Genomic DNA, 144,179 nt, shown 5'->3' with positions numbered 1-144,179 from the left:
CAATTAAGGTGATAAATGGGAGAAAAAATTTCTCTGGAACTATAGATATCCATTTGCAGTAAAGTGCCTGGTAATTTCGTGTCTACGTCATCTTTCTCCGTTCTGGAAACACAAGCTCGTCATTGCATGTTGCAGGGGTGCCATAACCAGCTGGAATCAGTAATTTTACCAAGCAACTGGTACCCAGGCACATGGTCTACTGTGACGCTCATCTTGAGATCCACTGATGCCTATTCTAGCTTGGGGTCCATTAATGCCTGTTAGAGCTTGGGATCCATTAATGCCTGTTAGAGCTTGGGGTCCATTAATGGCTGTTAGAGCCTGTGGACCATTGATGCATATTATAGAATGAAGGCAGTTGTTACCTGTTACACCTTGAGGCCCATTGATGCTGATTACAGCTGGAATCACATTAATGTCTGTTACTACTTGGGGCTGATTGATGCCCAGAGCTGCTTGAGGCCAATAAGGCCTTTGAGCGTGTCACGGGCTCGGGGCCTAATAACGGCAATTACAGCGTGGGACCTACTGCAACCTGTTACAGCTCGCTGCCCATTAGATTCATATTAAAGCTTCGGACCCACTGAGGCCTGCCACAACTCACTGCCCATTGATAGATACATGTTACATCTTGGGACCCACTCCGGCCCGTTACAGATCGTTGCCCTCAGACACATATTAAATGTTGGGACCCACTTCGGCCTGCTGCAGCTCGCTGCCCATTGATACATGTTACAGCTCAGGACCCCCTGTGACCTGTTACAGCCTGCTTCTCATTGGTTCATGTTACCAGAATGCTGAGTCTGGTGGCTCAGTGGACTAATGCGTCCACTTCAGGGTCCTGTGTTCGACCTCATGATCACAGGTTCAAATCCTGGCGGGGCCCTCAGCCTTTCATCCATCTGAGGTTGATAAAATGAGTACCATTGAGTTGGGTAACTATAAACATCTGTTATTCAGTGCCAAGATACCTCTGGGTGAACGTGCGCTTTACAAATACTCATGCTATGTTATGTTACCTCTTGGAACCCACTGAGACCTGTTACAGCTCACTGCCCATTTATACATTTTACAACTTGGGCCCACTGCGGCCTGTCACGACACGCTGCCCATTGATACATAAAGTTTGGGGCACACTGAGAACAGTTACAGATCACTGCCTATAGTGTTACAGCTTCGGACCCACAGTGAATCACAGAAGCCAAAAGGTTAAGGACCACTGCTCTAAAATATCTGTTCAAAAATCTTGAATGTGTTCCTTCTACATATTAGAACAACTTAAAGCTACATTTTTTATGAACTCAGCGTTCTTTCTCCGACACCTCCCGTTCTTGATGGCTAATCCTCACTTATCTTTCCATTCATAAAAGTACTTCTTTTCCATCATTTTCTTTTTTTAAATGTTGCTTTTGGTCCTAAATCGCCCCTTGCCAATCTTTCAGGGGGGCTCATTACCCTTTTTCTACCTTAGTTTTCTTTTATTACTGTCAAATGTGTCCACAGTCATCCCCCTGAGCATTTGGTCTCTCCTAATACCCTCCATACTCTTCTGCTGCATAAGTTCACCTATATGATATAAATGAATATTATATTTCCTATGAGCCGTATTCATAGCCTCTTTGTAACAAAAGCGATTCATGAATTAAATTAAAATGTGATTATTATTGTTAGTATTTATGTACATGTTTCAGGTTGTTACATGTGTTATATCCACAATGTTTTTATATGCTTATTGTAGATTCCCAAAATACTATTATTAAGGTGGGGCTATTAGCTAGCCCTACACAGGTTAAGGAATGATTCTATAGCTAAGGTTACAGAGTAATTGGTATCTTCCTACACCCCTCCCTTTCCTTCCCATTGGAACGTTCCCTACCCTGGAGGCTGCTTTAGAATGTTGACAGGGATGAGACTGATCTTGAGGAGAGAATGAACTGAAACGTCCTGTTATTCTGGTGGCGCTGGGAGGCCGTGAATAAAGAAGAAGTTTGATCAGCAACCTGTGTGGTCTACTTTATAATAATGGCGACGTCTGGTCTGCATGAGGGAGCAGAGCGGTCATCCTTCCCTCTTCTGTTATCCACCAGCTAAACCTTGGGGCCCACAAGGTTAAGATACTTTTATGATCCAAGACCCCGGACTTATCATCTCCTTCAAGAATATATTTAGCATCACCAGCAGCTATGCAGCGCTCGTTTGTGAAAGTTATCTAAGTAAAACTACACTTTGGAATAGTCTGTCTTGCGTTTATTCTAGACAGTGAAAATCATCCTTGCAGTTTTGCCCTGGACAATGAAAGGTTTTTAATTCACCAGGTGTAGCCGAGCGTAAAGTAGGCTCGGGTTTAGAGCGCGGGTTGTGTGATAATCAATAAATCAACCTTGTGGGTAGCCGAGCGTGAAGGGAAGCTCGAGCTGTAAGTGCAGGCTGATGTTTCAATTATTAACCGCTTCAGCGCTGCGTGAATTTTCGCGCTGTGCTGAGCGTTCTATTGAGCCTATGGGCTCATGACGGAACGGTTCCGTCATGAGCACAGCTCAACCGACGCTCATGACTGAACCGTTCCGTCATGAGCATCGAAGGGGTTAACTCGGAATCAAGAGCGACTGAAGTATTCACACGTCCATACGAAATAGCCTGCTGTATGGTATTAATAAATCAAAAACGCAGCCGAGCGAGAAGGGAGCGTGAAGGGAGGCTTGCCAGCTGTGTTAGTCAATTAAAAACGCCGTGACTGAAGTCTTCGTGTATCCATCAAAATAAACACTGTCTGAACTTTTTGTGTTTGTGCAAGCTGAGCGTGTAGGGACACTCGTGTGGTGAGCGCCTGCTGGGCACATTCTAGTTGAATGCCGGGTAGAGCACCGATGATTTAGGACATTCCTACGCTCTGTCAGACTCGAGCGTTTCCGTCAGCTGCTTTTCCTCAGTTGAAGCGTGCGAGATAGTGCGACCTGGGCACTAGAGGGCAGTGCGCCTTTATACAGCCCTCTGCGCTCTGACAGTCATGCTCTGTTAATATCATCAGGCAGCTAGCGCTCTAAGTTTTAACCGCTCCGGTCATCGAGGATCACCCATCCATACGATCGCCTGCCAGAGGGTGTTCAAGAGTTTTGCTATCTTGCTCTTCTCGCTGACAGGCTCAGCCTTTTATTGAAAATAAGCCTGCCTGCTATCTCCTCCTTCTCGCTGACAGGCTCAGCATTTTTATTGAAATAGCCTGCCTGGCGGTAACCTCTGGTGCAGTCAGTGGAGGACACACGCTTATATGTAGCTTGGTCACATATTGCTTCGTCAGCTTTTCCAGTCTTTCCATTTTAGCTACCTGCACAAGGTTTTATGGGATATCAAGTCCTACTCGCTGACAGGCACAGCTGTTCATAAGCCTGTTATAAGCCTGTCTTAGTACATATTTTGGGCTGCATAACGCCATCACGCTGACAGGCACAGCTGATCATTTAAAATTAAGCCTGTCTGAGTAAATTAATTTGAGCTATTTTTATTCTTCACGCTGACAGGCACAGCTTGGGGGTTCTATGGGCACTGTTATATAAGACTACCAACTTGCAAGGATTTGAGGATTACTACTGTGAATTAACGTTATTCACTTTGGGTAAAGCTGTTTATAGTACTTTAGCTAGAATGTAATGATATTATAAGGCCATACTTAGGCATCTACTGTTCCTGCACGGTGTATTATCTCCTTGTTATTCATCTTTCCTGACAGGGGGTGTCTTTTTGCTTCTTGTTAAGTGAATAGGCTACAGTACTAGTAATATCTTGCAAGTGTTTTGTGGTACACTTTGTGCAACATTGGTTATCACCATTATGGCTGCATCTAATATGTCACAACCCACACCTTTTTTTAAATGAGTGCGGGGAACCCAACATGCCATGTCAAGAGTGGGTGAGAGTGTTTGAGTTATATCTTATTGCTATAGGGGGGGAGAAATTCAGTGCCTTTAGAAGACAACATGTCCTCCACAATCTAGGCAACCCGGGCAGGAAGATATTCAACACATTACCTGAACTGGAATTGGAAGAGGCAACTAATATTTACGAGGTATCATTAATTAAATTGGAGATACATTTTGGGGACAAGGTTAACATTGTACTTGAACGCCACAATTTATTTTTGCAGAGTCCAGGGAAAAGATGAAAGTATTGCTAGCTATGTAGCAGTGTTGAGAGGTCTAAGCATTCATTGCCAATTCGGGGAACTTAATGATTCCCTCATAAGGGATCAGATAGTCAGGTGCACTAGCAATAGAAGAATCCAAGAGAAGTTACTACAAAAGCAACCAGACCTCAATGAAGCTATAGAAATAGCCAAGTCTATAGAGCACACAGTTAAATGCATGAAAGAAATAAGACCCAAGCCCAATCAGGGGGAACATCCCGGGGAGGAAAGCAATTTAGTGTCAGAGATTGAGGAACCCCCAGAGGAGGAAGGAGTATTGAAGATCAAAGGGGAGAAACACTCCAAGGCGGACAAATCCAAGTTTACTGGTGCTAATAAACTCAAGTGCTTCCGGTGTGGCAGCAATAATCATCTGGCCAATAACCCTACATGTCCTGCTGTTTCAGCTATGTGCAAGAAATGTAATAAAAGCGTGGGGACACACTGTTGCCTAGTGTAACCAGGCACTATACAAAAGGTGTTATTATTATTATTATTAAAAGGGGCCATTTATCTAGGCTTTTCCATAGTCCTAATCCAAGATATTTTTCCCCTTCAAGTCCACAGGAGAAAAAAGTACAGTCCATTAACAAAATTGTTTTCCAAATAAAAGAGTATGAAGAGGTCAATCAGATAGAGTATCCCCAATGTGAGATCAGAATTGAAGGAAAGTTAGTTAAAATGTACACAGACTCTTGTTCACCATTCACACTGATGAATTTATCAGACTTTAAGAGTATTAATATATGTGATGAAAGGGATTTGTTGGAGGCGGATATCAATCCACGTAGCTACACCAAAGGACTTATTCCTGTCAAGGGTATGTTGAACTCCCACATCACCTTTAAAGACGTTCTATTCTAGGTAAGGTTTACATTGTTGAGGAAGGCTCCAACCTTCTGGGGTGGCAACACTAAAAAGAACTGGGCATAATACTGAATCCTAACAGCCTTGAGCAGGTGCTTTCCATGGACTCACCCAGTTCCAGTGACAAGTGGGTTAAGGATTTCCCGGAAGTATTTTCATCCGAATAGGGGCTCCTTAAAAACTTCCAACACAAGATTAAACTCAAGCCTAATGCTAAACCCATCACCCATAAAACTAGGCCCATACCACACCTAATGGGTGAAACTTTAAGGGAGGAACTGAACAGACTATAAAAACTGGGGGTTATCAGGCCTGTAGATTGCAGTGCATGGGTTTCTCCAGTAGTTATTGCTAAAAAGGCTGATAATAACGGTATAAGGTTATGCATAGACCTCAGACACCTAAATGACAACATCATAGTGGAAAGATTCCCTCTTCCCCGCATTCACGAAGCATTGAGCACCATGGGGGAGGCAAGTTGCTTTAGTGTTCTAGACTTATCAAGCGCATACCACCAGGTGGAACTTCACGCTGAGTCAAGGGAACTTACTACCTTCACCACTCCCTTAGGCTCCTTCTTGTTCCTCCGTATGCCATTTGGGTTGGCTTCCGCGGCTGTCTTAATATATGGTGCCACTAATGAGGAACATGATACCTATCTCAGGTCAGTTCTTGGGAAGTTCAAAGAAGCAGGTCTCACCCTTAATGAAAAGAAGTGCAGGATAGGAGTGGGATCTGTAGATTACCTAGGGCACTCAATATCCAAAGAAGGTTTCCGTCCTAAACTCAGTCTCCTGGAGGCCATAGAAAAAGCCCAAGCACCCACAAACAAGCAAGAGTTAGTGTCTTTTTTGGGACTAGCGGAGTATATGGCAAAATATGCCAAAAATGTTGCAGACATTGCCGGAGATCTTAGAGATCTCACAAAGAGTCATGCCCAATTTAAATGGTTAGAAGTACACCAGAAGGCATTTGAGGCCATCAAATCAGCTATTCTAAATGCCCCATATCTGTGCAACTTTGATCCCTCAAGAAAAACTATACTTACCTCGGACGCCAGTAACAAAGGGTTAGGTACTACCCTGCCTCAAGTCATCGCAGGCAGAGAAAGAATAGTGGCTTTCGCCACTCGCACCATGACCAGTGCAGAGAAAAACTATTCCGTAATAGAAAAGGAGCCACTAGCCTGTTTCTGGGCTGTGAGACACTTCAAGTTTTACCTATGGGGCATCAAATTCACTGTTCGAACGGATCACAAACCCTTGGTGTACATTTTCAGTTCTAAGAGGGCTCCCAGCTGTACACCTAGGATAGCCAAATGGGTACTAGGGTTAGAAAGTTTCATCTTCAAGGTGGAGTTTGTTGCTGGAGACCATAATAAGGCAGCAGACTTCCTATCTAGAGCACCCTTGGATAAAGTGGAGCAGTTTGAGGTTCAGGAATTCCCCATTATACAAGTACATTCAGACACCATTAGTAAGGAGGAATGGGCTGAGAGTCGCAAAGAAGTCGATGATGGACTGAGCAAATTCTGGGAGGTAAAACATGAAATTAGTCTTAACAATGAATTGCTCTGGAGGAAGGACAAAATAATACCCCCAAAGATCTTAATAGACAAACTCATCGATCAAGTCCATGAAGGACATTTGGGGAGAAGCCTTACGAAGAACAGACTCAGGGAACATTTCTGGTTTCCTGGCATGGATTCAAGGGTGAAGAGCACTGTGAAGAACTGCTGCGCTTAAGCCAACAGTGACAAATCCAAACATATTCAGAAGGTCCCATTATCACCGGTGATGATCCCGAGTAAACCATGGGACAAACTGGCGATGGATATCATAGGCCCGATCAACAGACCAGGAATGAGTAAACGCTTCATTTTCACTTTGACTGACTTCCATTCACACTGGGTGGTGACTAAAATGGTCAACGACATCACTACCGAATCCTTAATAGAGTTCTTGAGCGAAACATTCTCCAATGAAGTTATTCCTTCCGAACTGGTCACGGATAATTGAGTACAGCTCACGTCATCAGCAATGTCACAATTCTTAGAAAAGCTCAGGATTAAACATCTTAAAACAGCACAATACTGCCCGCGGGCAAATGGCATGATCGAGAGAGTGAATATAATGTGCCAATAATGTTCCGGTAGAAAAGTCAATCAGAGAGCTATTATGGGCATTTCACACAACTCCAAACACAGTCACTGGAATATCTCCTTTCTGTTCCCTGAGAAGAAGGAAGCCAAGTACCAAATTCTTCCCTTCATGGATAGGAGGAGGAGAATGTTCTTCTCATTCGGTTGAAGAATCAAGAGGAAAAATAGAATCTCATCAAGCCAAATATAAAGAGCAGTACGATAATAGACATGGATGCAAAGCACAAAATTGGGCGGTAGGAGAGTGGTAATAGTAAGGAGACCGAACATGCCTGGAAATTTTGAATCCAAATACTTAAAGCCCAAAAAGATTGTTGAAGTTAAAAACAACACAGTAACATTGGAGAATGGACAGAACTGGAGCATGGACCGATTGGCAAGGTGTAAAGACCCAGGAACTCCTGCACAGGGGAGCCTTCGGAAAACCACTGACCAAGTGGTGCACACCAAGAGAGTTACCAAGGTTCCTAACTGGCCAAAGGACTATAGAATGTATTAATGTATGTTGTAGACTATAATATCACATTGCGTTTCATTAGGAAGGAAGATGTGTTATAATCCATAAGTATTTATGTACATGTTTCAGGTTGTTACATGTGTTATATCCACAATGTTTTTATATGCTTATTGTAGATTCCCAAAATACTATTACTAAGGTGGGGCTATTAGCTAGCCCTACACATGTTAAGGAATGATTCTATAGCTAAGGTTACAGAGTAATTGGTATCTTCCTACACCCCTCCCTTTCCTTCCCATTGGAACGTTCCCTACCCTGGAGGCTGCTTTAGAATGTTGACAGGGATGAGACTGATCTTGAGGAGAAAATGAACTGAAACGTCCTGTTATTCTGGTGGTGCTGGGAGGCCGTGAATAAAGAAGAAGTTTGATCAGCAACCTGTGTGGTCTACTTTATAACAATTATAATCAAGGGAACACATGTATAATTAAATATGAATACACTGGTCTTTTCTCGGTATATACTTACATACTGGAGCTGAAAAGAGCTCATTAATATTAACGAGGTGGCTTTGTGTGTTCCATGTAGCAGTAACACACAGTCCATATATCATTCCATCCCCCAGGCACCATCCCATTCTACCTTCCCCTTCATGTGATCAGTTGAACGGTCCGGACCTGTCCATCCTCTTCTTGGGTGGAGCAGTTGACTGGGAGAACCTTGTGAATGTGTGATGGTTCGCTGACTGGCTAATGCTATAATGTGCATGGACATGTGACAGCCGTGCTCTTGCACCATGTCGCTGATCCCATGATGATCTGTGCTGACACCGCATCAGAAATTCCATAACTTCAATCCACGATACTGTAGGCTTTGAACATTCTATGATGTGGAATATTGCACTGCGAGGCATTTTCCTCTAAACACTGGAGAATTATAGCTGATATCCACCTTTCTGCCCTGATTTTGTCAGGCTTTTCCCAAGTACAGAGCTGTTTTCCATGGACAAGTTCCACAAGGTTTTACCTGACCAAAGGTGTCCATGAGAAGCCCAGTGAGTGAAGTAATGTTACTTTTTTTGCAACATCCCTTAGATCAGAAACTCCAGTTTCCGCACAAAATCGAATGTACAAACTTGTAACGAAGGTGTTTGTGGTGTCACAATGAAGGCATGATGTAATTGTTGTAATCTCTCTCCTTTTATCCCTGGCTCCTTCCTCGCTGTTGTTTCTTTCCTCCCTGCCCCTTTTGGTATCTTCCACTTCTCTTCGCCTCCTCCTATCTTTTGGAACGTTCCCCTAGAGTTCTCTTTGGAATGTTGGACATGTGGTTAGTTACGGAGAGTGGATGACAGAATAAAGGTGCTTGAACTTACCTTGCTTCAGTCTCATCTTTAATTTCAACACTGCCGACGAATTGGCGAAGGAGGCCATTCCTGTCGTCTCCCCTTTCTTTACTCTCTCCTTCCTGCTGGTTCAACTTGATGATTCTTCAAAGATTCTTCAGTTCTGATGTATTGATTCCCGAGAAGCGTTCTCTAAAGCTATGAAGAATTTTCTCCCTTTCTGATGGAGCGGAGGTCTCACTGAAGGTATACCAGAGACTTGCTGATTCCTCAGTTCTATTCGCTTGAATTCAGAGAAGGTTCTCTCAAGCTGTGAAGAAGTCTCAGCGTCTCCCTTTGAGATTTTTTCTCATCCCGGTGGATTCTCCGATATTCTCCTATCTGTGATACCTTACTGAGCATCCGGGTTGCCTGCGCCTACTGTTGCCTCAAGGCCGTGGGGTTGCCTGAAGGAAGCTGCTCTGCTGATCGTTCCTAGCCCTGCTGTGTTGGCGTTAGCGGGTACCTCAAGCGTGTCCGTTTTCTCTGAGGCGCTGTCACCATTCCACGCGGATAGCCTTTGTTGAGGACCCTGTTTTCGCTGTTCCTCCTATCCCGATGTCCGATTTGGTTGGCCGACCGGAGAGTGTTTCCTCAGGAGTGTACTACTTCTGCTGTTTTCCAGGACATCCTAGCGTGCGAATCAACATCCGTCGAAGTGTCTGGTAGGACACCAGCCCCTCAGAACCGTACTACTGTGAAGAGCGCTGTGGGGTTCTCCATTCCAGCGACGCACCAGCTTTTCCAGCTCAGCTGCGTCACAGCAGGACGGCTGCCGGCACACCAGCCTCTCAAAATCGTATTTCTGTCAAGAGCCCTGTGGCGTTCTCCACACCAATGACGCACCAGTTTTCAGCATAGCTGCGTCACAGCATAATGGCTGCCGGCGCACTAGCCTTTTCAGCACCGTTCCTTTCTCTAGGGCTGTGGTGGTCACCTGCATGTTTGCTTTGCCTCAGTCTGTCGTCTCCAGGAGGCACCTCTTGAAAGCTGTGGTGAGTTGAACAAGCATTGGTACCAGCAACCTTTGTTGTAACAAGTAAGCTTTCCTCGCTTGGTGTTTCAAGGGTTTTGTCTTTTTCACGGCTGCCTCTGACTTTTCTGCAGTTTGCCTATAGTTCCAAGCCTCCACTTTTTCTCTTCTCACCAGACTGTTCCAGCCATCTTGTTCTTTTGCCTATGTTCCCTCCGGTTGAGGCACTCACTTACTCTGCCGCATCAAGTTTTTCCACGTTTCTTTTGACATTTGGCAGTCTATCTAGCACTCCATATCCTCTTGGTGGCCAAGGTCTCATGTCGGGGTGTCCTCCACGGTGATACGCACAACTTAAATATCTTTATGTACGTTTACCCCAAGGTGACGTGCACACCTGACATTCTGCATGTTAGATTTGGAGGTCTCTGGTTGGCACAGGTGAGTACTTGTGATAAGCAGGGACCCTCTCCTCTAGTCTGGGCAAGGGACTTACTCTTTAAAATAACCCATGCTCGCCCTCAAGGTTGCGTGGCGCGAGCAGACAAGGCTAAACTTCAGAGCGTTTTGGGTTAAGCATTTATGACCACATACAGTAATTCAATGACACACCACAAATGGACACCAGTCTAGTTTTGTATAAAAAAATAAGTATCTTTATATAAGGCTTAGCACAAGACTCAAATAACGTTTGTAAAATGAGGCCACAATACTATTTAGCAATAAAATGAGGATTCTGTTAAAAATGCGTAATTCTTGGCTCCTGTGCGCGTTGCGCACTCTTGTCCGACTCTTGCCGTTGAAAAACAATGTCAAAAAGGTATTAAACCAGCGCTGCGGACTCCGTGGCGTACACCCTGTGGTACGCATTGAGTGACAGTACCTTTTCTGCGATGAGGAGTCCAGTTCGAATGCGGCGTCCGGGCCACGCAGGCAACACAAAGATACTGGTGGCTCCTCTGCGTGGCGGACCCTGGCTCTGGCTCTGGTAGGCGTCTCGGTGCGAGGCGTAGAGCAGGGGGGGCCTTGAGGAGCGGGGCGGTCGATGCGGGTTGCCTCCGGTGTTCACGGCGTTCGAGCTGTACCTTCGGTTCGTAGCTGCTGATTCAATGTGGGCAGGCGCAGCACGAGTCAGCCAGTACGAGGTGGACGGCCAGGCTCTCTTAGTGCGTCGCGGCCCCGGTGATAACAAGTAACCCTGGGCGAAGCACTACGCTACGCTCGCGTAGTTCGCGAAGTTTGTGCAACTTCGCACTACGCGAGCTGCACGTAGCACAATGCGAACATGCGTAGCGCAGCGTAGCGTAGTGCTGCGGTCATTTTTTGCTTGTTCGCGGTCCTCAACATCCTGTTCACGACCGCGAGCAAGCAAAATGACATCCCGGCGAGACTCTCAATGCGGGAAGGTCAGGTTTCTCATTGCGAGTGGTCATGCATGCTCGTGACCGCTCTTGATGAGAAACTACCAGTTGACGTTGAGAAAACTGCCGCTCGAGTAAAAATCTACTCGAGCAGCAGAAAACTACAGCTCGCACTGTGCAAGATGCAGTTTTCAATGATTGCACAGTGCCGGATGCTTGTTTACACTGTGCAATCATTGAAAATGCATCTTGCACAGTGGGAACATGCTACTACGCAGTTCGCGTAGTGCTACGTGAAGTTCGCATAGTGCGAAGTGCACTTCACGAAGCTTCGCGTAGCGCTACTTCGCGAACTACGCCCACCCTTAATCACGAGTGCGATGCGAGGCAGCTGGTACGCTTCGTGCGTACGGGCCCTCATTGGCTTCATGAGGCACTCCGTTCAGCTTCCAGCGGTGGGGGCGGCGAGGCGAGCAGTGAGGCTCGAAAAGGGGGGAAGAGTGAGGCAGAGTGCGGACTGCCCAGAGGTATGGTGCAAGGAACGGCTCAAAGCAGAGTGGGCTCACATGGTGCGGGGCGGCCAGGCATAAGCGTCATGGCAAAGGAGGGGACGAGGCACATTGGGGATCGCGCTTCAGTGATAAGGAAGGGCAAAGTTCAGCAGATTTGTCAGCGAAGGCAGGAGGAGTCCAATAATCCTGGGACTCCGTTCAGGGGGCAACATCACCCACAAGTCCTTGGAGATTGTTTGAAGCACAAGTAGCAAAAGTCTCTTTCAGTCCTTTTTCTCTCCTTTCTCAGCAAGGCACCCACTGCAGGCCAGTCCCCCAGGTCAGGGACAGTACTCCTCCTCACAGCTTCTTGGTCCTTCTCGTCGATCAGAGGTTCTTCTTGGTCAAACAGGATCTGGCTGGCCTCGGCCCAGCCTTCATCTCTTCCTCCCTCTGTCACTATGTCCCTTACCGTAACCTCCGATCATCCCATCTTGCTCTGCTTAAAACTCCCACCTTCAAACGCAAGAAACATGGTGGGCTTCGGTTCTCGTTCCTTGCTCCTTCCTTTTGGAACTTGCTCCCGCTGGAATTTAGGCTTACTTCTTCCTATACTCAGTTCTGGTCCCTCCTGAAGACTCACTTGTTTCTCAAGGGTCACAATTAGGCTTCTCTTTGGCCTTCTCCCCTCTGCCCATTTATCCATTTATCGTTTCTGTCTCTTCTTTGCCGACTAGCGCCAAGAAACCGTTGGGTGTAAGCGCGCTTTATAAATTCTTTTACATAACATAGCATAACATGTTGGATTTGGCCTTTCTGGAAGGTTCACCCCTGAACTTTTTGCCTTTTAATGTTACATCATTATAGTGATTTCTGGTCTTTTGCGCACTTTAGCACTGGGGCGCAGTGTAAAGTGCGTGCGCTCTCTGAGTGCGTGTGTGAGATTGGCCTGCCCTCCCATAGGAATGCATGGGGGATATATGTGTCCATGGTAATTCCTGATGCGTGGGGAGTGCAAGGTTGAGTTTGGTATGTGCGGACTCGTATGATTAAATGCTGCGCGATGATGTGTGCGGCTTTAATGGTTCTAGTGTGGAAGTGCCACTTCTAGAAGTTGGCCTGCCTATGCAGTAAATGTGAATTGACTTTCTGGCTTGTGATTGGCTGGAGCTGGCTGGTGAGCCTGGCTCCAGGAGTCAGGATGGGTCTGCCCCGGTGGTGAATTGGGAGATCTGCATGTTGATGGCAGGGAGGGGCTGCACCTGGGACCTGAATAGGGCTGGGGTTGCCCTCCACAATGCTGGCTCCGCCTCCTGTGGTGTGACTGATGACCCTAGCCTGTCCTGTGAATGGGAAGAGGGGCTGAGCAAAACAAAGTGCTCCAGAACCAGCTGCGTCTGGTTTTCCCCCACCCTGCACCCTAGAGACAAAGGGATTTTGTGTATAAAATGAGGCTGTTTCCTCATGTTCAATGTTATTGTTTTCCTGACTAGAATCTACCAGGGGTGTGCTGCTGCTGGGTCCCAGGGGAAGGCTTGCCTCCCTGGGCCCTGCCCAGCCCCTGGATTGCTGATGGACTTCTTGTGGACCCTTCTTCCTGGCCCTGGAAGCCTTGTCCTGTGATGTCCTGCCTGTTGCTGGGCCCTTTTCTTTCCTGGGGGTCATTCCTTGGGGGCCTGGTGGTCTCTGTGCCCCCCATTGCCTGGCGAGCGCTTTATTCTGCATTTGTAGGCAGAGCGCTATTGTATTCCCTCTAGGGGAAGTGCTCCTGCCCTTGTGTACCTCGCTGTTGCCCACCCTGCGTTTTGCCCGTATTTAGATTTAACTAAGCACGGGTGCCACCCGCTTATTTTTGTGGTTATCACCGTGGGTGCCCACCCCGCTATTTATTTTTTCTACCGAGGGAGCCTACCCCTCATTATAGCCCCCGACACGAGAAGCTGCCGCCGCGGCAAAACCGGAAGTCAGGCCCGCGCCCGCCTGACTGTTGGCGGGGCCTGGATTGACTCACTTCCGCTTCCCCCTCCCTGGGGGAAGCTATGCCCGCTTTGCAAGTTTCACATAGGGAGAGGGATACCGAGGATGCTGCCCGCGAAGGAAAAGCTGCCCGGAGCCTCGAGGACTCTACACAAAGTCCCGGCCCATGAGGAAAGAGGACCGGGTAAGGCATGGCGCCTTTGCAAAGGCGGGGCTTCCAGAAGCTAGGGAGAGCCCCGCAGGCGTCACCGAGGGTTCCAGAGTAGCGGAGGGGCTCGAGGCACATTACCGGTGCCTGCCCCGCCGCCCGATGAAGAGAACCTCCCACCGCGCCGAGAGCCGGTAAGTTGAGACGGCTGGGGCGGGGGGGGAGGGGGGGGTGGAAGGCCACATGTGCTCCCCAGGCGCCAGAGTGGTGCCTTTCTTCAGAGCAGCCCCAGATGGCAGAGGGCCGCTCCACAAATGGCTCTTTGGTAGTTTCAAGGGCCCCTTGGGGTCCCCGGGGCCCATCCCCCAGAGCCATGCGTGGCTCCAACGATGGCCCCAATGATCCCAAAAACCCCAGTGTGGGTCCCGAGAGCCAGAGGGGCCCGTGTTCTTGCCCCTGAGGGCCCCCGTTGTCATAGAGCCAGAGGGCTCCACCGTTGGGGGCCAGTTCTTTTTCTGGATTGCGCATAATTAGTTTAGGAGCCAGAGTGCTCCAAGGGGCATAGCTGATTTCAGAGCCTAGAGGGCTCCACCGTATGCGCAACATGTATTTCTAGAGCCAGAGGGCTCCAACAGTTGGCGCAGTTTTATTCTGAAGGGCTAGGGAGGGCCCCTGTCGCAGTTGTGAGATCCCAGCTGCCGAGCAAGTAGTGGGCAGCTGCACCGTTTAGGTTTTCCTTCCTACGGACATGTACTTTGGACTCAGGAGTGAGTGGCACTCCTTCACCCTCACTTTGGCCTTCACCAGCTGTGCAGCACTTAGTGCCAGCTGCAGCGTTTAGGCCCTGTTCTTGTCCTCAGCTGCCCAGCAAGTAGTGGGCAGCTGCTACGTTTAGGTTTTGGCGCAGTGGCGCAACCTGGACTTTAATGTGATTTCTGTGCTAAATGTGATTTATGTGCTTCTTAGGGTGCTAGGAAATGCACAGTTTGTAGAATGTTTTGCGCACCCTGTTCTGATACCTCTAGACATATGTTTATGCTCAGGAGGTTGTTTTACCTAGTATAGGTTCTACTAGGGAGTTCATGGTTCCCTGCGTGATATTTGCCTAAAGTGTTTAGGATTGCGTAGGTTGTACTTAACCTTTTGCCAGTGGTTACTGGTTGTGTGCTACATTTGTCTTTTGGTGCTACAGTTATTAAATGTGCTAAGCATTATTCCTACAAAGTGCTAATCCTACCAAGTGCTAGTGCTAAAAGTGCTTATTCCTGACAGTGGTCCACGTGGCCCTGTCCCATGTACATAATCCCCTGTAAATTCTGCACGTGCCTATGGCACAGTGTAAAGTGTGTGTTTCTTATCTAATGTGTTTTGTATAATACAAAGGCTATTTTTACATCTAACCTTGTGTGGAGTTCCTTTTGTGGGGGGCCTGGGATGTTGTTGCTGGTGGGTGCGTGCGCAAATACTTAACTTACATTGCCTCCGGGATAAGTCTTCCTGCTCGTGTCACGTTACCTAACTCCTAAACGTACTTATTAAGTAAAGTTACAGGCAATGAGGTATCATAACCATGAAATTGACCAAATGTTCTGCATCATTACATTTAAGCATTTTCCTTATGGAGTGGGATGCGATTGCCATTGGACAATAGCAAGCACTCAGTAAAGTTTGTGGCTATTCTCACATATTTTCCATGATTTTTCCTCCACAATTTAAGCACCTACACTTCATGCCAAAAATGGCTGATGTAAGTGTGCACATTGGGTGTGAAAAAGAAGGTGGAGATAAAAAACATTAAACGGTCTAATTCACGTTTGCTTCACAGTCTGTACGACAGACAATCCACGGAAGAAAGTCTGGGACAATTGAAGCAATCACCATAATCTACACATTTCATACACTCATACATCCTGTTTCTTTAAGTGAATCCCGCAAACAATCGGAAATGATATGGAACAGGCTGCCCTTCAAACTCTACGTGCACAGGCCTCTGTTTACTTTCTTTGTATTTTTATTTTTATGACAACTTCTTGAAACACAAATGCACATTTTCAAGTTATACAAACACTATTCAAACATTGTCCACGCCTCGAAGTTAAAGGCCCATGTTGATAAACAGAGTCAGAGGAGATTATGACAGGACTTTTTAATAACTAGTCTCTTAAAGACAGCTGCAGCCTTCCATGCAGACTTCTAATCACAGGTGTTGAAGGAAGAGCGTGAGGTAAGAACACAATATAGTATGTATTGTGCATAAGTCATATAAAGTACTACGTCTAAACTATTTCCAATCTAATAGAACCTGCGGTACAAAGGTGGAAATTCCGGGCACCTCGGATCAGACACTGATGTAATCGTCACAGGTCACATATGAACCAATTGACCATGGGATGCAGCTGATCGCAGTTGTATCGATACTGCATTGTATGTTCAGCGGTAACATTGAAAACAACGTCACAATTGCACCACAACCGTTTATAAAATACAAGGTTGACAGTGTTTTGTAGAACTGGTTTTAGTGCCTCAGAAAGAAAGAACAATGACGTCAAAAGCATAATTCAGAAACAGCAGTACAACATTCATACACATAGAGCAATATGGGGACGTATGCGCTACACAACTGACCACAGGCTCTGTGATGGGGCTGATGCATAGGTTACTTTGGTACAGAAGAGCCCCCGCCTGAATATGCAGGAGGCAGGATGCACAAATATCCTAAATGTTTAGGTCTCGCCTACAGACAAAACAAGCATTGGCATAGCCAATAGGTCTCGCCTTTGGGACCTTATAAGTGTTTAGTTATGCAGCACAATATCCTTGTTTTTAAGGCCCTTAGCATCACGCTGTTTGTTCATTTGCATCTCACAGATGCTGGGAACGAAGAGATTACAATCTTTACTGCAAGGCTTCAAGCACTTAACTAGCTTGTCCTGGTTTCCTTTCACAACTGGCGAAAACAAATTAACATTTCACATTATACTAGACTTTCAGTCTGTCTTTTTTGTTTCCCTTTTCAGACATTATTTACAGCTGAGGGATAATGCCGAACTGGCTGCGTGCACCTTGTATGGATGCGGGTGGAAGACACTGGGGCCGATTCTTTGTGCTTGTGAACATATGATCTGCTACCCAAAGTGGACCTAAGTCCACGGTGCTGCATCATTAGCATATGTGAAATTGTTCTTCAATTGTACTTTCTCGCATATTATACTAGCAGCATCAATATTTGTATTTTAAGTTATGCTCGTGTTATACTGTACAATGGCGCAGCGCTTCAGGCTGTTTTATAGTTGTAACCTAAGTCCTTACCAATTTCCTATCAATGGCATGGTGAGTTGATGTCAGAATTAAGGGCCAGATGTACGTAACCAAATACCGGTTGGTAATGGCCGAAAATACAGAATTTCGGCCGTTACCGACTGTTATTTGGTGATTGAGATGTAGGGGCCCCAAAATCGTCCGAATCGGTAAATTTACCGAATCGGTAAAGTTACCGAATCGGAAATGTTTCCGAATCGGAAAAATTACCGAATCGATAAATGTACCGAATCGGTAATTTTACCGAATCGGTAATTATACCGAATCGGTAATTTTACCGATTCGGAAAATCAGAAATGGTAAAAATGACTATTGAGATGTACGTAAACTCTAAAATACCGAATTTGCCTGAAATTCGGTATTTATACCCCGACACCATCTTGGAGCTGATCAGGGACCTCCACCCAATTTTGGAGCACCCAACCCCAAGGGCGCACGCCATCCCACCCCATATGCAGGTGCTGTGTAGCCTACACCTGCTTGCCTCTGGGAGTTACCAGAGTGTGGTTGCTGCGGTAGGTGGGTTGTCCCAGAGCTTTTTGGGGAAATCTTTAGAGACTATGATGCAGATAATGCATTATTACATCAACTTCCCTGTAACGCACGCAGAACTGCTGAGGACTAAGACAGAGTTTTATCAAATGGCACATTTCCCCAACGTCATTGGCTGTATTGATGGCACCCACATACCAATATGTCCACCTGCTGCCACAGAGTACATTTATAGGAACAGAAAGTCTACCCACACCATAAATGTACAGGTAATCTGTGATGCAAAGTACATCATCACGGACATAGTTGCCAAGTTTCCTGGAAGTACCCATGACTCATACATCTTTCAAAACAGTGGGATTTACACACGCCTGATAGCGGGGGAATTTGGCGAAGGATACCTGCTAGGTAAAACACTGTGTGACACTCCCTTGATACATATTGCAGATGTATGTGTATGTGTGCATGTGAGTAAAGTTTTTTCCTTTTACAAATAGGGGATAGTGCATATGGGGTCCGGTCTTTCATCCTTACTCCCTACCTCAACCCTTCAACCCCCAGCCAGAGGAGATACAACAGGGCACAGAAATCTAACAGGAACATTGTGGAGCGCACCTTTGGGCTGTGGAAAAGCAGATGGAGGGGCACGCCAATATACAACAGTCATCTGCTGCAAGATGATTGCAACCTGTGCAATGTTGCACAACCTTGTCATGAAGAAGGGCACCGAGGTGGAATTATCTGATTATGAGGACCATGATGACGAACAAGCACTACCTGAACCCAACACAGCTGGAGTTGCAACACCAACAGATGGCAGACACAGACGGGAGATCACACGCAACTACTTATAAGTAAGTAAAGAAACACAGACAGGTGGAGTATGCACCCAAAGTAGTTTAATGTTTGTCACTACGCAGGTGGTCAAAAGCACAAATGTGCAACACAAACGTCATCCAGGCAATAGTGGTAGTCCTGGGTCATTTCCCCATTAACTGAACAAGTCATTTACGCCCACGCCTACCAGTGCCGGACGTAAGTGGCTGGCTCTCTTCACTGTGCGTTTGGGCTGATGGCTCACCATGGCGCCTGCTGCTCCACCGTGTCTCTACGACATGGGGGCTTGCCATGCTGCTTCTACTGGTGCTTTCCTCACTTTCTTGTGCATCCAGAGCAGCAGTTTGTGCTGTCTGAGAAATAATCAGCACCTCTACAGCACTTGTCAAACTATCAATGCCCCTAGACACCTCATTGCTGTTGTGTGTGAGTCCATCCTGCATGTTAATGCATCTTCTGCATAGCAGGGAAGTGGCTGTGGCCAGGCGGTTAATAGCTTTATTTTGCTGCTGCGCACGCTGCCTCTCCTTGCGCCTAGCTGCCATGTCCTGGTCGAGTTTGGTGCACAGAAGCTGCACCGATTGTGTCATCTCTTTGTTCACATCTACAAGTTGTCTAATGCCTTGTCCTATTCCTTCCATATGTGTGTTTAGAGTCCTCATCTGCCGTTGCACAGACAGGATGGCCTTCCCCTGCATTCTCTGGATTATGACCATGCTCCCCTCAATGCCACAGAAGACACTGGGCCCCTCAACATGTGCTGGTACAATGCTTTCTCTGTGCCTGCGGCGTCTGTGACCAGTACGGGCATCCTCTGCAGTGGACTGCCGTGGTGCAGGGCTACCTTCACCTGCCATGGTTTGTGTGTCATCCCCCTCCACGTCACCTGCTGATAACTCCATTTGAACTAGTGGGGTGTAGGAGAGTAGGGTCTGCTATCCTATGGTCACCCCAAATTTTTGCTTTTTGCTTCACTGGTTTTCGACTACTGAGGCTGTGGGCCTGCTGATCAGACCCCCAGCCTGCTGTTCTCTCACTAAATTAATGACACATGTGCTATAGGCACATACCAATTGGAAATGGACTCCTTGTCAGCCCCTGTATAATGCACTATAGGTGCCCAGGGCATAGGGGCCACCAAGGCCTACCAGGGGCTGCAGCATATCTTTTGCCACCCCTGGCTGGTTCTTAAATTGACACAACTGGCTGATCACTCAGCTGGGGTAAGGTGGTGTAATCACCCCTTGCTTAGATGTAGTATACCTATATCTAAACCTATATCTGGACACATGTAAACCTGTGAGCCACTCCTATGGAAGGCCTCATCAATCCTGGAGGCAGGGTGCGTGGTTTTATGTGAGATGGAGCTCTAGCATGAGCTGAGCCTGTCTGCAGCTGTCGGGAACAACTCCCTAAGCTGTTTCAGGATAATGCCATACCATATACTCTTAAGTGCCTTATAATCCTCGCGGTTATATAGCAACTTTGGTTTGGCTTTATCAAAACATGTCGTGTAAGGTGTCATACGATTTGGAATACCATCCCCTCGCCAGTTCTGGCGACGGGGATGGCATTCCACCCCTCTAGAGGGGTAAGACATGTTCCTTTACTAAATGCGGTTAATTTCTCCAAAGACCTTAAGATCCACAAAATGGATGCCTCTGCCACAGACAAATGTCTGGACCCCTGCAGTTGACCGAAACTCAGCAGATGGGGCCTGGACAAAGGGTTTCCTGTCACAGGAGGGTGTCACCACCCTCCAGACAGGAGATAGTGGATTGTAGCAGGGAGGTTTGAAAGAAACCAGACACTGCCTGGGGCGCACAAGGCTGCCCCTTGCATAATCCGGCCAAACCGGTTCTGGGGCACTCCAGCCCTCGTGCCAGGGCGGCCTGGATCAAAGGAAGGGGGTGTATCCACCCACTTCCTGGGTCCCACCCATAGGAGGGGACCTAGCAGGTAATCACGCCCCCCAGATTGGAATAAGAGTGGGAGCAGTGCCAATGCACATCAGATTTCCTGGAAGAAACATTAGAAACGAAACTCTGGACCCTTGGACCTCCACCTCAACGTGGAAGCCCGAAGAATCTCCCTTGTGGTCAAGGAGTGACCACCCTGCAGCAGCAGGCACCATCCAGCCCTCGACGTCTACTTAGTTGCAGTTCCCGCCGGAACTCGAGCGACTGAGATCGACGAGATCAAGCTTGCCTGCCTTCCAACAGCCCGATCCACAGTCCCTGCAGAGCTGAGACCCGTGGAGGCGACCGGAAGCGTGGGGCACGGCATCTTGAATTGACCACGAGACGCTGACCGTGCAGCCCACGAGTGACCCTCGAAGCTGTGCACCAGGGTTTGAGAAGCCCCCACCCTGAGCTGCTCCTGAGCCGAAGTTCAGCCCTCCACACTCGACGAGTGCTGCGTGGGGCCCTTTGGCTCTATTTGGCTCAACGCGTTGGCCCGGTCACTTGCCAGCTGGCTAGTGGTCCCTGTGCCGACGAACTAACTAAGAAGACTCGTGGATCTGGTTGCTCCAGATCCACACCAGCTCCCCTGAAAAGGAGCCCCGACTCTGACCTTCCTGGTCCGAGTGAGAAGCAATCTTCCGATCCCGCGTGGATTGCTGTTGCCAAGGCTTGTTTGCTCCAAACTTGAAGCCGACTGCACCGACGGTGAGAGCCTGCGTGGGACAGATCGTGACCTGCTCCTGGACGTCGCAGATGCCCCAGAGCCCACGTGACAGCGGAGAGAAGCTCCTCGACGACCACCTGATTGAGCCTGACATTGCCTGGTTCCGTCCTGGTTCCACCCTGGTCACTGCTGAGTGACCCAGACTCTGTCCCCTCTGCTTTCAGGTACTCTACAACTTGAGTCCACCCTTGGACTCCACCGGACACTTCATCTTTAACCCGCCTGCAGCCCTTTCAGCTTCAAGCACCAAGAGCCTGCGTGTCAAAACCCGACGCCACTTCGACCCTGTGTACCCACTTCCTGTGGGTGAGGTAACTTTGCTCCGCCGGTGTTCCCACACTGGTGCACATCTCTAGGGTCTGTGTGTTAAGTTTTGTCCCTCTAGGTTCAGCGGAAGTGTCCTTAAACTTTAACTCTATGACTTTTACGCACCATTAGTTAACATTGGTGCATGCGTGCGCTTTCCGCACATCTCCCGAATCCCGAGGGCCATTCCCGACTTCAGCATTGCTTGTCCTGACTGCTCCCAGCGATTCCCTAGGCCCTAGGCCTAACCACTGTTCGAGTGGCCTCTCTTATACCACTTGTTTAGTATATGGTTTGAGTGGCCACCCGCCCTCATCCATAATTGTGCAACTTGTATGTTTAAACAGTGCTTTTGATTTAACGCTTGTGCCCCTTTATTCATAAAGAATACTGGGGATTGTTTTTAGTAATAAACACATATATTTTTATAATATATACTTGTGTGGTGTCCTTTCATTTGGTATTACAGGATTGTATGTGGTAAAACAGCTCGCTTAACACGACCTCTTAAGTTAAGCCTTTAGGCTGCTTAGTCCATGCTACCCCTAGGATAGCTTGTCTAATAAGGTTGACTTACAACCAGACACCGTAAGGGATTGTTTGGTCAGGTAGTAGGTGGTTCCAGAATTGGAAACATCCCCTACCAGGCCAACTTCTCACATTGGTGGCAGCGGTGGGATTTGAGCTTGCTGTTGTTTTACCATTGCAATCTTTATATCAAATTGAAAGATCACATCAAGTACCTCTAGGTACATATAAATCAAAAGCTTAGCATATTAAGTTCTACTGAACTTAGTAGTTGTAGATAAAAGGGATTAGCACACCCTGACTACAACTCACTAGCAAGGTACAGTAGGAAAACACTTAGTGTAGGTAAGTGCACCACTTACACCTCACTAGTAACCATGTCTGACACAGGAAAAGCCTCAGGGTCTAATCCTGTGACAGTTGACCCTACCCAGGCAACTTTTGGATATGACAAACTAACCCGAAGAGACTTGATTGCCTTGTGCAAAGCAAGAGGGTTAAAAAGGGGCAGAAGCCCCACCTGCCAAATCCTGGTAGAAATCCTAGAACAGGATGACTTAGAGAAGGCAAAGGAAGCTTCCCTAGACACAGGAAATGGAGGGAACCCCCCTGAAACTGATCCCCCTCAGGAGGAGGAGGATGATGATGACTTAGATGAGGACTCAGATGTTGAGGACTTAGAAGTTCAGGATCAGGGTAGCCAGGTTCCAGTTGCCAGGCTTAGCCAGGCCAACTTGGACCTACTGGGGAATGGAGAGGGCCAGCACCTCCCCAGAACCCAACATGTTATTCTCCCAGGCAACAGAAGAGTGAGATCTCCCTCAGGGGACTCTCATGTTTCTAGTGCCTCCAGAGAATCACAGAGAGGCATGAGTGCTTCTCAAAAGCTAGAGCATAGGGCCAGAATGAGGGCTGTCAAACTCCAGATAGAGAGGGAGGAGGTAGCCTTGGCTCAAGCTAGACTTGCCTTGGCAAGAGAGCAGAAATTAAGTGGCTTAGATGTCACTGGTGGCAGCAATTTTCCAAGAGAAAAAGACAGGGCCTATGACAATAGAAACCTGACCAAAATTGTGCCCCCCTTTAAAGAAGGGGATGACATCCACAAATGGATGACTGCTCTTGAGAGAGCCTGCATGGTACAGCAGGTTCCTGAGAATCAGTGGGCTGCAATTTTGTGGTACTCCTTTTCTGAGAAAGGGAGGGACAGGCTCCTCACAGTTAGACCTGAGGATGCCAAAAACTACTCTGTTTTGAAGAGTGCTCTTATTGAAGGGTATGGCCTAACCACTGAGCAATACAGGTTGTTGTTCAGAAACACCCAAAAAGCACAGACTCAAGACTGGACTGATTTTGTTGAGTGTGCCACTAAGGCTTTGGAGGGTTGGTTGCAGGGAAGTAAAGTTTCAGACTATACAGGATTGTACAATCTTATGATGAGAGAACAGATCCTTAATAACTGCACAAACCAGCTGTTGCATCAATACCTTATTGACTCTGATCTGACCTCTCCCCAAGAATTGGGAAAGAAGGCAGACAAATGGGTCAGAACAAGGATTAAGCAGAAACCCCAGAACCAAGGTGGTGACCAGAAGAAAACAGACCAGAAGGGTGGTAACCAGAATCAGAAAGATAAAGAAAAAGACCAGAAGTCTTCAGGCCCCCAAACTAATAGTAAGGAGGGTGGTTCCCAAAATGGTAACAAGAAGAAGAAGAACAAAGGTCCAAAGACACCTTGGTGTAATACCTGCAAATCAGTTTCACACTGGGGCAGTGAGTGCACCAAGGCAAATCCAGTTCCCACCACTACAGCTCCTAAAGCAACTGCAACCCCAAGTACAGTAAGCAGTGGTGGAACACAGTCCAAGGGTGTAGCTGGGTTGACCCTGGGTATTGAAGTAGGATCTGGCCTAGTCAGAATCCCTACACAGGCAGTTCTCCTGTATGATGTGGACATTGAGTTGCCCACTGCAGTAAGCCCCACTAACCTGGGCAAATACAGGCAGACTCCCTTAATTAATGAGAAACTGGCTCAAGCATACAGGGACACATGTGCCAGTGTCACAATGGTGACACCTGACTTTGTGGACCCTGGACAGATTGTACTAGGTGAGAGCTACCTAGTGACCAACGCCAGCAACTCCACTACCTCCCATAGTGTGGCAGTTGTGAACTTCTCCTGGGGAGGGGTTGATGGCCTAAAGAAGGTTGTGGTGAGTGCAGACCTACCAGTAGACTGTCTGTTAGGCAATGACCTTGAAAGCTCAGCATGGTCAGAAGTGGAGTACAGGACTCATGCAGAAATGCTAGGGATTTCAGAGCATGTCCTTGCCATGACAAGGGCTCAGGCTAAGAAGTGCCTTCCTGAACCAGTGGTGGATCTTGAAACAATAGACCAGCCACAACCCAAGAGAAGGAGCAAGAGAGGAAAGGCCCAGCCTTCCACCTTGCCCCAGGTTGAGGATCAAGTTTCAGAGGAAACTGATTCTGCAGTCCAAGAGGAGACTGTCTCTGAGGAGCTTGAACCTGACCAGGTTGAGTTTCTGGGGACAGGGGGACCCTCAAGGGCAGACCTGAGGCAGGCTCAATTAGATTGCCCTTCCCTTGAACCCCTCAGACAGCAGGCTGCTGCTGAGGCTGCTGGGGATGCCCAAGGTACCCATACTGTGTATTGGGATGATGGACTCCTTTACTCAGAGGCTAGAGACCCCAAGCCTGGCATGACCAGGAGGTTGGTCATACCTCTGCAGTTTAGGGGGTTCCTTCTTACCTTGGCCCATGATATTCCCCTTGCAGGACACTTAGGCCAGAACAAGACGTGGGACAGGCTTGTTTCACACTTTCACTGGCCTCACATGTCAGAGGATGTCAAGGAGTTTTGTCGCTCCCGTGTCACTTGCCAAGCCAGTGGTAAGTCAGGTGGCACAACAAAGGCCCCCCTAATACCACTACCTGTGGTGGGGGTCCCCTTTGAAAGAGTTGGAATTGATATTGTGGGTCCAATGGACCCCCAAACAGCATCTGGGAACAGATTCATACTGGTGGTAGTGGATCATGCCACCAGGTATCCAGAGGCTATTCCCCTGAGGACCACCACAGCACCTGTGGTGGCAAAAGCCCTCATTGCAGTTTTCTCAAGAGTGGGCTTCCCAAAGGAGGTGTTATCAGATAGGGGCACCAATTTTATGTCCAGCTATCTGAAAGCAATGTGGAAGGAATGTGGAGTAAACTATAAGTTTACCACCCCATATCATCCACAATGCAATGGGCTTGTGGAGAGATTTAACAAGACCCTTAAAGGCATGATAAAAGGATTACCAGAGAAGCTCAGGCGGAAATGGGACATTCTTTTACCCTGCCTGCTCTTTGCTTACAGAGAGGTCCCACAGAAGGGGGTTGGCTACAGCCCTTTTGAACTTTTGTTTGGCCACCCTGTGAGAGGTCCATTGTGTTTGGTGAAGGAAGGATGGGAGTTACCTCTCAAAAAGCCCAAACTAGACATAGTGGACTATGTACTTGGTCTCCGCTCCAGGATGGCTGAGTACATGGAAAGAGCATCCAAAAACCTGGAGGCCAGCCAAGAATTACAGAAAGCTTGGCATGACCAAAAGGCTGTGCTGGTAGAGTTCCAACCAGGACAGAAGGTATGGGTACTGGAGCCAGTGGCTCCAGCAGCACTCCAAGACAAATGGAGTGGACCCTATCCTATTATTGAGAAGAAGGGGGAAGTCACCTACTTGGTAGACTTTGGAACACCCAGGAGCCCTCACAGGGTAATCCATGTGAATCGCTTGAAAGCATTTGTGGACAGGGAGGACATGAGCTTGCTCATGGCCACAGATGGGGAACAGGAGGAAGAGAGTGACCCTCTCCCAGACCTGCTTTCTCAGAACCCTGATGATGGTTCAGTTGATGGAGTAGCCTTGGCAGGCAGCCTCACTGACCAGCAACAGATGGACTGCAGACAAGTTTTGCAGGCCCACAGGCATTTGTTTTCACTCACACCCAGCCAGACTGACTGGTGTACCCATGTTGTGGACACTGGTGACAGTCTGCCTGTCAAGAATAAGATCTACAGGCAACCTGATCATGTCAGGGATTGCATCAAGGCTGAGGTGCAAAAGATGTTGGAGCTTGGAGTGATTGAGCCATCAGAGAGCCCATGGGCCAGCCCAGTAGTCCTGGTGCCAAAACCTCATACCCAAGATGGAAAGAGAGAAATGAGGTTTTGCGTGGACTACAGGGGTCTCAATGCTGTCACTAGGACAGATGCTCACCCCATTCCAAGAGCAGATGAGCTCATTGACAGATTGGCTTCTGCCAAGTTTCTGAGCACATTTGATCTGACAGCTGGCTACTGGCAAATCAGACTAGCTGAGGAGTCAAAAGCCAAAACAGCATTCTCTACCCCTAGTGGACATTATCAGTTTGTGGTAATGCCCTTTGGTTTGAAGAATGCACCTGCCACTTTCCAAAGGTTGGTGAACCAAGTCCTTACTGGGTTGGATGACTTTTGTGCAGCTTATCTAGATGATATTGCTGTCTTTAGCTCCACCTGGGAGGATCACCTGATCCACCTGAAGAAAGTTTTGGAGGCCCTGCAAAAGGCAGGCCTAACTATCAAGGCCACAAAGTGCCAGATAGGGCAGAGTAAGGTTGTATACCTGGGCCACCTAGTAGGTGGAGGCCAGGTTCAGCCACTGGAAAGCAAAATCCAGGCCATACAGGACTGGGCTCCTCCAGTTACCCAGACACAAGTCAGAGCCTTCCTGGGCCTGACTGGGTATTACAGAAAGTTTGTGAAAAACTATGGGTCTATAGTGACACCATTAAATGACTTGACATCCAAGAAGATGCCAAAAAAGGTTCAGTGGACAGTTAGCTGTCAGAAGGCATTTGATGACCTGAAGAAGGCCATGTGCTCTGCACCTATCCTGAAGAGTCCTGACTACTCCAAACAGTTCATTGTTCAGACAGATGCTTCTGAGTTGGGGGTGGGAGCTGTGCTCTCACAACTTAATCAAGATGGTCAAGACCAGCCTATTGCTTTCATTAGCAGGAGGCTGACTCCCAGAGAGAAACGTTGGTCAGCCATTGAGAGGGAGGCCTTTGCTGTGGTTTGGGCATTAAAGAAGTTGAGGTCCTACTTGTTTGGAACTCACTTCCTGGTGCAGACAGACCATAAGCCCCTCTTATGGCTTAATCAGATGAAGGGTGAAAATCCCAAACTGCTCAGGTGGTCCATTTCCCTACAGGGGATGGACTTTACAGTGGAGCACCGCCCAGGGACTGACCATGGTAATGCAGATGGTCTCTCCAGGTACTTCCACTTAGAACATGAAGACTTATCTGGTCAAGGTTAGTTTAATGTCCATGCGTTTGGGGGGGGGTTGTGTAGGAGAGTAGGGTCTGCTATCCTATGGTCACCCCAAATTTTTGCTTTTTGCTTCACTGGTTTTCGACTACTGAGGCTGTGGGCCTGCTGATCAGACCCCCAGCCTGCTGTTCTCTCACTAAATTAATGACACATGTGCTATAGGCACATACCAATTGGATATGGACTCCTTGTCAGCCCCTGTATAATGCACTATAGGTGCCCAGGGCATAGGGGCCACCAAGGCCTACCAGGGGCTGCAGCATATCTTTTGCCACCCCTGGCTGCTTCTTAAATTGACACAACTGGCTGATCACTCAGCTGGGGTAAGGTGGTGTAATCACCCCTTGCTTAGATGTAGTATACCTATATCTAAACCTATATCTGGACACATGTAAACCTGTGAGCCACTCCTATGGAAGGCCTCATCAATCCTGGAGGCAGGGTGCGTGGTTTTATGTGAGATGGAGCTCTAGCATGAGCTGAGCCTGTCTGCAGCTGTCGGGAACAACTCCCTAAGCTGTTTCAGGATAATGCCATACCATATACTCTTAAGTGCCTTATAATCCTCGCGGTTATATAGCAACTTTGGTTTGGCTTTATCAAAACATGTCGTGTAAGGTGTCATACGATTTGGAATACCATCCCCTCGCCAGTTCTGGCGACGGGGATGGCATTCCACCCCTCTAGAGGGGTAAGACATGTTCCTTTACTAAATGCGGTTAATTTCTCCAAAGACCTTAAGATCCACAAAATGGATGCCTCTGCCACAGACAAATGTCTGGACCCCTGCAGTTGACCGAAACTCAGCAGATGGGGCCTGGACAAAGGGTTTCCTGTCACAGGAGGGTGTCACCACCCTCCAGACAGGAGATAGTGGATTGTAGCAGGGAGGTTTGAAAGAAACCAGACACTGCCTGGGGCGCACAAGGCTGCCCCTTGCATAATCCGGCCAAACCGGTTCTGGGGCACTCCAGCCCTCGTGCCAGGGCGGCCTGGATCAAAGGAAGGGGGTGTATCCACCCACTTCCTGGGTCCCACCCATAGGAGGGGACCTAGCAGGTAATCACGCCCCCCAGATTGGAATAAGAGTGGGAGCAGTGCCAATGCACATCAGATTTCCTGGAAGAAACATTAGAAACGAAACTCTGGACCCTTGGACCTCCACCTCAACGTGGAAGCCCGAAGAATCTCCCTTGTGGTCAAGTAGTGACCACCCTGCAGCAGCAGGCACCATCCAGCCCTCGACGTCTACTTAGTTGCAGTTCCCGCCGGAACTCGAGCGACTGAGATCAACGAGATCAAGCTTGCCTGCCTTCCAACAGCCCGATCCACAGTCCCTGCAGAGCTGAGACCCGTGGAGGCGACCGGAAGCGTGGGGCACGCCATCTTGAATTGACCACGAGACGCTTACCGTGCAGCCCACGAGTGACCCTCGAAGCTGTGCACCGGGGTTTGAGAAGCCCCCACCCTGAGCTGCTCCTGAGCCGAAGTTCAGCCCTCCACACTCGACGAGTGCTGCGTGGGGCCCTTTGGCTCTATTTGGCTCAACGCGTTGGCCCGGTCACTTGCCAGCTGGCTAGTGGTCCCTGTGCCGACGAACTAACTAAGAAGACTCGTGAATCTGGTTGCTCCAGATCCACACCAGCTCCCCTGAAAAGGAGCCCCGACTCTGACCTTCCTGGTCCGAGTGAGAAGCAATCTTCCGATCCCGCGTGGATTGCTCTTGCCAAGGCTTGTTTGCTCCAAACTTGAAGCCGACTGCACCGACGGTGAGAGCCTGCGTGGGACAGATCATGACCTGCTCCTGGACGTCGCAGATGCCCCAGAGCCCACGTGACAGCGGAGAGAAGCTCCTTGACGACCACCTGATTGCGCCCGACATTGCCTGGTTCCGTCCTGGTTCCACCCTGGTCACTGCTGAGTGACCCAGACTCTGTCCCCTCTGCTTTCAGGTACTCTACAACTTGAGTCCACCCTTGGACTCCACCGGACACTTCATCTTTAACCCGCCTGCAGCCCTTTCAGCTTCAAGCACCAAGAGCCTGCGTGTCAAAACCCGACGCCACTTCGACCCTGTGCACCCACTTCCTGTGGGTGAGGTAACTTTGCTCCGCCGGTGTTCCCACACTGGTGCACATCTCTAGGGTCTGTGTGTTAAGTTTTGTCCCTCTAGGTTCAGCGGAAGTGTCCTTAAACTTTAACTCTATGACTTTTACGCACCATTGGTTAACATTGGTGCATGCGTGCGCTTTCCGCACATCTCCCGAATCCCGAGGGCCATTCCCGACTTCAGCATTGCTTGTCCTGACTGCTCCCAGCGATTCCCTAGGCCCTAGGCCTAACCACTGTTCGAGTGGCCTCTCTTATACCACTTGTTTAGTATATGGTTTGAGTGGCCACCCGCCCTCATCCATAATTGTGCAACTTGTATGTTTAAACAGTGCTTTTGATTTAACGCTTGTGCCCCTTTATTCATAAAGAATACTGGGGATTGTTTTTAGTAATAAACACATATATTTTTATAATATATACTTGTGTGGTGTCCTTTCATTTGGTATTACAGGATTGTATGTGGTAAAACAGCTCGCTTAACACGACCTCTTAAGTTAAGCCTTTAGGCTGCTTAGTCCATGCTACCCCTAGGATAGCTTGTCTAATAAGGTTGACTTACAACCAGACACCATAAGGGATTGTTTGGTCAGGTAGTAGGTGGTTCCAGAATTGGAAACATCCCCTACCAGGCCAACTTCTCACATCAACTACATGCCTCCTGCTCTTTTGTGTCAGAGGCAGTAATGCAGGCAGTTCAGGTGAAGACAGTAGCAGAGGGGATCCAGAACGTTCTGGGGACGCATGCATTTGTGGAGCCATGTCTGTGTCTTGGGATGGTGGCTGTGTAGTTGGTGCACCTGTGTTCTCTATGACATTCCCTCCACTTGGTCCTGGATCCTGGCTGTCATCCCTCTCTGGTGCCGTGCCTTCCGTCTCCCTGGTGTGCTTGCGAGTTGACTCGCGTGTGGACATATAAACGAACATTAGCTCAGTGCTACTGCCTCACAACCGCTACAATTACATTTTTCACACTTAAACACTTTACATGTTGCCTGCGCTTCATCATGTCTGACATGATTTGCCTGACTTTTTGCTTGCTGTGCTGAATGACATGGTTTTTCATTTACTGACTACATGTCCCATGATGCATTGCTCCTGTATAGTGCAACCTCTACTGGACTGGGGTTAAGTATGGCACATGGGGAAAAGGGAAGGCTGATGGGGTGGGGGTGATTGCTGTGCATGCATCTTACCTTTTTTGGTTGCAGCTCTGGCTGAGCTGTCTGCATCTCCCAGTCCACAGACGCTCTCAGGTTCAATGGTGGACCCCCACCAGCTCCTCCAGGTCAGTCAGGGGGGGTGCACGGTTCTTCCCTCCTCCAGTTTTGTTTGCCTGTTTGTGGATTTCAGAAAGTTTTTTTCTTGGTCAGGCTCCTGAGGTCATACCACCTCTTCTTCAGGTCCTCTATGTCTCCTGGAGTCACTCCAACAGCATTAACCTTTGTTTGAATGTGCAGCCAAATCTTTCTCTTGGCAGATTCAGGCACAGTCAGGGACAGCTTGCCAAATAAAATCTGGTGTTCCTTCACCACCTCCTCCACAAGGATCTGTAGCTCCATGGAGCTTAATTTTAGTTTCCTCTTCCTCTCTGGCTGCTCCTTTTCACTGCTGCTTGCAATTTTCACAATTTAAAAGTGCAAAACTCTTTCTGTGGCTCCTGCACTCAGCTCAGCTCCAACGGCCTCTCCAGAACCTTCTAATTACTTGCAGCTGCCTGTGTAGCCACTTCCTGGTAGGGAGGGGGAGGGTGGTAGCACCTGATTGGCTGCCTGATTCAGTTTCAGTTTTACTTGCTTTATGATTCGGTATTTATCGATTCGGTAAATTCCGATTGACAGATACCGAATTTTACCGAATCGGTAAAAAATACTGATTTTTTATCTACATAGCATTTACCGATTCTAAAATATCAAATCGGTAAAATCCGGTATTTTAGAGTCGGTAAATTACATTTACCTACATCGGGCCCTAAGTGTATTTAATGAAATTAGGACTTTCCATCATTGATACTGGGAACACCTGGATTTTGCAAGACTGGAGACTATCATTGTGCTATTTTAAAGCTGGTTATTAACAGAAGAAGCATGAACAATTGGTTTGCAATGGAAAGTTTTGAAAGTGGAAACTGAAAGCAATTAGCAGCTCTCAGAATGTTCTGTTATTGCAAACGCTTAGGAAGCCATGGCAGACCTAGAGGAATGACCCCATGAATCAGGTTCTATCAATTCTAGATTGTTTCATGGACCACGTAACCCATCTGGAAACAGGAGCAGAGGATACAGGACAATGAAGTTTCCTATAGTAAATAAGGATTTGAGGATCAAGCGTTCTGAGACAGATGTTCAAGCTTCCTATTATTTAAGACATCTAGCTACACAGAGACTTGGCCACTCAGGTAAGGCAGGATAATCCACTGCTGTTAAAAATGTTTTGTACAGCTGGAGATTGAGAACAGAATTCTAGGAGAACACTGCCTAGCTGAAACATACATAAGATTGCGGTCTGAAACACAAAATCATGGTCATTTTTGCTAATAGACATATCAGAGAGAGATCGGGATTCTCAGGACAGGCTTTTAACCCAATAAAGACTATGTTACTATATTATAACATTTGATAATTCGACAAAGGAGGTTTACTTATCCTTATTCCTTTTTTAATAGTCAAATTAAGGGATGCTCCCCCACAGGTTTCCCATGAACAAAGTGAGGTGCATAGAATGGTCAATCTACGTGTGTTCACTATTCTGCAAGATGTACATGAAGACGCTAGGTAGCTTAAGATAATTGCCACAATAGCGACAGAGCCATAGCATTTAATTTAACTTGTCATTGTGACCTGTAACATTTTAATAACACATTATTAGAGAATGCTCCAGCACCTCTGTATGCAGCTCCTGCGTCTCATAATGATGGCGACAAACAGAGAGAATCCATGGTAGAAGGTGGACACTATGACGCTTGCAGTCAACAGCAAACAGATAGAATCCCAGATAGAAGGTGGACACTATGACACCGCAGTCGGCAGCAAGCTTATAGAGACACAATGGTTTTACATACGTCTTTATGCAGCAGAAGAAGGCTGCACACTACTTCTACGCATAATCTGATTCAACAGCACAGCCACCGAGGGTGGCACACTGCTTTTATACAACATTTGATGCACTGTACAGACTTGGAGAAAGGCACACTCGTTTTACACAACATCAGACACAAAGTTGCAAACTTCCAACCAAGGTTTCTAAGGAAGAATGGATTATTAAAAAAAATTGGAGAATTTTGGAAGTTGGTGAGAAGAATCTGTCACTATTCCCCTCTGTTTGAACTGAGGTCAGAACCTCAGGAACCCTCATAACAATGCTGGGGCAGTAGGTGTACGTACATCAGCCCATTCGTCCTACTTATGGTAGGCATTCTGACCTACTTGCTTTTCTTCAGGAACATTATGTAAAGACTAACTGTCTGAAACAGAAAAAAACTAGGAAAAAATGACCCAGACTTCCTTGTAGAAAGTTCTCAGTGTATCAAGTACATTATTATTGATTTTACAAAAAGCAAAATCAAACTCTCACTTTAGGAGTAAAACAAAAATGTCTGTTGGTCACCAGTGTGAAATATGGCACTTAGCACACTTTAGGTGCTTTTGGAGGAGCTCCTGTTGCTCCTCTGACACAGGGATAGCCAGATTGGTGGAGATCGCTAAATATGGTGCACGGTCGTCCAACGGGGTAGTGGAAGCTGTTACCCCTGCTCCTCTGGCAGACCGTGGACCATCTGTCAAACTATAAAGGAAAGGAACAGTCTTCAAATGTAACCCAAAATAGAAAAATCACTAAAGAAAGATGGGCTGGATTCAGGATATGGTGGACAGGGCACTCTAACAAAAATGCAACAAAACATTATACCAGCCACACCAACGGTCCTCCGACCGGTCCTCTTTATAGTTGGAGAGATTGTCAGCCTTTCATAGGAATTCCCACGGGGTCTGTTGATGGAAAACTTCTTCGAAGGAGAAAGGGCTCTCGAAGAAAACCCATCAGGCAGTATTAGATATAGCAGAGCTATATAAGAACTTTAAAAAAAAAGTACTTTTTGTATTTGACAAATTCATGTTTCAATCCCTGGTGTTGCACACTGCTTTCAAGTGCTCAACCTTCTGTGGTATTTTCATGGATTATTAACCAGAGTAGTGCCAGGATACAGACATGTTTTTAGCTTTCCTAAACAAATCAGGTATGGATTGGGTAGAACTGAATTATGTTACCAAAACAGGAGTGAAGCCCAGATCTCAGTATTACAGGTAGCACTTCTCTCTTCATTAACACAGAAGGAGAGGTAGTACCATCTCAAGCAAAGAACCGCCTCTCACTCTGAAAGAAGGCACACTGGCGAGAAAAGTCCACTCTGATTCCACCTGCACCAGAATCCCAGCTGAAAGCAGTCACACTATTGAGACTTGACCGTTCTATTGCCAAATAAACTAGGCTCCTTGCTGACATCACAAATTATCTTTAAAATTTAGGGAATAAATCACATTTAAGATCTCCTATACAATCAGCAGTCAAATACCATGAATTCAAATACATTTGTTGTTTTATTACATATCTAAAAACATACATTTCATATTAATATGTAAAATCTAGTCATCATTGTGTACATTTCATAGCCTCATGATTGTTTCTGCTGTATCATAATTTAGTTTATGTTAATGTTAAAGTAAATTGAGTTTGATCCTGGTACACACGTCTGTAGTGTGGTTTTTAAAGGCTCTTGGATGTCCATACATGGGTGGTGTTTGGATGTTTGGTTATGTATCATTCATACAAATTTATAAAGTATTGGGTTTCAAATGTATTATGCCACTGATGGCCATACAAACCACTTGTTCCTAAATATAATTTGTTCAGTTTTGAACTTGTGGCTGATAACGTGTAAGGAAAGTGAGTTTGACCCTGAAGCAAATCCCTGTAGTGTGTTGTGTATAAGGATGGGTGTGCTGAAGAGCAGTCTCGTTCCTGTTCCTGACTGGCAGTGTGGTTGGGTGGTGGTCGTGGTGATGATGATGATGATGGTCGGCAGCATGAAGAACTTCCCGGACCCCACTTTGTTAAAATGAACTCGGTGGAAAGCATTTGTTTCTACTATCTTTGGCTACTGAAGATGTAGCCTTTCTTCTGATGTACATATTATATCGAAGAACTCCTTCCTCTGGGCAAGGCTGGTCTATGAGAACACTGTGTATTTGGCAGCTCCAGCAACATAAAAACACCTTACAGGTAATTCAGAATGCTACGATCTAGTGTGTGTTCACTGATGTCTCCGCAGAATTGATAACATACTAAAGCTCTTCATATATTCCTGGCACTGTAATGGCGTTTCCCCTATGTGTGTTCGCTGATGATTTCTGAGATTTGAGGAATCACTAAAACTGCTTCCACATTCATTGCAATGGTATGGTTTTTCCCCAGTGTGTGTTCGAATATGTTTTTGTATGTCTGATGACCCACTAAAGCGCTTCACACATTCTCTGCAATGCTATGGTTTTTCTTCTGTGTGTGTTAGCTGATGTATTGTGAAGTTTGAAAACTGACTGAAGCTCTTCACACATTCAGTGCAATGATATGGTTTTTCCCCTGTGTGTGTTCGCAGATGTATTTTGAGGGTTGATAACCGACTGAAGCTCTTCACACATTCACTGCAATGGTATGGTTTTTCTCCTGTGTGTGTTCGCAGATGAGTCCTGAGAGTTGAGGAATCACAAAAAATACTTCCACATTCATTGCAATGGTATGGTTTTTCCCCAGTGTGTGTTCGCTGATGTATTTGGAGGTGTGCTAACAGACTGAAGCTCTTCACACATTCAGTGCAATGGTACGGTTTTTCCCCTGTGTGTGTTCGCTGATGTCTTTTTAGGTTTGGTAACTGACTGAAGCTCTTCACACAGTCAGTGCAATGGTATGGTTTTTCCCCTGTGTGTGTTCGCTGATGTATTTGGAGTAGTAATAAGCGACTGAAGCTCTTCACACATTCAGTGCAATGGTATGGTTTTCCCCCCATGTGTGTTCGCTGATGATCTTTTAGGAGTGCTAACTGACTAAAGTTCTTCACACATTCATTGCAATTGCATGTTGCTTCTCCTGTGTGTGTGTGCTGATGGCTCTTTAGTAGTGATGATAAACTAAAGCTCTTGCTGCTTGTGTATGATTTCTCTTTCTTGGTTAGTGTCTCTGGGTCAGGTTTATAATTATCTGCATCCCGTGACTGGGTTTCCTGAGGAGCTAACATGGTTGATAAAGCACTTGTGTTATTCTCACATTCCTTGTATGTGTGTGGTATTTTGGATGGTTGATTTCAGATTTCACAATGAAATACAAGACTCACCAACTACACATATTATAACTGTGGCAAGTAAAGCTTCTTTATAGGTGGTTATGTCTTTAGATTGAGGAATGGTTTTGCATGTTTATGAGTGAAGATTAGTCTTCCTTCTGGTCGAAGCAAATTTGGACAGTCTCAGAGACCCTCTTTCCTTTGCCCTTAGTTGTCTGGCTCTACTCCCTTGGGCTTTTCTCTTGCTCCTGTGGTTTGGCCAGAAAGAGCATACAATACACCTAGCGTGCTCAATGGTGGTCTGTCATCATCACAGGAAGCAGAGCAATGCTGTATCCACCTCATACCGAACACATTATCAAAGCTGGTGGTGGAGACCTGTTAATACAGGAAGTGGTTTGTCAGTGTTGTTGCCTTAATTTTCTAGATGTCATTTCTTAGTCCTGTTGCATGGAGGTGCACAGCTCAGACTCTTACATCCACTGAATTGCTCTTGACTGCCTCTTCGAGGATCTATCAGTTTATGTTCAGGTTTCTCAGTCTCGGACTGTGCAGATGTTTTCCTGAATAATGGAGCTAATTTTTTTTACCACTTTTTTCAGATTTGCACGATTACTGTCATTATTCACGATCATTTGTGCATTCAAGGCTGGTTTCCTATTGGAGGTAAAGAGATTTAAAATCACTAAATGAAAATGTAAGAGTATGTGAATACACAATATTTAACTAGTTGTAAAAGACCATTTATGAAAGTTACCAAGAGATATTTCCCCATACACAGATATTTAACTAAATGTTCTATTGAACATGTAAATCTTACTTAATTCAGAAAAGGAGGTGATTTTACAGTGTTCACAGAGTAACTTAGTACAGAAAGAGCACACATAAAGCGCCCACTTGCAAGTACAGCTTTACGAAGACACACATGGCTAAGATTTCATTTAAACAAGAAGGTATTGTGTAAAAAGAGATGGATCAGGATGTGCTGCTGTCACTTCAGTTTCAGGAAGTGTATGACAACAGTAACCCTTTCAAGACTAAATGACAAAGAAAACTCTACATAAAGTTTATAATAAATGTAACACTTCAGGAAGTATATAATAAAGCTAATGCTCCAGGAATTTTATAATAAACGTAATGCTTCAGGAAGTATATAACAAATGTAGCTCCATTCACACTCTTCTTGACAGTACTTCACAGTTTACACTGGAGGAGCTGAAGTTCTAACTCCTGTCTTTACTTCTGTTTGTTAAGTTATTTTTGCCACATTCCTAGGAATGGTTAAAGCACTTGTTGGAAGATTGCACCATTTATTACAGTGATTCCATCACAACTAATAGTATACCTGCGATATCTCTGCTGCCAGTACGTGTCTGCTTATCTTTTTCTGCCTTTACCGGGGTATCTAACTAAATGTCTTGCGTTTGGTGCCAGCATGCTTCTCGGTCAGTGGATGGAGCATTGGAAGAATAAGCGGTACAAAAGGGGGTGGTAAAAAAGGGGGTGGTGATGGATCGAGCATCTGAATCAATCAAACACTCACACCCAGTGGAAGAATAAGACAAGATGTCCATTGCTTGAGGGTGAGTGCAGCACTTACACCTCTGGATATTTCTTACATTCAGCTCCCTTATGGCTGCATACTCGCTCAGCAGGGTTCATTGACCGCTAAAGCAGGGGAGTGACACAATGAACACAGCAGACATCAGGTAATGAAGAAATAGACAAACGCCATGATAGCGTAGAAGGATCAAGAGCATCTTTAGAGAAGCTCGCCGGGGACATAAAAACGGAGGAAGTGCACAGGTAGCTACTTATGACGTACAAACAGGGGAGGCGAACATGTAGGTACATGCTCCATTTTGGGTCTGTTTCAGGCTTTTACTGAGCTGGGAATTGGGGTGCACTGTATCCTAATCCTGTGGCTGATAAAGGCACTTGCTGCAAGGGTGTTACCACTTTGACCCTTTACAAGAGGGGAGCCGAGCCTTAGAAAGCACAACACCTGAAGGCTGCCTGCCCTGAGGGGGAAGGTGAGGGTCCGGGTGTCAGAAAATATCAGCAAGGGACATGAAAGAATCCTAATAAACACAGCCCCAGAGAGGCGAAATCGTCAGCCTAGATGGAGAAGAGCTGGGTCCTCCACTGTTTCCGGAACAGTAAGTGATATTGAATCTTTCTAAGGTTAGGAGGCATAGAATTTCATTTGGGTTGGAGCTAAGACATGGAAGGATAAACCTTTCGTTCTGTCTCTCCTGTGACGAGGGATGTGACGAGGGATGCGGGCCAGGTTTAGATTGGATGGAACGTAGCGTTCTGGAGGGCATGTAAAGTTGCATCCAGGCAGCTAGGCTGGTTGCTCCTTAGAGCTCTGTTTGTTTAATTAAGTTTTAAATAGTTGTCATGCATACATTTGGCCAACGCTGATACAGTTTTTAGATTTGACACAAAAGCCAGTCGACTCTGCCGACAGGGAAATAATTAGCTGAGTGTCATCAGCATACAACACTAGTGAGATATTCCAAAATATTTCACTACCTCTGCCAGAGGTCTGATGTAAATATTAACAAGCATTTGCAATGCAAATAGGTCTCGCATTTGTGAGTTAGAGCTATTGACGTTGTGAATGCCAATTATTTTTTACCTACACGTTTTATTTTTAGAGTGAATGTATGTAGTGTGCAAAATCCCTTCGAAAGGTCCTGCACTTCGTAATAAATATATTGAAAAAGACACAATTGGATTGTGTCAACAAATGCTTGGCAAGTACCTCATGGGTGAAGTGTCGCCACACATGTACATCGTGGTGCTTTACTAATGAGAAACTCATTAATAAAAGTAGTGCTTACAGACTAACCAACGCGATCGGAGCATGTGAATCCGTTTCCCGGCTTCTCTTTCATTTTCTAGACTATTTGACTCACTCTTCTGCGTCTTGGTTATCCCCCAAACACTTGGAGGCAATGAGGTTTGTCAAGGGGATTGGGGCAGGGGGGTTTTGGGGGTACATGAAAATGTATTCATTGCCTAGTTGTCAAAGTTAGCCCGGTGCTATTAGTTAAAAGTGTGCAGATATCATTAAGATTACTTTACTCGCATCTATGAGAAAATCGACATTATGTATACAAAATGCCAGAATGCGTGTTAGTTTTCACACTGCTGGTTGATTAGTTTGATTGCATTAATTTTTGTATTTAATCTTTTACATAGCATCCTAAGTAGGTTACCTAACCCCAAAGCCCCAAGTTGTTAAATGACCCATAGTAGGGAGTGTTTTAGAGTTGAGCAAATGTTTCCAAATGTAATTTTGGTAGTGCCATGGAATGATCAGCCAATGAGGTACTCTATAAGCAGGTATTTAACGACAAGTTCAAAATGTTCAAAATGTACGGTATTGTGGCTGTTGTTTGTTTGTACACAACCACCTCTCTGACTGTGTTTATTAACACAGAGCTCCATCTACCGGATATTGCTCACAGAGGGGTGACTAAAGCACAAAACAAAATGTATTCATTTATCCTGAGTGTGAAGGCACCCGGAAGGCTTAGGTGCCCGCCCTGAGAGACTAGGGATCCCTGCGCTTCTACAGACTCTGCCGTGCTCCTCTGCAACAGCAGGGCACAGCTCAGAATCTGCTGCTTCTGCTAAGAATAGGTGAGGGGGATGAGGTTGGAGCATGCAGGAGTTTCCGGCAGATTTCCAGGTTATTGAAAGTGAAGATTCTGGCGGGTGGCAAAGGAGTCTGACTTTGTCTGTTTGTCTGCACCAGTCTATTTCTCTACCATCTCCCTTCCTAGTTTCGTGCACACTGTCTCGAAGGAGCATGCGCGGAATTTTGCAGAAGAGTGGGCTAAAGCCCTTGCGCCGGCTCTGTACAGTACACACTGTGGTTGGGATACATTTTCCCCACACCACGAGATTCCTTTACGGACTATGCCACAGCCTCAACCTCAATATCCCATTGGACGCGAAGCGAAGGTTTCCGTTGCGGAAATCCTTGAACAATTGGAATATCAGGGAGTGATTGAAACATGTGTGTCACCGATGAATAACTCTCTTTTTACTGTGACGAAGCCCGACGGATCGTATTGTTTGGTATTGGATTACCGGCATTTAAACTAGCATTGCCGTACCTGTGCAGTACAGAATACACACGGCTCTGCCTTAGTGGATAGTCTTGTGCGTAAGCGGTTTAAAACCACGCTTGACATATCCAACGGTTTTTATGCCCACTATTTGGATGGTCTAAGTTCCCAATGGACCAGTTTTACATGCGGCGGCGAATAAAAACAGTTCAAACGTTTACCAATGGGCTATAAGAATAGTCCAGGCGTATTTGCTGCCCGCAAAGTCTCTCTCTTGGAGAGAGTAGACCCAGATGCGTGTTCGTATATGGATGACATTTATCTCACAGACAACGAACTTTGGGCGCATCTGTGTCGCGTTGACCGCATAATTTGTAGCTTTGCAGACTTCGGCTACAAATTCAACTTTGCAAAGTCTCACATTGCAGAGTACACAGTGTTGTTCCTGGGCTACGAGCTCAACAATGAAGGACGAGGATTGGCTCCTCACTTCTTGGAGGAATGCGCACAACTGCGCGCTCCAACAACTCTGAAAAAAGTACAGTCTTTGCTGGGATTTTTGAACTTCGGGCGAACATACATTCCTTAATGTGCCCAGCGTATCAAGCCTTTGTATGCTTTGATACAACGTACTTTTACCAAATCGTGCTGGATGCCAGAACACTCAGCTATTCTGCAATCTTTGCAGGCTGATCTGCTGGAATCTAAATTCTTACTGACTTGTGATAACCACACCAACCTGGTGATAAAAATCATCCCTGTGGCGGTGGGTTTCACATACCTGACTTTTAACGAAGGGGACACAGTACCTATTGCTTACAAGTCACACTTGTACACTTCGGCTGAAATGCAATTTTCCACTGTGGAGAAAGTTTTGACAGCAGTGCACATGGTGATTCTTAAAGAACATGCTCTGTCATAGGGAAAACGCATGTTGGTTGTTACCCCGTTTCCTGCGTTAGAGGCAGTTACGAAAGCTAGTGTACCAAATTCTAAAGCTTTGCACCCTCGGTAGATACAATGGGCAGCATCATTGACATCTCCGGATGTCACCTTTATTTTTGATGCCTCCTTACAGTCGCAGGAGTTTTTGCAATATGAATTCGTTCATCCTGCAAATTTGGCTATGCGGCCTCTGGAGGATTTCCATTGCATCATATACACTGACGGTTCAGCGCAGGTTGCGCAAGGGTCTAAGCACGCATACGTTTCCACTTGCGCCATTGTGGTAGGTGCCATAGTGAATGATGAGTTCAAGTCCAGAGTTGTGCACGCGCAGACTCTACGGGACTGCACCGCACAATTGGCAGAGATTCGTGCTCTGATGCTTGCTTTGGAGTACGCTGATCCTAGTGTGTCGACTCTTACTGTAAGTGATTCGTATTACTGTGTCCAGTCTTACAATGAAAACCTGTTCTTTTGGATTCAGAATGATTTTCGTGATTCCAAGGGTAGCACAATAAAACCTAAAATGATCTGGGTCAGAGTGGCTGAGCTTAAGGAGCAGTTGCCACTCGTGTTTGTAATTCATACTCTTGGTCATCAGCGCGTGGGAGTCCACGCTTTGGGCAATTCGCTTGCCGATGAGGCAGCAAAATCAGCAGTATCGACATATTTGGTTGCAGCAGTTACACGTTCCAAAAGTAAGATTGATGATGATATCTTGGCAGCTGTTGCTGCGACTGAGAGGGGAGGTAAATATCCTAAGGGGTTCCCTTCGAAGTATTCATACCACTTAAGTCCCGAGAAGGCTCCTTACGTGAAAATACCTGATGTTGGAGAGAGATTGATTCCCAACGCAGATCGCAGGCACACATTGCTCACAGCGGCCCACGAAGGGGTTGCGTCTGAGCATGCGGGCCTTTCAGCCACTGTGGCTCAGTTACAACAGCGTTTCTGGTGGCGGGGACTGTACAAACAGACGCGTGATTATGTCCTTCAATGTGACATTTGCCAGCAGATTAAGCCTTCAACTGCTGCGCGTCAGCCCCAGACAATTGTTCATTTCTAATAAACCACTTGGTTGTGTTTATTTATATCACTCCGGTCCTTTTTTCTTCTGATACTGCGTATATGTTTATCTTAGTAGTAGTTGATTCATGCACACGCTTTGTGTGGGTATGGCCTCACCACAGTGCTGATTCACGGACTGTCATAAGAGATTTGCGTGTCTTTGTAGGAATTTTTGCCTGTGGTACCTTCCATTCGGATCAGGGTCCTGCTTTCGCCTCTAAGGCATATAAGGATGCCATGGCTTCGTTGGGGGTCCAAGTCAAGTTTTCGTCTCCATACAGACCTGAGGGTAATAGTGTTATGGAACGAATGAACAGTGACTTAAAGCACTCTTTGACAGCACGAGTTATAGGCACTGTCAGGAACTGGCTGGCCCACCTCAATGGCGTGCAGCGTGCACTTAATAACCTCCCTAGAAGGTCTCTGGGTAGGGGACCCCATACGAAATGCTCTTTGGTATCAAGATGTATGTACCGGACCTTGACGGTCTAGACTTGCCGGCTGTTGCTGCCTCCTTTGACGTAGATGAACATTGCAATGTTTTACAGACTCTACAAGAGACGAGAGACAGTCCTGCAAAGGAACACTTGCCCTCCACCTCGGATGATGCGTTGCAGAACCCGGTAGTTGGTTGGCTACCCCAAGTTAGAGAATTGGTTCGGGAGAAGATCCAAAACAAGAAATAATTTGGTCCCTCTTATCGAGCTCCAGTTCCAGTGCTTGGTGTGAAGGGCACAAGAACAGTCATTTTACCACCACTTCCAGGTAGTAAGGAAAATAGGTATATCTCCATTGACAATGTCAAGATACACAGAGTGGCCGATTCTTCTTAGTATGACACCGGCAGTCTCATGTCCTTCGATTGTGAGAAATTCTGTGTTGGCCATGGCTTCTAATCCAGTGCCTGATGTTGCTCTCGAGATGCCTGCAATTTCTAGTCTTTTATTGAGTACATTGCCTGGTACTCAACTTGATGAAACTGACTACACTTACCAAACTGACTTATCAATGCCTGAATTACAAACTCGCTTGGCCACAGAATCCAGATTTTCATTTGACACTGTTTCACACACATCAAGAAAGCCTTCACGGATTACTGTTTATGCAAGATTATTTAAAAAACATTTTTTGATTCCCCCTTGGACATATATTTGGCTAGTGCTTTTTTCGATTCACCTTTTCATGTCAATTGGTTTTGTGTTTTCTTTTTTTTGTATCGTCAATGGACACTATGTCGAAGAGAGAAAATGCATTCGACATCTTAATGGAACATTGGCACCCCATTCCTCCTCGCATACTGCACACAGATTGAAGAGAGACTTGGCTTTTGTTAACATCACAGCTTGGCATGTCCTGGATGGGATTGTATGGAATGCTGTTAAATGTCATATCCATGGCCCCAGTGATGTTATAAATGTCCCTAATGTGCTTAGAGTTAACATGGGGGATGTAGTTAAAAAAAATTATACGTTCTGATGATTGGGATGTTCAGGCCGTAGAAGCATTGTTTTCTGATTTGAAAAATTATGCTGCTTTTGATGCTGAAGATTTGTATTTAGAATCTGCTAATTACGGTGATTTATTTTGTTACCAACATTTTGGCAATCACTACCTACATAAAATTAATACCAGGAAGAGCAATTTGAATTACACACATGGGAACATTGTCCAGCTCCTATACAAGGCAGTTCTAGTGCCTTTTTGAAAAAGTACACTTATTTTACTGGTTTTAATCAGTCCAATCCCAAAGCATTTTATTTTAAAATGACCAAAAAGTCCATATCCAAGGTTAGACTTACCCATACTAAATTATTGTACTCGAAGTCCTTTCTAGACCAGCTAGCTGTTGGTGGCTACGAGTTGTGGAAGGAAACGGTTGACCTTAAATCTGTTTGGGGTTCTAAAAGTTGGCAGGTGCAAAGCACTGAGGCTTTGCACCGTGCATGTCTCATCCCGAATCATATGTTGTTTTTGAATTCTACAATTTCACAGACAACATGCCTTGGATTGGCTACCACTAAAAAATTAAATGCTCCTTCTTTCCCTGATTTAGAAGAATATTCAAGTTGGGGTAATACTACAAAATTTTCGATCAGAGGGTTGCAAACTCTGTTGCTAAATTCTTCTTTTAACATATCCAGTTTGGATCCCAATGGCTGGTTGCTCTGGCACAGAAGTGCTGACTCGTACCAACATTGTTTTCTGGGTTTGGCCCACGGCTTTACACAGGTCAGGGTGGATCTCCGTTTTGAAAGTGACCATTCTGTAGGCAAATTATGTCAGAATTGGCTCAAACAGTCCACCTTGATGTCAGTTAAACAGCATTTATCTAAACTGACTGACTATGTTGATCTGAATGATTTCATAAAAGGCCAGGCTAAAGGTAGCTCTAAAAGATGGATATATGCTGTTTATAACGAATTCTGGAAAACTTCCCAGATAGAGGCGGCTTAGGGCTATAGATCAGGCTAATTTATTAAAGGTGCTAGCAGTGGTAGATAATAGCAGTGGTAGATAATAGCATTAACACGGTTTCTTCCCGATTTACACATAGGATAATATTGTGCAAGATGAAGTGTCTGTATTGTACCTTGGTCAAAATCAATTGCATTCTCTTATGCAGTTTGCTTGGACCCTGCAGATGCTCAAGGCCGGAAAAGTGCCATGGCATTACATGAATACCTCTTCCCTATTTGCCCAGTTTAATTTGACTGATAAGCAACATTTACTTTCAATGAAGGATGCTTCTTTTTCCATGTTACACATTAAACAATTAGAGTCCTTACCATTTTCTGTGGCAGAGGCCGCTACTGCAACGTGGCTTATCCATGGATTAATAACTCTACCGTTTCCTCTGTTCGAGTTTAAAAATTGTATGAAGTATTCTGCCATTGGTAGATACAAGCCTCTTGGTAGTTCCTATCTCCATGAAGCCTGGTCGCTTCCATTTACATATAGATGCCTTAGGGAGGGCAAGGAAGTTTATCTGAATGGTGAAGAATGCACTGAAACACCGGATCACTCATTAATGTGTAGACATATCCAATTACAGGGCTCCTGTAATCAAGACGAGCCTAATTTAGCCTGTGTTTTGAAAGGTACCCCCGTGCCCGCTATCGTTCCCACATTCACATTACTGGCAAATGGGAATTATTTACTATTAAACAATGAGGATTGCTGTGGGTTAATAAAAGGTTTGCTTATGTCGTTATCGTCAGTGAGCGTGTGGTTTGCTGTAAAAATGTGATGTATCCACCCACGCATGGGGAAACTGGATGTTTCCATCTGGCCGAGGATTCCGACCTTGAAAGCAGAGTTCAATAAGATGAGTCGCATAAGAGCTCTATTGTCCCAAAAAGAAGTTGCCCTCACATCTGCTCGTGAAACATTTGTCCTTCACGTAGCTAACACCGGCACAGAGGTGCATGCTTTGTTAAATACTGACTTGCCATTACATTTCGGTGAATTAATTCACACAATCTTTAATGCATCCTCCACAACTGGGCTGGCGCACTTTTTCAAAGTAGTTAGCAGCGGCCTTGTGACATCGTTTCAAAGTATATTTGGGGTCTTTCCTGCTTTCTTTCATTCGATCTTTTCCAGCCAGTTTGGTGGATTTCCCATTTTACTGGCGCTGGCTGCCAGCGTTCTTTTGCTGTTTTGTTTCAATCAAAATGGATGCACATCCTGTGTTTCACGACGAGCTGTCACGACTGGCTCTGTTTCGCAACAGAATGCTTGAATACTATGGAGCGCTGCCACTCGCCACCTTAAGTGCAGTTTATGGATTATCGTTTCGATTTTCCTATTTTACATGTGTACAGCCTGTCTTTCATTGCCTGAGTTGCGATTTCGACTAGGCCCTGGATTTGTGTCTCTGCAATACGGTGTCCCCTGATGTGGATTATAACTAGCTCATGAGCCCCTCAGTTGCTCATGAAATGCTTTGTTCTGATGGAGGGATTATGGCCTTTGCAGCGATGCATGGAATACTGGGTCATTGGAATGTGTTCGCAGCGGCGTAAGATTTCTTGGCACACAGCTTCATTGAGAACTCACCGAGTTGCCCTCTGATGGTGCTAAAGTGTCCGGTAATTAAAGAGCATGTATGTTCTTTCCCACTATTAAATTGGATGGCTGAACGATTTTCAGATGAGAACAGTCAGTTCCTATTGGAAGCTGTTGCTGAGTATTTTGCATATTCAATGTTAGAATGAAGTATTTCTTCACCATTAATTGGACATTGAACATTTTTTTTATATATTATTTTTATTTTTTCTGGCATATGACAATTTTCTCTGCCCCAGGCCTATTGACTTTGCCCAAGCCAATGATTAAACTTTCTTGCTTATGAGATTTTTGTGAGTGAAAGTTTTACTTTTTTTACATGCACAAATTTGAGCTGACTGTCGTTCTTGGACTCTGCTTTCAAAAGTTTGCACCGTATCTTATTTTTTCTTGTATTATCCATGCTCGGATCAAAGGGAGGGTGTTATATTGATATGCTTTGCCTTCGCACTGTGTTAAGTTAGCATGAGCTTATTAGGAGTTTAAACGCCATTTTACCTTTCTGCTGCTTCTGCACACGGCACATATTGTTATTAGAGCTTTTGGCCTAGTAGGATATTTTGCTTCACACGAGAATAATATGTTTTGCTATTAGTACCAGCTTTGCTTTGTAAGCTATGTCTGTACAGTGAGTGCCGAGGCCTTCAAGGTTAGTTCAACACAGGGGTTGTTGTGAGGTTTGATCTTCGCACGTTCTAGACATAACATATATGCAGCTGCGGCCAAATTCTGGCTTTAGACGCGTTTAATATTGCACTACACAGAGCATTAACACACACTTGATGATGCTTTGCATGCAGAGAACTGGTGGAAGATGATGTGATCCCTTACCACTAGGATCAGAGGTATGGGGGCACCCTGCTAAAACCCAAAGAGACCTTCTTAGATATAATATAATGTACTAGAAAGGGAGGGTGAGAATTAGGTGCCTTTTAGCCTTCTTCCCTCTAGCATTTTAACATGCTTTCACCCTTTGTATTCTATGGACTAGTAACTATGCTGATTACTTTGTTTCTCATAATATGTTTACTTGTATTAGCTAAGATACTGCGCTTGAGAACACTGCATTAGAAAATAAACATTTCAAATGTGCACGCGGCCTCATTTACTCCTCGTTCTGGATTGATATGATTGTATAACGAAAGAGTGTTCATGTGTTCCACATTACCTGAGGTGTTCTAAGTCCATGTTCTGGGTTGTCTAAACATTGGGAGTTTGTAAGAACCAATGAGACACTGATTGCTAGTCTGGTAGGGGATTTTGGGTACTAAGGTGAGTTTTGGCACAGCCTAATTCACTGAGGTTCCAAGTCTCTATGCGCAGTTCTGTGTAGGAGCAGAATCCCTGCGACAATCGCTGCCTGCTCCCTTCTATGCAGTTGATGCAGTTTTGATGGCCAGGACACCCCTGGCCCTACAACGCTTGATTGGGTCTCATTCAACTTTCAAGGCTGAACTGGGTCTGCTTGTTAACAAATCAACAACCTTCGTTATGATAGCGGGACTGGGAAGGAAAAAGTCTACTTCATTCCATCTAGATAGGTTTTCTCTGGAACGGGCACAGTCCTTTATTAGGTCGAGCCTGAGCCAGCATGAGGGCACTGCTCAGTGGAGATCTGTGGTAGTTCAGTACGGTACGGAGAGAAGCTTTGCTCACTCCCCCGACCTAATTTTTGATTGGCTTGTGTCTTTGTCCTTCCTAAATGCTGGCGTCTGATTCATTATCAGGCTTATTAGTCCCTCCTTAGAAAGGGCATATCCCCATTTGTATTCTGCCGTGGCTACCCGCACCTTTTCTTAGTTGTTACATGGTGCGTGCTCCATTTTTTATAATGAGTTTTTCCTACAGCAGGCACGACGACGTACCGAGCCGGGACAATGGCGTAGCCAATTTTCCAAGTGCTGCAATTAAATTTATTTGCAGCTTCAAAGCTGCATCTGCTCCTTCTCCAGCCCCACCCATGTCTTCATCAGCGGCAAAAGCCTGTTCCGGTCATAGTGCCCAGGTACTGAGCTGGGCTCAGAAAGGCCCGCATCCCGTACTCCCCTGCAACAGCTGACCAGCAGCCCATGTGGCTTCGAGGAACGCGATGCCATCTGCGGCGTTCCTCAAGGCTCCTCGCTCAGCCCAACCCTCTTCAACGTCTACATGAGTCCCCTCGCAGCCATCGCACGACAGCACAACCTCAACATCATCTCCTACGCCGACGACACCCAGCTGATCCTCTCCCTCACCAACGACCCCGCCACCGCCAGAGCCAACCTACACGAAGGGATGAAGGAGGTAGCCGAATGGATGAAGAACAGCCGCCTGAAACTGAACTCGGACAAGACGAAGTCCTCATCCTGGGATCCTCACCCTCCGCCTGGGACGACTCCTGGTGGCCCCCCGCCCTAGGCAGCGCACCCAAACCAACAGACCACGCACGCAACCTGGGCTTCATCCTGGACTCATCCCTCTCCATGACCAGACAAGTCAACGTCGTCTCCTCGTCGTGCTTCAACATCCTACGCATGCTACGGAAGATCATCCGGGGGAGCCCCACCGAGACCAGGAAGACGGTCACCCAGGCCCTCGTCACCAGCCGACTGGACTACGGCAACTCCCTCTACGCCGGAATCACCGCCAAACTCCAGAAGAGACTCCAGCGGATCCAGAACGCCTCAGCAAGACTCATCCTGGACGTCCCCCGTCGCAACCACATCTCCGGACACCTGCGAGACCTGCACTGGCTCCCGGTCAACAAGAGAATCACCTTCCATCTCCTCACCCACGCACACAAAGCCCTTCACAACCAAGGACCAGGATACCTCAACAGCCGCCTCAATTTCTACGCTCGCAAATGCCAGCTTCGGTCGACCGGCCACGTCCTCGCCGCCGTCCCCCGCATCCGAAGAGCTACCACAGGGGGAAGGTCCTTCTCCTACCTCGCCGCCAAGACCTGGAACTCCCTCCCGACCCACCTCCGCCTGACCCAGGACCACCTCGCCTTCAGGAAGCAGCTCAAGACCTGGCTGTTCGAGCAGTAGCGGACCCCCCCTCCCCAAGCGCCTTGAGACCCTCCGGGTGAGTAGCGCGCTATACAAATGCTTTGATTGATTGATTGATTGATGCACGCCAGTACTGATTTTGTTAAATATAAAACATCAGCTTACTTCCTAGCATAGATTCGCAAATGGTACACTTATGCCATCTACACTGCGTGTACACGTTAGTTCTCCGAAATGCATCCTAACTAAAACGCTTCCAAGTTAGACATAAAAACCTAATTATAAAGCTTCCGTTTTCAATAAAGGTTGTGGAATACAATGGGCACGAGCTCTCTTGCAACCAACCTTGTTAATCTCCGCCCACCTCTGAAGCTATTTTGGCCAATCAGCAAGGAGATTGTTGTCCTGCAACCAGCAATCGTGTTGCTCGTTCCACATGTGCAGGTCATGCTGGGAACGTGAAAGTAATGGCTGCCTCCTATTGCTCCAACACATAACTGCAACAGCTCTGGACCCCGGGGCTCGCGGATTCCGGAGAACTCGCCGCTTTGCAATCTGGCCTCCCTCTCTCCCGTGCTGTTCCGAAGGGCTGTCAACATGATAGATAGCTGCAAAAACAACAGCAGCACCACCACCAGCAGGACTTTCAGGACATCTGTACCTGCTGAGGATTTCGAAGCAGTCATGAAAGACAAGTAATGCCTTGATCTGAACAGCCAGAAAAGACTGAAGGAGGGGCAGTGAGTCTGTGGACGGGGGCAGATATGACTTAGGCTTGGGCTGAAAATCATGTGCATGAGACGGTGTCGGTCTGCCCCTGCTGCACATTCCTGTCCGCAGTGCACACATCCCACCCCTGCCCAGACCTATGCAGATCAACCAGCCACACCCGGGTCCTATGTCAGCAGCCAGGGGGCGCGTAAATGTTTTCTGTAAAACCACAGAAAAAACATGCCCTTCTCAAAACATTTCACAATATAGTTGCTCTTCTGTGCACACACACACACACACACACACACACACACGATCAATACACAAATCCGAGGGCTGTCCAAAAAATCTTTTGCTTTGTGAGGTAAAATCGATCCATACTATGAATTAATTACTATAGTCACAATCTGTTGTAAACAAAGTAGTCACCATATGACTGCCCATGTGATGAGAGAGAGCAGTCTGTGAACCATTTTAAACACACGCCGTATGGGGATTCACTGAATAGAGTTATTATAGCTAAAGATATGAAATATGCCCAAGACGTAAATGCGGTTACTTCTTCCTAGATTCCAACATATGTGGGTCCTCAATTCTAGATCATATTTTAATTTGTAAAGATCTAGAGCAATTCTTTAAGAGCTATGTAGTGAGGACAAGTTGCATGAGTGACCACAATCCTATTGTCATACCTCTACATTTGCCTTTGGCAAAAATACGGAATAAAAAAAAACAAAGAGTGAAGTTGTGTATAATAGGAACAAGGGTATTAATATCAAATGGGTAAAGATCGATAAGTCTGCATTCCTGGAAGATCTTATGACAAACAATAAGCTGGAGATAGTCACAGTTCTCTCAGATACTGCCCCCCCAGTGGACATTATATCTGCCTTCTCAAATATAAATGGCCTTATGGCAGACAAATTAACGAAATGCCATAGGAAATGTCCGTAAACCCGAGATGGTTCAATAAGCGTAGTTCTGAAGCTCATAAGGAGCTATGGTGGCACTTAAAGGAACCCGAGGAACAAGGATGAAATAACTAGAGTAAGGAAAGACTATAAGAAGGTAATCGAGAATAGGAAACGGTCCATGAAGGAAAAGGCCTGGGAAGATTTAAAAGCTGCGTCAGCTCGGAAAGACTCTCGTGATTTCTGGGAGGTGGTTAATTCAGTTTCTACTTCCGGCGCCAAGGTGCACAAAATTGATACTAAAGTTCCAGCTGAAGCGTGGGTTACCCATTTCTCAAAAAATTTCTCCCCGCAGCCTAGGACAGTACATTTACTCTACGTAATGGAAACTCCTTTTGATATGGGTTTAGCCCAGGGCTTAAGTAACTCCATAGAGGTGAGTGAGGTACTTTTAGCCATAGAACAAAGCCACCCAGAGAAAGCTCCTGGTCCAGAGAAAATCCCCGTGGATCTATACAAGCACTTACCAGATTTCTGGGCACCACTGATTACAAATGTCTTAAAAGCTGTAATAGTAGGCCCATTAGTCAAGACCTGGCAGGAGGGAATTATAGTGCTGATTTTTTTTAAAAAAGGTAAAAAAATGCAACCCTGCTGCTATCGCCCAATCACCCGTCTTGATAGCTCAGTAACAATATTTGGCAGGGTAATTCTGGCGAAATTGGAACTCTGGGCATCGAAATGTCGGGCACTCTCAATTTACCAGTTTGAATTCAGACCTGGGCTTGGAACAGTGGAACAATCTATTAATTCATCATTAATTTTTCAAAAGTATACTAAGGCACAGAAGGGCTGTGTTCACCTAGCTTTTATGGACCTAACCTGTGCTTTTGACACAGTTAATCGTAGTCAATTGTGGTCCATAATGTCAGAAATGGGGATTGACAAACCAATTATTATGTTGTTTAGTAGACTTCATGAACACGCCACAGCCACAGTCCGTTACAGCTGTGAGGGAGATCTGACGGAAGGCTTTCCCTCTGAAATGGGTATAAGGCAGGGGTGTGTCTTGGCCCCATTTCTCTTTTTATTATATATTAAAAGGCTGGGAGATCAACTGTGTAAGGTGGGAAAGAATATCCCAAGATGTATTAAGGGTCCAATTCCCATGCTCTTATATGCGGACGATGCTGTCCCGATAGCCAGGAAAGCAAATGCACTAGAAATACTGCTAGATTCCTTTAATGTTTTTTATGAACAACCTGGGGTTAAAAGTGAATTGCACTAAATCATTTGTCATGAAATGTGCACCTAAAAACGCTAAAACCAGAACTTTTTTATTGGGGGAGAAGTAATTGAGAAAGTTACTTGCTTTACCTACTTAGGGATACCATTCGATGTTAACTTTAATTGGAAACATGCCTTAGATATTAGGGGCCAGATGTAGGTAGCCCTTTACCGGTCGGAAATGGCCGAAAATACCGATTTTCAGCCGTTTCAGACCGGTAAAGGGCTATGGAGATGTAGGGGCTAAAAAAACGTACATTTTTGGTAATTTTACCGAATCTGTAATTTTACCGAATCGGTACAATTACAGAATCGGTAAATTTACCGATTCGGTAAATTTACCATTCGGTAAAACTACCGAAAATGTATTTCGTGATGTAGGTAGCACTTCTAACAGTGCTACAGGGCCTTTAGAATTCGGTATTTACCATGCAATACGATTGCATGGTAAATTACGAATTCTTGTGTACATGCACATCTGTGCATGTACACCTGTGCCATGTGGCACACAGACATGCCCTAAGGGCATGTATGTGTGCAACATGGCGCAAAAGCCAGTTACAGGGGTGCAACAGGGTGTCAAAGTGACACCCTGTCCCCCTTAGCAATTCGGTATTTTTACCGAATCGGTAAATACCGAATCTTACCGATTCGGTAAAAAATACAGAATTTTTACCTACATCTCATTTACAGATTCATAAATACTGAATCGGTAAAATTCGGTATTTATGAATCGGTAAATGAGATTTACCTACATCTGGCCCTAGATTATGCAATTTCAAAAGTCGATTGATGCAATCTTTAGATTTGCTAAAAGGCTAGGAGGCTAACCAACTAAGGAGATTTATGTATCTACAAGAGCAAAAGCCTTTCTGTGGCAACTTTTAGGGCTGGGGATATGTAAATTGTAAATCATTGGAAATAGTAGAGAATACGTTTCTATTTTATTCGGTCACGAGGAAGTAGGTCTGAATTATCTGAAAGACTGTTTTGCGATACAACCACTGTTGCTCTGACAAAAAATTTGGAAAAACTCTGAGGCTGCCCTTTGTAGAACAATATTGACAGACTGCATGAATTTGGACAATAGTTTAGACATACCTTGGCTTAAGTATGTCATAAGTGTTTTTCCAAAATGGGTGTTCCAGAACATTATACAAACCCCGAAACATTACAAAATGTATCCTCTGCTACTATAAAGTCACTCTTTCTCAAAAGCTACACCCAGGCTGGTCTCACAAGTAGAGAGGCCAATCAGTTAGAGTGTCATGCGCAACCACGAAGAGAACCTGCCTTGTACCTTCGAATCGATCTAAATAAAAGGACATTTTGTTGACAAGGCTGGGGCTAAAAATAATACACTTCTTAGTTGCCTTCCCTATTCAAGGCTCGTGGTTTCCCTCACTCCCAGTTTGTCCATGTGATAACTTCTCATTTCAAAGCAATATGCACTTTATTCTTTTCTGAAGATTTTATTTGCCTCAGAGGAAGCAGTTTATTTGTCCATTATTACTTGCTGCAGGGATTGCGAATCATAATATGGCAATAGAGTTTTTATTTTGCTTAGGTACATTTGAGCTAATGCACTGTATTTTAAATTATCTTTTTATTGCTTTTAAAATTCGAAGCAGATACTAATTGTTTTTAAAACTGTAAGTATTGATCGTGTTGAAATATTGTTTTATTATTAAATGAAATTATGTGTGTACAAACTTTTATGGCTCTTTTAGAGTCGAAATAAAGTATTTCTGACTGACTGACTAGCAATGCAATATAAATTGGGTGGTTGCTTTATCCTTTCACAAACTTGTTGTGTTTTACATATAATGCTAAGGGGGCATAATTTGTCTTCCAGTTTCCACCACGTCTAAGTAAATGGCTCCTTCATCTGAAGTGATTATTGTTTTGTGATTCTGTACTAGCAGCTGTGATTAAAAGTCTGTCCCAACCAATCTCAGTCTAATGTGCGCAAGTCAATAAATCAGTATTATATTCTGCTTTCTCCTGGAGAATATGTTTTTGCTAATTTGTAATATCTGTTACTTGGTTTTTGCAGGAAGTGTTATGCTGTATCCCGGTGCCGCCTTGCAGCACTCTAGTTTCTGTCGGTTCTCTGCTGTCGAAGAGCTTGAAAACACAAAAATCTGTAAGGTGTGGTTAAGCATTAAATGGGCCATTCGGTGAATTATGTTACACTGGATATCCACACCCCAACTGATTTCTTCGAACAAAGGAACATTCTGGAAGGCCTATTGATAAAGATGCAGAATTGGGCAAAAGTGAACCTTTTTTTATCTCTACACTGGATGGCATCTTTAAATACATTTAGAGTGAAGGCTCAAAGCTGGGTTCGAGTCTCAGCAGGGATGCGCAACATCCTGTGATTCTGGGTAAATCACTTGAGCTCCCCATGCATAACAAAAACAACAAAAATGAAGGCGTCTGTCTGTAAGCAACTGGTGCTCATGTAAAGGGCTCTGATACCTTCAGGTCTAGTTTGAGCTATATTGAACTCCACCAAAAAAAGTAATCAAGCATATGTTTGAGAACCCGCAACTATCTGTTCTAGAAATTGGATATTTTACGTGGGCTACAGACTTTCATTAACAACTTTCTTCTTGAAAAATTAGTATTTAAGAAGCAAACACTCTTAATCCTTTTCAATCTTGGCGGTATTTTATATAAAACTGCAAATAATATAATTATAAGTTCGTACACCCCACTCTGGGCTTTATGTCTGAATATCGTAATGAAAAATGATGTCTGACAAACATTTTGTCCTAAATATAGTTTACAAAAATATTGTCCCATTGGGGTAGATTTCATGGTATTACTCCAGTGTAGCAATGGATTTGGATCAACAGGGCACAATATTTACATCCGACAATATTACAACCACAGTTTTCTGGCACCATACCCACTCCGGAAGAATAAAGGAATTCACAAACAGTGTTTTTTGTTAATTTAATTGTTTGAGAGTTTGTTAGTCTTCTTGCACCTTGCATTTCTGCTGGATTTTGTTTACTGTTTCCTCAAAATGTCCATACTTGTTTAAGAATAACAGTGTGTATCAAAATGCTTAGCAAACACCCATGGCTTGCCTTGTGGAATATGCTGTTATAATTTCCTGTTGATCAGTAGCGGCCGGTGGTGGGAGTGCTGCCGGGCGCTGACATGTGCCGGGGGAGGGACAGGGTGGGGGGTAGTAAACCAAGGATTACGGCCGATTACAGGTAAGTAAACATATAAATAAACACAAATTATTTTGAGCGCGCTTCATCGCATTTGGCGTTGCAGCGTGTGCAACGAAATTTGTTTTATTTATTTGAATTCGTATTCAGTTGGGAAATCTGGTAACTTTCAACGTGATTGGTTTGTATGTAAACTGAACACTGGGCCTGGACATGCACTGAGCCCATATATAAGCATAGACTACTAATCTTCTGCATTTGGTTCAACTTCTGGATAGGAATGTGCTATTGACCACAAATAATATGGAGTTGGCAGTGCCTTTCCCAGTAAGTCCAAGAGCTCTTCCATTAATCTAACAATATACTTTTTCTGCTTCTTAACCTTGAAAGAAATGCCCCACCCTCCATATTCAGTGCAGGAAGCTGAAAATAGTAAATTTGTGTTACACGTCATCTGCATTAAAGCCACATGATCGTTTGTTTTCAAAAGCCAGTTTTATTAACAACACCACCACCATCAATACCACCACCACCAATAATACCACCACCAGTACCAATACCACCACTTCAGGGCCTCTCGCTCACTAGTAATAGCAGGGGCTCTGTACGTGGCCGGAGCTGCAAAGGATTCCTTCCCTCCCTCCCTCCATGCCTGCCATAAAGCACAGCCCGCCCTGCACCAGGAGGTGAAGCCAGGGCCCTACGACAGCTGGAGTGTTTTATATTAGGCCAAAGATAGCAATGACATTACGCAATACCACACTGCACACTCAAATCACGGAGAGGTCAGGAAATAGCCCACCCCCTGCTCTTCCTCCTGAGGCACGACAGTGTAATCATAGATCGAAAGGCGTTGGAGCGCTTTGTTAGTGTTTATAGCTCGGACCATATGTAACTCTCACTTCACACTTTGTGTGTGTAATTTACAACATTTACACATCTTCTTCACTGCACTATTTATCACTACTTTGAAGACGTCGCAGGCCGGTCGCATCCTCCGATATTTACAATCTAACAAGAGGATGAAAAGGCCCTTTATTGCAATGCAAAAGGTCTTGCTAGAGCTTAAGCTATTAGTATTGTAAATGACAATGCCTTTTATTTAGGTTTTATAACTCAATACATAAATAAAAGGCGTTGTCATTTACAGTGCCAATACCTTAACCCCTTCCATGCTGATGACGAACCCCAGCCGTCACCCTCCACGGTGCTCGTGTGCTGATGACGGCTGGGGTTCGTCACGGCCCCGCCCTGTTCATTTGTTTACCGCACAGCGGCGGAAACGGCCCAGCATGGAAGGGGTTAAACTTGCATGATTGCAAAACCTATTGCATTGTAAATGCTTGTGTTCTAGTCCTTTTCTTTGATTCAAAACTTGACTGGTCTGCTATGGTAGAAAACAGAATTATTTATTGCAAAGAAGCATTGCTGCTCTGTGGAAATTTGCCTCTAAACTGGGTAAAAAATAAATTAGGGAAATGGTATAAGTTTATTTGGCAAACTCCTTAGCCATAGCCCCTTACAGAGCAGAAATATGGGGCACAGCTGAAGTGGGTGCTCTGCAGAAAGTGGAGGATACGTTTGTTAAAAAGCTGCTTTCAGTTACTCTGGCTTGCTCGAATCTGATTGCCCACAAAGAACTTGACCTCCCTTTTATTACTGACTTGATCAAAATGGCCCGCGCCTCTTATGGCTGGAAACTTGGTTATGTTGAATCAAGCTGTAATAAAGATATAATCAACCTGGAACGAGCCATTAGTATTCCTTGGCTAGCATACGTCAAGAAGTCTTTCACAGATTTGGGCCTGGCTTTTCTGTACACAACACCCTCTAATCCAAAACGCCTCAGCCAGACTCATCCTAGACGTCCCCTGCCAAGCTCACATTTCCGTTCACCTGAAAGACCTCCACTGGCTCCCCGTCAACAAGTGAATAACTTTCCGTCTCCTCACCCACGCACACAAAGCCCTCTACGACCTAGGACCCGAATACCTCAACACGCGCCTGTCCTTTTACACCCCCACCCGCCAACTTCGATCGTCCAATCAAGCCCTCGCCGCAATTCCACGCATCCATAGATCCACCATGGGGGGAAGATCCTTCTCCTACTTAGCGGCCAAGACCTGGAATTCTCTCCCCACCCACCTCCGCCTTACACAGAACCACCTCTCCTTCAGAAAACAACTAAAAACTTGGATATTCGATAAGTAAAGTACCCCCCTCCCTCAAGCGCCTTGAGACCCTCTGGGTGAATAGTGCGCTATACAAATTTTAAACTTGACTTGACTCTAAATGCGTATCTTTCCCCAAAATTGAATTAAGAGAGGCTTTAGTTAATAAATGTGAGTTAGAAAGATGGCAATGTAATCAAAGTAAAGTCACAGTTATATTCGACTAGACACTGCCTAGAGTGCCCAGAAGATATGATTCATAGCTCTCCCTTGTCTCTAACGACATGCATCGATATCTTTTAACGAGGATGAGATTGAATTTTTCCCTGATGGTAGGATATCCAGCTTGAATAAAACGAAATGAGACTTATATAGCGCATGGCTACCCTGAGGCAACCCAGCGCTGTGGACAGATCAAGCGGGCAAGGGGCAGATGTTAGAAAGGTATGTTAAAAAGACACGTTTTCAGGAGTTTACGAAATGCCATCAGGTTGGACTCCTTCCGCAGAACATTCACTAAATAATCTATTGCTATGTCCTTGTGATGGCGTGTCTACTCAAACGATGTCTCATTTTATTCTTATGTTGTTTTTATAAAATGGAAAGAAAAAAAGAATTCTCCCAATGTTAACAGCGCTGAGTCTGTTTTCTTACTCTTCAGGCCTTCCTTAATTCCCTGGAAACCCCTTTCATCTGTTTTATGACTGCAAATGTGTTAAACTCAGTCATTCGGACTAGGAAAAGTTCATTAGAGAGGGGGTTGTTTTATTTGATCATTTTCATTAGCCTGTCGTTAATTGCTTAATTACTTATAATGAATTGTTGTAAGGTTTTAAACAGGTTAACTAGAATTCGACACAAGATTAGGAAGAGTTTGCATACGGTTGGCGTCATTTTAAATTGCTGGTCATAGCAAGCATTTGCAATGCATTAGGTCTCGCATTAGGAAAGTTTGAGCTATTGGTATTGTAAATGACACATATTATTTATTTATGTGTTGGTTTTAAAATAGCCAAATTAATAGCTTTGTCATTTACAATGCCAATAGTTTTAACTTTCCCAAATGTGACACCTATACCATTTGTAATGCAATATGTGTTGTATTTACGTGACTTAGATGTATTGATATTACAAATAACAATGGCTTTAATAATTAATACTTAAATAAAAGTTATTGTAATTTATAATGGCAATAGCTTAAACTTTTGTAAATAACGTTTGTGAAGATTATGTAAATGTAAATGTAAATGTGGGATACTTGTAAAGCGCACTGTTACTCTACCCGAGTGTCCTGGCGCTGTAGACCGCTGGGGAACCTGTCCTGGTTTTCCCTGTGAGATGGTCCCTTTCTGGGTATCTCCAGGGTGAAACCAGGCATCCCCGGCGTCTGTGGGGGGCCGTTGTAGAGATGAGGCAAGCTTAATGCCCAGAGTTACCGAGTGTGTTCCCTGGTTAGAGTAGGCACTGAGGCGAGAATTATCAAGTCCGTTGATCCTGGTTCAAGACCCTGCCGCGTCGGAAATTGAACCCTGGTCCCGGGCTGTTCTCTGCTTACAGGTCTGCCGCCTCTAACCAGTGAGCCACACCTCTCCACCATTATGTCCATTGTATTTTATTGTGACGAAAATCAAAGAACTGAAGTGAAATATTAACATCTTTTTGTTTCATTTGTAATACAGCTTGAAACATTGAGAGAACATATTTGAACCAGTTGTTGTTGAAAGGTTGCACAGATTGATGCTGCGGTGATGCGATAGATAGAGTGAGGGCGATAGAGTGAGGGCGATAGATCAGGATGCAACACAGAAGGAGGGACGGCATGTGGGAGGCAACACAGAGGGTGGATGGTAGGCAACAAAGAGTGAGGGAGGGCGGTCGGTAGGCAACTCGGAAGGAGGGCGGGTGGGTGTCGGGCGGGTGTGAGGCAACACTGTTTAAGTGGGAGGCAACACAGAGGGTGTGCGGGCGGGAGGTAACATGGACAGGCAACATGGAGGGAGGGTGGACATTCGTGTGAAAATGACTAAGTGTCAGTAATGTTCGCGGTGTATGTAGCAGCCTTGAGTTATTGAAATAAGATTAACAAAATAACCAACAGTAACAAGGTTATTAAAAGTTATAACTCAACTCAGATGTCGTATGTATACTGTAGCAACAATGCGCAGTTATTCTATTCACACTTTGCCTTGACCGCTAGCTGCTCTGCCATGAGCATAATTGTCTGCTAGTAGTTTTGGAACAGGGGTTAATTGTGCGGACCTTGGTAGATTAAAAGATCTGAACCAGCTGGAGAATCTGTTATTTTATTTGCCCGATACAAATCTTTTCTCGTCTGTTGGTATAGCGCAGTACTACTTAAAGCCTCAACCTATTTTCTTCCAAAGGGATTTTGAATTATCCATGTTTATATAAAGCACACCAAGTACAAAAGCAAGTAGGAAGAAAACGTTCTTTTACGAGTATTCCAACGCATTGTTGCTCTGTGCACTGTGTCTTTTCCCAGCGAATAGAAGAAAGGTAAGAAGAGTGCTAGACGCAGAGGTGCAAAAGGCGAATCGTGAATAACAAAAAGCACAAAGGACCAATTAACATGATACATCAACAGGGCACTGAGTCACTCTGACTTACGAGTTTTATTTTGACAGAATGCATAGCATTTTTCAAATGTTTAAGAAATGCACCATTATCAAATTATTTTGGCTTTTATTGTACTGTTATCTAGTTAAACCAAAACACTAAGGTGGAGTATTTGCAATGTGTAAACGCTTTCAAAACAAAACACTCGGAGTCTGAATGCCAGTCAGGAGAGAGAGAGAGAGAGAGACACAGACAGACACACACAATATCTGAGAGGGTGAAAGGGGCTGGTATTTCAAAAGTTAGAATCGAAAATTGTTCTTGCCAAGTTAACATCAGTAATCACAAACAAGACAACAACGCCCTTATTTGCCAACTTAATTGTGGGAACGTCCGGATGATGAAAGGCTAAGTCCGCTCAGGTAGTATGCAGAACTGTAACTTGCAGATTCGTACAGATCTCTTCGTGGAGTGTGCGCCCCGCTGAGATTTCTCACTAGTATCCTATTGTTAAAGGTATTCTGTGTTGAAGCTTCTCGGTGATAACAAGAAAAGCCTGGGAGTGAACTGAAACCAGTATGAATAGAAAGCGGATTTGAATCACGGCTTCCTCTGTTATTCAATGTGAGCGTCAGCAAAGAGATTTATCTCCATCACAGGACAAAATCGGAAGTGGTTAGAATAGAAACACACGGACTGACACCCGATAATAAGCCACTCTGTGGAGTCAGTTATTCTTTAAAGTCTGTGAGCGCAAAGAGGCAATGCAGTTTGCAGTTTTGCGCTATATACATGTATCATCCTCATGAATTCAACAAAATTTAAAGAGATCGGCAGACTTACATTTGGGAGCTAGGAGATGGACTCTCGTCTCTTTCTCTGTAGAGCCTCCTTGTCCAGCCTCTGGGGGGTGGGCGGAGGTCTGTGCAGCCCCAGCGGGTCCATGATGCCTCTCTTCACCGCATCCAGCTGTATCCGCTTCTCCTGCTCCCCCAAGGGCCGCAGCTCCACCACAGTCAGGAGGACGAGGAGGGCTAGGCAGGCCTTGGAGTAGTGCCTGGTGCCCTGGGCTGAGCGCCGCATGGAGCGCTGCGATACAGGACTCCCCGAGCGCGGGGTACACACAGAACACGCTGTAAACAGCCCTGCTATATGAGTTATGGCCCTGAATGTGGGACAGGGGATGTGCACGGCGCCGGGCTGGGCGTGCGCGCCCACGAGGTAAAATCGCAGAGGGAAAGCGCGTGCACATCCCCTGTCCACCTGTAGGAGGGGGATCAAGAAGACTTGCAGTCGGTCCTGAGGGAGGGACCTTTCAACTGATATCCCGACATTTGGGTACTTCGCGTGCCCTCCAGGCGCAAACTACAAGCTGACCGTGATACTGCGCACCTGACTGGGCCCTCGGGCCCAATTTCCGATGACTCCGGAGGTGTTTGGCTGCCCCCCTGCGGGGCATCGGATCTAGTGGACAGCGGTGAGATGACCAGAACCGGTAGGAGAACGCTCAGGCCTACGAGGCTGCAGCCACCATTTTAGCGCCCGCAGCTGCAGGAGCCCGTGACTGAGTGAGCATCACGGTCAAGCCTACACTCTCGACCTGGGAATCAGCAGCGACTCGCAGTGGGAGCTGTGAGGGAAGTGTGGGGGCTGAGAGGCCTTGCGGTCGGACCCTGGGGAGGGAACTCTCTACTGACATCCCATTGGGCCACCATTTTGGAACTCAAAAGAGCTGGTTCTGGCCGGGGCCCCAGCCAGCGGGAACGAAGACCTGGCGGGGACATCCACAGCTGACTGGGCCCCCGGACCTTGTTGCTGATGGTCCCAGAGGTGCTGGGCTGTCCTTTGGGGGGCCCTGGACCTAGCGGGCAGCAGCGGGAGCGGCACTGGCAGGAGAGCGCGACGACACACATACACACAGCCGCCATTTTGGGGTCTCCAGCCTCCGGCACCCCGGAGGGAACAGACACCGCAAAAAGCTAGCATCCTCTGCCCGGGACCCGACGGCAGCACCCAGCAAGACCTGAGGTGGAGGTACGGGGGCTGAGAGACTCTGCGGCAGCCTCCAGAGGGTCTCCTCGCTGACATCCTGCCTTGCCGCCATATTTAGACTCCCCTGTGCCTACCATGCGCTGGGTCCGGCCGGAGATATCCTCAGACCGGCGAGGATGTCCCGCGCCTGACTGGGCCTTTCAGACCACACTGCTGACGTATCCTAAGGTGTTGGAATGGCCCCTAAGAAGTTCCCGCTCAAGGAGCCCCATTCAGCCTGCTGACCGTCTTTGATCCCTGCTGCCCTGCGCCTCAGCCACCTGGCGGAGTCCTGATCTTCCCAGTTACTACTCCCTGCGGCGTGGAGCACCTGGCTGTGTCACCTGATTGGGCCTAAGTTGTGGGCCGGAAGTTCGGGTGCGTTAAGACAGTCGGCCCAGAGAAGCAGTACTGACGCGGGGCAGAAGTGGCGGCGGCCGCCGATGTGGTGAGTGGGCGTTCCCTGCGGCTCGCGCATTTACAGATCCGAGTCGGCTCGTGCCCATGTCTGGATCGGCTCGTGCCCAGCTCTGTCTGCCTTGGAAGGGAGCAAGGCGACTATAAGTCTCGTTGGCAGCAGCGCTTCGCGCTGCAACGCCAGCGAGACCTAAAAATGTGTTCTTATTAGGTTTATACATCCATAATGAATTGTTGTTAGTTTTAGTGGCGAGGATGCTTGTAAATATTTTTATTTTAAAAATAACTACTGATTTTAAATGCTTTTCAATCAATTTGCATTGTGATATTTCTTTGTACTTTTATGCTTTCGCCAAATGCTAATAAAACTTATTTGATTAATTGAGTGCAAGGTAGGGCACTCTATTAGAGATTCCCTGTACTGTTTAGAGGTGCCTGGTGGTCTATAAATCAGAAAGCATGCAAATGTAATAGTTTTGCTAAAATGCAATTCAAATGGCATGCTTTCACAGTCCTAAATAAGGCCAGGGGACAGAATGCCCTTAATAAAGGTTCTGTGTATGTTTGTGATTCCAAACTCTCTGCCACAGGGTCTATCGCATCTTTGAATGAGATATCAAAGAGGGGGAGTCCAAAAAGGGTCACCATATGTAGATGGAGTGAGCCATGTTTCGGTGAGGAATAAGACGCGGAGCTTGTGATCCTGGACCAGATCGTGGATATCAGAAAAGTGGCAGGTTGGTGGCTGCAGATCATCAGGTGAGAACTGCTCAAAATGATGAGCACCACTGAAACTGGCCTAAATGCAAAGAAGAAATGTGTACCATCTGCCTCATTGTGATGTCTCATTGTGATGTCTTGGATTCAATACCACAATGGAAGGGGGCATATGCGTCAAGATATGTACAGTGTGCTGTACCTTCATTCCCATGAAAGACCTGGCCAAGGACACACTGTCAATCGCCTTCCAAACAACAACCTACAGTGGATCAGGAGTAAAAAATAAAAGGTGCCCCAAACATGGAATGGTTTACAGGTTTGTATACCTGGCTACAAAAATGGATCGCAGGCCTAAGCAAGGCCTCTTTACCAGTGGTTACAATCTTGCTCTTGCTGTGCAGCACCCTGCAACTAATATGGCGCTGCATGAAGAAGGCTACCCTGAAAATAGGGAGAATACACCTGATTAGGACACACAATGCAAGGGAAACACTCACACCACAAGCCAGAAACAGGAACCATCCATGCTCAAGACACAGCCACAAACAGCCAGGGTAGTAGATAACTCAATTAGGGAGGGGGAATGTTAGATTTGGATTAATTTATAGAAAGGGCCAGCTCTTAGGAGTCCAGCACACCAGAGAACAACTGTTGCCTGCACTACCTAAATCACCATAAAACACTTGTTACGGTTCCAGAGTGACCCTTTATCAGATCAACATAACACAGTTGTCCTCTGTTCATCCCTAGCACTTACAGTGATGGAAACATCAGACATGGAACAAGCCTCAAACACACCAGGAAGATTGCAACAGGAAAAATTACATGTTGCCTCAGCATCTAATACCGGAAGAAACTAGTCAGCTGCACAAGTTCAAGTTCAAAAAATTTGTATAGCGCACTACTCACCCAGAGGGTCTCAAGGCGCTTGAGGGAGGGAGGTGAAATTACTTATCGAATATCCAGGTTTTTAGTTGCTTTCTGAAAGAGAGGTGGTTCTGAGTGAGGCGGAGGTGGGTGGGGAGAGAATTCCAGGTCTTAGCCGCTAAGTAGGAGAAGGATCTTCCCCCCATGGTGGATCTGTGGATGCGCGGGATTGCGGCGAGGGCTTGATTGGACGATCTTAGTTGGCGGGAGGGGGTGTAGAAGGATAGACGCGTGTTGAGGCATTCGGGTCCTAGGTCGTAGAGGGCTTTGTGTGCGTGGGTGAGGAGACGGAACGTTATTCTCTTGTTGACAGGGAGCCAATGGAGGTCTTTCAGGTGGTCGGAAATGTGAGCTTGCCGAGGGATGTCCAAAATGAGCCTGGCTGAGGCGTTTTGGATGCGTTGGAGTTTTTTCTGTAGTTTGGCTGTGGTTCCGGTGTAAAGGGTGTTGCCGTAATCCAATCGGCTTGTGACCAGTGCGTGGGTGACTGTCTTTCTTGTTTTGGTGGGGATCCAACGGAAGATTTTTTTGAGAATTTTGAAGCAAGAAGATGTTGAAGCAAGATGATGAGACGGCGTTGACTTGTCTGGTCATCGAGAGGGAGGAGTCTAGGATGAAGCCCAGGTTACGTGCGTGGTCCGTAGGTATGGGTGCGGTCCTGAGGGCAGGTGGCCACCATGAGTTGTCCCAAGCAGAGGGGGATGGTCCTAAGATGAGGACTTCTGTTTTGTCCGAGTTTAGTTTTAAACGGCTGTTCTTTATCCATTCGGCTACTTCTTTCATCCCTTCGTGTAGGTTGGTTTTGGCGGTGTTTGGGTCTTTTGTGCGGGAGAGGATCAGCTGGGTGTCGTCTGCGTAGGAGATGATGTTGAGGTTGTGTTGGCGCGTGATGGATGCGAGGGGACTCATGTATACGTTGAAGAGGGTGGGCTGAGTGATGATCCTTGTGGTACGCCGCAGATGACTTCGGTGGCCTCTGATTTGAAAGGGGGGAGGCGGACTCTTTGGGTTCTTCCGGTGAGGAACGATATGATCCAGTCCAATGCCTTTCCTTGTACTCCGATGTTGCTGAGGCGTTGTATGAGGGTGCTATGGCAGACTGTGTCGAAGGCTGCGGAGAGGTCAAGTAAGATGAGAGCTACTGTTTCTCCGTTGTCCAGTAGTGTTCGGATGTCATCTGTTGCTGCGATGAGGGCGGTCTCGGTGCTGTGTTTGGCTCGGAAGTCTGATTGAGAGGAGTCGAAGGATTTGTTGGATTCGAGGAAGGCGGCGAGCTGACTGTTGACGGCTTTCTCGATGACTTTGGCGGGGAATGGGAGGAGCGAGATAGGTCAGTAGTTTTTAGGTTCGGTTGGGTCAGCCGTGGGTTTCTTCAGAAGGGCGCTGAGTTCAGCATGTTTCCAGTTTTCTGGGAAGGTGGCGGAGTTGAGGGAGCAGTTGATTACGTCTCGGAGATGGGGTGCGATGATGGAGTCTGCTTTGTTGAAGATGTGGTGGGGGCAAGGGTCGGTTGGCGATCCTGAGTGGATGGAATTCATCAGGCGGATGGGGTCTTCAGTGGTGATTGGGTTCCAGGCGCGAAGGTTGTTAGAGGGGGGTTTTGGTTCGGAGGTGGGTGGAGTGGGCTGGTCTTCGGGCTGGTTTTGAAAGCTGTTGTGTATTTCGGCGATTTTGTTGTGGGAGAATGATGATAGAGAGTCGCAGAGGCCTTGGGGGGGGTGATGTCGTTAGCGCCTGCGGAGGGGTTAGTGAATTCTTTGACGATGTTGAATAGTTCCTTGCTCTTTTGGGCATTGTTGTCAAGTCGGTCCTTAAATGCTGATTTCTTGGTGGATCGGATGAGTTGGTGGTGTTTGCGAGTAGCGTTCTTGAAGGAGGCCAGGTTGTCAGTGGTAGGGTTTTTTCTCCAGATTTTCTCGAGTGTCCGACAGAACTTCTTGGATTTCTTAAGGTCAGGGTGCTTTTTTGTTCCCTTGCTTGATTAGATGGTTTTTCAAGGGTGCTAGTTCGTCTGCGCTGTGGGTGATCCATTGTGTGAGGTTGGTGGCTGCTTGGTTTGGGTCCGATGAATTGGCAGGAGTGTTTTGTTGAAGCGACGAGAAGAGCTGGTCGGGGGTGATTTTGTTCCAGTTTCTTCGGGGAATAGGTTGTGGGGGGTTATGGGACGTGGATTTTTTGTAGTGGAAGTGAACGCAGCTGGGGTCCGTCCAGTGGAGAGCTGTGGTGTGATCGAAGGAGATGTGCTTGCTGGAGGTGAAGATAGAGTTGAGCGTGTGTCCGGCGGAGTGGGTGGGGGTGTCAACGAGTTGTTTGAGTCCGAGATTAGCCATGTTTTCCAGAAGGGTGGTGTTGTCGTTTTTCTTGTCCAGGTGGAAGTTGAGGTCTCCCAGTAGCATGTAGTTCTCGGATGGGATGGCATGTGGGCTGATGAAGTCAGCGATGTCTTCACTGAATTGTGAGCGGGGTCCTGGGGGTCTGTAGATAAGGGTGCCTCTGAGTGTGGTTTTGGGGTCGGTGTGAATCTGGAAGTGAAGGTGTTCGGCGGTAGTGAGGATATCGTCGGAGCTGGTCGTGATGCGGATGGTGTTCTCATGGACGATGGCGATGCCTCCTCCTGTTTGGTTGATGCGGTCTTTTCGGATAATCTTGTAGATGTCCGGGATGGCAATGGCGATGTCAGGGGCTGATGAGGCGTTCATCCATGTTTCTGTAAGGAAGGCGACGTCCGGCGATGTAGTGTCGAGTAGGTTCCAGAGTTCGATGGAATGTCTGTGGACTGAGCGGGTGTTGAGCAGGATGCACTTTAGTTGGTTAGTGTCGGATCTTTGTGTGGAGTTTGTGGATTTGGTGTGGGTCTTGATGCCGAACTTGCAGGAGTGGCAGGTGAAGGGTCCATGGGTGTGTCCTGGGGCGGCTTGGTAGCAGTTTGGGAGTTGGCCGGGGTTAAGGGCTGAGAGGGTTGCGGCGTCGTATGTTTTGCGGGTGGAATGGGTATTGCGGGGGACAGGGGGTCTGGCGCTGGGCGCGGTACAAGCGCGGACGGGCTTACCTTTGGCGCGCATAGGGCGCGACCGCTGCGCGTTAACGCTGCACGCAGAGGCATCCGTCATATGTTGATAGTGGGGGGGAGGGGCGAGGGAGGATCAGCTGGGAGGCGGGCGCGGGGTGGAGATCCGGGCAGGAAGGCCCAACAACAACAACAACAAAAACAAAATGGCAGCAAGCCAAAAGCGAGGCAGGATTCAAATCAGTTTCACAGGCAGCGCAGAACAATTGTGAATATAGTCTAAGCGCACTTAGGCAAACCAGCGCTCCGATACAAAAACGATGATTAAATTAATTATTAATTATGCACTTAGGCAATCCAGCGCTCCGATACAAAAACGATGATTAAATTAATTTATAATTATGCAATCTAGCGCTACGATTCAAATGCGATGTTCAATTAGGCAGTAGCAGCTGTGTGAGCGAGGCGAGGCAGCAGACAGCAGTCTGGCGCTACGATACCAGTGGTGGCAGGCAGATCGGGGAGCAGCGTGAGGAGCGACCGCTTCTGTGGGAAACAGGCACACTGTTAGAAATAGGGGTATCTAGTTGGCAAGGGATTGCACCTTTTCCAAATAGGGACCCTTCTTCCTAGTCAGGATAAGGGAGTTACACTCCTAAAATAAAACCCCTTGGTAGCTTGACACGAGCAGTCAGGCTTATCTTAGAGGCAGTGTGTAACGTATTTGCTCATAACCAACAGTAATAGTGTAAGCACTAAAAAAGGATACCACACCAGTTTAAAAAACTATCCAATCTATATTTATAAAAACGAAGGTCTGTCTGTCTGTTTGTCCTTTATGCATTACTACACCATTCATCCGATCGCCATGAAACTTTGGGAAGTAGTTGAGTACACTCCGCGAAGGTTTCTGGCATAAAAATTGTTTAAATATCGCCCCCCAGGGCCCTCATAATCTTTCAAATACTGATGTACGCACAAGACGGTAAAAGAAAAAATCATGTATCCACAAGCACTCGAATAAATAAATAGAATTAAAACAGCATTCATCCGATCGCCAGGAAACTTTGGGAAGTTGTTGAGTACACGCCCGTGAAGGTTTCTGGCGTACATTTTTTTAAAATATCGGCCCCCCAGGGCCCTCATAATCTTTCGAATACTGATGTACGCACCAGACGAAAAAACAAAAAATCGTGTATCCACAAGCACTCGAATAAATAAATAGAATTAAAACGACACTTTGAAACGTTTTCCATATTAAAATGAATACGTTTCAATAAAAATGACAATGTAAATTGAATGTTATCATAACGAGTTTCCTTGAATTTCCTTTCTTCTGAGATTGCAGCAACGCGCGACGGGCAAGCTAGCACTTTTATATATTTAAGACAAGACCAAAAACGATAAAAATCCACAATACAGTAAACATCTACAGTCATCAAAATATGCTTTAAAAATAGTTCCTTGATGTCAATAGCTTCATCCGGGGCTTTCACGGCGCTGTCCGCATACAAATCCAAACAGTTCTGGCTGACCGCGTCGTCGCGGGACAGCTACAGTGTCAGGAACACCTGCAAACAGTAACTTTTAGAAATGCAGGGCATCGTTGACCTCTCGTTGAGCTTCCGAAAAAACGGCGTCTGCAGGCGCCGGTTCCGGAGGTCGGTTTATGATTTGTCGGGGCCCTTGAGGTCACACACATTGCAGGTAGATCTCCTCTCTGTTGGAGTCAGGAGCGCTGGCGTAGGCAGGCATCATGTGCTGCAGTACGAAGTGCAGCGGTGCAGCGCGCGGTGCCCTCAGGTCACGGGGCGAGCAGCGGCTCGGTGGCAGAGTCAGATGTGGTCATTGGTGAGACCGGTGTCGAGGTGCGCGATGAAGGCAGTGCTCGTCATGGTGCTGGCAGGTCATGGTGCAAGCAGTTGAGTCGTCATTGTTGAAGCGCTGTAGTCGACTGACGAACTGGAGTCGATGGCGCCGGCATCGGTAAGCCAAGGCTGCAGTGCATAATGTAACTTTACGAATGGTGCCCTTGAACCACGGTGCAAGCAGTGGCATCAATTTTGGCGCGGAGCGGTGTCGTCCAGGATACCAAGGTGTTGAAGCGAGGCGGTGCGGAGCGCTGTGCCAACAGGTCGCGGTGCAAGCAACAGCTCGGTGGCGGCGTCAGCAGGCGTCTTCAGTGAGACCAGGGTCGCGTTGCGGCGTTGCGGTGGTGCCATATGCGGTGCCAAGGCGTCATCGTGAAGCGAAGCGGGGCAGAGTGCGGTGCCCACAGCTCGCGGTGCGAGCAGCGGCACGGTGGCGGCCTCAGCAGGTGTCGTCGGTGAGACCAGGGTCGCAGTGCGGCGTTGCTGAGTTGCACTCTGCAGTGCCTTCAGGACACGGAGTCGGCAGCGGCATCCTAGACGTCGTCAAGTTGTTTTTCTTCAGTTGCAGCACAAAACACACAGTCCCCAGTGCGGAGGGCAGAGGCTCTACCTCCAGCCCTTGGACAGACTCACAAAGTAGATTGCAGAAAGTTCAGTCCAGTCCTTTCATGCCCCAAGACAGAAGCAGCCACTGCAGGCCAACACAGCAAAGCACACAACAAAGTGGTAGTTCATCTTCACAGCTTCTCCAGCTCTCCTTCTTGGCAGTCTTCTTGATCCAAAAGAGTTCTAAAGTTCAGGGTTCTAGGCCCCAATATTTATATCCCAAAATCCTTTGATTTCTTAGGCAGAGAGTGTGCCCAGGCAGAACTAGTTCTGCATTTTCTGGTGTGATTTCCTGGCAGGAGGTTTAGAAGGTATTGTCAGAGGCAGACCAGGCCCTTGGAGGTGCAAAGAAATCTCATCCCTCTTCCCTCATTGCAGCCCAGGTCTATTCAGCCCTTTCCTGACCCATCTAGACTATCTGGAACCAATCCTGCTCCCCCAGTCTTCTGTCATCTAATACCCAGACAGGCAATCCACATTCCAGCATAGGCACACAGGAAGACTGAGCAAGAAAATACCCACTTTCTAAAAGTGGTATTTTCAAACAAAGAATGTAAAAATCACCTTCAGTAAAAGATACACTTTATATTCTGAGTTCAGGCATACTAAACTTTATTTTCCTACCTAATTCCCCGGGCCAGTTATGTCTATAAGATGTTATCTTATAAAGATGGCGGGTGGAGTTTAAAGCCGTTTGCCTAGTGCATAAAGCCCTCTACGGAGGAGGGGCGACAGACCTACAATCTTTATTTCCCTGTTACGTCCCACTGCGTTGCCTGAGATCCACTGACACTGCACTAGTACTTCTTCCGAGGATAAAAAGAGTAAGATGGGGAGGAAAACGTTTTTCATTCCAAGCAGCTAAATTAAGTAACACCCTCCCCGTAAAAATGAGACTCCAGTCTTGCTGCACGCTTTTTAGGAAAAGTATAAAAACTTGGCTCTTCACACAAATCTAATCTTTTTAGGCTGTCTTGGTTCCACATTATCCAGCGCCAAGACGCCTCAGCAATAGGGCGCTCTACAAATATCTTCAGTCAGTCAGTCAGGTATAAACAAACTTCCCATCTCTCCTATTGGGGGAACAGGTAGCCTTGCAATAGTGAAAAATGAAATTGGCTGTAATTCACTATCAGGACACGCCACACACACCAGGGCATGTCCTAACTTTCACATACTCTGCACCCTGCCCACAGGGGTACCTTGGGCCTACCTTAGGGGTGCCTGACATGTAAGAAAAGGGAAGTTTAGGGACCGGCCAGTGTGTGCACTGGCCAAGTCGACATGGCAGTTACAAACTGCGCGCAGACTCTGCAATGGCAGGTCTATGGTACCTTTTCAGGGCTACTCACATGGGTGGCACAGTCAGTGCTGCAGGCCCATGAGTGGCATTTGTTTCACAGGCCCTGGCACACTCAGTGCACTTACTAAGGACTGACAAGTAAATCAAATATCCAATCATGGAAACACCAATCCATAACACACTTCACCACAGGAGCACTTGCACTTGCACTTTACCACTGCTCAGCAGTGCGAAAAGTGCGCAAAAACGCTATGCCAGCAAAACTTGGAGGTCAGAAAGCAAAAACTCAGGGGAAACACGCCAAAAGATGCCAAGTCTAACACATGTCCCCTCCATCTGAAAGTAGGGAGAACTACCCACCCTCCTGGGAGTTCTCTTCACTGAGGCAGAAGAACCTGGACAGACCATCTGCATTGGTGTGTCCTGTGCCAGGAGGGTGTTCCACCGTAAAGTATATACCTTGTAGGGAGATGGACCACCTCAGCAGCTCACCCCTCATTTGCATCCACCATCTGAGAGGCCAGTGGTCTGTCTGAACCTGGAAGTGAGTCCCAAAAAGGTATGGCCTCAGCGTCTTCAGCGCCCAGACCACAGCGAAAGCTTCCCTTTCTATGGCACTCCACCTCTGTTCTCTATGGAATAGTTTCTGGCTAAGGAAGACTACAGGCTGGTCTAGGCCCTCTTCATTCAGTTGTGAGAGGACTGCTCCCACTCCATGCTCTGGCGCGTCAGTCTGCACGACAAATTCCTTGGAGAAGTCGGATAGCTTGAGCACGGGTGCCGTGCACATGGCGGCCTTCAGGGCATCAAAAGCCTTCTGGCAGGACTCAGTCCAGATCACTTTCTTGGGCTCTTCATGGAAGTCAGCTCCGTTAAGGGGGCAACAATGGTGCCATACCTCTTAACAAACCTCCTGTAGTACCCGGAGAGTCCTAAGAAAGCCCTCACCTCTGTCTGGGTCATGGGGGGCTCCCAAGCCAGAATGGTGTCGATCTTGGGTTGTAGGGGCGCCACCTGGCCGCTTCCTACCTGGTGTCCCAAGTACACCACCGAACCCTGCCCGACACTTACGGCCCTCTGCAGCGCCTTCAACACTTCACCAAGGTGTTGCAAGTGTTCTTCCTAGCCGGAACTGAACACTGCGATGTCATCCAGGTAGGCGTCACTGAAATCCTTCAGCCCAGCCAACACCTGGTTCACCAACCTCTGAAAGGTGGCAGGGGCATTGTTTAACCCAAAGGGCATCACCCGGAACTGGTAATGTCCTTCTGGGTGTAGTACTACAAATCCCGAACTCGTGTACAATTCTACACTCGAGAATAAAACTTCATCATAACATGACGAGTCTGGTATCAAAAGACCGAGAATGGCGAGTACCTTATGTACAAGTATTTTCGGCGTATTTGAGTGACGACATCGCGTCGAATTCACCGTTTATTCCTTGAACCCTTGGCTTCCATTTTGTATGTAGCAGCCATTTTGTGTGTTGCCCTTCACATAGGCTTAATTCAGTATCAAACGGCCACGTACTCCTTGATTGGCTTTTCCATGACCTATGCAAGTTGGAACCATAGCCCTAGGCCGGACTTGTTAGGTCAGTTTTCCCTCCCGTGGCCGAGCGAGATAGCATCAGGGCTCCACCGGCCATAAAACCTCCTCATTGCACACACACCTACCGTATCTTGCTACATCTGTCTTTACTCCTTTGCTTCATTTGCTTTATGATGGGGAGGTGCCCGTTTTTATTAGGGGTCCACTGATATCTGATGAAGGGTCGGGCCTCACCGGGTGATTTGTTATGGGCCGTACAAAGTGAAATATGGACTGTCATCATGACTTTGCTTTCTCCTTTGTACTAAAGTTATGTCAATGATCTACTGTAAAACAAGGAATGTTTGCCTAAAGCCTAAAAAACTGTATAAGAAGAGAAGCCTGATTTTGTAAATTGCGACAGTCTCCTGAGAATATATTTCCCGTGTGTTGTACTTCTAGGACGCTTGTTACCTTGGTTGCAGCCAATAAATTCGATCTTTGACTTCACCTGGAAGACTCTGAGTTTCTGTGGTCTGAATCAGGAAAGAGGACTCGAGGTCTTCGGGTGTGTTTCCCTGACACCGCTGGGTTACCGGTTAAGTACCGGTTCTGAAAAACCCAGTACCTCAGTTGGCGCCCAACGTGGGTCGATTCCAGCGGCACCGGTCCAGCCAGAGGTTCGTGAGGAGCTTCGTGTGGAAATTCTGGAGGAAGGCCAACCACCATCGATCCCTGCATGTCGACGTGGTCCGAAAGTCTTTGCTGCGAGGTTCCCCGCTTCCCGACGGCTATGAAGGTCTGCTGCCCTGGCTATCGCCCTGATTTGGACCCGTGAAGTTTGGTAGAGCGAAACACTGAGACGAGTCTTCTGGTGACGTCATCGATATTTCAGTTAAGTATAAGTGGAGCGTCTCCCAGTCCTTAGTTGGTCTTAGTTTTGGGTATCCTTGGGATAGTTTTGTGTTGGTACTTGCAAGCACCAAAACCAAAGGACTCGTGTATTCACGAGAAATATCGTAATCGATAATCCTTTGACGTTTGGAACTAGATTAAAGAGCGAAGATGCCTTGTCTTAGACTTGGAAATTTGTTATGTTTGGATTGTAATAAAAGGGATTCCCGATTGGAGGACTCGTGTCCGGATCCTCCGGTTGGAACTCCAACATATGAGTTGTATGTTAAGCATGGAGTAGGCCCCATCACATATAACGAAGCATGGATCAAATACACCAGGAAAGATGGTATTTTAAGATGGCCCCAATATGGTAGTTTTGACACGGAAATTCTAGATAACCTGGAGGTGAAACTTTTCAAGAAGAAAGCCCGGCCCGCAATGTTTGACTCTTTCCGCCTATGGCGCAAGGAGGCTAGACAGAACGAAATTAAATTAGAGAAGAAAAATAAGAGAGAAGGGAATATTTCGGTAACGCAAGCTGCTAGGCAGTTTAAAAACGATGAAGAAGAACAGATGAGCGAACAGTTGCACAGGCAACGTAAAATGGCGATAGATAAATGCTATCCAGTTTTGCCACGTCCCGAGAAAGATGCAGCAAAGGATCTTGAAAAAGACCCGCTGATGGGCCATTTGCTAAGTTCGCCACCCCCCTATGCACAAACAGCTACGGCGCCTCCGCAACCCTCAGTTGCGCCACCTATGATCGTTATGCCTGCTCCTTCGCAGCACTCGCCAGCTACTCTTCAGCTGGGTTCTGTTCCTATGGTGCAGCCCCCTCATGGCACACCGACTACATCTACTTCACTTATGCCTTCTACGACTTTGCCTAGTGCACCTTCTGTTTCTCCTAATGCCCCCTCTGCCATTGCCTCTACTTCTGCCTTATCTTATCCCGTTTTTCCACCTATTCTCCCATCAGTTTCTCCTTCTGTTCGGCAGAGAATGACCAGTACTATAACTAATATTCTCTCACCTCTTTTCGGGTCGCCTACTACGACCCCTAGCACAGGACGAAGACAGTTGCGAAGTCAACTGCCTGACTACCAAGAGAGAGATGTATTGAATAGTTTAGCTCGTAAATGGATTATAGATACGGGAAAATATGATGTGGAATGTGTCACGGATGTTTTCCTTCAGTGGGAAGCACCAACAAAGAGATATGTTTTTGAACAAATGTGTGTTTTCCTCTGCGAGGATTTGGAAGACAATGATTTAGAAAGCAACCCGCCGGAATTTTGTCGTGTACGGTTTAGGTTCGGAGAGGGTATGATTGTAGGTCCTGATGTCAAAAGAGCAATTGAAATATTATTGTCATATCGGAGTAAAGGGAACACTTATGGATCACAATCCGAGCGCAATACACCTAGGAAAAAGGCGCGACAGTACCCTATGAGAGAGGTTCCCCCACAATGGAGAGAGGGTGACACAACCACTAACCCGCCTATTCCGCCACACTTTCAGCGCGTGTGGGTACATGTCCCATGGAAGCGAGCCGAAGTTTTAGCACTCGAACAGACCTTACCTGATCCTCGTAAAAATCCGGCAGGATATTACAAAGAGTTGTCACAGACAGCTGGATCATGTATAATGAATCTAGCAGACATCGATATGTTGTTTGGAAATGTTGTCCCACAACCTCTATGGAGTAAGATTCGTCATTCAGATCATGATCAGGAATTAGGTGATTCATGGGCCAATATTACCGCTGTAGATGCCCGACAGGTTGGTGGTGCTAAACCCGAGCCTTTAATAGCCGAACTTCCTGGTAAGATAGTGGATTATATGAAAACGATAATGCCTGCAGTACGTGTAAATTGGGATAAATTATCTGCGTGTAAGCAGAAGAAAGACGAAAAAGCATCGGACTTCTTCACCAGGTTTGAAGAAACTTTTGTCGACCACAGTGGTCAAGATATGAGCACAGAAGGTGGTCAGAGATTGTTCGTCGATAAATTTGTGCATAATTTGCTTCCTGAGTTGTGTAAGAAGTTGAAGGATTCAGAAAGTTCTTGGGCAGTTTCATCATCAGCTCAGATACTAGCTACAGCACAGTATTACGAGAATAGAGACCAAGATGAAAAAGATAGAGCAGCCAAGAAGACTAAGGAGTTGAAAATGAAGGTTTTATTACAACAAGCTTATCCACCGCGTAATGGTGGTGGTCAGAATAATAATGGTCAGAATAACTACCAGAGCAATTTGCAGCAGCCTCAACAGTATCAGAGGAACTCGCAACGGGTTGAGTATTCCCAACCACGTGCTCCTACAGGCCCCAATCAGTGTGCATATTGCAAGGAGGAAGGTCATTTTAAAAGTAGTTGCCCTATTTTGCTACAGCGCGCGAATGGCACTTCTGGTATAAGAGGTCGAGGCGCCCAGCAAGCGCCTAGAGGAAGAGGACGCAGAAACGCCCCGCAAAATGCACGTCCCCTTCCACCTCAAGATTCTATGAATAAGTTCGATCAGCAGAATAACGCATATGGTAGGACAGCTCAGTACTATACAGATGATTACTATACAGAAAATGAGAATTGGGAAGGTAAGGATTGCTAGGACAGCCATAGACAAAGAGAGGGAGTCGTTTCAGTTCCAGTAGATCAGAATGGACCATACGTTGAGGTGATTACATCAGGTGTATCAGAACCTTTTCTGTTGGATACTGGTGCTACAAAGAGTTCCATCATGCACTCCAAACTCCCTGGCGCACCTTTGTCTGGCGAAATGAATGTTTCTGTAGGTTTTTCTGGCGCCCCAGTTAGAAATCCAATTTCTGACCCTCTAACTCTTTCTGTTGGTCCTCGTGAATTAGAAGCACCCCTTATTCTGACAACCGGTTGTGGTGAAAATTTGTTGGGATTGGATCTGTTAAAGAGATTGTATGCAACCTTGTACTGTTCTCCTTCGGGAGTACAACTTACTTTGGGTAAGAAAGTGGTTCTCCCAATGTATTTGTCGAGAGACAAACTTCCAGCAGAATTGTCGTTTCTTCCAGATATTCTTTGGGCTACTGGTCCTAACGATGTTGGCCTTTTAGAGATTCCACCATATGTCGTGACTTTGAAAGCCAATGTTCAAATGCCACGAATTCCCCAATATAGAATTTCTAACGAAGGCGAGAAAGCGTTGCTAGCGATCGCTCACGAGCTAATTGAAAAAGATGTAATTGAAGAGACGAGGCAACATTTGCAATAGTCCCGTTCTACCTGTTTTAAAACGAACTGACGCATCTCAGCCCCCTGTGTACAGATTTGTGATCGATCTCAGAGAAGTGAATACAATAGTTGTACCACAATTTCCAGTAGTGCCCGACATTACTACATTATTGACGATGATCCCAGCTTCTGCCACCTGGTTCTCGGTGATTGACTTGAAGAATGCTTTCTTCAGCATCCCGATTGCCGAGGAGAGCAGGGATATTTTTTCCTTCAGCTTAGGAGGACGAAGTTTCCGTTTTAAACGCGCTCCCCAAGGCTACTGTGAAAGTCCATCAATATACAGTCAAGCTCTGAAAGCACAACTTGATACGATTGTTCTGCCTGAAAGGGCTACTCTTGTACAGTACGTCGATGACTTACTCATTGCTGCAGATACCGAGGAGATATGTAAGAAAGCCACGTTGTCATTACTTCTACATTTGTGTGATCTTCATCACAAGGTGTCACTTTCCAAACTACAATACTGCCAACAAGAAGTGACCTACTTAGGTCATCTCTTGTCGAAGGAGGGAAGGAAACTGACCCCAGAAAGAATACAGGCAATAGCAAAGCTAAGTGTGCCAAAAACACAGAGAGAAGTGCGTGCTTTCTTGGGTATCACATCATACTGTAGACAGTGGATTCCAAACTTTTCATTATTAGCCAAACCTTTGGTGGAGTTAACGGGTAAACATACACTCAATCCCGTACCTTGGTCTGAAGAGTGTCAGAAGAGTTTTTCTGCAATACGCACAGCATTATGTTCGGCTCCTGTGTTAGGTAACCCCAACTACAGTAAGCCTTTTACATTGTACGTCCACGAGAAGGAAGGTTGTGCATTATCAGTACTGACTCAGTTATTCGGGGACAAACAACGTCCATGCGCATACTTTTCGTCGACTTTGGATCCAGTGGCTAGAGCGTTGCCAAGTTGTCTAAGAGCCACAGCCGCAGCAGCTGTTTCTATTCGACAGTCTGCTGGCCTAGTCATGAATAATACACTAGTTGTGATGGTCCCACATGCAGTAGAAACATTGTTAAACAGAACCAAGACACAGCACTTAACCAGCGCTCGATTGTCAGGGTACGAATTATCATTGCTAGCAAGTCATGTGCACATACGCAGGTGCAGTACACTTAACCCAGCCACGTTATTGCCACTCATAGAAGAATCAGATGCTTCAGAACAGCATGATTGTCTTTTTAGAACAGAAGAGGAAACGAAAGGAAGAGTAGACCTCTCTGATACTGCTCTCGCTGAATGTGATGGTACATTGTGGGTGGATGGTTCATGTTTCAAGCTTTCGAATGGTGACACGACTGCAGCGTATGCTGTCACGACTTTGCACACGGTTGTTGAAACGGCACGTATTCCACATAATTCAGCTCAGGCAGCAGAATTGATTGCACTCACAAGAGCATGTGTGTTGTCGAAAGTTAAGAAAGTGACTGTCTACACCGACAGCCAGTATGCCTTTGGTGTGGCTCACAGTTTTGGACGATTGTGGAGAGAACGTGGGTTCCTGACTTCGAATGGAGCTAAGATTCAGCATGGTCAGTTGGTGAATGAGCTTTTAGATTCACTGACCTTGCCTCTGCAAGTGGCGATTGTGAAATGTAGTGCTCACAAAAGGGTGACGGATGATGTTGGTCGTGGAAACGCATTTGCCGATGAAATCGCGAAAGAAACTGCAAAGAATGTGATGAGCCGAATGTACGTTGCAGGCCCTGCAAGATGGACTGGTGATGTTGGAATGTGTGAAGACACGATAGAAAGCGTGAAGTCCATTCAAGCTGAGGCAACAGAGAAAGAGTTGAACACGTGGAGAGAGAGTACGGGTAGGATGGATGCAAATGGTTGTTGGATTGAATTGTCAGAGCATCAGAGATGGTTGTTACCCGATGCGTACGTGCTTGCAGTTGTTACAATGGCTCATGGAATGGCTCACATCAGCGTGAAAGGGATTTGCAAGTTGTTGGCCCCAGTATGGCAAAACTCAGGAATTCCCAAGTGTGCAGAGAATGTCGTCAAGAATTGCATGGTGTGTCTGCAACACAATCCTGGTAGGGGAACTCCAACTCCAGCTGGTCATTTTGCACCTCCTACGTATCCGTTTGAGGTTTTGCAGCTAGATTTTATACACATGGAGAGGTGCAACAACTTAAAATACGTACTCGTCATTGTATGTGCCTTCTCAAGATGGGTAGAAGCATATCCCCTAAAAGACAACACTGCCTTATCCACAGCAAAAGCCCTTATAAAAGAATTCTTCCCGAGATTTGGAATGCCTAGAGTGGTCTGGTCTGATAACGGGAGTGAATTTGTGGGACGTGTGATGAAGAATGTATGCGAAGGGCTAGGTATTCGGCAGAAGTTCCACGCTGCAAATCACCCCCAATCAGCTGGATTAGTAGAATGTTACAATGGCACGCTTAAACTTAAATTGGCCAAAATCCAAGCGAGCACAGGTCTTAAATGGCCTGACGCTCTACCCTTAGCACTCCTATCCACCAGAATGACTGTGCATTCGCGAGTGAAACTTAGCCCCTACGAAATAGTCTTTGGCCGTCCGGCCAATATATGGGGAGTGCCTAGGCCCACCAAGTTCAGCGACCTGGAACACCCTGTTTTGCTTGATTACCTGTATGAATTGACGGCTAAATTACGTGTTTTGCATCAACAGGTCAATGACACCCTGCCTCCGGTCTCCGAAACTCCAGGACACCTCATTGAACCTGGATCCTGGGTCCTCATCAGGAACTTTCAACGGACGAAAAACGATCAGCCCAGGTGGACCGGACCACACCTGGTCCTTCTGTCCACAAGATCGGCCGTCCGAGTGGAAGGGAAGAAGGCCTGGATCCACAGGGTCCACTGTAAGAAGATCCCCCTTCCTCTGCCATATGACCGGTGGGTCCAGGAGGGTGTCGGCGACTCAGAGACAGAGATCATACCTCGCTTCGTATCTTTTAGCGATGCACGCGTAAAGGGAACATTGACCGAACAAGAAAGCGACAACATTCTGCAACCAGTATCACCGTCAAAACAATTGGACACTACAAAGCCTGAACTCTTGTTTGTGGACCAAACAGCACCCGGAAAATGAAGATACAATTTGAGACCAAGAAATACGAACTAATAAAAATGATTTCCTTTTTACTTTAAGGCAAAGACCTATGGACAAATAAAGCACACATATTCTTTTTCTTTCCAAGAACTATTTTTTGACGAAAAAAGCGCAGCTCTCCCATCTGAGAAACTTGCTTATTTTTGTTTTTCGAACCGCCATCCGGGTTCACGCTGCTAGGGCCGCGATTGGTTAAAGTCTTTGGGGTGCAGCTAACGACCTTAGGTCGGTAGTTCTGGTTGGTCTGAGGGAGTTGCCCTAGACTGACAGAAGCACTCCTTAGCAGAATCAACCTCCTCATCGCGGGCTGCACTCTAGAGGGGATGGAGTTTTTCGAGATGGAGAGACCTGCCCACCCTACAGACTGTAAAAACAAATTATTTAACGTAATGACAAAGAAAGGCTCTATAATTTTATGCATAAGTATGTTACTCAGTATGGTGATGTTTATAATAAGTTACACTTTATTCTCTTTTCATGTAACATTTGCACCCACTGCATCGCCCTTACCTCCTCCTACTGTTTCCCCTCATTCTTTCCTCTCCCTTCGTAACCACGAATCCAAGAGAAGATTAGAGTTCATTAACAACTCCTTCATTCAGCTCCTGCACCAGCACCAGCTAGTAATGAACACAACTAACTGTTGGGTTTGTGGCCTCATGCCTCACACTACGGATAAAGGTATCCCTTATCTAGTTTTGCCTTTCAGTCACACCGGCTCTGTGTGGGCATACAGAACAATGTTCGTATATGCACGAAAAGTCCAACCCCTACGTTCCGTAAAAGACAACCTCAAGACTAGCGCCCTAGTCAAGGGAATAATTGACATGATTAAGGAAGTAGCGTCTTATGAAGATACTCCGAATGATGAGATACTTGCATATGTGGGTTGGAATGTGACCGGATATGGAGTTACCTTGAGTGGGAAACAGCAAACAAAGAAATCTTCCCCGATCTGGATTGTACCCCATCAGGGCAACCTGTGTCTGCAAGGTATTGGCAGGAATCCCAGGGCTCAGTTAGTGAATAGTGTCTGTACAGAAACGTATGTTTTTGGGTCTCAGACTTCCCCTGCGTTCCTAGCAGCTAAGGGCACTTATTTCATCTGCCACGATAGAGCCTATACATGGTTACCCCCTGACTTTTCAGGCTCATGTTTAGTTTCGTTCCTGTTACCTCCTACCTACACAGCAGCGGCAGATTACCACAGGACAAGGGTAGTTAGAGGTGTCTTGAGTAAAGAAGACACTGCGAGTCAAGAATTTGGGGACTTTGCAAAGGGTTTTCTGCCGTTCTGGGGACCGATGGTTAATAGCAGGAACATAAGGCAATTAACAAGGGTAGTTGAGTCCACCGTGATCGAAGCGGCTGGTGCCCTTAGCAACCTGACTGCTGAGCTCCAGTCGGATCGTCTTATGACTCTTCAAAACAGGGTCGCCTTAGACGTCATCCTTGCAGACCGAGGTGGGGTATGCAGATTGATCCAATCGAGTTGTTGCATTTTCATCCCGGATAATGCTCCGACCGTCTATCAGGCCATCTCCAAACTGCATAAGATTTCCGAATCTATTCATGTGGACAAAGGAGATTGGTCGTTAATGGGCTGGTTCTGGGAACTGATATCCTCTTGGGGATGGAAAATTCTGATGGTCATTGGGTTGGTCTTAGCCATTCTTTTCCTGTTCTGTCTGTGCGTACAGTGTGCTCCTGCAATATGTGGCCTTTGTGTCACATCATGTGTAAGGAAGCCTGTATCAAGAGATGAACTAAGTACTAGGATAATGCTACAGCAACATCTCAATGACTTTAAGAATATAGACCTGGACTCAGATTAGCATGAGATTAGGTTGAATTGCCTATATGAGGGCAAAAGGAGGGTTTGTAGTACTACAAATCCCTAACTCGTGTACAATTCTACACTCGAGAATAAAACTTCGTCATAACATGACGAGTCTGGTATCAAAAGACCGAGAATGGCGAGTACCTTATGTACAAGTATTTTCGGCGTATTCAAGTGACGACATCGCGTCGAATTCACCGTTTATTCCCTGAACCCTTGGCTTCCATTTTGTATGTAGCAGCCATTTTGTGTGTTGCCCTTCACATAGGCTTAATTCAGTATCAAACGGCCACGTACTCCTTGATTGGCTTTTCCATGACCTATGCAAGTTGGAACCATCGCCCCAGGCCGGACTTGTTAGGTCAGTTTTCCCTCCCGTGGCCGAGCGAGATAGCATCAGGGCTCCACCGGCCATAAAACCTCCTCATTGCACACACACCTGCCGTATCTCGCTACATCTGTCTTTACTCCTTTGCTTCATTTGCTTTATGATGGGGAGGTGCCCGTTTTTATTAGGGGTCCACCGATATCTGATGAAGGGTCGGGCCTCACCGGGTGATTTGTTATGGGCCGTACGAAGTGAAATATGGACATGTCATCATGACTTTGCTTTCTCCTTTGTACTAAAGTTATGTCAATGATCTACTGTAAAACAAGGAATGTTTGCCTAAAGCCTAAAAAACTGTATAAGAAGAGAAGCCTGATTTTGTAAATTGCGACAGTCTCCTGAGAATATACTTCCCGTGTGTTGTACTTCTAGGACGCTTGTTACCTTGGTTGCAGCCAATAAATTCGATCTTTGACTTCACCTGGAAGACTCTGAGTTTCTGTGGTCTGAATCAGAAAAGAGGACTCGAGGTCTTCGGGTGTGTTTCCCTGACACCGCTGGGTTACCGGTTAAGTACCGGTTCTGAAAAACCCAGTACCTCATGGGGTTGAAAATGCTGACCTCTCCTTGGCCCCACCGGTTAAGGCAATTTGCCAGTACCCAGACGTTAAATCAAATGTGCGGAGAAACTTGGCAGCTCTCAACCAATCAATGAGCTCAACAGCTCTGGGGATGAGGTATGCGTCAGTCCTGGTGACAGCACTGAGCCCACAGCAGTCCACACAAAACCGCAGTTCTAGAGTGGCACCGGTGCAGCAGCCTTTGGGACCAAGACCACTGGGCTGGCCCAAGGACTGTTGGAAGGCTCGATCACCCCTATCGCCAACATCTTAGAGACCTCCTCTTTAATTGGGTAACAGTACGCTTGCCAGTCTGCGCCAGTATTGTGCTCAGCATATTTTACATGATTTAAATAGTGTGATATCTGTGTGACTTGTTTTTTTAATACCTGCACCTTGTGTGTTGCTCGTCGCACCTAATTAGCCAGTCCCCAGTCCACCGCAGTGTGTGCTGTTTCTGTGGAGGGACGTGGCTCCGCCCTCGTCTTCCCATTTCTGCTATCGGGGCATATTTAGTCAGCATGCTTCATCGACCGCGCAGCGGGTGCGCCGGCGGCACGCCAAAGGCAAGCCCGTCTGCGCCAGGCCGTCGCCAGACATGCTGCCAATTTTGGTAATTCATATCACACTTATACCCAGAATGAGATGCTAGCAATCAGGCCGATGTCCGGGAGGTACTTAGTCCACAGGCTGGGGGGCCTAGAGCGCTCCTTTAGCTGCAGATGCTGTGGTTTTTCATCTGTCACTCCTGTAGTCTCTCAAGATTGTACTCCTTCCCCAGGCAAAAGTTTGACTATTTTCTATCTGAATTGTCGTTCTTTGGTCAAACATTGCTTTGATGTCTATGACCTTCTTGAAACCAAATCTACAGATACTTTATTTTTAACTGAGACTTGGTTCTCTAAAGACTCGGTGGCGATTCCAGGGCTGGCAATGCCGGAGGGTTATGTTATTTATACCCTGAATAGGGACACGAGAGGTGGGGGTATTGGGCTATTGTTAAAACCGGCTACTCCTGCACCTTCACTAAACAGCCCATTCTGGGCTGTGATGGTGCTTGTTTTAAAATTACTTTTAATTCTAGCTACACTATGACTGGTTTACTGGTATACCGGCCACCAGGCCCATCCAAAGCTTTCAGGAAAGCGCTTGTTGAAACCGCGTGTACTTTGGTGGTTAATACTTCTAACTTTACGGTTCTGGGAGATCTTCATCTACATTTTGATAACCACCTAGATGTGGCCAATTTTATGGCAGATTTGGCAGCTTGTCAGCTTGATAAGCGTGTCTCTGGCCCCACACACTTGGTTGGTCACTTGTTGGACCCTGTTTTTACTAACATTTTGTCTCTCACGGTCCAACCGCTGGTCCCGATGACTTGGTCTGACCACTTTTTGGTCCTTTACTCTATTCAGGGCATTGCACCTTTGAGTAAATTGAACAACCCCCACTCTTTTAAACGCCCATGGCATAAGCTAAACTGAGATTAATTCCTAGACCATCTTTCGGCCTCCGTTCCGTCGGACCCGGATGAGGCCAATTCTGCCTTTTCAGATTGGATTAATCTGCCGTTAGATAAGCTGATCCCAGCTAAGTGGTCCCCCAATAGTATGTCTAAATCAAATCCATGGTACAACGAAAAATTAGCGCTGCTAAGACAAATTTGTAAAAAATGCAAGAAGAGACTTTGATCCTTTGCTTAGAGATCGCTATCGGGAGGCAGTAAGGATCTACCACAAAGCTATTCATACTGAACGCGCTGCTTTTTACGCCAAGGAATTTAGTAACAGCACTAATCCCGCGAAGAGTATCTTCTCCATTGCCTCAGGCCTCAAAAATCAGAAGGGGGTTGCTGGTCCATTGATTACTTCAAGTAAGCAATGCGAGGAGCTTGCCTTGTTCTTTTCAAAAAGGTGGAAGACATTTACAAAAGCTTTCCTACGGCCAAAACAGACTTCCTTGAGCCAATTAATAATGGTACGATGGCCACCTTAGAGGTTTTTCCTCAGATCCAACAGGGCCGCTTACTTGCCCTCTGTGTTAAAATCAAGTCAGGTTCACCGAATGACTCACTGAAACCTGACCAATTCAGGAAAATTCTACAAACTACCTCTCCTCTTCTTGGTCAGGTGATCAATAAATCGTTCAGTTCAGCTGTTTTGCCCATAGCATGGAAACAAGTCAGTGTGTTACCATTCCTCAAAAAAACGTCTTTGAATGCCAAAAAACCTGAGAACTTCAGGCCAATTTCATTGCTCCCTTAGCCTGCTAAGATCGCTGAGGCACATATATTAACTCCATCCTTTCAGAGCACCTGACCATTAACAACATGCTAGATCCCTCGAAAAGCGGCTTTCGCCCCGGCAATGGCACGGAGTCCACGCTTCTGGCGGTGACAAAAGACCTTTGGGCAGCGTTGGACGCAGGACAGACTTCGGCACTGATCCTATTGGATCTCAGTGCCGCGTTCGATACTGTGTCCCATGCCGTCCTGCTGCACCGTCTGGAAGAGGTTGGTATCGCTGGCCTTGCATTGAAGTGGCTAGCGTCAGTCCTCTCTGATAGAACCTATCAGGTGATTGCCCCTGTTCTCCTCATCTACCTTTCCCATCAAGCACGGAGTACCACAGGGTTCCTCTCTGAGCCCTCTGCTCTTTAATTTGTACGTACAACCTCTGGCTGCAATTGCCAGGAGCAGAGGACTGACGATGGTCTCCAATGCCGACGACACTCAGCTGGTGGTAGCCCTTTTGAGCAACACCAGGTACGACGCCGCTAGGTGATCTTGCGCTAGTTGCCGAGAGGATGACAGCTTACTGCCTCCAGCAGAATGTCAGCAAGTCGGAGGTGTTGCTGGTGGGAAGGGATCATGGGTTATGAAATGAATACTGATGGCCCATGAATCTAGGCACCCCCATCCCCCTAAACAGGTTGTAAAGAACTTAGGGGTTTGGATGGACTCCTCTCTTAGTTTCCAGATTCAATCGATGAAGGTGGCGGGCACCTATTTTGGTTTATTACGCGGGCTGAAACATATCTTAGGTTTCTTTGATGCCCCGACCAGACAGATCATTATTCAAGCCTTGATTATATCCAGACTTGATTATGCAAACTCTCTGTACCTAGGGGTTAACAAGGCTGAAATTCATAGGTTACAGAGAGAACAGAACGCCGCAACAAGAGCTCTTCCGGGCCTGAGTAAAGTCTGTTCGGTGCCCAGCTCAATTTATCGCCTTCATTGGCTGCCTGTGGCTCAACAAATTTAGTTCAAGGCTCTTTGTAAAGCCTGCAAGGTCTTGAAACTGGCCTCCCCTAATATGCTGACAGATTTGCTCTCTTTTTATGTTCCTCCCAGTCAGCTTTGGTCCATGGGCCAACACCTGCTGATGGTCCCTCGGGTTAGGAGAACCCGGGCCGGAGGCCGCTCCTTCCGTAACAGAGCAGCAATTCTTTGGAACTCTTTGCCACCCTATAGTCGAGGTCTTGACAAATTGTCTGAATTTAGGAAAGCTGTTAAAACTTTTCTCTTTCCCACTGTATAGACTGCTTCCTGTGCTGATGCTGCCTATTTTGCTGTCAGCGCCGGGACGCCTCTTGGCTGGGGCAGCTGTCGCGCTCTATAAATGATTTAAATAGAAATAGAATGCTGGCCTTGCCCTGGTCAGTCAACCTGTAAATCTTTTTTTTGCCCTCATCTCACCATATAGTGACTGCAAATATAAGCTAGAAACCATCCTTCCGACCGGGGTGCCCATGGCTTCTTCGATTGCATTGGCTGTAGGCCTTGCCAGGCCAGCTTCTTCATGTGAAGCTTGGTGTGATCATAGGACTTAGGGGCACTGAATCAGTCTCATTTTTCTGCCCCATACTAAAAGCTGTGACCAGATATTACAACCATTATCATTCACATGTCCCAAGTCCAATGAGGCCCTCAGCCAATTCTCGTACAGCGGGGGCCGTGGATCCTTCCATAGCTTGCAAATCTCCCTCCAAGCAATAAGAATCAGATACATAAGCAAGCCTCTTTGTGTTGCCGACAATGAGTTCATCAGGTTGTTATCAATGCCAAATATTACTATTGGCAAATTCAAATTAATCTTGAGTTTCAAAATAGCACAAAGAGTGCATTCCACATTCTGCCAAAACTCCTTTAACATGACACATTCATAAAATATATCTATTTCATCGGCCGTGGAAAAATCGCATCTTGGGCATTTTGAAGAGGAGAGGGGGCAAATTTAGCTATTTTCATGGGGGTGTAGTATAATCTGTTAACAACAAAATGGTTCTTTTTTAACGAGGCAGGTTTGACCGACTTATATAGTCTGGAGAGAGGATTCATACAAGTCTACAGCAGCAGCATCCAAGGCTAGCAGCAGCATCCAAGGCTGACGGGTTCCAGACTGCATGCTGTAGGTGAATGTCTATATCCTCGGCATCCAGAAGCTTCCTATACCAAAACCCAACCTCCTTTTTATGAGATTTGTGCTCGGACATCGAAACTCAATTTCCCAGTTTCCGCCAATAGAATCTTTCTCTGCTATAAACCAGGAGGCCAATTGTAAATATTTAAATCTTGAGAAAGCGTTTCCTATTTTTGATCTTAAAACCTCCCAGGAGAGTATTCCATTTGTAGATAAAAGATCGGACCAGATCAGAATACCGGCGTTTTTGATCGGCAATGCGAGGCTATCTTCCAGACAGGCGGGTAGCCCAGGGGAATCCCAAATGGGGGCGAAATCAGAATAGTAACCAATCACCCATTGTTTCCTGACCCTGTGCCATACATTTAATGCTGATTTTAAAACTTTTAGGTGAACCTTTTTGAAGAACCTCGTGGCGCCGAACTTATATAGGAAGCCCAGTCCTCCGCCCTCAAAGATAACCATCTCATTTAACAGCTTCCCCCAATTAGATCCCCCCGTCGTGCCCGAATGTTTTTAAACTGAAAAGCAAAAGAATACCAAAGTATATCAGGGAATGCAAGACCTCCTTTCAGAAGCTTACGCCTTAATTTCTTCCATGAGAGCCTTGCGGTTTTATTAGACCAGATAAAACTGCCTATTTTACCTTGGATTATACTTAAATCTCTTGTGTGAACTACACTACCCAGGCATACACATTAGTTACTGGCGTTATTCAGTGAGCAAAACATAATGTATTCAATGATAGTATCCAGCTGCTTTAAGGTATAAAGTGTATTTTAATATCTTATAGTTTTAAAAAAATCATTTGATAAAATCATTTGTTCAATAATGAGATTTGATAAAACTTCATTGTAATGTTGCATATGCATACATGATTAAAACTAAAAAGTTAATCAGAAACAATATAAGAAATATGTGGATGGTTTCCTGTCGACGCGTTTCGACACGTGGACTGTGTCTTCATCAGGACTGTACCATCATGATGCTTTAGAGTTTTCTACGGTTTATCAAGATATTTTCATGGGGAGCTATGTATCCACGTTGAATGAAATGGACCAGTTCCCTGTTAAGACTTGAAGGGGATTTTTTGTCCAATGGTGGTTTTCTTTTTGGTTTAGACGGCACGGTTGCCGGTTTGTGGGAAATTTAGCAGAACAAACGAAGACGCCGCACGCAGTCTACACGAGAGACAGCTGAATCACCGATAGACGGGAAACCCGGTTCCAACATAGAAGACCTGTATGCTGCATGCACCTTGCACAGAAGACAGCCTCACCATTTTCTATTGACACAAGGAATAATATTACAACTCCGTAACCGGATGGTTAAACAAACTGCCCACTCCGAGACATCCACCCAGTAATGACGAAGTGTTAGTCTCGTGCATCTACCTGCTATAGTTGGACACTGAACATCAAACGATTCGGACCTCACACCATATACCGAAGGCAACCAAATTTCCCACAAACCGCCAACCGTGCCGTCTAAACCAAAAAGAAAACCACCATTGGACAAAAAATCCCCTTCACATCTTAACAGGGAACTGGTCCATTTCATTCAACGTGGATACATAGCTCCCCATGAAAATATCTTGATAAACCGTAGAAAACTCTAAAGCATCATGATGGTACAGTCCTGATGAAGACACAGTCCAAGTTTCGAAACGCGTCGACCGGAAACCATCCACATATTTCTTATATTGTTTCTGATTAACTTTTTAGTTTTAATCGTGTATGCATATGCAACATTACAATGAAGTTTTATCAAATCTCATTATTGAACAAATGATTTTATCAAATGATTTTTTAAAAACTATAAGATATTAAAATACACTTTATACCTTAAAGCAGTTAGATACTATCATTGAATACATTATGTTTTGCTCACTGAATTACGCCAGTAACTAATGTGTATGCCTGGGTAGTCTAGTTCACACAAATTATTTACCCTGACCCAGGAGCTTGATCCATATCAGGGGGTCCTTGTTTCTTCACATAGTTATACTTAAATCTCTACATGGAAAGTCAAGAGGAATAGCACTGAAAAGGTAGATCAGTTTTGGTAAGATTACCATTTTTACCAAATTAACTCTGCCGTATATTGTCTGGGGCAGGTTTTTCCATCTTAGAAAGAGACGGTCGATCTTTTTAGATACCTTCTTTAAATTCATCTTGGGGATATCCTCTATGTTGTTAACTATAATTATCCCAAGATATCTGAATTCGTTGCTTACTTTACCACACCAATTATCGACGTGTCAACACATTATCTCTGTCTTGGAGGAATTGGCAAGATATCCAGAATATGAAATGAATTCCTCCAATAGGACTTCCACTCTAGGGAGAACCTTGGCTGGATTATCAGTATACAGCAGCATGTCGTCCGCATAGAGGGCTAACTTGCTGCTATATTGGTGAACAGTGAAAGGGGCAATTGATTCATCGAGTCTTATAGCTTGGGCAAGGGGCTCTATATATAGATCGAAAAGAAAGGGTAAGATGGGACAGCCCTCCCTCGTTCCTCTCGTTATATTGAAACGATGTTAACATGCCATTTAACAAAATCATCGCCGAGGCTCCCTGGTAGCAATTAATCAGTGTCAGTATAAAAATTGAGCAAAATCCCATTATCTTTAGGGTTTAACACCAGAAGGTGCAGCTGACACGGTCGAACGCCTTAGCCGCCTCGAATGCTGCCACGGCCAGGGGCTCTGACCTAGCAACGGCCAAATCGATACTCCCAATTAACTGTAGGGTCTGTTCAGGAATAAACCTCCCCGGGATGAAACCCTTTTGGTCCATGTTTATCAACTGTGGAACTAACTTGACCAATCGCCCTGCCAAAATACTCAAAGATCTTGAAATCAGCATTGAGCAGGGAGATTGGTCTATAGGAATCAGCTTTGAGAGGATCCTTTCCTGGCATTAAGATAAGGATGATCGTAGCCTCCTTCCAGGAGTTCGGGACTCTACCTTCTGGGCTATATACATAATTGAATAAATCACACAGCCTTGGAGCCTATTCATCCTGGAGGATTTTGTAAACCTCACCTGGGAGAGCACCAGTCCCCGCAGCCTTGTTGTTCTTGATATTTTTTATATGTTTTTATTTCACTCTCTGTAATGGGAGCATCCAAAGAAGCTCGGCTACCCTTGGTTAAAACTGGAAGCTCTTTAAGCCTCAGCCACTTTTGGATGCTCTCTGGACAGAGGGTAGTCTCTTCCCTATAAAGGTCATAAAACAGAGAGAGTAGACACCTTTGCATGTCCACCTGTTTACATGAGGTTGCCCCGCTCTCATTGATAATTAATTCACTTATATTGTTCTTGGCTCGACCTATCCGCGCCTTCCAGGCTAAAAGAGCCCCCCCCCCCCTTTCACCATATTCATAGTGTTGCATGTTATGCGAAAGCCACGGGGCTTTTACTTTTAGATCCAATTTGCCCCTATATTCTTGACGGAGGCGGTCAAGGTCTTTATTGACTTGTACCAACCTACTAATAGATATCTGGGGACTACAGAGCCTCTCATGTTCTAACTTTCCTATCTCTTTTTCTAGGTTTTGAAATTCCAGTGACTCTTCCTTATTTTTTTTTAGCAGATCAGACTATGAATCTGACCGCGTAGATTTGCCTTATAGGCATCCCAGACAAAGTCTGGGGATGTTGAGCCAATATTAAGGGTGAAAAAATCTATTGTAGCAGCTTTAAGTGCCCTGATTATTTCGACATTAGAAAGCAATTGCCCTTTTCAAAGTCCATCTAGATATAAGGCTTCGCATACCCCCTTCATAGGAAAAAGAAATAGGAGCATGGTCAGAAAGAATACAAGGTAAAATAGAAATATCACCGACATTCTCTAAGCCCAACCTATCAGTTAAGATGTAGTCAATCCGCGAAGAATTACCATATTTTTTACTAAAAAAAGTAAAACCAGTTTTATCTCCCATCTTAGCCCTCCAAAGGTCTGATAGCCCGAGATCGTGAATCATGTTGAATAGAATTAAACTATAGTTAACTCGGTCCCCTCTATTTCAGTCTGTGCTAAAATCCATCTCCCAGATTGGTCCGAGGTAACTGATTTAATAGTGCCATTTGCCCCATATCTAATTATGATCGCAACCCCCTTATTATGTGTGACCTGCTCAGAGGAACAAAAAGACTCGATCCAACGATATTTTCCAAAGATGGTCCTATACTCCGAATGACTCAGGTGCATCTCTTGAAGGAGGCAAACCTGAGCAGAGGACTGTTCAAGATACTTCATAAGCAGCCCATGCCTACGTGGACATCTGAGCCCGTTAATATTCCAAGGGATACATTTAATTTTACTACTCATTGAGGCGGCCTATTTCTGCCGAATAACAGTGCAACATTCCAACATTCTAAGGATGGCTTCGATTCTAAAACAGGTTTGAGATTGAGTATATTTTTATTGATGTGCTCCCGATGCAGCCTCACCCGTGGCTCCTGCCACCCATCCCTGATCCTGTGACCCCTCCCTCGCTACCCTGGGAAACCCCTCTATTACTCCGGGCGAATGCCCTGTGGGCAATGTCCCCTAGAAGCTTTAAAAAAAAGACAATTATACATATGATAAGCAAGACCCCTCTAAACAAACCAGCCAGGTTATTCTACGAGGATTGCTACCTTAGGACTCACCCACCCACCCAACGTATACCCCACCGCCGCAGTTAATTTTGTCAATGAGGATATCTACCTCCTCAATCTGTCGCATGTTATACATGTGGTTATTCCACATAATTCGAAGCGATGTCGGGAACCTTAATTGTACCTTAGCACCCAATGAATTCAAGACTGTCATTCTTTCACCCAGCTCCCACTGTTTTGTTGTGGTAATGTGGGATACATTAGACCTGATAGAGAAAGAGAATGGGCTAGAAAAGGAATTACATTTGACCACGCCTGCTCTCAATGCTAGGGATAGGATTTTCTCCTTTAGGGAGCATGTTAAAAAGGTCACTAAGATTTTCCTTGGCTTTGAATTTGCAGGATTCCTCTTATATGGATCTCGATGGGCACGCTGAATGTCCTGAGTCAGATCTAATTCCGGGGAGTCTTTAAGAATGATGTCTTTTAGAAGAGAAATCACAAACTTTTTAATATCTCCTTCCTCCAGGTCTTAAGGAAAATTTTATATTTTTAAATAATTTTTCCTAGCATGGTTCTCAAGGCGCTCTATATCGTCTTTCAGGTCTCTGTTTTGGAGAGCTAGTTTGTCCATTTCCACTGAAGAACTATGTAACGCTTTATTTATTTTGAGAATTTCGAGTTCCAAAGCATCGGTTCTTTGTGAAACTTCTTCCATTTTTTGAGAACACCTCACATGAGGATTTAATTGCGACTTGGTTGGTTTCAGAGATGGTAAATCTTCTCCCTATATCCTCCCTTAGAGCCATCAAAATGTCCGCTAACGATGCAGCCCCCATAATGTTAGAGGATTCCTTTTTATGTAGGTGTGATATGTCTGGAGGACCAAGTAAATCAGAGTCTGAAAATGGTAGCGCCGCTGCCACGTCGACCATCGCCATAGCTTGAGAAGGACCCGGTCCATTATCTTGGTTTTTTTGATTTACTAGGGCCGAATATCTGTCAGGAGGGATGGATAGCCACCTGCTGTGGTGTCAATGAACACGTTGCATTCATTACCCCAGAAAGAGACGACAGCATAGTAGAGGACAAAATGGTTTCTTGAGGCGGGGGAGGGTTCTGCATGTGGACTGTCTGTGTGTTCAGAGATAACATACTGACTATTTTATTTAGAACCTTATCTGAAGGAGTAGATAGAACTTTGTAAAACATCTTCAGAGGGGTTTACTCTGACTTTAGACGATAGGACTTTCTTAGCCATGCCCTTCCCTCTTCCGCCACCTGGAGAGATATTCTCCGTGGTAGCTTCCCTTTTGCACAGCCCAGCAGTGGCCCTTACCTCGGCAACTGGAGGTGAGACACGAGTATGAATGATGGAATTGATACCAGTATCAAATTTTGCGGTCCTATTACGCAAAATATACCCGCACACACTTGGTTTTGAGCTCTGTTGAACTCTGGCACTGCAGGGGCACTACGCATGGGACTGCACTCACTATTCTCCATACAACTTTGAAGACCCACCCACTGAGTAGTCCGGGCAACCTTTTCTGAACTCTCTTGAGCAGCGCGGGTCCCGCAGGCCTCGCCACACGACTCCAGGACAGGCACCAACAAGCTCCCCCTCTGAATTGCCACCAAAGTCTTACCTCTATTTGGGGCCAAGTGGGAGAGAAATTGGTCTCCTGGCTCACCTCGGGTCCTAGATGTGCTCCACCCAGTCAGCCCACTGCCTGCGGCCCTAGCCTGCTCGCCTGTGCTGACTCTGCCACTATGAGCCCGGAACTGTAGGCAGAGGATCCGGCGCCGCCTCCATTCCCACGCAGCACCGGCAACGGTGAGAGGTTCGGCGGCCCTGGGCCTCAAACACCATTCACACCAAAAGGCTGCCTTCAAGGGCAAGGATGCCACACAGAGGGAGAGGAGAAAAAATGAAAAAAATGTAAGTAGCAAAACGTAAGTGTTCCCGTTGTTAGCCTCCGTGAGGCGCTCAAAAGATGAAAGGGTGAAGTTCGCGGTCAATGTTCGATTAAGTGGCAATGGTGCAGACGTGGGGGGGAGGTGGGAGGAGTCCGTCACCCAAATATAATTTTAAAGAATCATCCGGCTGCTCTAAGACGCTTGCTGCATTCCATAGAGGAGTCCAGTAGTAGATGCACGTCTGAGGAGCTCGTCCGCTGCCGTTCAGCTTCTGGCTGCCATATTTCCCCTCTAGACCCCTTCCTCACTACTGTTCAGTCAACATGTAATTCTTGTCGTGGGTACACCAGTGACTAACACCTGGGGTCAGGAAGAACAGTGGGGCAAACTGTCCTAACAACTGGTGACAGTAGCTTTGCTGCTCTATGGTCAGTGTAGGGGAAGAGGATCACACCTTCCACTGACCCATCGCCTTCCTTGGTAGACAGGAGGTCAGGGAGAGGCTCACTCTCCTCTTCCACCCAATCATCTGTCGCCAAGAGCATGCTCACTTCAGACCTCTCGAAGTAAGGCTTGAGGTGGTTTATGTGGAGGACCCTCAAAGGGTTCCCTGGAGCCCAGAAATCCACCAGGTAGATGACATCACTTTTGTGCTCCACCACCTCAAACAGCCCAGTTCACTTGTCTTGTAAGGCACAAGGTTCCACTGGGGCCTTGAGCCACACTTTTTGTCCAGGATGAAAATCAATCAGAGTGGCATTCTGGTCATAACACTCCTACATTTCTTCCTGGCTTGCTTCTAGGTTCCCCTGAGTGAGTGAGTTTTCTGAAGCAGGCAGTTTGGTTTCTGCCTCCCAGCCTTTCTTCACCCCCTTCTTGACTTACTTGCCTACATTCTTAGGGATGTGCAGAATTCTGTCTGCCTGTCTTGACGGGTTGCTGCTACCATCTGAGTTGGCTCTACTCCACTGATTCAGCTCCTTTATCCTGATCACGTGATCTAGCATCATCCTTTTCTCTTCCATGGCTAACTTAAGCTTCTCCAGTTCTACTGCAACTCTCCTTGCTTCCCGCCTGTCCTCCATCTCTTCTGGGGACAGGCCACAGCTGCCTGGCCTGGAGGGTTCCACCCTCCCAAAATCACATCCACCCTAGGAATAGGCTCCTTCGCCTCTCCACTGAGATCACCAGACTGCTTGCTGGCATGTTTGGCTGCTACCCAGGCCCTCAGCGCCTTTTGTAGCTTGTCCTTACTAGTGAGGCCTCTGACTTGGACTTTTGGGTTGTTGCAAATTGATTTCAATTCCCTAACATTGTAGGCTTCCAATCTATCCTCCCCAAAGGTAATTTCCAGGGATGCAACAGATGATGCTCTTGATTCCGGCATGATGAAGTAGCAAGTTCAAACTGGTAAGATCAAAAATACGCCAAAAAGAAGCAGTATGTGGTACGTAATGGTCTGCGATATGGTTGTAGTGCACACCAATCACTATGAGTCAAGTGCAAATACAAGTCAAAACTAACACATAAATAATAAATGTGTCATTTAAAATACCAATAGCTCAAACTTTCCTAATGCGAGACCTATTGCATTGCAAATGCTGTTTTTTTTATTATAACCAAATGTATTGTTTTACAACACAAAAAACAAATCAGCAAAAGCACAGAAGACCGTAGATCAATTACATTCTTGAAAAGATAGCATCCGGCAATTTAAAACCCCATAAGACATACACAGGCAAAAGTAAAGAGGCAAGTCAATCCGAACACTCCACAGTACCCAACCATTTCCCCCACACCTGCGCCTTGCGATTGTGACTTCAGCAGGAAATGGGAGACACAATAAAACAAGCGCGGACGCGAAAGGAATGCGAGGTATGCTGCTGGAACCTGGCTGCGCTGCTGCTCACTCCCGAGCTCCCTAGGCCAGCGGAGAGAGAAGGCGGAACCTGCACCCGCCTTGGGCCAATTGCGTGCTGTCTGTCTTAGAAAGACGTACGCAAAGGCCAATAGTATGTGACTTTAAACTCCGACCACATGCAGGAGCGTGTGGTCAGAGTTTAAAGTCCTTACTAGAAGCCTCGCAGAGCAGCGCATGCATGCTGGCTCAGGCGAGACCACATGCAGGAGCGTGTGGTCAGAGTTTAAAGTCCTTACTAGAAGCCTCGCAGAGCAGCGCATGCATGCTGGCTCAGGCGAGACCACATGCAGGAGCGTGTGGTCAGAGTTTAAAGTCCTTACTAGAAGCCTCGCAGAGCAGCGCATGCATGCTGGCTCAGGCGAGACCACATGCAGGAGCGTGTGGTCAGAGTTTAAAGTCCTTACTAGAAGCCTCGCAGAGCAGCGCATGCATGCTGGCTCAGGCGAGACCACATGCAGGAGCGTGTGGTCAGAGTTTAAAGTCCTTACTAGAAGCCTCGCAGAGCAGCGCATGCACGCTCGCTCAGGCGAGACCTAAAAACTATCAAAGTCCTTAGGCTAGTACATAGATCAACAGAAAACCTGGAGGGACAAAAGCAAAAGAAAGTTGAAGGGAAGCACCCTAGAAATGGCCATCTCCAACAGAATTTATGAAGATTGGTATGTGTGATACAAAAGGTATAAGCCAACCTCTGCCACAGGAAACTATTGCAATGACTGAGGTTTTAACTAGACTAAGATATGAAAAAAGGGGAAAATGGGCACGGGCAGCAGGGAAGCCTTGACGTTCAACTGCCTGGGGGACATGCCTTTGACATAGTGGTACAGGTGGGTAAGTCAACAAATTAACAGCGAGAGCCGAGCAAAGAGTGTTCACAGATTTCTCATACAGCACAATGATGGAGTGCAATGTGAACAGATTTTTTACAGAGCAGTAAGATGCAGTGCAGTGGCAGATTCCTCAGTAAAGATAGATGCATTGCATTGATTCAGATTCATCATAGTGCAGTGAAGTGCAGTGTGCACAGATTGCTCACAGTGCATTAAGATGCAGTTCAGAGTTCACAGATTGCTAATAGTGGAGTAAAATGCAGCGCACAGATTTCTCACAGTGCAGTAAGATGCAGTGCAGCATGCACAGATTTCTCCACAGTGCAGTAAAATGCAGTGCAGAGTGCACTTTCTCACAGTTCGTTAAGATGCAGTGCATCGTGCACAGATCCCTTCTTTAACACAAATGTTCACCACAAACACCCCCAGGACTGGACGGAAATCCCTCCACAGTTCTCTGGATAGAAGAGCCCTGCTCCTGGCGGGATTATTCAATCTATATCTACCAATAGTCAGAAGCCTGTGCAGACATTTCCAGGCTCTCTCATCCTCCTAGGGCTGGGGTGGGGCAGGTGCAGATTTGGAGTCTAGGGGGATGGGGGGCTCTGCGAGGGTCTGAAGATGAAGATAACTGTACAGACAGACATGGCTTCCTTCCTCCTCTGCAGCAGACTGGACACAGATGGAGAAGCAGGAAGTAATGTCAGCATCCGTTGCTGGTGCTGTCTCTGCCATAGCTGACCTGTAACAGGAAACCATTATCCATTCATAAATGTGCTCAATGGATTTATCTCAGCAGACGATGCGCGCCCTCTGCTGGCCACTTGAAGAACCTTCACATCCAGTCTCAAGGAGTGAATACACGCAAACAAGCATTTTGTGGTGGGAAATGCCAGAATTTTTAGATGTCACAGATATGGATGTTTTAAGACACACACATGCCGCGTACAGGGTCTCACCCTTGATTGCTGCTGCAAAAAAGTATTTGCAACTTCACATGAGCATCTCTAAAACACTGATACTGAGGGCTATAGAGTACTTACAGAAGGTGGTCAACTGGAAGTGACGGTTTATATTTCATTAAATATATGAAAATATGTATTAGGTGTGTAATTAAACTGCACGGCTTATTTGTTTTTTAATTTTATTTTTTCACACTCTTCCTTTATCGTGTTTTTCAAATGCACATCATGGTACATAGCAATGTAAATAAAGAAAGATCCCATGCAATTTTATTCACCAGACCAAATACAGTATGGCATAAGTCACATGTCAAAGAGGAAATTAAAAGAACAGATTTTTTTTATAATCTTCCTGTGTTTTTGGGTTGTTTCTTATATTTAATACAGTTTTAAATCCTCAAACAACACTGAATTCAGGCCCAAATTAGCTGGTGTTGAGCTTCTGGTTTAAGCTCACAAGTGCCTTTTAAAATATTGAAATAGCGGCCTCTGCCAAGCTTTGATACCAAAGACTGTTTGTTGTTTTGTTACAGCCCTTCCAAGTCCCACTATCAGAAGTAAGTCTACCACATTTTAGTGCTGGTGAGTGCATCACTGCAGTAAAATGGATTAGTCATGCACTTCTAGCGCCCTGGGACCACCACGAGGCGTGCTCCACGAAACTGCCCTTTGATCGATTAAAGAGGTGCTGTGCTGGGCAGAGCGTGCCGTGTTAAACAAAGGTGTCTGTCTTTACATTGCTTGAATCAAGCCGAGCCCGGCAGCCTACATCCCCGTACACACGTTTCATTGATGACTAGATATGTGCAGACGTTGGTCTCTGCAAGTGCACAAGGCCAGGGGTTTTCAAGCCAGCTCAAGTCACCCTTCTTTCATTTCACCACTGTGCCTCCTTATCTCACTTTTCAGGCCTATGGCAGCAGGAGACAGCTCAGCGCTAGCCTCTGGTGCCTCTCCACCCACATCCTGCAGGCTTGAGCATAGCCCACTATGACTCTGCTGCAGGGTACAAGTCCTAAAAAAAGAAGTGGGGGGGGGATGCGGACGTCACGACAGGAAGTGACGTCACGAAAGGTCTCTTACACCATCAGATTCATTGCCTCCCATCGCTCACCCCTTAGATGCGATTGCATGGGAGAACCCAGCGAATGAGCAGCGTTCTGAATGAGCTCCGATCTCGCCCCAGAGAGGCCAAAGAGGGAATGTGTGGCTCCATTTGCTCCAGTAATCGAGCTCTGGTAAAATAAGTGGGGGGGGAGCCGTACCCCAACTCAAGCCCTACTCCGCTGTGCTTTTCATGCTCTCACCTCAGGTAGGGATGACCCTTTCCCACAAGAAAAATACCGACCAGTAGTTGTTGTTTTAAGAGTCTGAAAGGCCCGGGCATGATACTAAATAGGGCTTTAAACAAAATCGGATAGATACATTTGTAACCACTTTTCTGCTCTTGAATTTTTAGGTCGAGCCTAAACAGCGCTTGCGCTGTAGGTGATCTATTGTACCACAGACTGCGGTTTGGCCCCCCCTAAGTAGAGCGCCACCATTGAAACCCTGGGAGTTGCGAAGATCCTGAGGAAAGCGCTGCATGGGTGCTGAGGCCTGCGAGTGACTCTGGGTGCCAAGAAGCGGAGCTCCGCCGACCCAGGGGCAGGCGTCCGGCGCCCGGACCGACAGCCGCTGGTGAGGGCCTGGCTGCATTGGTGCCTGGCAGCAGGCATGGAGATCTGAGTGCCACGGTCGGGGTCTGGGAGAGGTGGCTTGGCCCCCCTCCCGAGTAAACCTGCACCGTCTAAGACCTCTGCAAACGCTGGAGCCTCTTCAGAGGGCGTTGCGGGGGCACAGAGGCCTGCAGACAGCATAGACACCAGGAGACGACAGACTGAGGTGAGAGGGACACCTGGGATTAGAAAGGGGGGCCCTGGAGAGAGAGAAGGGGGCCATCTTTCCATCACATCCCCCCCGTGGACTCACACAGCTGCGCAGGAGGAACTGTGCGCAGAAGCCTAATGACGAGGCCTGGAGGAGAGACCTTGGTGGGCCTGCCGAAGGTTTCCCCCGTTGGAATGGCTCACTGGGGAGCCAGAGCATCGCGGTGCGTGAGTAACTACTCTCCTACTGTCTCCTTTGCTTCCCCCTACCCCCCAGCGAAGTTCAACTGACAGTGACCATCCACGGAGCCCATTTGAGATGGCCAGTTGGGCAAGGGGACTGGGAGGTTTGATGGGCGCCAGGCCCTAATGTGATTATGTGGTGCCAGGAAATGTATTTCATGTAGTATGATCTATGCACCCAGTCCTAGTTACCTCTAAATGTGGTTTTTATGATTATGAGATTATCTTGCATATTATGGTTTATGCTAGTGAGATTATGTTCCACCCTGTGCTTTATGCCCCTAATGTTAGTGATACCTAGGAAATTAGGGTCTAATATTAGACTGCTAAGATTATGGGCATACAATGCGTTTGGCGCCTAATGTAGTCTTTTTTACAGGCTGATGCAAGGTACAATGATTACCAGTGGTTACTGGCTGTACGTTTATGATCTGTTTTACTCTTACTAAGTTCGCTCTGTGATGGTTCTGACAGTGGTCCAGTTGGCCCTGTCATGTGTAAACAATTCCCTTGAAAATATGATCTAGTGCCAGGTGCCACCATGTATATTATGTGATTACCTAGGTAAAGGGCGCATCATAATACTAACGGAATCATAGAGACTCCCAAGCAGTTAAGCTTTCTCAACTACTGGAATCTGTTCCTCCATCTTCTCCTGCTCGGAAGTAACAACCTGTCCCTAATCGCCTCACTTCCCAGACTGCACATTAGTTCAGGTATCTTCACCCGATGTCTGGAATATGTGCCCCCTTTCTGTCCTTACGCTTCTCCTCACCACCGCCTTCCTGATAACACCCCTCTCTTATCCCCACCACCCTCCTCCTCCTCATTTTCCCAACATGGCCACCACTCAAGTCTGGAATTAATTGCTTTAAAATCATTTATACTCCTTACCTGACTAAAGCTGCAGCAAAACGATTCAAGCATAACACCATGGAAGGTTTCCCTGATTCCCTTTTTGTCAATCAATTTTACAATGGTCGTTATGGGAGGCTCAAAAACTATTTCATTTTCTTCACTCATGACATCCCCTCTTGGTCCATCAGCTTACATAACTCCCTTAACGTCACCTCCTCCTCCTCTATCCCTCATGGGAAACAGCTAAAAATCTCCCCCTCTGCGTGTTTCAACAGCTCCCTCACTATCTCACTCTATAACAACGGTACAGTCATGATCCAAGCCAAAGACAGCAGTCTCTCTTTCTTTGACCACCTCTTCCCTACTCCCCTCCCCTGTGACCGGGTTGTCCCTTGACTCTTCATCTAGCTCCACCCATTACTCCCTCTCTCCGCCCCTGACCCCCCTACACTCCAATAGGCTGCACCCTTGGGAAGCACAGGTCGACCCTCTTCCCTCCCCCTCCCCTGTGCCCTCCTCTCCCATTCTTCCCCTCTCACAGCATGCCCTCCCACCCCGCCCTTTCATCACCTCAGCCGGACCTCTAGCTAATCCTCTCCTCGGCCAATCTACACCATCCAACCTTATCTCTTCCCCCTTTCCCTACCTGCCATCCCCCTTTTTAGTCCACCTCTCCTCCAACCTTCCCCACTAGTTAACTTTCCTTACGTCTCCCTTATTCCCTCCTCTTCTCTTCCCCTTCCTCCCTTCGCTATGTACCCCGATTTCTCGACAAACCCATTGAATCTCTCTTTACCCCCCCATGCTGTGCTACCCCCTTCCCCCCCCTTGGTAACCCTTTCCCTTTCCCTCCCTCGGGCCTAGCAGAACCACTTGCTTTCTTCAACTTCCCTACCTCCCAACCCCCTCACTCCGCCAGATGCCCGTTCCCTCACAGCCACCTCACCTAGTATACAGGACCTCTCCAACCCCCTCCCCTCGCTTCCTCCAAAACCTCCTTCATTCCTATGTCTCCACACATTCCTCCCCTCTTCCTCCACCCCACCGCTCCTCACCTACCTCCCCCTAATTATGTCCTTAATTCCTATCCTTCTTGCAACACCAACAAAGACAACTCTCCTTTCACCTCTGATGCACCAACGCCCGCTCTCAACCACCACCTTTCCCCACCTCTGAACCCTATACCCCAACTCCCCTCCAGTCCCCTGACTTCCCACTGCCTTCCACTGCCAATTGCACCCCCTCCTGTTTCCATCGAGCCACCCAACATGCCGTGTTCTGCCCTACTCTCTCTGGAAAAAAAGCTAGGCTCTCTCATCACCTCCATCTCCCAACTTGAAGCTACCATTTCACTTCTAAGCTCCAAGATTTCCACTTTTCCGTACACCTCAATTCCTTTGGAAAACACTCTCCTTCCCACAAGATGCACCTTGCCCCCATATTAGCCAAGCATAACCTGTCGCCTGCAAACACTGCTAACTCACAAGAGCCCTCAAACGCCACCCTTCTTCCACTTTCGTCTCCAAGTAGTCCTACTATCTACATTATTCCGACCATCACCTCTGTCAGAACCACTCATCCACCTAAGCCCTCCCGAGCACCCTCGTATAAGTACAATATCCATATCACCCCTCATAGCCCAAGTGCCCCGTCACCAAAACAGTCTCAACAGAGCTGCGCTGTCAACTCCACAACTACAGATCTGCAATAAAACACAAACTTGAAATTTCCGACACCATCATACTTCACAATATTGACATGCTCTTGCTCACAGAGACCTGGTTCAACGATACCGCTTACTCTATGTTTATTTATTTATTTATTTATGCATTTTTTAAAGCGCTGCAATTACCCTTGGGTGTCTCGGCGCTGAAGGCTAAGAGCTGCCACCAGTAGTTGATCTCTAAATAACAGTTAGAAGATTGGTGATTAATCGTAACGTTGAGAGAACAGCCATGTCTTTAGCTGTTTTCTGAAAATGATCCGGGATGGGCTGGATTTTATATTCAAAGGAAGAGAGTTCCATAGCTTTGCAGCTGCTATGGTGAAACATCTATCTCCCCAGTTAACCTTCCCTGTTCTGGGTATCTGAAGCAGATGAGCCGTGTTGGAGCGAAGCGTTCTGGGGGTAGCCAGAGGCTTAAGGGAACTTCTAAGGAATTTAGGTCCCATGTTATTTATTGCCTTATAGACAATACAGAGGGCTTTAAACTTCGTGCGACTTCTGACTGGAAGCCAGTGCAATTGGTCCAGGTAACACGAGACAGAGCTAGATTTTGGAATGCCCAGTAGAACTCTGGCAGAGGCATTTTGTACCATTTGTAATTTGGAGATGACCTTTTTTTGTGCATTGAGGAAAAGGGCGTTGCAATAGTCAGTGCGTGAAAACACCAGTGTAGATATAAGTGTTTTTCCTGCAGTCATGGGAAGATATGGGAGCAGTTTCTTTATTTTCCTTAAGATGTTAAATGATGATGATACTACCGCGTTCACGTGATGATGAAAAAGGAGTTTATCATCAAATATTACTCCCAGGTTTCTGACTTTACTGACACGTTGAGGTGGAGTTCCCATTTCCTCCGGCCACCATAAGGGGGACCACAGAGGCTGAATACTTCCAAAAAGCATGACCTCCGTCTTAGATGAATTAAGTTTTAAGCAGTTGGAAGCCATCCAACTGCTGATAGCCCTCATGCCGTCCTTGAAGTTTGCTGCAACCTCGAGTCCATTTCTATGTATGGATAGTAGCAACTGGGTATCGTCGGCATATGTTGTTAGGTTGATGTTGTAAGCTTTAATTACCCTCGCTAAGTCCGAAACATAGATATTAAAAAGGGTCGGACTTAGCGAGGAACCCTGAGGGACTCCACAAGGAAGGCTGAAAGTAGGAGAAGTGAAAGTGCCTAACTTAACTGCCTGTTTGCGGTCGGCCAGAAAAGATGAAATAAGGTCTCTGGCCTTGTGTTTAATACCGATGGCCTCGACACGGCCGATCAGAGTAGAATGATCGACCGTGTCGAAAGCCTCCGACAAGTCCAACAGAATCAGGACAGCCTGTCCGCCATTATCCATCGTGGTCCTTATTTCATCTGCCGCCTTGATCAAGGCAGTTTCTGTCCCGTGACCTTGTCGGAAACCGAACTGAGTATCATTTAAGAGGTCATTGTTTTGAATGTAGTCAGACAGTTGTTTATTCATGACAGATTCAAAGATCTTAGCTGGGAGCGGTAGGGATGCAATAGGACGATAGCTGGAAGGTAATGAAGGATCAAGAGACGTTTTTTTGAGAAGTGGTCTGATTACCGTATTTTTCCAAATAGTGGGGTAAGAACCTGTTGAAAACATAATGTTACAGATGTGTGTCAGAGGTAGAGTGATGATTTCTGGAATAGTGTTGAGTATGGAGGGGTGACAGGGGTCCAGTGGGGAACCAGATTTGATTGACAGAATTAATTTGTGGGTGTATTGTGAATGTATCCTAGTGAATTCCGTGAGAGCAGTAGAGACCGAGTTTGTCTGAGTATTTGGAGAATCCGTATTGTTGGAATTTGGGGTGAAATCCTTAAATATAGATGTGACCTTATCAGAAAAGAAGTCAGCCAAATTGTTACAAAGTGTTTGGGATGTTTCGAAAGGAGGGTTGGGTGGTTCGGCAAGGTGGTTTACGACTTCAAACAATTTCTTCATGCTGCATTTAGCTTGATCTATTTGGGTGGTGTAATAGATGTTTTTTTCTGTTGCTATGCTCTGCTTGTAGTTATGAAGTGCAGCTTTGTATGTTGTTTTGTCTGAGGAATTGTAGTGTTTGCGCCAGTGGCGCTCAAGGTTGCGACAATGTTGTCGTAGAAGTCTAAGATTTTCAGTAAACCATGGGGCTGAAGGGGTCTTCCTGTTATGTTTGGAAGTTCTGGAAGGAGCAAGTATGGAAAATGCCCCTTCCAGAATGGAGGTGTATCTAGTGGCTGCATTATTGGGGTCGATTTCATTATCTATATCCATGAAGGCATCAGTGAGAATCTGAATGAGTTGGTTGTAATCTAAATTTTTCCAGTCTCTAGTGGTTCGGTAGGAGTTCTGAGAGGTATTTTTAGAAGCTATCGTTTTAATTTTTATGTCAAATAGAATGGCAAAGTGATCTGACCATGTTAGAGGAAAAATGTTGTTCTTGATGATATAAGGATTGTTGGTAAAAATACCATCAAGCGTATGTCCTGCCTTATGAGTAGGAGCGGTTATCAGTTGTTCAAGATCTACAGAGAGCAGATCATTAATAAGCTGGTCGGTGTCTTTGTCAGTTTGGGATTCGAGATGAAAATTAAAATCTCCCAAGACAGTGAAATGTTTGTGGTCCACGGCTAACTCACTCAGTTGATGGAGTTTGTTTGATCTCCTAGTACCCACACGCTATTCTTTATTTAGAAATGACAGAATTGACAACGTTGGGGGAGGTATTGCAGTCATCTTCAGAAAATCCCTTCAACTTAAGGCTTTTCCTAACAGCTCCTTCCTCACTTTTGAATGCCTATCCCTTGAACTTCAATTGCACCACCGCTCACCCCTCAGATTCCATGCCATTTACCGCCCGTCTTGTAGCAGCCCCTCGTTTATGGAGGAACTCACGGACTTCATTAGCGACCAATACTCGCAAAGTGACAATCAGATCTTCGTGGGTGACTTCAATCTCCACTGGGGCTCGTCTCAAGACTCTTCTGCGAATTTGCTGGCCACTTTCCTTTCTGCAAACGATCTTATCCAACACTGCACAGAAACAACACTCTCTAAGGGCTCAATCCTGGACTAGGGTAATTTCAAAAACAGGCATGCTTACTACCCCTACCCCTATTCATGTAGACTCGTCTGACCACCTCCTCATCCCATTCTCCCTTCACCTATCACACTCTATAACTCTCGGCCAACCTAAAAGGGCTACCTCCTGGTTCCGTGACACTAAAAATATTGACCTTGCTACCCTCTGTGAATCAGCTTTGCTATCACTTCCAAGGCTAGACCCGAACCTAGATGTTAACAAACTCACCACTCAATGCCTCACAGTCCTTGCAGTCGAAATCAATAACGTCGCTCCCCTCCAAAGCAAAAAGAAAAGGCCCACTCCCTCAGCACCTTGGTTCAACAAATCCCTCTATGAAGAAAGGAAGTACCTAAGATTCCTGGAGAAACAATGGAGACAAGCGCCCTCCACCTATAATTTGGCCACGCTTCGTTCAGCAAGATCCGAGTACCACAAGCACATCTTCCTTGGAAAAGGGACGCACTTCAGAACCCTCCTCGACTCACCCAAAAATAGACCCAAAAAACTATTCGATCTCATCAAGAATCCAAACTGCTCACCCCCAACCTCCAAGTTGGATTCTACAAAGAAAGCAGCGGAATTCGCTATATTCTTTGACGAAAAAGTGAAATCACTTGTGGATCAGGTCAGTCATCCTACCCCTCCAGAGGAGCGCAAATCCTTGCCATTTGGCAGAACTTTGACCCCATCTCCGAAGATGCCCTCCTCAAATGCATCCTCGAAACAAGGCCCTCTAACCATTCTCTTGACCCCGTCCCTAGTGCCATTGACTTCTATACCCATTCTCTGTCCTATTGGACCACTTTGGTTAACCTCTCCCTCTGTCAAGGGTCCCTTCCTGTTTCCTTCAAAACTGGGTAGGTCACCCCTCTGCTTAACAAACCCACTGCTAATGCGAACGACCTCAACTTCCGCCCCATCACTAACCTACCTTTTCTAGCAAAAATCACATAAAGATGTGTAGCGAAACAACTCTCTCATCATATCAAGGACAATGATATTCTTGACATGTTCCAGTCCAGCTTCATTCAAAACTGCAGCGCTGAAACAGCCCTGCTGCAAGTGATTGATGACGTGCTTAGGATACTCGATTCTGGGGAGTCTTGTCTTCCTATTCTCTTTGACCTTTCTGCAGCCTTTGACACTGTCAATCACAACACTTTCCTTAACGCTCTTCAACAGAGAATGGGCATGGAGGGCACTGTGCTTAAATGGTTTGCTTCCTTCCTCTCTGATAGATCCCAAATGATCAAAATAGCGAATAGTCTTTCATCTCCTTTGGCGGTAGGTCAAGGTATTCCTCAAGGCTCTATACTTGCACCCACATTGCTCAATCTCTATTTAGAACCATTGGGAAATCTCCTAAGCAAATCCAGGATCCACTATCATCTCTATGCGGAAGACACTCAAATCTACCTCAAGGCTGCCTCCATTCACGACCTCTACATCCTAAGCTCTACTCTCGACTCCATTCAAAACTGGATGTTAACTCATCAACTGATTCTGAATCCCTCTAAAACTGAATTCCACCTCCTCCCCTCCTCACTTTCTCCTCCCCCGGTTCAATCATGGATGGGTCAGATGAATCTACTTAACAATAAACTCATCATTGTTGACAGCGCAAAATCCCTTGGTGTTATACTTGACACAAAACTCGATATACTCTCCCACATAAATTCCATTGCAAAGTCTGCTTGATACCAACTATGCCTTCTTTGGGGGATATGTCGCTTCTTCCCGGAGCATGATCTTAAAACCCTAGTCCAATCGCTGGTCCTCTCATGACTGGACTACTGCAACTCTCTTCTTACTGGCCTCCTCAAATCCCACCTGTCCCCCCGTAAATCTGTTCTCCATTCAGCAGGTGGTTTCATATATGGGGCCAAAAGAAGCGACCACATCACACCCATTTTATCCACCCTCTGTTGGCTTTCCATTGAGGCAAGATCTATCTACAAGACTGCCTGTATCACCCACAAAGCCTTGCATTCCTCCTCTCCTCACTACCTGGTGAATAAACAAACTCTCTGGAGGCTCTAGACCATCACGTAATGCGAAAAATCTATTGCTTGAACCTCCCACTTTCAAGAAGGAAAGGTCGATGGCCCAATCCTTTTCTGGCAACGCGGTGAGAATCTGGAACTCACTTCCGCCTCAGCTCCGGACTACCACCTCTTCCCAGGCCTTCAAATCTGACCTCCAAAGCTGTCCTCCTTCAAAGACACTTCCAAATGTAATTCACGCCCTCTCTATTATCTGAAGGAAGACCTTCCATTATAGGAAATTCTGTTCTACATGACTATAGAAGTGTCTTCTCAGTGTGTTCTTGTGGTTTGTGTGCCTGCCATTTATTGCAGTATTATACTTCTACCTGTATTGTCTTCTCTTTTGTAACATGCACATGTCACTTTTCCTCGTGCAATGTATCGTTTTCTACCTCTTGTATTTTATTTTGATTGCTTTTGATACATGCACAAGTGCCACCATTGCCTCATGTAACGTAGCGTTTGTTCTTGGGTTTTGAGTATCGGCCATTTATTGCAGTATTATACCTCTACTAGTACTTTGTATGCTTTTGAAACATACACGTCACTTTTTTCCTCTTGTAACGTACCATTTGCTACCTCTTGTATTTTGTTTGCTCTTGATACCTGCACAATTGTCCCTATTGCCTCATGTAACGTACCGTTTGCTTTTGTAACATGCTGACTTGTAATCTTCTCCTCATGTATCAGTTCTGTTCCTTTTGTGAAGCGCTCTGACACCTTCGGGTAAAGTCCGTGCTATATAAAAACGCATAAAATAAATACTTTGTGGAGTATTGGCTCGGGCACGAGCAGGGGCGCGCACGTGCGTGTCTTTATCGGACACTTTGTGCTGATAAGCACCACCTCTCTCACTGTGCATTTTAATGCCTGTGTCTCAAACCCCTTCAGGCTCCATTCTCTCCTCCATCCCTACTTCTCTCGTCACACACTTCCATACATGCCAACATTTTAGGACAGGGACGTGGGAGATTTAAAATAAAAATCGAGAGAATAAAAATTCCCCATTGACTTCCATTGTAGAAAATGCAATTTGAGGCGTCCATTGGCATGCATGCACTTCAACCACCCCTCCCAGCAGCTCCCTCCCTTGTCTCACCAGCCGCCCACAGCTCGGCTAATCTTGACCTTTCTCTTCTTTACATGATCTATTCATATCCCGCCGTCCCTCTCACAGCCGGCTCAAGCTCTCCCTGTATCCCCCTCCATCCCTCTCACCTCCGGCTCAAGCTCTCCCTGTATCTCCCTCCATCCCTCTCACCTCCGGCTCAAGCTCTCCCTGTATCTCCCTCCATCCCTCTCACCTCCGGCTCCAGCTCTCTGTCCGCAGCCCGCTCTGTTGTTTGCTTCTCTGTCCCTTCCAGGCAGTTCGTGCGTGTCACGCCTCTCCTTTCTCCCGCCCGGAAATCCGTTTTGCGTGCCTGGCCTCGCTCTCGCTGTGCATTGCTGTTCTAGGGCGCGTGTGTGGCACGTTTGAGGGTTAGTTTTGCGTGCCAGGCCTCTGTTTCGGGTTATATTTGCGTGCCAGGCCTCGCTGCCGACTGCTGTTCTCAGTGGAGTGTGCGCCATGTTTAGGGTTAGTGAACTTAATTGACAATAATCCAGGCGAACAAAGGAATTCCAGCGCCAGTTGCCAATTTGAATACTTTACAACCCGGATTTGGACCTGCACTTGCTTCGGTGGTTCACCGTCGCCATCCCTGGAGGGCCTGGTCTGCTCGGGTTTCAGGGACTCTGGTGTTGGCCTCTAACGCAGCCTGTGTATGTGCTATTTCCTAGGTATGTGAAGTGTTTGCATAGTTATGGCTGTGGGATTGCCCTCCCAGGAGGATGCCTCCAGAGAAGCAGGTGGAGCCAATACGGTTTTCTTTTCAATATTTTTTATTTATGCAAAAAAAAACCTATACTTTTGAAAATCGTTCCCAAATCCTCCTGTGGATTTTGATTTTTGCTTTACATAGGTGTTCAGCAAGTCTCCAGGCATTGCCAGTACTCTCAAAATCCAAGCCTGGGAAGTTACTTTGGGAAACCGGTTCAGGCAAAAATGTCAGAAATCATAGTTCAATGAGTATGAATTCAAGAAATATGTAAATGAGAAATGGTCTAATTGTCATGTGAATGAGACGTATATACCAGCACTTTTTAAAGGGGTCACATTTCTTTCTATTCTGTCATCGAAGGGAAGGTGGGGGGGTGGGAGTGAGGCTTTGATACTGAAGGCCGAGTCTGATTCGAGTTGCAAGGGCATTTCCTCTGAGATGAGATCACTTTCTCTCTCAACATTTTGTTACAGGCTTGCACCCAGAAAATTAGGTAACGGTTTTGCTACAGTACTGGGCTTTGGTAGAGATAATTGTAGTAAAATGTAATCCTCCAAAACGAAATGGTTAAGGCATTTTTTTCGGAGGACCATATACAATCACCAATATCTGAATCAGACCTTAGCTTTGCAGGCTTGGGGGACGCACTGGCATGGCAGCTGCACTACTGTACAGATCAAAACTATTTTTCATTATCCACAGCCAGGGAATAATACCTCATCCAAGTCTCCTTAGTTGTGTCATCATCAGGATTCGACATGGCACGCTCTGATTATGTAACACCAAGGAGAACAAAGCCCCAGACGACTGGTCTTCCCTTTCATGCGTAAGGCCATCAGGAGCGAATATTCCTGTAACTTGTGTGCTTATCAAACCAGCCTCGACGTCCAAAAGCCTAAGAATTGGCCTTTTTAAAGTGTTAAGAGGGGATTATCCACAGGTAAACATCACAGGATTTACCCAAATTCTTACAGGTTGGATTTAGGGCCTGGAACGTCCATGGAAGGGGGGGGCTCGATTGCTAGCAGTTGAGAATAAGCCAGTGGAATGTCCTGAGTCCACCAACTATGTAGTGGAATGTCCAGGAATTTTGATTCATGTACATGAGATTGAGGCTGCAGAATATCCAGGTATCCCAGTTCTGACTGATACTTTGAGACTCTGGAATTTGTAAGGGGACCGGTACTAGCCGGTAGGGCGTAGGCACCTGGATATTGGGTGTACGTGAGACTGAAGTGTAATTTTCAGGGGTCTCTATTCTTATAAGAGAGACAGTAAGTAAGTAATTCTTTATTGTTTTAGGTTAATAAAAACCGTTACAAAAAGAGCAATAAAACAATCTCATAAGAAGTTTAAAAGACCTTAAAACAGAAATTCATAATTAATCGAATAGTAAAGATAAAAAACAGTAATGCCCCGGAGGGAAAAATGTTCAGGGCACTTGGTCCTGTCCCGGGTTTCCACTTAGGCAAGTGCCTGGGTTATTTGTTTCCGTTCCGCTAGTTTCAGAAATTTAACTAGCTTCCCGTTTAGTGGCGGGAGGCCAGGATCAAAACAAGCGAGGACAGCTTGTCTGCATGAGCGGACTCCTAGTTCGTTGAAAGCTGTTTTCAGCAGAGCTACTCTTTCCTCATTCAGCCTCGGGCAAATGCACAATAAATGTTCCAAATCTTCAGTTCCTGTTCCGCAGAGCCGGCATTTGGTCCCGTGTTTCTGCCTCAACCATGGTGGTAGATGAGGAATGGCGGGTAGAATCCCCAGCCTGTGTTTGAAAAAGGCCTCTTTTGTTTTCCAGCCATACCCCAGACCAAAATATGCTTGGAGCCCCGGTGATCTGTATGTGCACAAGGTCATCCAGGCATGACGCCTATGAGAGAGCAAAGCTTTGTCCTCCACATGCGATTGTCTCTTTAGACTCCTGTTCACTATGCGCTTGAATTGCGCATGTGATACAGGGGTCTCCCAAAGGTCTTTCAGTCCTGTGATGGACAAGGACTCCTCTAGGTATTTTTTCGCCGGCATTCGTGGTGTTGTAAGCATGTCTTGCCAGAGCTGTCGGTTCAGGGTGTTTTCGTGAGAATTCTTTAATTTGTGCCAGCACTTGATGTATGAGGCTCTTCGAGCAAGCGTTTGGCACGTCAGCCCGAATTCCAGCCGAATCTGGGCCTGCGAAGTATAGGATGGTAGATTAAAAAGAAGTCTGTAGGCCTTTGAAATGGTTGTGTCCAGAAGTTTAGCATCAATTCCTCTTAGAGCCTCGCTGCCATACGTGATTGATGACTCTATTTTAGTTTTGGCTACTCGTAATAGTGGAAGTAGAGTCTCACCAGTCAGATTGGTCTTTAGCTGTTTCAATGAAAGGAAAAATTACACTTCTATAGCGCATAACTACCCGGAGGCCTCGCAGCGCTTTAGACTGATTACTGTGTCGGGCCAACGGGTACTTAATACGCTTTTGTAAACAAGTGAGTCTTCAAGGCCTTCCTGAAGGACAGTAGGTTGCTGTTTTCTCTCAAGGTAAGAGGCAGAGAGTTCCAAAGCCTTGCCGCTGTGTGGGTAAAGGAACTCCCGCCCCATCTGGCCTTTTTAATTTTGGACGAGGTTGCCAGATGCAGTGAACCAGAGCGGAGAGCTCTGGAGGGGGTGTAAGGTAACACTAGAGAATGCAGAATAGCAGGGCCTGTTCGATGGAAAGATTTGTGCAAGATGCACATGGCCTTAAACTGCGTTCGAGCAGCCACAGGGAGCCAGTGGAGTTCTTTTAGAGCCTTCCTGGCTGATTGCCAGCGAGGGATGTTGAACAGCAGTCGGGCGGCACAGTTTTGGGTGACTTGGAGCCTGTTGACCACTGCTGCAGGGGCTCCCAGATATAACACATTTCCATAGTCCAGGCGAGAAAGTATAAGGGCCTGCACCATGACCCTCCTCGCCTGGATTGGGAGCAGAGGGAGCACTTTGCGGAGCATTTTCATCAACCCGACGCAAGTGGAGGCAGTTTTACTGGCTTGAGCTGAAAAATCCAGTGCTTTGTCGAGCCAGATTCCCAGGCTCTTTATCAGGGGTTTAGGGGGAGGGGGGGCACCGAGACACGAGGGCCAGATGGAAATTAAGTTGGTCAAAGAAGGATTGCCCAATAACATGATCTCGGTCTTCTCCCCATTGAGTTTGAGGTGGGAAGATTGCATCCACTTAGCAACAGCCTCTAGACAGGGGCCCAAGATGTTAGATGAACCCTCCGAGTGGTCCAGGGAGACCACCAGTTGGGTATCATCTGCGTATGTGATAATCCGCACGCCAAACGGGTGGACTATCTCCTCCAGAGGCTGCATGTAAATGTTAAAAAGGGTGGGGCTCAGGGAGGAACCCTGAGGAACACCACAGCTAAGCGGATGCTTAGATGATACCACCTCACCCTCAAACACCCGAAAGAATCGCTCGTCCAGGAAGGAGGTCAGCCAAGCAAGGGCCGCGCCCGACACACCCATGCTCTTCAAACGATGTAATAATGTGGCATGGTTAACTGTGTCGAACGCGGCACTTAGATCGAGCAGTATAATGGCTGTTTTTCCTCCCTGGTCCATTATGGCTCTAGCTGCCTCCGTTACTGCCAGAAGGGCAGTTTCAGTACCATGCTGAGGGCGGAACCCCGTCTGGGAGACACGTAGTAGATTATTAGACTCCAAATAATCCACTAAGACCTTATTGACATGTCTTTCCACCAGTTTACTCATCCATGGGAGCAGCGAGATGGGACGAAAGTTGGACAGGTTGTTCTGATCCAAGTTCGGTTTTTTCAACAGTGCCCTCACCATCGCACACTTCCATGGGGCTGGAACGGAGTTAGAAGTGATGGAGGTGTTAAGGACATCTAAGATGTACGGACGGATAGTATCAATCACTTTAACTAAGGCCTGCGGAGGAGCCGGGTCATTAGGAGATCCAGAAGTGACTTTATGGACCAATTTATCCAGTATACCGAAATCCAAGAGAGGAAAGGTAACCAGAGAACAGGACAAGGGCAGATCAGGATCTGACGTGGGAGTAAGACCCGTGTCGGTTCCACCTGTTGGGAATAGGGAGTATATGGTCTGAATCTTTTGAAAGAAAAAAGTGGCGAGATTATCACATCGGGCCTGTGCACCATCTGGTGCCAGAAGCTCAGGGGGAGGAGAGATGAGAGATTTTGCGATTTAAAAAATTTCTCTATGAGCGTTCGCTGCCCGAGTGATTTTGGTTCCATAGAACTCTACTTGGGCAAGTTTTATTTCATTTTTATAGTGCCTAATTGCAGTTCTGTACTCTGAGTCCTTCAACTGAGAGCGATCCTTCCTCCAAGCTCTCTCCGCTTTGCGGCATCCTTGTTTCAAAGTTCTAAGAGCAGGGGAATACCAAGGAGCAACTTTGGATCTTTTTATTGCTTGCAGAGAGCCTTTCGGAAGGACTTGGTCGAGAGTATCAGAAATCCAATTATCGAAGTTAAGGGCTGCCCTATTGGAGTTACTCGTTTTCTGGGGTGGATGTTCAGAGAGGACTTGTTCCCATTTAAGGGGCGCTAAAGAGCTCCATTTCCTACCCCAGTATTTGTCCTGGGTTTGTGGTGCAGGGGGAGTACCTATGGGCCAGGTAAGGGGAATTAAAAAGTGATCGGTCCAGGGTAGTGGAATCGGTACTTCGGCAGAAAGGGTGTCTAGATTACTATAAACATGATCTAGAAGATGTCCTTTATTATGTGTTGCAAGGAACCCCTTTTGAGACAAGCCAATCGCCTGAAGATTTGAGCGGAGGCTATTGGCGGCGCCATCCAACGGATCGTCTAGGTGCAAATTTAGGTCACCCAGCAAGGTAAGATTTGCTCCGGTGAGCACCAAGTTAGCAGCTATATCCGTCATGTCAGTGATGAAATCGCCAAGGGGACCAGGTGGTCGATAAACTAAAATACCAGAGTAAGTGAAGGTATGGGAAAGTTCAAGGGCAAAGCATAGGCTCTCACAGGCTAATGTGGTAGAGGAGGTGACACGACATGTATAGATATCTCTATATATGATGGCCAGTCCTCCACCTCTACCAGACTGGCGATCCAGTCGTTTGATGGTATAACCCTACGGAATGGCCCATACTGATGCTGGGTCATTTTGTAACTGGAGCCATGTCTCGGTTAGAAAGAGGGCCTCGGGGTTAAGCTCCTCAATCAATAACGCCAGTTCCGTATGGTGTTTGGGCAGGGACCGGCAGTTGAGGAGAAACATATTCTTGTTGTGTGTGGAACAATGTATGGCTGGAGTCAAAGAAGATGGACACCAGTGACATGATTTACAGGCGGCGTTTATAGTGTAAGGAAGGACCGAATGTAGACAGAGTGGGTCAACTATGGGTCGTAATGAATGCAAAAAGGAAGCGCTGTAACAAATATGATGTCCTACCATTATGCCGAGCCAGAAGCTAGAAGCGTCTGGACGCGGACTGGCGCAGACTGGCTTCTCTTTGGCGCCTCTTCGGCGCGTTCAAGGCGCTACCGCTGCGCGTCACCGCTGCGCGTAAAAACTACAACCTAAATAGATTAGGAGGTGGGGTGAGACTAGACCGTCATGATCGGTAACATGGCTGCCCAACTCGGAACAAACCGGAAGTGCGAGCGCTGTACCTCCCTCCACGCAATCAGCATGAAATTGCTGCGGTGGACCGGGGAGTAGCGCGCCAGAACAGGTAATAACAATTTGTACAGTTTTAAAATGTCACAGGTTAAAAGTTTCACAAGATAACACAACTAGCAGCAAATGCGTCTGCAGTACACCCGCTTGCGCGACTAAATTTGTAATCAATCTGTCGAGCGCCTGAGTGTCCAACCCTTTTGTAGTCAGGGAGGTGGGGGGAGACTAGACCGTCATGATCGGTAACATGGCTGCCCAACTCGGAACAAACCGGAAGTACGAGCGCTGTACCTCCCTCCACGCAATCAGCATGAAATTGCTGCGGTGGACCGGGGAGTAGCGCGCCAGAACAGGTAATAACAATTTGTACAGTTTTAAAATGTCACAGGTTAAAAGTTTCACAAGATAACACAACTAGCAGCAAATGCGTCTGCAGTACACCCGCTTGCGCGACTAAATTTGTAATCAATCTCAATGTCACGGCTATTAGCATGCCTTTCCTCTTGATGGCCTCTAATTGGTTTTGGTAGCGGCCACCTTTATCGACTTGGATCCCAAGATATTTATATTCAGAGCAGTTTGAGATTGCATCTGAACCAAGCGTCCAAGTATACGACTTTTTGCTTCTGGTTATAGAAAGAACTTTTGTTTTACTAATGTTCACTTCTAGTTGGTTTTCGACGGCATAACCATGAAGCGTGTTGATAAGGTTTTGAAGGCCAACTTTCGTGTGACTGACCAGAACCACGTCGTCAGCGTAGGAGATGCTGGACAGCCCTTTGCCTCCTAACCGCGGAGCATGCGAATTGCAGGCATCTAAGGCGGGTGGCAGGTCGGCTGTAAAAAGATTGAAAAGAGTTGGAGCTAACACGCACCCCTGTTTTAGGCCCTTTGTGGTCGGAATGCGCCTAGAGAGGTGCGAGCCGTTCCCAAGCTTTACCTGGACCCATGTGTTTGTATGCAACTCAATCAAAAGGTTTAGAAGAGGCAAGGGAATCCCCCAAGAGGCCAGTTTTTGCCATAGGATTTCTCGGTTGACATTGTCAAAGGCCGCTTTAAAGTCCACAAAGCAGAGGTGGAGAGCCTGCTTGGTCGCTCTTGCCTTGTCAATGAGCAACGAGATGGCAATCAAGTTGGATGTTGTCCCCATATCTTTGCAGAACCCCGTTTGGCTGGATGGTATTAAGCTTTGGTTTGCAGCCCATTCTCGCAGATGGATCAATAGGAGTCCTGCAAAGTATTTGGCCTCAACGTCAAGGAGTGCAATCAATCGGTAGTTTTTTGGAAGAAGTCTGTCCCCAGCCTTATAGATCGGTGAGATGATCGAGCCCCTCCATGAAACGGGAAGGCACCCAGAGTTGGTGACAAATGAATAGAGGGGGATCAATTTGTCGGCCCAGTAATCAGGTTCAAGTTTGAAGAGGGCCGGGGGAATACCATTTGGTCCGGCTGCGCCGTCTTTTCTACCTTTGGAGATTAGTTTCCTGATTTGAGCCGCAGAGGATAATAGAATGAAGTCTTCACTTGGTGAGCGAATTTGCGGTTGTCTGTCACCCAGAAAATTGAGAGGCCCCCTTGTTTTCCTGTCCTGGCAATTAAAATGTTCATCAAGAAATAATTCCCAAGAAGATTTCGATATGTGTGATGTTATGCCGCTGATTTTTGGATTTAGCAGTTTGTTTATAATCGCCCAGAACTGGGCGCTGTTGTTGCCCATGGATGCATGATGGAGTTTGGCCCAGAAGTCGACGTCGTTAGCCCTTTTGATTGCCCATTTCAGTTTTTTGATATCCGCTCGGTGCTTGCGAATCCCTGCTAGCAGCATTACATCCCCGGACTTTTCTTTAGCAATCTTAAAGCTTTATTAATCGCTTTTTTGTGGGATTTCATAGCCAGTTTATGGGTGCCCGAGATCTTCCTTGTAGCACCCTGTGCTGGTTGTGGAAAATGCCGTACAGTTGTCGAATAATTGTTCCCAAACTCCATCATAAATTGTTCCCAGCCTGCTACTATATTGCCGGAAGGATAGTTGGCGGCGGTCAGTTGGGTTTTTGCCGCTAGAAGTACCTCCGCAGTATTTGCTACTGACGTTTTAATACGTTTAAGGTTGATGGTGTAACTGTCCTGCGGCCCAGTAGCGTTTAGAAGAATATCGTCTGGGAAGGCTCCTAAACTGACCTCTTGAGGGCGATGGTCGCTTTCACCCTTGTCTCCTAAGTTATAGCCCAAAACGTGATGAAATAGCGTGAGGGAGACTAACGTGTAATCAATAAGAGAGGTAGTAGTGCCTGAGATGAATGAGGCCACAGATGGTGAATCCTTTATGAATCTTCCGTTTAAGACCCTCAGGCCCATGTGTTCTAGGTCTTCCAGTAGTGCCTTTGCTGCCTTTGAAGCCTTGCACTGACTGCTAAATAATTGGTTCGGGATATCCCAATGATAAGACTGTGCCTGAATATCGTTATTTGCTGAAGTCCCCAGAATGCACTGATTGAAGTCTCCAGACAAAATTAAATTTGGGGCTGTTCGGATGTTCATGACGTTGTATAAGTGGTCTGTTAGGATTTTCCCCTCCTTTCCCTTGTTTTTTGGGTTGATGTAGGTGTTAGTCAGCTGTACCACTTTTTTCTTGCCCCCGAAGTTAAGTAGTACCTCCACTGTGTTTATGGCCAAGGAAGTTGTGCTGAGAGCCCGAGCATAACCAATCGTTGATATTTTGAGATAGGTTACTAGGCCTCCTGACAGACGACCAAACTTGCTTTACCTTGCGGCTGGGGAATGGTGACAAGTATAACCCTCTAAATGAATAGGCTCTTCCAGCCATGTTTCCTGTAGGAGGATAATGTCAAATGATTTGACATATTGTAGGAAATCAGTATCTGCTGCTTTGTTGTGGAGCCCATTGATGTTCCAAGAGCATAGGTCCATGTGCGGTGCCTCCATACGCGGATCTCTCTCTGTTTGGTAACCTTGTCATAAAGAATTTCCTTGTGATTGAAAAGGTCCTTGTGAATTACATATCCTGATGAGCCGGTGTTCAATTGTGCGATACGTGTTAGTAGGCCTTGAGATATTTTGCGTGGGTATCGCCTGTGGTTATAAGAGAGACAGAGGCTTTGGTTGTTGTGGGGGCTTAGTGTCTAAGGATGAGATCGAGGCAGTGTGGTGTTAAGAGGTAGGTGCAAATGAGGCTATGTAACATCTAAAAGCCTCTTTTTGTGCAAATGGCGAAAAGTAGCCTCTGTATGATTCAAAAATGGCTTAAATCTAAGCTGGAAGAAGACATTCCACAGAAGGGCATGGGACCTTTTGGCTTGTGGGAGCACACCATACAAAACAATTGGCCTCTGTTTATTGTTTTATACCCTTGAATAACATGGAAAATCATTGGGTCCACCTTTGTTTTGTCCTCAATTCTCCCTTGGAAGCTCGTTCAGAAATCCTCTGCTTCAAATCCTGGGGAGATTTGGCAAAGGACTTTGCTCAGTGCACATCTGAACGTTGCATTCACGCCTCCCCTGCAACCTGAAACCACTGAAAATACTGTATCATTAAATAGGCACACAGTAGAAGTGATTTTGGGGAGATGGTTATTAAACACCAGCAAGAAGAGTAGATCTTGTTTAAACCTTGAGTGGTCGCCTTCATTTAATGAACGAGAATGGTTTCTTCTGTAATATGTACAGTCACCGTTTGCCTCCATCTTAGACCGGGAGATGGGGCATCTTTACTTACACTGTTTAATTAAAATGTTTAAACTTTATTAATCTCTAGTTAAATTGGAATGACAGCTTACAGTACACAATGTGAACGTTCTGAATATTTTTGACTGACATACTTTGCAGTCAATAACCATCTTTTTTTTTCTCAGGGAAAAAGAATGTTCAGCACATTTTACGAACACTTATAAGAACGCAGCGGTTTGAGCTTTTTCTCCAATTGTATGGAAGCTGTTAGTGCAAATGAGCATCGGTTAAGAGAGCCGGCCAGAACTGGGTCGCCATATTGAATAAGCATATGCAATGCAATAGGTCTCGCATTTACGCTTGCGCGAGTTTAAGCTATTGGCATTGAACAAGCATTTGCAATACAATAGGTGTCGCATTTACGCTTACGCGGGTTTAAGCTATCGGCATTGTAAATAACAATGTGTTTTATTTATGTTTTGGTAAAAAAAATGCATTGTCATTAACAATGCCAATAGCTTAAACTCGCAGTAAATGCAAGACCGATTGCATTGCAAATGCTTGTTCAATATGGCGTCCCAGTTCTTGCCAGCTCTCTTAACCAATGATCATTTGTACTAACAGCTTCTGTACAATTGGAGAAAAAGCTCTAACTGCTGCGTTCTTACAAGTGTACGTAAAATGTGTTGAACATTACTTTTTCTCGCTGAGAAAAAAAAGATGGGTATTGACTGGAAAGTATGTCTGTCAAACATTTTCAGAACGTTCACATTGTGTACTGTAAGCTGTCATTCCAGTTTAACTATAGATTAATAAAGTTTAAACATTTTAATTAAGCAGTGTAAGTAAAGATGCCCCATCTCCCGGTCTAAAATGGAGGCAAACCGTAACTGTACATATTGCAGAAGAAACCATTCTTGTTCATTAAAGGAAGGAGACCACTCAAGGTTTAAACAAGATTTACTCTTCTTGCTGGTGTTTAATAACCATCTCCCCAAAATCACTTCTACTGTGTGCCTATTTAATGGTACAGTATTTTCAGTGGTTTCAGATTGCAGTGGAGGCGTGAATGCAACGTCCAGATGTGCACTGAGCAAAGTCCTTTGCAAAATCTCCCCAGGATTTGAAGCAGAGGATTTCTAAATGAGCTTCAAGGGAGAACTGGGGACCAAACAAGGGCAGACCCAATGATTTTCCATGTTATTCAAGGGTATACAACAATAAACAGAGGCCAATTGTTATGTATAGTGTGCTCCCACAAGCCAAAAGGTCCCATGCCTTTCTATGGAATGTCTTGTTCCAGCTTGGATTTCAGCCATTTTTTAATCAGATTTGTTTATCAGTAAGGTTAAAGATAGAGAATAATGACGTTGTGTTGATTAAACGCCATGGCACGTAGCCTGAACGCAGATTTTGTAACGTAGAACGCAATTGGGACTGACCATGTTGTAACATTAGTAAGTCCTGCTCTATTATATCAATAGCAGAGGATACAATGTTGTCCAGTGAATATATTCTGGAGGACAGAGTCGTTAACCCATTGTCCACTATAAAAAGTGATTTTTCCAAATTAATACGATCAATTTCTCGTATTTTTTCTCCAGTTTCAATTTGCGTTACTTTCCAAGCTTCGTTGTAAGCAGCGTATATACCGGCGTATATTAAACGTTTTTGACGCTGTTTGCGAGGTCCCATTATGAAATCTCTCAAGGCAGCACTGCCTTCAAGTAAAGTCAAGTGTTGCTTAATTTCAGCCAGTGTGGATTTTTTTAGCCACTCGAGGCATAGTTTTCCTACACTGTATGTTGTAACTATCCCTGGATGTTGTCTCTGGGAATATCTTGGGTCTGACCTGGTCTGTTTGAACCCCTGTATTTTGTTCAGGAATCTATCTTGACAGTTATTTGTGTCTGTGGGCCAGATCAACCATTTTTTCCAAACAGGATTTGTTCTGTTTTGGTGTAAAATATGGGATACGTCTATCTCCTCATCTGTAGTGCTATTACTATCAGGTATGGGCTTTGGAATAGACGGTTTATTTAAGTCTTTTATCTTGGCTAAACCAAGACAGGTTGTTTGCTGAATGGTGTCATTCAGGAATATTATTTGTTCCGGGATCATGCAGGCTCTAAATAATGCTTCTAGACCTTGTACCTGCCATTCTTTTGTACCCCAGATGGTTTTTGTTTCAATGTTGTTTTTCCAAAATTCAAAACCAAATGTAACCATTTTTTCATAAAATGTTTCAGAATAAATCAATTTAGTATTTGTCAACATTGTTTTCATTCCTGTCTTATTTAACATTTTAAAATAAAACGTTTCTGGATCAGTTGTGTTAAACCCTGAGAAGTATGGGAATTTCTCATAAAATGTTTTCGAGCTGCCTTTTGGCGGAGTTGCACAATGTTCCCATTGGTTATAATTAAAAACATTTCTAGGACTACCAGATTTATGCAAATAGTGATGACCATAATGATTATAACAGTACATTTCTTCATATTTTGCTGAACCCTGCAAATAATCTTGTTCTGTGAATTTTGCTGATATTACTAAATCTGACATCATATTATTAATATTTTCAAAGTCCCAATCATCAGAGAAATTACTTGGTTTTCCAAAGTCACTTAATTAAACCTTGAACTGATGTGGATATTTCAGGAGCTCAATCTGGCCATAGATTTCATAATCCGTTTTGTCCCATGCTACCCCTTCCCCCCGCCCCCGGGTATTGGATTGGCTGTGATATTCACTGATGACAGTTCTCTTTTCTCGATGTGTGAGTATTTGTGAGGCTTTAGGACCAAGTTGATGTTCTGACTTGCTGTGTCCATTGTACTATATTTTCCATAAATCTACCCAAACATAAAACCATGATGAGCCAAAGCAGAAGGAAAAGTACACCTAGCACAATCCAAAATTCAATCCATGGTGAAATCAGATATGTTTCTTTGAGTTGATAAAAAAGAGTTCAGTCATTTTTTGTTTAAAACTTTTTGTTGCTGGCGTTTCTTCATGTTCACTTGGATCATCAGAAAGGTCATCGAAATTGATGAAGTAGCCAGATGCAGTTCTGTCAATTGTTGGAATTGCTTCCGGATTTTCTTTTGTCACATTAGTATAGTCTGAAGCTACATCATTGTAGACAGGTGTTTCTTGACGAACTGTTTGTCAGGTGCCGTCACCTCTGCTTGTGACGCAATTCCGCAGAGACGACAAGAGCACCCGTCCCTGTACCCACCTGACCCTCGTGGAAGGTAAGACCCAGCAGGGATGAGATGGACGCAGGGGAGGGAGCCAGGGAGTAGAGGCTAAACGATAGCGTGGAGCTGGCTGGGTATCCCGGTGTCAGCTGGAAACCAGAAAAGAACCAGATCAGATAAGGAGCCAGATCAGAAAAGAACCACCCCACAAAGGCACACACAGAACTAATATCCCTCTAGCAACTCACCAATGCATCCGGAATCGTGGTACCCAGATAAGTTCAGCTCTGGATAAGGATGGCCAAGGTGAGGCGCTCCTGCGCGTTGTACCCAAGCTCAAACCAAAAGAAAGCGCTCCTGCGCGTTACACCCAAGCTCAAACCAAAAGAAAGCGCTCCTGCGCAGGTGCAAATGAACCAAGTCAAAACTGGAAAGCAAAGCGCTCCTGCGCGTGTAGCAGGGAATAGAACGTGGTCATTCAACATGTGGCATCTCTGGTAAGTAACACAAGCTATTTACAATACTCCTGTTAGCAGAGCTATTTCCCCATGTAGCACTCCTGCGCGGTGGGGAAACCGAAGTCTTAATGAAACAAACCCAAAACAAGCACTCCTGTGCATAGGTCTTTTAACCCCCTTCAAGGCGCTCCTACGCGGCAAGGGTTAATGAAAACAAAACAAGTACAGCCCTGGATAACCCAGGAGGAAAAACAAGAAAGCGCTCCTGTGCAGCGTAGACGTGACAGCAAAACAGCGCTCCAGTGCGGTTTGCACAAACAAACAGACAGCGCTCCAGAGCGGTGTGACTCTGCAGGTAACAGACGAGTCTCAGCCCCGGCAAACAAGTCCGCGTCACAGGAGCGTCCAGGAAGGATTCGAAGCACTGAGCCGGCGGGAAACGCGATGTTTAAGCGCTTCCCCCGGAAGTGCTTCTGTGCTCCTAGGTCCGCTGCCCAGGACTAGACCGGGACTCAACTTCCGCCCGGAAGTGAGTATTCCGGCATTTCTGTGTGTGCATCTGCGGGGATGGCCGGAAGCGGCAATCGCCGCGAACCGTGACACTGTTGCAATTTGGGTTTCAAGAGGCACAAGTTCCATGGCTTTGTTGCATAGTCCTTTTTTATTTACTGCAGGTTTATCAAAAGTGATTAGTCTCTCAGTTTGAACCTCTTAGATTGTAGCAAGGTTTGGTCTTCTGCTACTTCTTGGGAGTCCACTGGGCCTACTACTTATTATTGGCCACATGATTGTGGTTTTAACAGGTCGATTGATACAACTCTGTTCTCCTTTTTACCAGCAAGGGGCGGTAGTACTACTGATCTTGTTCCGCTGGCAGCTAAGACAGGTACTGCTTTTCTGTAAGAAGGCTAAATTCCTTCTTCACCGCGATCTTCTCTCTGACTAGATCCCCAATCTTTGGAATCCAGACAGGTCTTGCTGGGACAGGTGGTTTTTCTTCAGTGGCTGTTGACTTTCACTTTATGTTACTTAGACTTCTGCTTGTTTCATTTAAGTCCTGTAAAACAGCCAAACGATCTTTGATATCAAAGGCTTTTTCTTTCACCACTGAAGTCTGACAATGTAAGTCCTGGATTTTCATTCTAGTGCCGAACAATAGTTCGTATGGAGTGATACCTTTTAGAGAATTTCTTGGCAGATTGTTAAGACTACGTTGGACACTTGTTAAATGTTTGACCCACCCATCACCCGAACCTAATACCCTCGCCGTTATAGATTGCTTTATGTCACGGTTTTTTCTTTCCACTACTGCATTTCCCTCAGGATGGAAGGAAGAAGAGTACCGCAATACAATGCCCATGCTGGTCATGGCCTCTTTGTAAGCTCGAGAGCTAAACGCAGGACCCTGGTCAGAATGTAGCACGCCAACTGCGTATGTGCCGATAAAGACTCGCAAATCTTTTATAACAGTATTGGCGTCAGCCGAGCGCTGGGTCCTACATTTTAAGTGAATCTCGTCTTAATAATTATGGGACCGCCTGTTTCCTTCTGGATTTTTGCGTATAGATAGCCTGATGCTTTCTAATAAGGGTATCTGGGCTGGTGTCTCATCTGGTTCCCCACTGCAATCTCTATTGCAGTTCTGACAATTAGTAGCAAAGTTGTAAATTTGCACGCACATCCCCGGCCACCAGTATTGTGATTGTAATTCTATTACAGATGTCAAGATCTCTTGGTGCCTCAGACGCTGTCCCATGTGTGCTTCTGGAATCAAGTAAGCCCTCTGGTTCGTTTGGAATTACTCTATCCCCCACTCCAGGGATTTGAGCAAAAGGAACGGAGTTTGCATCAATTATGTATTTATTTCCGAGTGGATAATTTAGAGGTAACGCCACATAGTTGCCTTTCATTGAGGCTTTTACTGCTAGTAGCGTTTCACCGTCTATTTGTTTTCTAGTACGCTTTTTTGTGACTACGGAAGCCAGTTGAACCGCTGCCGCTGTGGCTCTGTGAGCCAATGAATTCCCTGCAATGTGAACGCCATCACGTTGATGACTCAGTGAATGTATCACGTGAGTCTTTTGTAGTTCTTTCTGTAAAAGAACTACTTGTTCCCAAAGCTTTTTATGCTTTATTGTGGCACCAGTCTCATCTTTGTAACCGTGTTTGATCCATGTCTGCATGTCATTATTGTAAGATTGGACGCAGTAATGCGAATCACACACTATTAGTGTGGGGAATTCGCGTTCGGCATTTTCAAGCGCCACCTTTAAAGATCTTATTTCAGCTCGCTGAGCTGTACAGTTTCGGAGTGATTCAGTTTTGGTGATCATCGGTCTGAATTTACCAAAGCGCCAGCAACCTTTAACAATCGCGCACGCTGCATTGTAGGATTTTTTATCCACATCGTTGTGTTGTGCAAATCTGTCCATGTAGAGAACACAAGGAAGAGCACGTCAAGTCCAAAGACAAGGAACCTGCTCATCAAAGTAAAAAATTACAATTTCCAAAGAAGAAGGTAGCTAGTATTAAAATAAAACATGCTGAGGGTTCTGAGGACACAACTGAACAAGCATTGGAAATGCAATAGGTCTCGCATTAGGAAAGTTTGAGCTATTGGTCTTATAAATGACATTTTTTTATTTATGCGTTGTTTTTTAAAATACCTAAATTAATAGCTTTGTCATTTACAATGCCAATAGTTATAACTTTTGCAAATGTGACACCTATAGCATTTGTAATGCAACATGTTTTGTATTTACGTGACTTAGATGTATTGATATTACAAATAACAATGGTTTTTGATTTTTTAAAATAATTAATACTTAATTTATTTAATTTGTAATGGCAATAGCTTAAACTTTTGTAAATAACTTTTGTGAAGATTATGTTCAGTGTTTTTTATTGTGCCGAAATTTCAAGAAGAGAAGTGAAATATTAACATCTTTTTGTTCACATTGTGCCACTGAAGACAATAGTTAATCATGGTACTGGTGCACGTGCATAGCGCTTCGTACTCTGGGAGAGCAACGAAGCACTATACGTTTTGTCGATTCCTGAGCGCCCTTTTGGAAGTGGGTGGCTAGAAAGCGAAAGAAACCTGGTTAGGGACCAATCAGATCAGTAAATGAGGGAGGTGTGGGTCTAATGCATGCTGCTTGCTTTATCTACTTCAGAAGCATGAAAGGCAGAGCCCACTCACAATTCTGAAGCAGACTCCCTTAAAACGCATTTGGAAACTTGGTTTTCTCACTACAGTTCCCTTCTTGGTTGGTTTGCCTCTGTAGATTAGTCTGTCTCGCAATAGCGCTGCTGCCCACAAGGGCTGCGTGTTTGCATGACCCGAGTGTCGTGCGGGTTCAAGCCCTGCTGCCTTCACGGAACCGGTCAGGACCGGAGCGCTGCTGGAGTGTGGGGGCGTTCAGCAGGGCAAGGGGAGCTTTAAAAGAAGTGTGGCTACTTTTAGGAGAAGTGGCATTTACCAAAACAAAAATGCAGGACGGCCGTGAAAGAGACACGGCCGTGTGAATGTGACGGCCGTGAAACGCTCTGTGGCGGGGGAGGGGCAGTTGTGAGAGGCGACGAAAGGTAGGAAAAGCAGAGGAAATGTTGGTGCGAGTGATTTAATAATTACTATCGCCACAGAAATCCAGACTTGTAAGGAGGGGTTATTAAAAATCGGAAATGTTGATCGTTGACTAATCATGTCGTGCTCCACTGGCAGTAATACTATTTGCAATGGTACATATACACATGTAAATTTAATCATGCCTGTCTTGCCTAACGATTTTGTATCTGAGCTGGGTGGCCGTGGTAATATCAGGAGCAGAAGTGGGGTTAAACAGGTTTCTGTGAGGAACAGGGGCTCTGGTGGGAGGTCATGATGGAGCTCCAAGACTTGTATGGCAGAAATAGAGAGGGAGCATGTGTTGCGTAGGAAGCAACGGCTAGGAGAGAGAGATGTTGATAGGAGGGTTCTAATGTTTGCAGTGTGGGTTAGCTAGATGGTGTTGGTGGACCAGAGGTTCAGGCACAGGGCACGGAAGAGGTGCAAATAGGTAGACACCGGTTTGGTTTTGGCATGCCAGCTGCGAGTCCACACAGCAGCTGCCATAACAAGACAAGGAGAAACACGAGAGACGGCCTGCGGCCGTCAAAGTGAAAGTACGGCCGGCGGAGGGCATTGCTGTGGGGAGGGGGGAGGAGAAATGCGACACGGCGGGCAGGTGAGGGGGCGGAGCGGGGAGAGCGGCATGAGGGTGTGAAGCAGCCGGGGCCTTTGAAGTGAAGCTAAGCTTCACTTCAAAGGTGTGGGAGGAGTGCTGCTGGTGATTGACTGGCGATTTGATGATGTACACGCGCATTTTAGGTCAATGCGCTTGCGCATTGTCCTAAAAGCGCACGGGCACAGCATCAAATCGCCAGTCAATCGCCAGTCTAGGTAAAGCTTATTTAAGCCCCTATATATCTCGCTCCCGCTCAATGCGCATGCGCATTGAGATAGGTCGCTCGACCTAAAAACGGAGAGTGGGCCCAGACAATGCAGCAGAAGTAACCATAGTTCGCAAGATCCTGATGAATCTTCTGGAGACAGTGGACACGAATGAATACATTCAGGTGGAAACTGCAGACACCAGAGTTAGCAAACCCCATAAATTATATGAAATAACATTACGTATAGAGGGGGACAAAACTAGGAAAATAAGGGGTCTCTTTTGGGATCGCTTATCTAAAGGCTATGATATCCTGTTAGCTGAAAAAGACTGGCCACCAGAGTTTGTCAGGGAGTGCCCTCATGGCGAAGAAATGATTATGCCTGCCTTCTCAAATCATATTCCAATTCATAAAAAATACACATTTGCAAGAAAATGGGCAGTGGCCCAAGCTCCTGCATTATATAAAAATCATGTAGGATGGGATGAGGATTCTCCTCCCCACAAAATCCAGTTAAAAAGTCAACCTACTGCACAAAGGCAGTACCCAGTTAAACAAGAAGCTAAAAAGCAAGTCAGGGAGATCTTAGATCAACTTGAATATCAGGGGGTGATTGAAACATGCACCTCACAAATGAACAATCCTTTGTTTCATGTCTCCAAGCCAGATGATTCATATCGTCTAGTTTTGGACTACAGACACTTAAACTCCTGTTGCAAAACATTTGCAGTACAAAACTCACACAGTGCAGCACTAATAAATAACATTGTGCGCAAAAAATATAAAACGACATTAGATATCTCAAATGGATTCTTTTGTCAAAACATTGCACCTGAAAGCAGGTATTTGACCGCTTTCTCAACAATGGGGTCACAAAAACAATTCTGTCGACTCCCACAGGGATTCAAGAATAGCCCAGGATTATTCTCAGCAAGGGTAACAGAGTTACTACAAATATATGATGATGAGGCATTATCTTATGTCGATGACATCTATCTCACGGATGATGACCTGGAGACACACTTGAAAAGAGTGAACACCATAATACTTGGGTTCGCAGCTGAAGGGTATAAATTCAACTTTAAAAAGTCACGAATTGCTCACCTAACTGTCCTGTTTTTAGGATATGAATTATCAAGTGAAGGCAAAAGCCTAGCAGACAACTTCTTAGAGAAGTGTGCTGTACTCCAGGCACCAAAAACGCTGAAGAACTTACAATCAATACTAGGTTTCCTGAATTTCGGAAGAACATACATTCTAAATTATGCAGAGAGGGTTAAACCCCTCTACGAATTAATAAAACCTGATTTCAAACAAATCAATTGGACTCAGAAACACACAGAAATTTTAAGATCATTACAAACAGACATGCTCACTAAAACAAAACTGCAAACATGCGCAAACGAACGCAACCTTGTAATCCGAGTCATCCCAGGAAGATGCGGATACACGTACCTGACCTCTAATGAGGGAGAAACGGTACAATAGCTTATAAATCGCACTTGTACACACAAGCTGAAATGAAATTCAGTTCTACTGAAAAAATTCTAACTGCGGTTCAAACTGCTGTAGCAAAAGAAAGAGCCCTAGCCCAAGGCAAGAGCATATCTGTATTATTAGCAGTATCAGCTCTTGAGGCAGTAACAAGACCACGCATTCCGAATGCTGTGGCATTAGATCCATAATGGATACAATGGAAAATTCTATTGCTGCAGAAGAAACATGCATTTGATCCGAAAATGAAAAAACTAGAAAATCTGGAATACGAATATGAATATGAATATCCTCTGCCAATCGAAATTCTGCCTCTAGAACAGTACACCTGTGTAATCTACACGGACAGATTTGCACGACACTACGTTGTGGATAAAAAATGTTACAATGCAGCGTGTGCGATTGTTAAAGGTCGCTGGCGCTTAGGTAAATTCAGACCGATTATAACCAAAACTGAATCACTGAGAAAATGTACAGCTCAGCGAGCTGAAATTAGATCTTTAAAGATGGCGCTTGAAAATGCGGATCGCAAGTACCCCACACTAATAGTGTGCGATTCGCATTATTGTGTCAAGTCTTACAATAATGACATGCAGACATGGATCAAAAACGGTTACAAAGATGAGACTTGTGCCCCAATAAAGCATAAAAAGCTTCCTACAATGCAGCATGCGCGATTGTTAAAGGTCGCTGGCGCTTTGGTAAATTCAGACCGATGATCACCAAAACTGAATCATTCAGAAACTGTACAGCTCAGCGAGCTGAAATAAGATCTTTAAAGATGGCGCTTGAAAATGCCGAACGTGAATTCCCCACACTAATAGTGTGTGATTCGCATTACTGCGTCCAATCTTACAATAATGACATGCAGACATGGATCAAACATGGTTACAAAGATGAGACTGGTGCCACAATAAAGCATAAAAAGCTTTAGGAACAATTAGTTCTTTTACAGAAAGAACTACAAAAGACTCACGTGATACATTCACTGAGTCATCAACGTGATGGCGTTCACGTTGCAGGGAATTCATTGGCTCACAGAGCCACAGCGGCAGCGGTTCAACCGGCTTCCGTAGTCACAAAGAAGCGTACTAGAAAACAAATAGACGGTGAAACGCTACTAGCAGTAAAAGCCTCAATGAAAGGCAACTATGCGGCGTTACCTCTAAATTATCCACTCGGAAATAAATACATAATTGATGCGAACTCTGTTCCTTTTGCTCAAATCCCTGGAGTGGGGGATAGAATAATTCCAAACACGAACCGGAGGGCTTACTTGATTCAAGAAGCACCCATGGGAATGGGTCTGAGGCACCAAGAGATCTTGAAATATCTAATAGAATTACAATCACAATACTGGTGGCCGGGAATGAGCGTGCAAATTTATAACTTTGCAATGAATTGTCAGAACTGCAATAGAAATCGCAGTTGTGAACCGGACCAGGCAATTGCCAGGACACCTCTATTAGATAGCATCAGGCTATCTATACGCAGAAATCCAGCCGGAGAAATGCGATCCCATAAATATTAAGACAAGATTAACTTAGATGTATACCCCAGCGCTCGGCTGACGCCAGAACTGTTATAAGAGATTTGCGAGTCTTTATCGGCACATACGCAATTGGCATGCTACACTCTTGACCAGGGTCCTGCGTTTAGCTCTCGGGCTTACAAGGAGGCCATGGCCAGCATGGGCATTGCATTGCAGTACTCTAGTCCATTCCATCCCGAGGGAAATGCGGTAGTGGAGAGAAAAAAAGGGACATAAAGCAATCTATAACGGCGAGGGTATTAGGTTCGGGTGATGGGTGGGTCAAACATCTAACAAGTGTTCAATGTAGTCTTAACAATCTGCCAAGAAATTCTCTAAAAGGTATCACTCCATATGAACTATTGTTCGGTACTAGAATGATAATCCAGTGACTTTGTAAAACCAAGTACTTTCTCTGATGATTGGGACTTTGAAAATATTAATAATCTGATGTCAGATTTAGAAATGTCAGCAAAATTGAACACACATGATTATTTACAGGGTTCATCAAACTATGAAGAAATGTATTGCTATAATCATTATGGTCATCACTATTTGCATAAATCTGCTAATCCTAGAAATATTTTTACTTATAATCAATGGGAACATTGTACAACACCGCCAAAAGGCAGCTCAAAAACATTTTATGAGAAATTCCCATACTTCTCCGGGTTTAACACAACTGATCCAGAAACGTTTTATTTCAAAATGTTAAATAAGACAGGATTGAAAAACATGTTGACAAATACTAAATTGATTTATTCTGAAAAATGTTATGAAAAAATGTCTACATTTGGTTTTGAATTTTGGAAAAACAACATTGAAACAAAAAACATCTGGGGTACAAAAGACTGTCAGGTACAGGGTTTAGAATCACTATTCAGAGCCTGCATGATCCCAGAACAGATAATATTCCTGAATGACACCATTCAACAAACAAACTGTCTCGGCCTAGCCAAGATAAAAGACTTTAACAAACCGTCTATTCCAAAGCCCATACCAGATAGTACTAGCACTACAGATGTGGAGATAGACGTATCCCATATTTTACAACAAAACAGAACAAATCCTTATTGGAAAAAATGGTTGATCTGGCCCACAGACACAAATAACTGTCAAGATAGATTCCTGAACAGAACACAGGGGTTCAAACAGACCAGGCCAGACCCAAGATACTCCCTGAGACAACATCCAGGGATAGTTACAACATACAGTGTAGGAAAGCTATGTCTTGAATGGCTACAGAAATCCACACTGGCAGAAATTAAGCAACACTTGACTTTACTTAAAGAAGGTGCTGACTTGCGAGATTTCATACTGGGACCTCGCAAACAGCGTCAAAAATGTTTCATATACGCCGGTATATACGCTGCTTACAAAGAAGCTTGGAAAGTGACGCAAATTGAAACTGCAGAAAAAATACAAGAAATTTGGAAAAATCACTTATTGTAGTGGACAATGGGTTAACGACTCTGTCCTCCAGAATTTATTCACTGGACAGCATTGTATCCTCTGCTATTGATATAATAGAGCATGACTTGCTAATGTTACAACATGGCCAGTCCCAATTGAGTTCTATTGTACAGTTAGGCTGGACGTTACAAAATCTGCGTTCAGGCTACGTGCCATGGCGTCTAATCAACACAACATTATTATTTTCTATCTTTAACCTTACTGATAAACAAATCAGTTTGGCACAAAAAGGAGCAGACTATACGATTCTGAGCATTGAACAACTTGAGAGATTACCATTGACAATGTCAGAGACCTGTCATTGAATGGATAATACATGGTACAATTACAATTCCGATAACAACTTTTCAGTTTCAGTATTGCCAAGAATATATACCAACAGGCCTGTATGAAAGGTTGGGTAAAGGATACATCAAGTCAACATGGAATTTACCTTATACACATAAATGTTACAGTGAAGGGAAAAAGAGGTATTTCTTAGTGGTAACAATTGTAAAAAATCACTAAGCGGTACACTTCTGTGTCAAGGTATTAACTTGCATGGAGCCTGCGAAGGTTCATCAAATAACCTTTCATGTCACCTGCACGGCACTCCTGCAACACAGATAGAGCCTTTTTTCAGACAACTTTCTAACAGCAGCTACATTATAATAAGTGACTGCAGCTGTTGTGGCATGGTGCCAGGAAAAGCCTATCTCGTGAGCGTTACTTCCATGGTCACTTGTTGTATGCAAGTACTGTATCCGAACAGCAATCCAGACATGGAGGCGGCAATATGCCCTTCTTTGAATATCTCTTCTATTCGAATTGATACTTTAAGCAGAATGAAGTCTATTCTTTTACAAACAACTGTGCCTTTAACCACGTCCAAAGAGACGTATGACCTGCAAGTTGCAAGGACAGCGGCAGAGATACATTCCCTATTATCGACAAATTGCCCCGTGCATTTCGTAGAAAGGTTAAGCCAAATATTAAACATGTCTGATACCAGTGGCATCGCACATGTGTTTAAGACAATTTTTTCGGGACTGTTAGCACCCTTTGAAACAGTTCTTGGCATTTTCCCGAATTTGTGAATTCAGTGTTCGGTGGACTGCCTCTACTTTTGGGTCTCATAGCAGGAATTTTATTTTTGTTCCTTCTGCTCCGATATGGCAAGTCAAGCCACAGAGAAAACTCAAGCAACAATGGAAGAAATGATCCTAGCTATACGATACCGAGAACGGATCACTAATGTCCTCGGCTTTGCCCGGCTAAGAGATCTGAGTACTACCTGGTTTCTTTCATTCAGACCAATCTGGCAAGATTACATCTTACCTGTGCTTCGATGTCTGCTATGCGGAAAAGAATGCGTGTTGGACGTCTGTCTTACACTACCATCAGCAGTACCCATGGATATCGATAATTTGCTTGGTTCAGTAGCGGCTCATGCAACGTGTTGTCCCCATCGGCTACCTATTCTGATGACTGCATTCGTTGAGACTTCACCATTACGATTAGGTGGCGGTGAAGTACGAGATTAAAGCAGCACCACACAGGTACAACCTTCCGTGAACATTGCTGATCCAGACGTTGATGATAGCAATGCTTCGCACATTTGCACTATTTCAGCTTTTTCGAACTTGGTCGAACTTTTACCTACTGTTGTAGACCAATTTTTCGCAAGCCTGTCTGATTTGATGTTCTCTCCTAACAACTAGAATAACTTTTAAAACAAAGAGCACACAGCGTTCCCTGAACTCTGAATTCTACCTTCTGGTTTTGATAAACAACACTACTGAAAATAATTGGAACTATTTTTTCCCCTGAAAGCGAAATTTCCAAAATATTTACCTTTTTTCTGGCACATGGTACTCTGCTTAAAGTAGAACTATTCTTAGAGAACAGAACTTCTATTTTTAGAGACTCTAGAGACAATATTTTGACTTAGCCTCTAGCACATGTACAGTATTGTATAAATATGTGATGAAATGGTCTCGACCTTCTTTTCTGTTTTAAGAGCCATTTCATAAATGTAATTTTCGCAATTCATTCAGCCAATATTTATGTATGCATTATCTGAATGATACCACTGCTTGAAAAACGTACAGTATAAATACTCATTTTCGTGTATATACCATTTCAAATGCAATTTATGTATTTTGGGGTGGGTTGGAAAACACATGTATCGTTATATGTTTAGTATTGCTTAGTATTTAGTAATGATGGACATTATACGTGGAGTGGGTGTTGTGAATGTATCTAGGACCCTATTTAAATATTCCCGATTCATGCCCTTATGTGGTTATAACAAAGCATATCCTTATAAAGGCATAAGAATCACATCCATATTTAGTAATAGCCAATGCAGTCCAAATACGGCAAGGCTTCTCCCATAGACTCCTAGAAAGTACAACGCGTTCTTTAAACAAACCAAGCCTCCAGCAGCCCGGGAATTCCCCCTGCTTTTGTTTTAATTTGAACAAGAACTCCTGGAGTCCAGAAAGAACTGTAAGTTCTTAATGACGTCTTATGTCCAACCTTACGTCAAACTCGGCACTTTTCAGGTATAAATATACCAACGTTTGCCTTAAGCAAACACACGGTGGTTTGGAGCAGAGCGGCTATCTACTTGCCCGACGCCCAGCTGATGTGAGTGACGAAGGAAGCCAACCCTCCCCTTGACGCACTGAGAGAGACGCTATCTTTTCTCCTGCCGATAAATTCCAGCTCCAGTGTTTCCAGTCACCCATGCGGGTTGCTGGGAGATCGAGTCCTGAGAAAGAGATACAAGACCTCCTTCATTCTATAAACCAAGGTACGGAGCTGATTAGATCTTTAGAGAATTCTTGATTCAGATTCTTGGCAAAAACTAACTTAACTTAAACTGCAGCTCACTTACTCCTTCCCACGTACTAGGCTTAGGTTAGGTACACTGGGGTAGGCGTATCTTAGAAGCACCAGTTGAGTACGTTTAGTCAATGATTTTATGTATGTATATATTTTATCAGTTTTAAGTATCATATGGCTCAGAAACCATATAAATGCTTTTACAGTATTATTTCATAATACTCCTTTTACTGTACCCACTTTACTTCATGATAAGTATTGCAATTGTGGCAATTCACTTCTCTTGCTTGAGAAAGAGGACTGCTCAATAAATAACACCTTTTATTGAAAACGCCCTTCTCTCTATTTCTCTGCAATCCTGGTGAAACTAAGTATGCACGATTGACTGAGTGAAATAGCTGTCTATTGTTTTCACACGACTCTGGAGACATACTCCTATTCTGGGGGGAGCAAAGTTGTCATGTTTATGCGGTTGTCAGAAACGAATCCTTTTTGTCTAATCAGGAAAGTTAACTCCTTCCTGTTCATTCGAGAAAGTTTCTAGTGACCTCTGAGCTAGCTGACATTCATAATTAAGTCTAACATGTTCAGTAGAGACCTAGTCGACCTCAGTCCTACGTCTAAACTATCGTTTATGTTATTCCAATGCACAGAGCCTATTGGGAATATAGGAACTACACTACAACGTTATTGTACTGACAATCGGATTATATACTGAATAGTAATGCACTTATTTGGTGGGGGGCAGCTAAGATATGCAGTATATGCAGACCATGGTTGAGTTGTTCTGTACAGGTACAATGATTGTAATTTGCTGCAATTGACCGATCTGAGATTGGGGAGGAAAAGTGAAAATGACTGGCGACGTTTATCATTGATCTGTATGTTTCGCCTGCTCCTGTTACAGTCGATAATAAAGTGTGTTAAAAAGAAAAATATATTGCTGCTGCCCAGGAGGAACTGCCATGAGGGCTTGCCTCCCTGGGCCCTGCATTGCCTCCTTGATTGCTGAGGACTTTTGCTTTTGGAGCTATGGCTCCCTGCTCTCCGTGAGTGCTATATTTTTTAATTCTTTCCTGGAGGAAGAACGTGTTATTTTTAATATAACCTTGTGTGGAGATCCTTTTGTGATGTACGTAGTATGTTGTTGCTGTGTGGGTTGCGCAAATGCTTTACACATGGCCTCCGGGATAAGCCTGACTGCTCTTTCCAAGCTACCAAGGGGGTGAACAGGCGTTATCTTTGACGTGTAACTCCCTTGCCCTGACTAGAGTGGTAGTTTCTTCCTAGATAAGGCTCAAGTCCTAGCCAACCAGAAATCCCATTTCTAACAAGTCTCATCTATGGGCTCGATTGATAGCCACCAGCCGGTTGGCGTCACGTGTAGGGAGCCTTCACTAAATATTCAGTGATGAGAAAATAGTCGTATGTCTTCCGGGAGCAGCGCGCGTCCGTCTGACAGCTTCTTAAATGAGTTAAGGCAAACGTAAGACATTAAGTCAGATACCATGGTAAGGTAGAAAAAGACAAAAAGCACACACTTCATGGCAGCAGGGATATCAAGGTATATCATTGGCTGTGATGAAATCTCTATTATAAATGCTGCAATCTTCCAACAGATGCTTGAACCATCCCTAGGAATGCGGCAAAGATAACTTAACAAACAGCAAAGTAAAGACAGGAGTTAGAACTTCAGTTGATCCAGTGTGAACAGGAAAGTATTGTCAAGAAGAGGGTGAATGGAGTTGCATTTGTTATATACTTCCTGAAGTGTTACCTTTATTACATACATCTTGAAGAGTTTCCTTTGTTATATACTTCCTGAAGAGTTACCGTTTTTATACACTTCGTAAAACTGAAGTGACTGTAGCATATCCTGATCAATCTCTTTTTCCACAATGTCTTCTTGTTTAAATGAAATCTTGACTATGTGCGTCTTCCTAAAGCTATACCTCTAGCGAATGGGTGCTCCGTGAGTGCCCTTTCTTAACTAAGTTATCACCTCCTTTTCTGAATTAAGATGTGGCATGTTCAATAGAACATTTAGTTACATATCTGTGTATGGTGAAATATCTCTTGGTTACTTTAAAAAATGGTAAAGAAGAGATGTCTTTTACAAATAGTTAAATATTGTGTATTTACTTTCTCTTACATTTCTATTTAGTGATAAATCTCTTTACATCCAACAGGATCCAGCCTTGAATGCACAAATGATTATGAATAATGACAATAATCGTGTAAATCTGCAAAGAAAACATCAGGAAAAAATGAGCTCCAATATTCGGGTAAAGAGCTGCACATTCAGAGACTGAGAAACCGGAACATAACCTGATAGATCCTGGAAGAAGCAGTCCAGAGCAATTCAGTGGATTTAAGAGTCTGGGCTGTGCACGCAACAGGACTAAGAAATGACCTCTAGAAAATGAACGCAACAACAATAACTAACCACTGCCTGTATAAACAAGTCTCCAAGCTATGATCATTCAATCGATGTGAAAAGGATACAGCATTGCTCTGTTTCCTGTAATGATGGCAGACCACCGTTCAGTGCGCTAGGTATATTGTAAACTATTTCTGGCTAAACCACATGAACAATAGAAAGGACAATTGAGTGGAGCCAGACAACTGAAGGGTAAAGGAAAAAGAGGGTCTCTGATCTACAAGCTTGTCACAATTTGCATCGACCTGAGGGAAGACTATATTCACTTGTAAATATGCAAAACCATCCCGCAATCTAAAGACATGACCACATACAAAGAAGCTTTACTTGCCACAATTATAATATATGTAGTTGGTGAGTCTCGTATTTCGTTGTGAAATCTGAAATCAAGCATCCAAAATACCACACACATACAGGGAATGTGAGAATAACACCAGTTATTTATCAACCATGTTAGCTCTTCAGGAAACAAAGTCATGGAATGCAGACAAATATAAACCCGACCCAGAGACACTAACCAAGAAAGAAAAATCATACACAAGCAGTAGGAGCTTTAGTTTGTCATCACTACTAAGAGCCATCAGCAAACACACACAGGAGAAGCAACATGCAATTGCAATGAATGTGTGAAGAACTTTAGTCAATTAGCACTCCTAAAAGACCATCAGCGGACACACATGGGGGAAAAACCATACCATTGCACTGAATGTGTAAAGAGTTTCAGTCATTTATCACAACTCCAAGTTCATCAGCGAACACACACAGGGGAAAAACCATACCATTGCAATGAATGTGTGAAGAAATTCAGTCAGTTATCAAATCTACAAACACATTTGCGAACACACACTGGGGAAAAACCATACAATTGCAGTGAATGTTTGAAGAAATTCAGTCTCTTATCAAATCTACAAAAACATTTGCGAACACACACTGGGGAAAAACCATACCAATGCAATGAATGTGGAAGTAGTTTTAGTGATTCCTCATCTCTCAGGATTCATCACCGAACACACACAGGAGAAAAGCCATTCCAATGCAGTGAATGTGTGATGAGATTCAGTCAGTTATCGTGTCTCCAAAAACATCAGCGAACACACACAGGGGACAAACCAAACCATTGCACTGAATGTGTGAAGAGCTTCTGTCGGTTATCATACCTCCAACTACATCAGCGAACACATACTGGGGAAAAACCATACCATTGCACTGAATGTGACAAGAGCTTCAGTGATTTATCACACCTACAAAGACATCAGCGAACACATACTGGGGAAAAACCATACCATTGCACTGAATGTGTGAAGAGCTTCAGTCAGTTATCACACCTACAAAGACATCAGCGAACACACACAGTGGAGAAACCAGTTAATGTGTGAAGAACTTCAGTCTTTTATCACATCTCAAAATACATCAGCGATCGCACACAGGAGAGAAACCATTCCATTGCAGCGAATGTGGAAGTAGTTTTAAAGAATCTTCAAAATTAAGGAATCATCAGCGAATACACACTGGATAAAAGCCATTCAAGTACAGTGAGTGTGTGAAGTGCTTTAGTCAATTATCAGACCTACAAAGACATCAACGAACACACACAGGTGAAAAACCCTACCACTGCACTAAATGTGGAAGTAGTTTTAGTGACCCCTCAACATTAAGAAATCATCAGCAAACACGTTTAGGGGAAAAGTCATTCAAGTGCACTGAATGTGCAAAGAGCTTTAGTCGATTATCAATTCTACGAGGACATCAGCAAAAACATACAGGGGAGAAACCATACCATTGCAGTGAATTTGGAAGTAGTTGTGGAAAGGATTTTCAGCTAACTACAGGGATTAGTGATTAAACCTATAAACACAACACGCTTGAATAAGTTTAACAAGCACAGCCTGGAGAATATTTGTAGCTGGTTTTGGTGTCCGGCCATTATGTACAACAACCGCTTTAATGACAGCTGCTAGAGAACAATGTCCAAAGGCACAAGAAGACAAAGTAGGAAAATGTGACCTGTAACTCTGAGAGTTAATGCTTGCAGTGTAGAACATTTATCTCCAATGTCCTGGCACGGGAAAAAATGATGCTCATTTCGATCATCACATACATATGTAAAAGCACCCACTATAGTGGCACATCCCCTGAGGTGTCCAATATCAAGCTGGACCCATGGGAAATTTGCTGGCTCACCACTGACTATGTAAATGATTCACGGTGAGATTAATTGTATATGAATATATTTTAGATGTTTCTTATTTACAGAGAATCACCCAACCAGCTCCTAATTGGTGAAAGGACAGAATGCGTGCATGATGGCAAAATTATTGATCAGAGAGAGCTGTTGAAAAGTTTAGTTCTGAAGAGGTCTCTGAAAGCTTGAGGGTTAGGTGAAAATTGAATCTTGAGCAGTACTCGAGAGTCCAGAACTATCGACTCCCTGCTTTACATTTCTTGTACCATGGCACTGGAAAATAAATCTGGATTCAGAAATAAAGGAACACAAAAGATAATACTGCCTTCCACCAAGGTCATTTTAACAAAGTGCTGAGTCCGGGAAGTTCTTCCTGCTGCCAACCATCATCGCCACCACCACACAGCCAGTGAGGAACAGCAACGAGACTGCTCTTCAGCACACCCATCCTTATATATAACACACTACAGGGATTTGCTCCAGGGTCAAACTCACTTTACTTTCACGTTAACAGCAACAAGTTCTAACCTGAACAAATTATATTTAGGAAGAAGTGGTTTGTACAGCCATTTGTGGCATAATCCATTTGGAACCCAATACTTTATACATCTGTATTAATGATACATAACCAAACATCCAAACACCACCTATGTATGGACATCCAAGAGCCTTTAAAAACCACACTACAGAGGTGTGTACCAGGATCAAATTTAATTTACTTTAACGTTAACATGAACTAAATTATGATACAGCAAGGACATGTTGCTATGAAATGTACACAATGATGACTAGATTTGGCATATTACTAACAAATGTATGTTTTTTGATATGTAATAAAAAAAATTATTTGCAAGGAGCCTAGTTCATTTGGCAATAGAGGGGTCAAATCTCGATAGCATGACTGCTTTCAGCAGGGAGTCTGTCGCAGGTGGTATCAGAGGGGACTATTCTCCCCAGTGTGCCTTCTCTCAGAGTGGGAGGCGGTTCTTTGCTTGCGATGGTACCACATCTGCGTTAATGAAGAGAGAAGTGCTACCTGTAATACTGAGATCTGGCCTTCACTCCTGTGTTGGGAATATAAGTCAGTCGTTTTTACCCAATAAATACCAGATTTATTTTGGAAAACGAAAAATATGTGTGTTGTTAATAATCCAAAAAAATGCTACAGAATGCTGAGTACTTTTTTTTAAAACATATTTTTATTGGCATTTATAGTTTACAGTGACAAATAGTGAAAGGATACATTCAGTTGGACTGCATGTTTCGTCTCTTATATCATAGTATAGCGCTATCTATAAATGAGTTTTTTCGATAGACATTTTGTGAACATTGGGATCTGGGCTAAGTGGTTGCCATGTAGAAAACGGATATAGAAACTGGGGAATGATTCATGGAATTTCTGGGTACAGACATCAGGTGTGGTAATGTGAGAAGTTGGCCTGATGTGCAGTGCTCACTATTCTAGTGATCACTATATATCAGTCCAAACAACCCTTATTGATGATTGGTTGTAAGTCAACCTTATAGACCAGCTATCCTAGTAGCATGGATACGAGCAGTCTAAGGCTAAGACTCTAGAGGGCGTGTTAAGCCAGCTGTTTTACCATCACATTACCCCTTGAACACCCAGTGAAAGGACACCACACAAGTTGTTATGAAAATAAACAGTGTATTTATTTATAACAAGACTACCCTGGCTCTTTATGAGACAGGGAGCTAAGCACACAACAAAACTCTTACGAAAATACTTTTAAGTTAGCACGTTACACAAATGCCCGAGGGGCACGAAAAACCATATACGCTAAAAGTGGAATGCGAATTACTAGCAGGTAAGTAACAGTTCTAATAGGCTTTGGAATCGCTAGGACTGGACTAGGGAATCGTTAGATTACTACTAGGAGGCCCAGGGGACTCGGGTGCAGAGTGTGCACTCTCACGCGGGATGCGGGACAAAGTCTATGGAAGCTAGAATTCACAAAGTTAGTGTTCACGGGCGAACCCGACCTGGTAGGGAGAAAACGACAGTGGATCCTGACCCTTGGATAGTGAGGCTATGCTGGGACACCGGAGTGCCGAAGTTACCTAGCCCAGGGGCTGCAGCTGCATAGGTCTGAAAAGACGTCGGGGATCTCGTTGCCGGACCAGGAGCCTGGAAGGAAGAAGTTGCTGGCAGGCGACCAGTGAAGAAAAGTTCGATGGATCCAAGCCTGGATCAAGGAAGAAGAAAACCTGAAAGCAGAGGGGACCAAGTTCTTGAATCACTAGCCAGTGATTAAGTGGGCACCAGGATGGCACCGGGCGAAGTCACCGCAGTCAGGTGAGTGGGCGCTGCTGGGCTCTGCAGTCTCTCGGACCAGGAGGCGTTGTCGGCGACCAGGATGGAGGTGCGAGCTGTCCCACGAAGGATGAAGTCGTCGGCGTCGAAGTTACCCAGGAGTGGGCAACAAGCCTTGGCTAATTCAAGCCCACGCGGTGGACTCAAAATGGCGTCTTGAGTGGACCAGGAGGGTCCGGGGGGCTCCTCTTCTGGAAGGGAGCAAGGGCCAGTCTGGAGCAACCAGACCAGCAGCAGAAATGTCGTCGGGCGTCGTCAGGAAGGCCACAAGCCAGCGGGCTAGTAGCCAAACAACGCGGTGAGCAGCAAAAAGCAGAAGGGCCCCACGCAGATCGCGGAGATGCTGGGGGGCTGCTCTTCGGTGCTGGAGCTGCTCAGGGTGGGGGCTTCTCGGACCCCAAAGCACTCACCAGGAATTCACTCGGCGGGCTTGCTGGAAAGAAGTCGTGCAGTCTTGAAGATGGCCGGTCCCTCGAGGTCTCGTCACACCCACGAATCTCAGCGTGACTGATGATGCAGGTAGAGGTCAGAGGTGCCAGGGAAGCCGGTTCTCGTCGAGCTGGGCAGTCGGATTCCGGAGGAAGGACTTGCAGCAGACCGCAGTGTTCTTAGATGGTGCCTGCGGGTGCAGGGTGACTACTCCTTAGTCACAAGGGAGAAATCTTAGGAAGAAGTCTTGAGTTCCTTTCGTGGAAAGTAGTTTCAGGATTCAAAGATGATCTGATTTGGAAGGGGGCCAGTCTCTACCTTTATCCTGTAAAAAGGGGCTGGCACGCGACTAAGTCCTGCCCTATGGGTGGGACTAGGAGGGGGGTGGTTACACCCACTTCCTTGGCGGGCTTTTCCCCAGCACAGGGTCTGGAGTGACCCTGGAACTGGTTCCAGCCAGCCTATGCACAGTGAGCACCGGGGTGCCACGTGCAGTCACCTTCCTCTAAAGCCCTGCCTACCTACAATACACAAAACCCTGTCTGGGACGGTGCTGGCACCGCCCCTGGCAGAAAACCCTTTGTCCTTATCTCCTGCTCTGGGAGGACTCCCAGCAGCAGGAGGGCAGACTTGTGTCTCGGTGGCAGCATCCATTTTGTGGATGCTAAGGCTCTGTCTGACTTTTAACCGGGTTATAGGTTACATGCATGTCGTGTCCCTCTAGAAGGGTGGAATGCTAACCCCGTCGCCAGAATTGGCGAGGGGTTAGTATTCCAATTCGTATGACACCTTACTCGACATGTTTTGATAAAGCGATACCAGAGTTGGCACATAACCGCGAGGATTATAATGCCCTTAAGAGTATATGGTATGCGATATCATGGAAACGGCTAAGGGATGGATACCGAAAGCCGCAGACAGGCTCAGCTCATGCCAGAGCACCATCTCACACGATTCCAAGCACTCTGCCTTCAGGATTGTTAAGGCCTGCCATAGGAGTGACTGATAGGAGATCTGTGTGTCCATTTTAGGGTTAGATATAGGTATACTATATCTAAAGCAAAGGGTGAGTACACCACCTTGCCCCAGCTGTCGTGCAGCCAGTTGTGTCAGTTTTAGTTAGTCAATCCAGGGGTGGCACAATACATGCTTCAGCCCCTGGGAGACTTCTGGGTGCACCTCAGCCGCCCTGGGTACAGGGACTTGGAGAGGGCCCAGGGCCAATTCAGTACCTGAGTACAATTTGGATAGAGAGAACAGCTAGGCTGTGGGTCTGATTAGCAGGCCCACAGCCAGGGAAAGTCGTAAACCAGTGCAGCAAAAAGCAAAAATCTGGGTGATCATAGGATTGCAGACCCTACTCTCCTACATGACCCCCCCCCCAAACTTTGGGACAATAAGCTAACCTTGACCAGGTGAGTCTTCTTGCTCTAAGTGGAAATACCTGGAGAGCCCATCAGCATTGCTGTGATCAGTCCCAGGTCTATGCTCCACTGTAAAATCCATCCCCTGTAGGGAAATGGACCACCTAAGCAGTTTGGGGTTTTCACCCTTCATCTGATTTAGCCACAAGAGGGGCTTATGGTCTGTCTGAATGGTGAAGTGAGTGCCAAACAAGTAGGCCCTCAGCTTCTTTAGGGCCCAGACCACAGCAAAGGCCTCCCTCTCAATAGCTGACCAATTTTTCTCTCTGGGTGTCAACCTTCTACTAATGAAAGCAATAGGCTGATCATTACCATCAAAATTCAGTTGAGACAGAACAGCTCCCACACCCAACTCAGAAGCATCTGTTTGGACAATGAATGGCTTGGAGTAATCTGGACTCTTGAGGATAGGTGCTGTGCACATGGCCTGCTTTAGGTCATTGAATGCTTTCTGACAGCTTGCTGTCCACTGAACTTTCTTTGGCATCTTCTTGCTTGTCAGGTCATTAAGGGGGGTCACTATGGACCCATAATTTCTGACAAACTTCCTATAGTACCCAGTCAGGCCCAAGAAAGCTCGAACCTGAGTCTGGGTGATTGGAGGAGTCCAGTCCTTGATGGCCTGTATCTTACTCTCCAGTGGCTGAACCTGGCCTCCACCTACAAGGTGGCCCAGGTATACAACCTGTGACTGCCCTATCTGGCACTTTGTGGCCTTGATAGTGAGGCCTGCCTTTTGCAGGGCCTCTAACACTTTCCTCAGGTGGACCAGGTGATCCTCCCAGGTGGAGCTAAAGACAGCAATATCGTCAAGATAAGCTGCACAGAAGTCATCCAGCCCAGTGAGGACTTGATTCACCAACCTTTGGAAGGTGGCAGGTGCATTTTTCAGTCCAAAGGGCATTACCACAAATTGATAATGCCCTCCAGGGGTAGAAAATGCTGTCTTGGGTTTGGCTTCCTCAGCTAACCTGATTTGCCAATACCCAGCTGTCAAATCAAATGTGCTTAAGAAGTTGGCAGAAGCCAATCTATCTATAAGCTCATCTGCTCTTGGTATTGGGTGGGCATCAGTCTTAGTGACTGCATTGAGGCCTCTGTAGTCTACGCAAAACCTCATCTCTCTCTTACCACCCTGGGTGTGAGGCTTTGGCACTAGAACTACTGGGCTAGCCCAAGGGCTATCTGAGGGCTCAATGACTCCCAGCTCCAACATTTTCTGCACTTCAGTTTTGATGCAGTCTCTAACATGATCAGGCTGCCTGTAGATTTTACTCTTAACAGGCAGACTGTCTCCAGTGTCAACATCATGGGTACACCAATCAGTTTAGCTGGGTGTCAGAGAGAACATATGTCGAAAGGATTGCAGAACTTGCCTGCAATCCTGTTGCTGATGTTCAGTGAGGCTGCCACAAAAGACAACACCATCAACTGACCCATCATCAGGATTCTGAGTGAGCAGGTCTGGGAGAGGGTCACTCTCTTCCTCCTGTCCCTCATCTGTGGCCATGAGCAAGCTCATGTCCTTCCTGTCAACATATGCCTTGAGCCTGTTAACATGGAGCACTCTGAGAGGGCTCCTGGGAGTTCCAAGGTCCACCAAGTAGGTAACCTCTCCCTTTTGCTCAATGATGGTGTGGGGCCCAGACCATTTGTCTTTCAGAGCTGCTGGGGCCACTGGCTCCAGCACCCACACCTTCTGTCCTGGCTGGTATACAGTCAGTACAGCCTTTTGGTCATGCCAAGCTTTTTGAAGTTCCTGGCTGGCCTCAAGGTTTTTAGATGCCTTTTCCATATACTCAGCCATCCTGGAGCGGAGACCAAGTACATAGTCCAC

General features: G+C 45.7%; 2 protein-coding genes across 3 annotated transcripts; one reads left to right on the top strand and one right to left on the bottom strand.

Moving 5' to 3' along the window:
* Window positions 1-34,227: 34,227 nt before the first annotated feature.
* LOC144806384 (uncharacterized) lies at window positions 34,228-108,341 on the bottom strand. The gene is made up of 2 exons (XM_078672749.1): window positions 108,264-108,341; window positions 34,228-36,639 (listed from the first exon to the last, which is right to left on the bottom strand). Exon 2 carries the CDS (start codon window positions 35,935-35,937, stop codon window positions 35,188-35,190), a length of 750 nt encoding a protein of 249 aa, XP_078528875.1. The 5' UTR covers window positions 35,938-36,639; window positions 108,264-108,341; the 3' UTR covers window positions 34,228-35,187.
* A 179-nt stretch (window positions 108,342-108,520) lies between these two features.
* On the top strand, window positions 108,521-139,007 carry LOC144806377 (uncharacterized). 2 transcript variants are annotated; one of them, XM_078672742.1, is made up of 2 exons: window positions 108,521-108,720; window positions 135,722-139,007. In XM_078672742.1, exon 2 carries the CDS (start codon window positions 136,650-136,652, stop codon window positions 137,346-137,348), a length of 699 nt encoding a protein of 232 aa, XP_078528868.1. In that variant the 5' UTR covers window positions 108,521-108,720; window positions 135,722-136,649; the 3' UTR covers window positions 137,349-139,007. The 2 variants fall into 2 exon arrangements, with proteins under 2 accessions (XP_078528868.1, XP_078528867.1); XM_078672741.1 differs by having other exon boundaries at window positions 108,521-108,738.
* Window positions 139,008-144,179: the final 5,172 nt, after the last annotated feature.

The sequence above is a fragment of the Lissotriton helveticus genome (genome assembly GCF_964261635.1).
Source record: "Lissotriton helveticus chromosome 1_1 unlocalized genomic scaffold, aLisHel1.1 SUPER_1_unloc_67, whole genome shotgun sequence".
NCBI lineage: Eukaryota > Metazoa > Chordata > Amphibia > Caudata > Salamandridae > Lissotriton > Lissotriton helveticus.
Note: the sequence above shows the minus strand (reverse complement) of the source record. Positions and strands in the feature narration are given on the sequence as shown.

Coding starts and splice junctions, on each gene's coding strand:
- LOC144806384 (XM_078672749.1), bottom strand. CDS start 35,937: ATGTTAGCTCCTCAGGAAACCCAGTCACGGGATGCAGATAATTATAAA.
- LOC144806377 (XM_078672742.1), top strand. CDS start 136,650: ATGGGGGAAAAACCATACCATTGCACTGAATGTGTAAAGAGTTTCAGT.